Genomic DNA, 106,008 nt, shown 5'->3' on the forward strand with positions numbered 1-106,008 from the left:
TAATATCAAAATTCCACTGAAATGATAATTTCATTTATCAATTCACTGATATATCGATTTGGAACGTGTCTAACAAGGCATGCATTTTAACAAAATTCATAACACTGAAAAAGTTTATTTACTACATATAGTGTTTTTTATGTTACTTAAAAAAACACTTAAACTTCTAAATACTTTATATATAAAAAATTAATTTAAATATACTGATAATGTAAACATTTTTTACACTGTCATTTAATCATGAATTGTCATATTAACAATAATTGTTAATATTTTGTAATAACTGATATAGAATTCTCATACGCATGATGTATTCTAATTAATTAGCAATGTAAAAATATTTGTATTAGTAGTGTACTAAAATTACAGTAGTGTAATTAAATTTATTTTTTTTAACCCTTCTCGATTTTAAATTAACATACGAATCTCTTAATTTTATTTTTTATAAAATCTTTAATTTTAAAAATTGGTCTGTTATTAAAACTTTAAATTTCAATTTATAACTGTTAGCTACATTTACTACAGATAAAATTTGAATCTAAAGCGTATAAAACACACTGAATCTAAAAACTTGCAAAGAAACAATTACTAAAACTAATTAATAAAGAACTTGAATACTACGTTTTAAAGGTTAAACAAAGTCTTATAGATATGAAAAGAATCCTTAAAAAAAATTGAACCAAAGAAAAAAATGATAAGAGAATCCTTTATTTTTATTTCATTTTCTTCCAACTAAATGCTACAGCAATACAACCATTAAAAGGTACATCAATGAAGTTCTGTATCAATTACATTTAATTAATTTGTCAAACTTGTTTTCCCAACTTTGTAACTTTTCCGATCTTATTATCCAAAATTCGATAAAATAAAATAAATAACTTTGAGCATCCATATAAGATTATAACAGTGACATTCGCAACTTGCACCGCGATGCCAACATATTTTGGGTCTGCATGCTTTTACGAAACTTCGCATGCCAAAGCCACAAACGTAAATACCCGCAAATATTTGTATGCTTTCAGTGTGTAATCTTATCGCGAATCTATATATATCTGATTAGCAGATTAAAATAGATACCCCTCATTTTGTTTTCAGCTGAAAAGACACCTATCGAATTTAATCTACCTTCTTTATACAATATCTTTATTTTCTTGATATGGATTGGTTTATTTCATTTCAACTGGTTTTGATTTTTGGAAGTACACACCTTCTGTGGCAGCTTCGGAAGAATCTTTGTTTCAAAAAAACCTATTTCGAGAAGACAGAGTGTAAAAAATCCATTTATTTTTGTATAAAAAATGTTATAGATAGGATTTAGTGTATCTTAAGAAAAATTTTGCAAAATAACGTGAATTTAAAACATAACTTTCAATTAATAATATTGAAATAAATGTAGATCTATGATTATTTAAATGTGAGTCTAAACAAACGTTTATTTTTAAATTTTGCAAAATTTGAAGGATGTCATTCTTTTTTTAGTTTGGTTACATATTATTTTTGCTTAAAAGAACATTTAACCAGAACTTGTTTTAATCACTTGGATCCTGAATACAAAACTTAACAGCTCCTATAGACCTTAATTATAACTCATAAGACTCCATAAGATAATGTTTCACGTTGCTATATTGGGTATCCACGTACAGATGTGGAAGTTAGGATAAGAGCAACCTTGCAGGGAGACATAGCTATTTAATTCGAGCATACAGTTCCCTGTTTGTCTGGACTTGCTCTAGCTTTCACGCATATGGTTTTAGTAGCTATTGCCAATTTGGGAGTCAATGTTAGCTTCCATGCATCCAATTCATTCATTCATTGATCATAGCCTTCCACATATCAAACTAGCTTTTGTCGGTACATGCCAGACGTCCTTAGAGTAAATGAAGATATAATATAATGAGATAAGAGTAAGAGAAATAGACCACTTAAACTAGCTTCTCCTGATATCTATTTATTTATAATTTTTTTAAATAAGTTTTGTAATAAAAGTGTAGCATGTACAATAATTTTTATACAATTTATAGTTTCATTGATAATTATAACAACAAAAGTACGTATATGTTAACACCCAAGTCTTGTCCTGTCATCAATACCTCATAATATATATCATCTAGCTAGCACGTACATCAAACTCACCCTAAAAGTAAGTTGTTTTGGACGGCACATTCATAACACAGTTGAATATAGCCTCTATCATTAATCAATGTCTGGGTTCGTACACATGTATTTATGCGGGTGCCATTAGTTGAAAAAGTACACATAAATTTAATCCTAACTGTATATTTGAATAGTTTTATTATATATAAATTGTGTTGATACAAGTAAGGGAGACTAAATTTATAATATATACAAATTTTCACCCACAAGATTGTGTATAGATATTTTTCAATATTCAATAGGGTTGTGATTTCAGCATCTTACACACACACACATGTATATATTTTCCTCCACACGAGGGAACAGTGACTCCCAAATGAAAGTTGTTAACTCAGTTAAAGATTTGATTTGTCAACAATAGTTAATAACTTAATTAAAAGTTTAAAAAATGATTGAAAGTTATTAAGTTATATTGTTAAATTAGAAGTGTTTAGTAAAATTATTTATTGAATTAATTGATAAATTTAAAATAATGTGTTTATAATAATATTGTTTACAGTTTTTTTAATTTTCTAGAAAAAAATATATTTTTAGGTAATTATAGTGTTTGGATATTTTAGTTAATTTTATTTTTTCATTAAAAATCAAAGAGTATGATAATTAATATAAATAGTATAGGATAACAAAGTTGGTAAATGAGGAACTTTGTTGTAATATTAAAGTAAAAGTAAAGCAGTATTTTTGAATTATAAGATCAAACATTATACCAAGTAGCATCTAAAAAACATATAAATTGATAAAATGTGTTCTCTTACTAAATATTTTTATTTTAATCAAACAAAATTCTAAGCTAATAAATAACTGAAATGGCCAGTCAAATACATTTTAAGGAATTGAAATGGTGAAGATTTAAGTGACAATATTAAATTAAAATAATTTGTGAAAATTGGTAGTACATAGTAAGGTATACGTGGCTTCTACAAATAAAAACACATGAAATCAATGTACGCACATCGATCTAGCCTGTGTGTATGTGAATGCATGGGTTATAAGAAATCCAAACCACTGAGTTGGCACCGACGGTATGTACATAATACATATAGTCTTCTGATGAGAATTAAATGCATGAGAGCAAAATATAATCCAAACAAAGTGATCACGCGTGCTCGATTGGTCTGTGTCGTGACAATTTGCTTGCCCACAGTCTCTCTGGTAGCATGCAGCACCCACCTATTACCAGCTACCATTGCCATGCTCATCACCACCTGATTCAATCTATTCAAAGGCAACTCAAAGTGTTCTCTTGTGACAACTATCTGCATATTTTTATTTTTATTTTTTTGTTATTCAACGGACTTACACAGTCCAACAAAACAAAAACACATTAGCTACTAAGTCTAGACCAAGAAATGCTAAGAGAATCAAGTCTAAGAAAAGGCTCTAAGGAATGAGAGCTCTAAAGACTTTCCTATTTCATCATCTAACCTGACTAACCAGTCAGCACTTTGGTTAGAATATGGCTAAATTTAACAAAACTTATCCTTCTCAAAGTATCTCTAATATCCTTAATAATTGCAAACAAAAGGTGATTGTGAGACTGAATGTTAATAACAAGAGAGATAGTCTTCCTACAATCACATTCAATCAAAATACAATTGATATTTTAAGAGGTGATCAACTTAAGGCCCCAAGCAATGCTCCAAAGCTCAGCTTCAATTGGAGAACAAAAGTGAAGGAACTTCTTGAAACCTACAGTGAAACGTCGCGAATAACACCCCACAACTATCTGCATATTTTTAACACAACAAAAATCAATTCTTCGTATAGTAAAATTTAACACTATTGTTTAACCTGTCTCGCTTAATTTTGTGAAACTCGAGTTATAGCCATTTGATAATGGCTTCTTCTCATTCATTTTTGTCCATATAATTCATAATTTAATTTACGTTGAACGAAATTCATATAACTTATTTATACAATTCTACGTGCTTCAATTATAATTCATCTTACATAGGTGGAGATCAAATCATATCCATGGTAAAAGATAAATCAAGCAGTATATCCACATAATTTTCTAAGTATATGATTTAATCTAGTCGTATTATTTATCACCTGTATTATATAGCAAGTATCCAATGAATAATAGAGTAACATAAAATAACATAATTCTTATATCAACATTAAAAAAAAGCATACAAAAAATGTATTTTAACTGTGAACTAGTAATCGAAGACTGTTTACTTTTGGACAATTTAATAACAACTTTATACAATATCAATAACATTACACAAAGGTTTTTTTTAAAAAAAAAAGAAACTAAGGCAATGCTTCGTAACTTAATAATGTGATAAAAAAAATAATTTGCAATCAGAAAAAGACAGATTAATTAAAATTGAGAGCAAGCAACTACTCAGAGTTTATATAATTCTTAAACACTAACAAAATTTTGACATAGTTTTTTTTAAAAAAAATTGTCAATTACCTATCAGATTTTTCAGTTTATGATCCAACCACAATTAAATTTAAATAATTATTTAAATGTTAATGTAATAATAATTTAAGATTATTTGACAAAAATAGGGTCATTGATACAATAATTCAAAGAATCTATTATTTTATGTGTTCTTGTATATATAGGTAAAACATTAAATAAATACAAAATGTTTTATGTTGTACTTTAAGTATTTTTTTGTACCTATTAATAATACCCAAACTAAAAAAATGTCTTTCTAAAATAATGTTTAATCACTATTCTGATATCGATATAGGTTCATTTATATTAACTTAATTTCACATTTATATACAAAAACCAGTTATATAATTATTGAGAGATTCTTTTATAAAACTATTCAGCAAAATGTTATGGTATGTATTTTTTTCTAAGCTACTGGAATTGACGAAAACTGCAAATTATACAAACTAAGCAGAACAGTAATTAACGTGATTCAAAATATTAAGAATTACTTATATCTTTCTTAACGGTTATATTATTCAACTACTATGAAAGACTTTAATTTAAAAAAAAAAAAACCATTGTCTGTATATTTTTAGTATAAGACACATAGAACTGCTAAAATATATATATTTTTTAGTAAAATATATAATAACTACTAAAAAAAATGCGTTAAAAAACGTTGAATCTGTCGGAATAATTATTTATTAATTTATTTTGAATTATATATTATTTCAATGGTATGTATACGACATTTCTTTTTATATTACTGCTTAACTGAAGAGTAGGAAGACGTACATCAATCCCTGTCCAACCGTTTTAAATATGAACACCACTAACCCTAACTTACTGGTTTTCATATTTTTTATGTGACACATTTCAAATGTGATTAGCAGATTTCACCTCTGGACTTTGCTTCCACTGAAATTACCTAACACATTTTTTAATATATATTTTTTAACATATTTTGTTTACTATTATCTAAAATATATTAAAAACTATAAACATTACATAAATCGTGTTTTATTTTTAATTTAATATTTTTATTTTATACTTACTTAATTTTTAAAAAAAATAGTGTTGAAAATGTATCTGCTTGATTTCAAAAGGGCGTGACAACACATTTTGATGATAATTGGAAGGTTGAACTTTGGAGACCTCTTATGCACATGAAGACGAGTGACCATTCGGCATTTATCAATCACATATCACGTCACATGTATAAACAGACAATTCTTACCACGTTAAACAATAATCCTTATTTGACTATGGCAAATTTGAATTCCTGTCCATCCTGCTGTTTCACAATCATTTTTATACACCAACATTGGATTCAAACCCTTTTTTTTTTTTCAAATAATATTCATTTGTATATTTAATCAGTTATTTTCTAAATTAATTTTATGCTTTTGTATTGCATATTATGTGATATAGGATCCATTTCATTTACGTTTTCGGCCTCTGTTATGAAAGCGATACAGAGTGTTTGGCTGATTTAAAGTTGAAGAGAATTAATTTTAACAAAATTAATTATGCATTATTGAATATAATTAAAATATGTATACAAATTGATTTAAATCACATGTTTTTATTAAAATAAAATAATTTTGTCTCTAAAAGATAGTTATTTAGAGTTGTGACACAAAAATTAAGAAATATATTTAAATATTTTTTTATTTAAAGTATTGTGTTTTTTTATTTTACATATTTGAGAATTGTTTTATAAAATAAATGAAGAGAGAGAAAATATATATAAAATAAGTTTTGAGATAATAACATGTTTGTTTACATTTTAAAGAGTTTTTACTTTTAAAAATAAAAAAAAATATTTTTATTTTAAAAAGAGAAAACTCTTTTTAAAAATACAAACAAACATGCTTCATGGTAAAATTAAAAAAAAATCTATTTTAAAATGACTGTTATTTTATGAAAAAATAAAATTAACTAAATATACTAATTTTCACACCATAAAAAAATTAATTTTGTAACTTTAATGCACATTATGATATGAAAAAACTAAAATTATTTTAATACTATTAGTTTTTATAATTGTATACGAAAAAAAGTAGTATTATATATTAATTAATGCGCATCCTTAATGAAAAAAAAAACTTACAAGGTAGTTAATAGGAGAAGATTAGTGAATTTTTGTGCTCTCTTATAAAAAAGAGGATTATTTAATTTATAGTACATGCGAAATACATGGCGTGATTTCTATCCTGTTTCATTTTAAATTTATTATTTTTATTCAATAAATCACAGGCATGTCTCCAACAGTACTGTTGTACTTAACAGCAGTATTTATTATTAAAATCTAATTAATCATTTAATTTTAATGTCACTATAATTATTTATTTTGTTTTTTTATCTAATACTTTAAAATATTGACACAAAATTAATAAGTAAATTCAATGTTTTTATTTTTTCATTAAAATTTGTATACAATTCTTTGTTATATTGTTTATTTCTCTTATTAATTAATTACTTCTTTATTTTAAGAAGGTTATAATCGGTAAAACCTAATTAATGTTTTTTGTAATGCCATTAGGCTAATCGCACAATTTACCTTTTGTACGTCTCACAATTTTATAAATGCCTTATAGATTGAGAAAAATAGGTGTTTATAAAATATTATTACCTTTAATTCTTAAAGTGAGACTTTGAAAACTAAAACAATGTTATGTTAAACTTTTAGTTAAAAGTAATACATAAATAAAATATTTTCAAAAATACGAAAGATAAAATGAATTAAAAAGAGTGAAATAATAATTTATATACAGTTGGAGAGAAGTGGGCACACTATTGATAAAGGGTAATGGTTATTAGTTAGATTAGGGTCCATTTCATTTAATATTGGGATAAATTAATTTTGATAAAACTAATTTTAAATATTATATATATATATATATATATATATATATATATAAAGCAAATAATACACCATCCTTTCTTTATCTTTAAAATCTCTCCTCCATAAGTTTTGGTGTTTAATAAATGTGTATCTAATCAAATTAAATCATTATGAACTCCAAAACTTATCTTCCAGAAAAAAAAAAAAAAAAACTAAATCAAGTATTGCTGTAGTTCATCAATCATATAATTTCACGAAAAAAAAAAAACTATATTTCCCATAAACAGCAGTTGTGATTTTCCTTTGACGAATCAGATAGAAGAAAACAGGAAAATTCACGTAAAAATAAAAAAAAATAAAAAAAAAGTGCAGCACAAGAGTGAGTGATCACGATTTCAAAGGTCATGGTCCATGCGATAGCATAGCGAAATTGAATGTTAAATGACATTACTTCTGCTCTGAACAATAATGTGTCCTTTTCATTCTCAACAAAACCATTGAACACGTTCTAGTTCATCGTTCTATACATGAACCTTCCTACGTTTTGGTCTTTTCTGTGTGAAACATGGTCAGCGGGTTGTAGAATAACTGACACAAATTTTTAAAATTAAGAAACTTTTTTTTTTTTTTTACTTTTTTGTTTTCTTCATGACCTTTTTTTATCCCAAAAACAAGTTCTATAGTTTCTTATATCATGTGTGTGTGAAAAAGAGCACTTTCGGTGACTTATTATTTTATTATAATTTTAAACTTCAAAGCACAATAATTTTTCACCTTCTTTTCAATTTTTTTTTAAAAGATACAGTGAATAACTCAATATTGCGAGAAAGTATTTGAAAAAGTTCAATTAGCACCCACTTACACTTAAAAGTAAATAATAAATAAAAATAACAGTAAATATTACTCAGTCATTTAAAATAAGTAGTAGTCTGTATAATGTATGACTATTTCATTTTAAAATAATTATTTTTATACGAATAATTATAAAAAAAATATGTTAATTTATATTTAAAGAGTTAATTTAAATATTATATTTATTAAATTTTTGAAAATTTTACGATCTATCTATCTATAATATATATTATATTAAAAAAGTCTCTGTACATTACATATAAATTATTAAATTAAAATATAAACATATTGCAAGAAATTTTCAACTTAATAAAGTCTATCAATTTTTAAAAAAAATTATTACCATTATAAATAAATTAAAGTAAAAGATGGCATTTTTAAAACTTTAGTGTAAATAAAATTTTAAGACAAATGTGTTTTTGTTTTTATAATTTTGTAAACTTTTAATTAACTTTTTTTTTTTTACTTTTAGTCTCTTAAATTTCTCAATTCAACGTTTACTTCATAATTATGACGTAGTTAACTTATAAAATGTTACGTGTAGTCTCTAAATTTTCAAATACTTAGTTATGACCCTTTTTTTTTTGCACTTTTTTTGGATTTTTTTTTTCTTATGAACCACTTTTAACTACGACCCCACTCTCCTGTTTATTTACACGAGCAGCTTTATTTTTCCCTGACGATCGAAACAAATCTTAACCACACAAACTTCATTAGATGGTCTGAAATTTTGGCTTATCAAATTATTGGATATCACCCTTCAAACAATAAAATCTCATTTAGATATTATTATTTTTATTATTAAAATCTCTAAAGAAAGGAGATAATGACCTTAAGATAGGGAAAGTTACAAGTTGAAAAAAATATTTATAAAAAATTGTACATTTATCTTATTTAAAGCTATCAATTTAGATTACTTAATGCATTTTGATCTAGGTTAGGTAAATTTTTGTCTGTAATTAAAGCATAAAACATTAAAAAATAAATAAATTTTTTGTTTGTTGTTGCAAGAAAGTTTAAATAGTATTTTTATTTTTATATTTAACTCACATAATTTATAAGTTAATTTCTACATATAAAAAATTTATAAATGAGTATATATAAATATTTTTATTCTTAATTTAATATATTATGTTATTTTTAAACTAAACAACGTTAAATAATCTTAATTCAATATATTATATTACTTTTAAACTAAATAACGTTAAATAAACTCAATTTAAATAATATTTTTCTTTTTATATTTAACTTACTTTTGTAATTTAGTTTCTACCTATAAAAAAAATTATAAATCAATCTTTATATATAAAGTCTTTAATATTATCATTACTAAAAGCATGCAGAATAATAATTTTTATTATCAATAATATCTTTGATGTTATAATTTAAATTGAGTTGCAGTGAATTATCTCTTGTAAATGTCAATTTCATTTGTTAAACAACTTTGGTTTTTATTATTTGAGGTTCACTTTCTTAAACTTTATAAAAGGATTTATTGTAATTTTAGTATTTTAAACCTTGCAAGAACGAGCCACAGAGCCATATAATAGACGAGACCGTGCCAATTGTTTGCGATAAATAATGAACAGCAAATCGGTTTTCCTTGCAATTAAGAACAATAGAAAACTGTTTGCAAATGAGGAACAAGAGCCACATAAAGTAGTGCATCTTTGTTTGTGATTAAAGGCTAAAATTCAAATTGTTTTTCTGCCTCGATTCTTTCTTGATTTTGATCGGTCCTTAACAAATTTTCTACTCTACTGAGGTTTTTAGCCTAATTGAACTGGTTACTTCTCAGTTAAATCGATTAGATCAGTAAGCTCAGTCCAATTTTAATAGCAATAAGTATTATTTAACAATTTCACAGTTTTAATTTTTTTTTAAATTCTGCATCACCAAAAAAAAAATTTATTCAAAAAATAAACACAAGTCTTTTCCCAAAAAATAATATTCTAAGCCTGAGATGTGTTGGGATCCGATGAATACTTGGAGTCAAAGTTTAAGTTTAGTTTTATTTCATTTTGTGGAAATTCTCATGTTGACAGATGAAACAATATTTGTATGCATAACAATTATTTTATGAGGCCTTGACAGAGAAGTTAAAGTTTTTTAATATGATCGGACTTTATATATGACCCAAGCCTAACCAAACATATCCAGGGGACCAGAACAAGTACCTGATACAGGTTCAGCTTTATTTCCTACTATTCAACTAGCCTAAACATTGCGTAAATAACTCCCTGGTTTTATGGCCAAGGACACTTACAAATAATAGTACAACACAATCTAGGTTATTATCTTCAACAAGATAATAGTAGTTATAAATTTTCTCAAAAAGGAAAAAGAAGAGTGACCCACTTCTTAAGCTAAGTAAAATTACTAGTGAAAACTCAAGCATTAGTTTTAGGTTGAATTTTACTTTTTCTTTTTTCATACTATTAATATATTTTTTATATTATTAATTAGTTTAAAAGTTTTTTCATAAAAATGAATCGTTTTAATAATGGTAAACTTTAACTCTTCTTTCAATACGTTTCAGATAAATTCTTTACAGTATAACCAGTGTTTCTAACCTGAAATTGGTAAGCCAAACAAAAGTCCTGGATCAACTAACAAAATAATCAATTTAATCGTTTGGCAAATATTAATTAATGCCTTGACGAAAAATAAGTAATTTTTATTAAAGAGAGGATTTTATTATTTTAAAAAATAAATTATCTAATATTTTTAATATTTTTTTAATTATTATCTTAAGAAATTTGTTTAAATATTAAAAGTAAAAATTATTGAAAAAAGTGAAAATTGAATATTATTAGTATACTCTTATAATAATAAAATAATTATTATTTTAATCATTTTTAAGTTAAAAACCATTTTAAATTATTAAAATTAATTAATATATAATGGTAATATTTCTACATCAGCTATTAACTGTAAATTATTATATAATTATAAACATTATAATAACTAATTTAAAAAATTATTTTAAGGTCATTTTTAATTAATTAATAATAATAGTTTTTTTATATTGATAGCTTGTCAAAATTAACATTTAATTAAAAATATTTAATAAAATATGCTTATCATTTCTTAACTGTTCCCTAATTTTATTTATGTCCACTGAGGTTCATTTATTATTGACAGTCACGTTAGAGAAGAAAAAATGCAGTTGATGAGATTAGACTGGTCAAATGTACTGTCCCTGCATGGGAATGAATTACTGCATAAAGATTTTCAGCATTTTATGTGCCAAAAAAGCTTTATATATAGGCCTGCCCTCTAAGTTTTGCACAGAACAACTTTTGCTGAGTCCACACTGATACATCTGTCGCTACCTTTGAGTATTTGAGTATCATCAGAACCACCACTACCTTGCTTAATTTTCTTCCATCACTTTCTTCACAATCTTCAAACCCATAGCTCTCATCAAATGGCAGCTTTTTCATACCAATACTACCATCCCTTTCTTGTTGACTCCACATGTTTCCCTACGAATACTACTATGTCTTCTTTGGAGGAACATGCCCTTATGAATACTCCGCTTCCTCTTCCTTCTCATCACCAATATATTCACTCTATTCATCAAGAAACTTCTTCTAGTGTCACCAATCAGGAAACTAGTTGTGTTGATCAAAGTTCCAAGGTTACTATCAGTGACACTGAACCTTCTGTGGTTAAAAACCCAAGTCCTGAGACCTCAATGGTAGTGGACAAGCTTGAAAAGGGTGAACAGGTCACTCAGAAGGTGAGCCCTACGGAGAAGAAAAAGAGAGCAAGAAATGGATCTTCCTTGGTTAGCCCCTTATCAAAGGTTAACTTTTGGTTACAGTTTTTAATACATATTTTTCAATATTTTGCCTTATACACTATATATGTTAAACACAATGATTGGTTTCATGTTATTAATTTGTAATTACTTTATGCTTATTTTATAAATTATTATAGGACTCAAGGGAAGGGGGAAACAAAAAACAAAAGAAGAGTAATGGAGGGGTAAAGCCAAAAGAAGAGAAGAAGGATCAGAAAAAAGGTGCTGAAGAGCCTCCAACGGGGTATATCCACGTCAGAGCAAGAAGGGGTCAAGCAACGGATAGCCACAGCCTTGCTGAAAGGGTACAATGCACTATTACACTTAACAACAACAACAACTACTATAAATTATCTCTCTCTTGGTCCCCTCGTGTTATTGCCCCAAAAGTTCATGTCTCATTCATTGTGAATGTTGCAAAAAATTAAATGGATTTCAGGTAAGAAGAGAGAAAATAAGTGAAAGGATGAAGATGTTGCAACGACTTGTGCCAGGCTGTGATAAGGTGAAGTTTCATCTCTTGTAACTTTTCTTGTTGAGTTTTATATATTCATATATCTTGATTGAGATATATAGTTACATGTTTCTATCAGTTCTTTTTGACAGCTACGTTTGATTTGGTTCATTATAAATATTATTAGGTAACCGGAAAGGCCCTTGTGTTGGACGAAATAATCAATTATGTTCAGTCCTTACAGAATCAAGTGGAGGTATAAGTGGCACTAAAAATACAAATTACTAAGATTTGTTTTTTTACTTATTAATCCACCTTTTTCATTACCTACAATGCCTAAACAAACTAACTATATAGCTTTATACCTCGCTATATATTCTGCAGTTCTTGTCAATGAAACTTGCCTCCGTGAATCCCATGTTCTTTGACTTGTCAATGGACCTAGACACCCTGTTGGTTAGACCTGATCAGGTGAGAAAAAAATAACCCAAAAGTCTTCTTGTGCTACCTGTATGTATATGTGTATATATACGTAGCTGTTTCAAGTAATTTTGATGTGACACTTTGTCTCTCACAATATTTTCAGAAATTAAATAATATAGCATCAGCATCACCAATAGTTCCATGTGCACCACAATGCCGACCCAACCAGACCACAGCTTTTGCTGACACAGCCACCTTGACTACCACCAACAACAACACCTTCGCCACCGCTAATAATGACTATCTTTTGGATTATTCATCTTCACTTTTTCTTCAAGGGCAGAGGTCGAATGTCTTCTTTGAGGTATGTTAGATATGAACCCACTTGTTTGGTTCAAATATTAGTTGAATTGATATTTAAAAAATTTGATTTGAGTTTAAGATCAATATTTTAAAAGCGAATTCGATTTTATTTTTTTTTTGGATGAAGCAATTTTTTAATAATAATTTTGTTAACTTCAGTCTTAAAATATCTAATTTTTTTATTAAAAGTAGTATTTATTAGACTTTTATGTTTTATTATTATAACTATTTTCTAATAAAATAATAACATTTTTAATTGCTTAAAATTACGTTAAGGGTTGAAGTTGATATTTTTTAAAGTGTAGATGAAGACATGGTTTTTAAAATTTGATTGATCAAAGAATCAATTCTTATTTGACAAAATATCTAAAGTATTACTGTTTATAAAATCAATTGGTTTATATATTTTAGGCATGCATGATTTGGGAATGTAAAAAAGAAATATCCAAAGATACGGTGAAACTTTTATTTTCTTGGCTGCCAACACTGTTGGGGATAACTACACAGTTATTTTATCTTCTAAAATAATTAGATTCATGAAACGGTATTGGAAATCATTTGATCTAGACTTGGATTCTTCTTGTTCCATTCTTTTACGCAAATGTTAAAATTCCACAGATGATAAAGTTTGTCCAACAAATAACCCTTTAGATAGATACAAGGTGTGTATGCATGTGTTTATATATAGACATGGTCAAGAATAAATAATTAAAAAATAGAGAGAGAGAGAAAGAAGGGCTTTTACTATTTTTCTTATTCTGACTAAAACGTAATTTTCAGTATACCGGTGGTCAGTTTTGGGACGTAGAAGACCAGCGACCAAAGTTTCTTAATCCATATGGATTTGACAATAATTCGTGTTCCTTCAACTGATATCAAATTTTACAGCGCTCCCCTACAATGCTTCAAACATGTTGTAAGCTCTCAAAGCATGCCTTGTAATAAAACTATACTGATTAAGATTTTGATTTTCGTAACACTTTCTTTTTCTAATAATATCTATTTTCCCTTTTTTTGGTTTCCCTATTTGTTTCATCCTTCTCGTGATATGATAGAGAGGGTGTGAGACAAGTATTTTAATTTCCTTTTTATGAATATAAGTTAGTTCTTAAGCCCAATCGTGACCCTTTTATTTTAAATATTTTGTAAGGAAGTAACTAGTAGGTTGGGAAATTCCAAACAAGTGACAGTAGCAATGAAAAAGAGATTCTTATGCATGAGCACGAAAAACCAAAGTTACGGTTGGTATCACTACTGTATGCGAATATATGATCATTTAGAAGAATGGGGAATTCGTGGTATAAGGATAATGGTTTGGTTCCTTCCTAGTCCACCAGATTAAAGAGACCTTTGAACATGATGAATAAAGTGCAACAAAATTAATGGATGAAGAACACGAAGGACAGAAAATGCCGACCAAATAAGACCATATCTTTTACTAGATCCTTTGTTCTGTTCCTGTACAATATACATAATGCGCAAATTCCAAGACACTCTGTGTCAATCCTACAGACACCAGACATTGAAATTTATGTCATGAAAATTATTAAAGAAAATTGATTCTTGTGGTGGCAGTTATTCTGTTGATACAGTTAATGTCACCGTTATTCAGCAATGAAATTTTGATGCTACTCATCAGGCCTTGACAAGACGAGACATGTATTTCTTGGTGCAGTTAACTTCAATGCATGTTTGGAGATTCTTCAGAATTTTCTCTTATGAAATTTTAATTAATCTTATTAATTCGTCCTCTAATATATTAGTTAAAAAATATTAATAATTTTTATTTAATATTTATTAATTTATATTTTAAATTAACGGTCTTTGGCCGTTTGATTTAACGACAATAGACAGATCCCAATGTACCTGCTACGGTACAGTCAGAAAGCCTGGCTAGTATGTTGATGTTATATAAGCAGACAAAAAATAATTAACTAATCAAACTCAAATCGTACAATTAGTAAGTTTGTGATCATGTTATTTTTTCCGCCAAGTTCAACTTTTTAGTGTGACTCGTACGTTTTCTCCCTTTGCTGAAGCAGACTCGTCAGCCCATCAGCGCTATATATATAATTATGATGGTATATCTGTGTTTTTTTTTGTTGGCTTAATTTGATGAAAAATATTGAATATATTGATTTTTTTATCAAGGAGAATGTAACTGAGTTTACTGTTTAAATGGTTACCTAATTTACTTTGTTAAAAAAATGACAGGTATTTTGTACTTTAACTATAATAATCTCTATATAAAAAAGAAGAAGCATAATCTGAGATAAATTGTGTATGATTGACTTGTCGGTCAAAGTTATATCATTCAGCTATTACTGGTCGTATAATACTATAAAGCAAAAAAAAATGTCAGGATATGATACTCCCATGAATAATTGACTCCTCTAATTTTTTTTTTCCCTTCTCGTGACGATAATTACATGACTTGTCTTTAGATTTAAAGTTAAAGGATAAAAATTATTTTTTAAATTAAAATTAAAATTAAAATTTCACTTTAGCAATTTACATATATTATATATTAAATTGAATTTTAATTAAAAATAACACTAAAAATACACATAATATTATATTTAAACTGTTCTTTTTAATAATAGGCAACACGTAATATTACTTTTTAGTTCAAAATAATGATTGATTTTATGGTAAGTTATTTACAAGAATTAATCGGAAAAAGGAATGGGAATTTATAAACTTTTTTAAATTAATGTTACTCTACTTTGGGACATGACAGGAGAAGGCAAGTCGCTCCATAGGTCTTTGTCAATGGATAGGTCAATGTTTTTTACGGGGCGAAAAAAAAGTTGTTGTTGTGATGTCCTTGTAACCAGCAAACACACCCTTAATTGGATTTTACTACTTAATTAAGCATTTCACGAGACTTAAAACTACTTTGTGAATCTCTCTAAATATTTTCACAATTACATAACTAAAAATTTGAAACTACAAATCAAGTTAAAATATTTTTTTTATCAGTTAAGCACGAACTCTAAACTAAATGTTAAATTTAAATGATTTTTAATAATTAATTCATATGCTTAATAATAAATATTTATCATAATTATTTAATATATTTAATACTTAGTTACTTGATAATGTTAGTGGCTTTTATGTTTTTCAACTCAAATTAAAGTATATTTCTCTCTCTCTCTCTCTCTCTCTCTCTCTCTCTCTCTCTCTCTCTCTATATATATATATATATATATATATATATATATATATATACACATGAGATCTGTAAAATAATTTTCATATGTATAATTAGTATTAAATGTTAGCTTTTGTTCTTAAATATAACATCGCGAGATTTGTTTTATTAAATCAATATTTACTTTTTTAATTAGGTTTTTACAAATTATTATTAAGTAATATATATTTAAAATTATTCAAAATTTAAAATTTCAAATACTTATATTTTTATATTTAAATTTATTTTTTATTGTCAAACAACACAGTATTTTGTTAATTAAATCAAAATTTTCTTAAATATTTGTCATCATACTTAAATTTGTAAATACTTATATAATACACTAACTACTTACTAGTAAATAATATGATTCAATACATTTCAAACTACGGATACTTAATGTGTATTTTTTTGTTAGCAACCATGAATAGTTGTTTTTTCCAATACCAAAAAGTATTCTTGTCCGTGTAGGTGCATTAAATATTGTTTGTTTTCTAAAATGATAAGCATGGGGTATATAAGGTTTTATTTAGAAATTTGAAAGAGAGAAAAAATATTTTAAAGAATAAAAAATAAGAAAACAAATAAGAAAGAAGAGAGTTACAAAAATCTTCATTTAAATATTAATGATTAAAGTAAAACCACAAATAAAGAAAGCGCAAATTTGCTTGAGAAAGAAATTTTAAAAGACAGGCTTGTTTTGTTTTTAATTTTTAAAAATTACATTTTAAAATAATTTTAAAAATTAGATTTTAAGAAGAAAATAAAAAAATCAAAACACCTTAAAGCTATTATTGTTTTATAGTATTAAAAATTGAAAATAAAAAAAATAATTTTAAATTTTTTTAAGAACTCATCTTGACAAATAAGAATTATTTTTTAATTTTTTTGAAATATTTTTAAAACCACAAAACAAATAAATCCTTATGATATTTATCTTTCTCTCTTTATTTTTAATAACTTACATTTTTTTTTAAAAAGTGTCTTCTCTTTTTATTTTTCCTTAAATTAAACTTTATTTTAAAAAAATTAATTCAACCATTGTTGGCCTTTCACTGTATCTTCTTTCCAAAAAAGGATTCTGGATTATTTTTACTGTTTTTCTCTTACCAGTTTTCCAACCAAAAGCACGGTGAAAATCAGAATCGATTGTACTTATTTGTTTCTCACCAACACATCCATCTGAAATTGAAGGATCCCACATGTTCTAAACGTTATACTATCATGTCGACTAGGGTCCTAGCCCGTGAGCTGACAAGTAATGCAGTTGAAGCATTGTCTTTGGTTGATAAAGCTTCCTACTTCTTAATGCTTTTCCCCCTCTAACTAAGCACCCCATTTTACGTGTGTATCATTTAATTTACATAATGCTCTTTTTCTTTATACTTCTAAAATCTCAGTTATCAATTATGTGAAAATGGAATCCACCTTTCCAAGTGCATTGGCATATAAGGAAACGTATAAGAAGATGGCACGAAGTAGTAGTCTAACATTGATGATGATAGTGGTCGATTGTGATAATGTCAAGTTTTAAAATATTAAAAAAATATCTAAATAATTTAGTACCCACTTCATTTTTATTATCTGTCACCTTAAGAATTTGCATGAAAAAAAGAAATAAATGTAATATTTTTTGTTAAAATTATCATCTGATTTTCTGTTATACCCTCTTTTATTAATTAATTACTTTCATTTTAAATTATGTGTATAATTAATAAAAAATTAATGTTGCTTTAAATTAAAAAATAAAAATATTATAAAACTTAACAAATAAAGAGAAAAGGAGAAATAAGTTAAATTAAGATAAGTAACTGCCTGCTTATTTTACACAAAATTAATATAATCATACATTTTAATTATATTTAATAATTTAAAATTAAGTTGACCAAATTAAATTATATTTTACTTTAATCATTATTAGCCTAATAATCTATGTTTATTCACAACTATTTAAAAAATCAGATATTAATTTTAAAATTTAAAATAAATATATATTTCTCTAAAACAACTCAGACACTACATGCACTTACAATACAACATATGTAGACCATTTAACATTTAACCCAACTTACAGCACGGTAGCTTGTTGCAACAGTACCAGTACGGTGCTGTTAACTGTAGAAAATAGAGCGAAAAGTGAAGAAATCTGCTCCAAAAGGAATCTTTTTATCAATATGTGATGTGACAGAAACAAATATAGTTTTGCTGTCAAAGAAAGCCTGAAAATGTCTTCCAATCAAACCATTGAAACCAAGGTCACAGATGGATGGCGTTAATTAACATTTGCAGATGTATTGATTGTGTGAGCGTACAAGCTATGACAAGTCAGCATCCAAACCCTACCTGACTTTTATGCAACTACACATAAAGCAACATGCATTGACTTGACACGTGTCACAGTATCTTTCTCCTGTGGTGTAATAAAATAAAGTTAGTGAAATAGTGCTATTTAGGATTTGTTTTGGCAAAGGTTATGTAGCTTTAAAGGTTCTCAATTTATCGGATATATATGACCATAACAATATGTGACTTCCCTCTAATTTGAAGTTGGCCACGTACATATTCCTGGACGCTTCTCTTCCCATTTCATATGGTACCCTTATATGACACGTCAAAATGTTAGAGCTGAATCATCATCACTACTTTATAACATATGTGATTTAATCATGAATATATGGTATGCATCGGGGGCTCATGAGTTAGGGCCTCAGGGCCATACCCTCTTTACATTGTTTGGTAGGTTCTAGCTCCTTCTTTGGGGTTCATGGAAGCGTGGGAGAAAGGTTTAATCAGATATATTTCCTTTGAAGTTTAATAAAATTATATTAAAATTCGTGCTTTTGAATTTAAAAAACCACAATTGATTTTAATGAGAAAAATAAGTGGGTGGATTTCGCATAACAATGCACTTCCTTACTTCTCTGATTGGGAAATATATATCTACACGTTCGTCTCAAAAGATAATAGCATGCATGAAAACAGGTTGGAGAATGGGGATTATAGTTAATATAACATAATCCAAATATATTGAAATTATATACGTTTTTATATTATTATTTTATTAGAAATTCTAATTAATAATAATAAAAAGGGTGAAGTGTTTGGGGAGCAATAACTTTTACCAACGACAGCATATATGTAGCTATCACAATGGAACATTGCATTTGCATGTGGTTTAGTAAAACACTGAATGGCATGAGACTTATCAAGAGCTTAATCAGCTTGTTTGTCTTGGTACCTAGCCGACATCCATGTATGATACGCCAATATCTTTGCCTAAGATCTAGTCTTTGTAAATAGAATGATTAAGAAGTTTCAAAATTGAATAGTCTGAAAATGAGGTCTTTTCATGGGTCCTTTAAAAGCTAGAATAAGATTTGACGTAATTAGTGTGAATGGAGATCCAATAAAAAAAAACTCGTCACCAATAGAGGCCAATCTTATTAGATGCTAATAATGATATTGCTTTTATGTTTGTAACATCATAAATAACATATATATTGCTTTAATTTGTAGTCCAAATGATAGTGCTGATTGGGAAGATTGATCCGGCATTAAGGATCTAATTGCCGGGATAGACAGTTTGTCGGGGACGCTTTGTATCCAATTAATTACGTCTATTAATTTGTTCAAGTTGAAAGTAGGTGTGATATTGACGCTATTACTTTCCCCATTATAAAGTAGCTGTGATTATTATTAGTTTGTTAAAATTTCATTATAGTGCATGCATGTGTCTTTTTAAATTTTATATTTTCTATTGAAAGGGACTAACAAATTTCTCTAAGATATCACAGTTAAGAAATTGAAATAAAAAATTATATTCGTACATTTTTATCATTTTTAAATATACTCTTAACGTGATTTTTTATATATAAAAAAAGTTCTACTTCTTTTAATTTTCAATAACACTTTTAAAAAAGGACTGTTGGAGGAAAGTGTTATTTTTATGATTGTTCTATATATTGGTGCTTGTTTGTATGCATATGCTAACAGAGTTAGTGAAATTTTCAAGACACCTCGCGTGAGAGGAAAAAAATTATTCCATTTTCTCAAAAATTCTGTAGACAAGTTATCCAATAAGGTCTATTTTGGTTATGCTAGAAAACAACATGGTCTACTCAGATACAATTTATTCTGACAAACTTTACAAATATATCTGTATTAATTCCAGAAGGTAAAAACAAACAAGAAGAGTAGATATCACGTTAATTAATAGTCATGCAGATGATATCATTTTTAGAGTTTCAACACATTATATGTGAAATTATGACAATATTTAATTCTTATTTAGCTGCATGAGATGCAGTAGTTGTTATGAGAACAACGATGACAGGACAGTTTTGTTAATAACAAAAGAAAATTGAATAGAGAAATCATCGATCAAGACAACTTCAATATATAAGTGTTATCTTGTTTGATGCATAGGCATTTTCTTTTGTTATTAACAAATGAGCATTTTCATTTTGAAGCTTTTATAGCTCGTTGTTTTTGGTTCCATTATATGGAAATGAGTGAAGCAAACAAAACCCCGAAGTCCTAGCACAGCAAGTATTACTTAGCTGGGTTTTGATTGGGCCATACTTCATTTTTATTTGGGGCATTAGGCCTTTCGATCATTTTCGGCTGTGGAAACTTGATTCTACATGTGTCCTCCCAGTTGTGCTATGCTTGTGGGCCAAATCCTTTTTTTATTTATGGTCTCGCTGAACATAGTTAAGTGGATTATTTAACCTGTGATTCTCTTTTTGGAATATTTAGTTTGTAATGTAAAGTTAATAAAAAAAAAAAGTTTATAAGGTTTAAAGTTTGACTTTTGTTAATAATAGTTTAGGTTTTTTTTTAGAGTTTTGAAAAGAGAAGAAAAAAATTGTTTGAAAGGTAGAGGAGAAAAGAAGAGTAAGAAGAATTAATTACTTCCAAAACATAAGAATATTGACATCCCTTACATCCAAAATGCTGAGTATCTAAAATCCCCAGGTTCAAATGTCAATATACTAAACGCCTAAAGGACGCACAAGATGGTACCCTGTGCTAAGAAACATGATCATACCTTTAGTTTCATGAATACTAATGGATAACTCAACCAACTGTGAAACTTTTGCAACTTCAAGCCGTTTGATCATATTTCAATTTCCACCTGTATGAGCTTCATGAAGAGGTGTATTTCCCCATCTGCCATCAGGAAGTATTGAAGCATGTTATTTTGCAATTCAATAAACAAGACGAAAATGCTATTCTAAGACACCCCCAAGTTAGCAATAACATGATTTCGCATTAAAACCATAGAGCTGCTAATGGATTACGAAAGTATTTTCTGATAAATATGCTCACATAAAATTTGGATCTTACCTCTCCTTAGATAAAACACTTGCTCCAGCATCTAAAAGTAACTCAGCCATTGTAAACAAGCCTTCAGAGGCAGCTATGTGGAGGTGTACATTGATCGTAATTTTTGGCATTTAGATTAATTCCATGACCCATAACCGTTTTGAAAAGACCCAACTCCTTCTTTGAATACTCAATTTTATCCTGTCTTTTTTAAAAATAAATTTTAAAATTAAAATTAAATATAATGATTCAATTTTGTAAGAAATTAAGAAAATAGATAAAAAAATAATTTAAATTTTAAATTTAAAAATTTAAAAATAATCAAAGTAGTTTATAAATTTTTAGGAGAGACGATAAAAAAGAAAAAAATTGATTACTGATCATTAAAAAATAAAGAATTATAGGAATTTGAAGCCTTTATTAAAATAAAAAATATAAATAATTATATATTAAATGGGATCTAGTGTTTCAAAAAATGCCTATAAATAAAAAGTTTAAATCTTCAAAAAAGGATACTGTTTAAAGATGATGAATCAAAAGAAGATAGAACTAACACCTTTTAGAGAGCATGAGAAAATTGAGAGTTTAGGAAACAAAGAGAGAAACAAAAAAGAGAGAATTTGAGGAAAAAAAAAGGAACGAGAATTTAAGAGAGAGAGCACAGTGAAACAAAGAGAAGAGAGTCACATAAAAACAAATAACCCCTTAGAGGTTAAAAGAGAGGGTTCCAATCAAAGAATTGTAAGCCAATCAGAGAACTCTAGGAGGTTCTTAATACCATTCTATCTTAGCAGTCTAATACGGTAACTGTAGTAGTCGTAGTTGTGGTAGAGGTGGTAGCCATAACGTAGTGGAGGTTGTGGTAATGTACAATGTTACAATTGTGGCGCATTTGACCATTATCAAAGTCAGTGCACTCATTTTCTATAAAATCAGTTATTTTCTCACTCATAAGGTAATTTCTGCTTTGCTAACTTAGTGTCTCACCCATATACCTACTCAAGAGAAAGAAGGACGTATTGTATAAGTGATGAATAATTTATTCAGTATATTTAGTTTCTGATTTTTCAACAACCGTCTACATTCTCTACAGCTACTTTTGTCCACAAAGGTAATCCTATTGTATGTCTTTTCTCTTCTTTCAAGTATTGAGTTATTGATTCTAGTGCTATTGATCATATGACTGGGGATTCAAGTATCTTTTCTTCTTTTTGTCTAACCAATTCTCATTCTTTTGTAACACTCGTTGGTGGTTATAGTGTCCATATTAAGGACAACGAGTGTACCACCCCATTTTTAACCTTACCTTTATCCTCTATTTTATATTTACTTTAATTTCCTTTAAATTTGTTATCTATTAGCCAAATCACTTTATCAATAAATTATTCAGTAACATTCTTTTCTGATTTTTATGTTTTTCATTATCTGTTGACATAGATGATTATTAGTAGAGGTAAGGTATCTAATGGGCTGTACCTACTCGAAGAAGAAGGACTTCCACAAGCTTCTATTATTTCTAGGAATGAAAAAATATATCCTTTCTAACTTCATTGTTGTCTGGGTCATCCCTCTTTAGGATTTATTAGAAAATTATATCCTAATATAAAGTCTAATTTTTATAATGAGTCATGTGAGTTTGTTAAACATTATCACAATGTCTAATTACCTCCTTTAAATAAAAAGGCTCAGGCCCATTTGAAATTGTTTATTCTGATATTTGAGACCTTTATTCAGTTATTTCTAAATCTAGTTTCAAATATTTTATTATTTTTGTGGATGATTATTCTTGTGTAACATGACTGTTTTTTATGAAATTCAAATCTAAAATCTTTTCCATATTTTATAATTCTGTACAAAAATTAAAATTCAATTTAATACTTGTGTATGCATTATTAGAAGTGATAATACTAAAAAATATTTTTCTGCTTCTTTCACTAGTTTTATGAATAAACATGACATACTTTATCAGTCTTCTTGTATTATTATTCCACAACAAAATGGAGTAGTTGAACTTAAAAATTATTATCTTATGAAAGTAGTATGTGATCTAATATTTAAAATAAAAGTTCCTAAACCTTTTTGGACTAACTTTATTCTAACTGTTACATATTTAATTAATAGATATTTCTTAATACAAGTATTATTATTTTTAATATTAATAAAAACTAATTTATAATTTTACTATAATTCTAATAATCTCATGGAAAGTTAAAGAATTTATTCATTTGTAAACTATCTAACATTATTAACGGACCTCTTTGAATTTTATACATAATATATTTTTTTATATATTTTATTTTTACAATTTCTCCCAGTTATACAAAAAGTTATAAAATTTATTTTTAAAATTTTATTTGCATTAAAATTTCATCTCATTAATAAAAGATCAATAAAATTAATATTTTTATTATAATTAAATTTTAGTATCTAAAAATAATAAATATTTTAAAAAGTATATTTATCATATTAAAATCATAAAATATAATAAGCATTATATATATATATATATATATATATATATATATATATATACTCTTTTGAATGTTTAATCTTAGCATTTAAGTCTATAATAATAATTTTTATTAAAAATATAATATTGTTTATACTTTTATAGTTAATAAATGCTTTATATTTTCAACAAAAAATTATCATTTTCAAATTACTTATCTTCAATTCTGAAATAAGAATTTAATATTTGTTATAATAGCATTTACTATATTTTTTATAATAGCATTTATTATATTCTTAATATAATAATATAATTTTTATTAAAAATATTATTTGTAATTATTTATCTTTGACCCAGAAAATTGACCTTAAAATTTTCCTAAAATTAATGGGGTGGTTTCCTGGTTAGAAATAGGTCGCACCACAAACCTTCATCTATCGCGCGCGCAAAACACACAGAACACAAACAGAGACACACATTCACACTCTCCGACTCCTTCAATTCCGTTCATCTTCTTTTCTTCACTCTGTTTTAATTTAACCCACTAAATTGCACACCTATACTACGTTCCTAACCCTAATTTTTGAATTAATTTTACTATACGAAAACCCTATCCCTAATTCTGCATTATCGACAATTCTAATGGCAGAGATTCAGCCGCCGGAGGGACAATTAAACGGCGGCGGAACCCTAATTCTGAATTCTTCCGAACCAATCGCATCGAAGCGGCAGCGAAGGCCCAGTGTCCGGTTGGAAGACATCGGCGGCGACCAACCCTACGATTCCCACGCGCGTCGCAACACAAAGTCTTGGAAACTCGGGTTCGACCGTAGGGACAAGGAAGCCTCAGGTAAACCCTCAAAGACTCGACCTTTAACCAATTTAAGCGAGTTTAACGAAACCCTAGAAGCAAACGAGAGAGAAGGGAACATTGATAGCGTCGCAATCGGTAGCTGGAAGGTCAAGGAATCCAAGAAGAGGGCTTCCAAGAGGGTCAGATCGAATTGGGTATCGAGAATCGACGACGATGGTGGTGGCGGCGGCGGCGGCGGAGAGGGGGAGGAAAAGTATAGCGCCGGTGAAGATGGGGATGATGGGTATAGGGGGTTTGACGTGGAGAATTCGGAAAGCCCTCTGAAAGAACAAAGCCCTATTAATTCAATGGAGAATTTTGGGGTTGAGGGGCATAGAAGGTCGTTTAAGGGTAGGGAGCACCATGAAGGGGTTGATGTGTCAGTGCCCTCCGATACTGATGTTAGGGATTGGAAATGTGGGGATAGAAGGTCTGGTGAAGATGGGGTTAGGATTTGGCTTAATGGGTTGGGGTTAGGTCGTTATGCTCCTGTGTTTGAAGTGCATGAGGTGGATGATGAGGTTTTGCCTATGCTGACTCTAGAGGATCTCAAGGATATGGGGATTAGTGCTGTTGGGTCCAGAAGGAAAATGTACACTGCAATTCAGAAGCTTGGAAAGGGATTCTCCTGAGCTTAGCTTGTTTTATATTATTGCTCAAGGTAGACGGTGAGTGGAGGATTCTCAGCCGTAGATAATTCAGATGCATGTGTCTGAACTGAGTTTTAGTATGTTCTCCCATGACTCTTTTTGTTGTTAGGCTTGGAATCGTTAGGTGCTCTTATTTGAGATGCATACTTTTTGAAATCCAGTGCAAGTACATATAACTCTGCAATTTTGTTGGAGCAATTCATTGTTTCTGTTACTGAAGCTATTCTAGCTGTGTTATCATTGGTAAATTGGAAGAGTGAGAGGGAGAAAAAACCACCATATAACGTATTTGGAAAGCTTTTTTCTTGAAGTAAAGGGAAATTCTGTTAATTACTTGATTCTATCCATCGGAATGCCTATGACACATCTTTATGGTTACTATTTATTAGGATGTGGTGGTGTTTCTTGAAGAGTTACCATACCTAGAAAATAATTCCCCGTCCCTCTCTCCCAATACAAATGTAGCCTGTCATTTCAGGTGCATTAATTATTACAACTTAGCACATCTATTTTGTAGATATGATCGCAAGTTTGGTATGCTTTATATGATTATCATGATATTAAATTTTCTGAATTTCCTTGTTGCTTGCAATTAATGCCATTTGCCACATCTGTCTCTAACTGTCTTCAATGCCTAGCAACAGGATGATTTCAAGTTTGCAATGATGTAAATTCAGTTAGTGTTGGAATCTAGTGTTTCACTGTTCAACAATGTCTTTGTATTTTAACTGGGATTGTTGGAAGTAGCTGAGCTGGGGTATGGTTGCTGATTTTTGTTGTTGCCTGCAAAGTTCTTTTTTCTTGAGTGGATATAGGGGGAGTTTATCTTTGTCGATGGTCAGTGATGTTGTTTGGCAGAAATGATATAAAGCATGTAATGCTGCAAGTGAAATCTTTTTGACTTTGATATCTAGTGATGGAAGCACCATCTAAAAGTGGCAAATTTGGTTGTGCTTAGTGGATCAGGAGTATTTGACTATCTGAGGATGCTCCTTGAAATTTGAGTGTTTCTGTGATGTTTTGTGTTATTTTTATCCTTGGATTAACACATTGAAATTATCTTAACATGGAGGATAAATTTGACATATGATGATTGAGGTAGGAGAAGGAAGCTCTATTGTCAGGAACTCAGGATGGATGCTTGCTAAAAGATTATCATCTTCTGCCACTTGTTCACTGTTTTTTCTTTTTGCCGGGAGATTAACTGATTAATAAGAGGTAGGGAATAATTGGGCAGATTAAGAATGTAGTTGATGATTACATTAACGGAGAGCAAATAGCTTAGAGAGCTGCTAATAATAGTGAGGATCCTAGTAGTTGTGGAGTTACACGCCGAATTACCGCACTCAATTTTCACTTCGACTAATTGCTATTCTATGTTTATATCGCATTTAGCAATCAGAGCGCATGTTTGGCTGTGCGAATACGATTGTCACTCAAAATCTACCTGCCATGATATGTTCTTTTTCTTATTCGGATCAGTGGCTCAAGACATCAAATGTTACAAGTTTTACAAATCATTAAAATACAACTATGGTAATTAACTTGGAGCCAAGGATCAAAAGTGCATTTCAAGTTGGGAAATGCAATTTGATTCACCCGGCCGTGCTATTCCAATTTCGAAACTGCTACATTATAAAGGATTATGGTCCAGTTAACTACCTCGGGTGCTGTATATAGCTTGATTATAACAATGGGTAGCTACTAAATCAGCACATGCATATCAAATTGTCGTCATATGACCTTATCATTAAGCAATTAACCACAAAGAAAGGCATATTTGAAGAATTAAAAGTTGTTTCCCACAAGAAAATCCATTAGTTTGATTGCTCTCGAAATAGAACCGTCACTACTCTGATGATGATCGTTTTTGTTTTTTCATTTTTCTTCTGTTGGTTTTGTATTTTTCTTCTCTATCAACTTGAGCAGCAGATTTTATGTTCCGGCCGAAACTTAAACAGGCTTAAAATCCCTCCGACTACTGAAGTTTCAATTCATTATAAAGACGCCTTTCTCGTTGCTACATCTTTGGTTCTGCTGTGAAGTGCTTAATATGGTCACCAACCTGGGGAAAAAAGGTTGTATATTTGATGTTCCTAGTTGGACTAAATTGATCTAAGCTGAGAAGAATTAAACCTGAAAAATGAACAAAATCCCCCTCCGAATAAAAAAAGTTGATTTGGATTAATGGTGCAATCAGACGGTGCAAAGTACATAGAGAATTATAAAATAAAATAGGACACAGACGCAGCCCTCATTCAGGTGTATCTCCTAGGCTCTAAGAACAGGATCTTTCCTCGGTTTGTGGCAATTCCTTGTAACAGGCACGTTTCTTTGCAAGAATCAAGAATGTAAAGCGTTACTGATGCTAGGACACATGGAAAATATAAAACAGTATTTGTTTATTTCTTAAAAGTTTGTTTTTGGGGACATGTCTTAAAAGTTTGTAAGATGCATAAATTTGAAATTCTTATGTTTAAGATTTAAAGAGAATTAGAAGTTGAATTTTAATTCTAATTTGACGCCTCTAATTAAAGGGAAGTTACAAGTAAAAAAATTAATCACAAACAACAGTGACAAGGATAATAATAATAATAATAATAATAATGTTACAAGAGAATGTGAGTGATGACAATATATTAATAGTATAAGGAGAGTGAAAAATTGGTAACAAAAGTAGTATTGATGCAAAGGAGTGTGACAGCTATAATGACAACAGTAGTCAATGGTAGTGACAATGTTGATACAATAATAGAATAATACTAATAAATTTAATAATTAATAGTGACAAGGGCAATGGCTGAAATAACAATACTAGTGTGGTTGATTAGTAATAATTGTGGGATAATAGTGGTAGCAATGACAACAACAACGGTGGTAATGATAAAAATAAGGGAAGTAGCTGACATAATATTGACTTATAATTAAAAGTTTAAATTTATTTGCATTATCCTCTATAACATATGTTGTTAGAACTCTATAAAATCAACAACTTTGCTTTGTTTCTAAGTTTTTTGTTCTAAGATTGTCATCACTTGTAACCCTTTTTTAGTTACAAACCATGTTTCAACACTAGTTTCTAGTTCTTGCGATTGTGCTATCCTTATAATGGCCAGAAGCACCTCTTGCTTATGTTAATCAATTTATGGTTCATTGTCCATTGTCGTCCAACATGTTTTCGACTAGTACCCCCATGGTAGCCACCTTGAGGAGAGTTTCTCCATTTTGCTCTGATGAATTCAGGATCTCCTTCTTAGAATAGTAATTTGCTTATCTCTCTTTACTTTTGCTTTGGGATGCATTGCCAATCAGTTTTTAATTAATTTCACCTAAAACATTACCTTCAATAATTTCTGCCTGATTTCTTATTACCTCTAATCATTTTTGTCTGATCCTTCGTTGCCTTTCATTAATTTCGTCCAATCCTTAGTTTTACCTTATATCAATTCCATATGATTAAGCCTAAGAGATTAGCTTCGTGGTTCTAGCCTATTTGCAAATGGAATGTAATCCATCTTTCATTGAGTTATCCTCAATGCCATATGGTTTAATCTCAAATGCAATTCGACACTTCCGTTTCCATATGCAGCGTGGGTCCATCCTAGATGCAGTTTGGTTCTTTATCTATCGTGTAACCTTGCATCAAAACTTTTAGTATGTTTAGTCGTAACATCTTTAGCTTGAAGGAACGTGTTAGTATACATAAAAATATCAAATCATATTTTGATTATATGCAAAAGTGTTTTGAAGTACTTCAGCTTTATTTCTTATGATTAGTTTTTCTAGTTCATTTATTTTCTTATTACGTTATCAATATTTACTTTTCTAATTATTTAATATTATGATTAGTATAAATAAGAGTTAATATTCTAAAAACATGTCAAATACACCATCACATGGCTACACACCACAATATCAAAAAAATTCAAAATCTCACTCTTTTTCTTCTCTCTATACTCCCATAGTTTCAACTGGAATTACAAAAAAAATCGTAATCTATAATAACATCAAAAGAATATAATTATGCACTCCCTGATATAAAAATGTTACTACTGAGTTTTTAACGTATGGTGGCAAGCTTTTGGACCCTACATGAATAAATGGTTGCACTCCATGTCATCCAATGAAGAAACCAGATAGATATAAAAAAAAAGGTGGTCGGTGCACCAGAGTCCCATCATCGTGAGGCTTAAATAAGTTATATACAGTTTTACTCCCGAAGTTACAACAATATTTCTTGAGCAGCTGCAAGTGATATTAAATTTCTGTGACAATAACCAAGACATGTGTTATGTCATTTGAATAAGGTCACCATGTCATACTTATCTTTATTTTTCTCGAGACATAATTTCACTTGTGTATATTTTGATTTCTTTTACATGGAATATATACCCCCTTTTAAATTTGTATATATATTATGTTATTTTGAAAATGATACATACGTTTCCACTCACAAGCCCAAAGAAAATAGTGAAATAGGCTAGAGGAAGAGATGGACTTTCGATTGGTATAAGATTATTTAACTGCAAAAAAAATTTATAATACAGATAAATAAATGGCTTTCTTCTGGATCCTGAAAACAAAATGATAAGAACATTAATTTACTCAAACACTACCAATCAAGGGGAAACCTGGAATATACCACATAGTGCATAAGCCATGACACTCATCAGCTAGGAGTGGCTTTCCTTAAGTGGTGAGCAATTCATCTTGCATATTTTAAGAGTGAAGGTCTAGCAAGTAAGACAAGAGCCAAGCAAATAGCCAAGGAAGCTTGCCAACTAACCAAACAAGGGTCTTCATCTTCATCTTCATGCAAAACAAAGTTCCAAAGAAAGGAATAGCTAGGCAAGTCATCCTTGGCTACCAGACATGACTCTTTGCCCACATACAAGACCCTTCCTCTCAACCTCAGTTCTCATGTCAACACCAAATGACCATACCCCTATTTATAGTTCCCACCGCCCGAGACTCACACTATGCCTCAATAAAAAGAATATGTACATTTGGTGGCATACTACTATATTCCTTGTTAATAAAAGTTACTTGTCTTTGTCACTTCACACCAAATGAACTATGGAAAAAGATAGAGATAGAGATGCCGAAAATTCAAATACAAGGAGCGACCACCAAAATTTATACATAGAGATGAAAGTGAGAGAAGTGAATATCAACTATATAATTAAAATGGATGGTGAAAATTATGGATTAATTAAAATATTTTAACGATCTATGTATGATTATAGTCAAAATTAACTTCTATCACTGTCTTATCGGATATGTTTCTTTGTATATATTGGAAATGAGATAATCAACTCCTGGTACTACTACCAAAGCTAGCATGTTGATACCAACTTGCATTGAATCTGTTCTCGTTGACATTCACTCTCTTTCCTTAATTCTAACCGATGGAACCTCATGATAATCTTAGCTTTCAACTTCATTATTCCGTTTTGTCCGGTAAAACATACCGCTTTTTTGCATTGTTTTCCTGCTGGTGAAAAGGAATCAGTCTGTAATATATTTAATTTGACTCTAAAATGAGCAAATGTACAAAAAAAAAGAAGATTTACTATTAATTTCCATTTAAAGTAGCTCGTATATAATACTGATTAACTTTAAATCATTGATAAATATATTTGGTTGATTTTGGTATCTAAAATTGTAGTTAGATTTTATTAAAAAATAAATTATTTATTATAATTTTATATTTTTAATACAATAAATAGTTTTATTTTAATAATAATATACTATTTTAATATGTTTAAAATTATCGTTAAGAGTTGATGTTAATAAAACTATTTATTTATAAATACACTCTTACTAATCAATATATTAAAAAAGATGATTATTAAAAATCATGGAAGAGGTGTATTAGTAATGTTTTTTAACAAAATATTTTAGTTTTGATTTCTTAATCAGTATTCATAGGGCACTAATTAGTATTTTCTTTATAAATAACCATAATTTATTTTATGAAATGATAATAAAAAAAGTATGTTAAAATAGTAATTTGTATAAACTTGTTTAATTGAAATAGATGTTTTTGGTAAATAAAATTATTTTACTTGATTATGAACATGTCTATAAAACTAGGTGATAAGTTATTCAAAAGTTGATTTTTTTTTTTTAAAAATTGACAGCTGAAATCTATTAATTTAACTTTTTAAATTAAATATTTGATAAAATTATTAAATTCTACTTACTATTACTTTATTTTTATTTATTATAATATTGTAAATTAATATGTAATAAATATTTTATCTTTAAATAAAAAGGTTTAAAATAACTGTTAAATCTAAAACTATAATTAACTGAAAATATTTCTTTTCATTTTCAAGTCAACTAGATTATGCAAGATGTAAATTGTAATCAACTGAATTTATTTTCACACCATGCTTTATACAAATTTTACTCTCTTATATACTTTTTCTTAAGAGTGTTCATAGTTAAGTTAGATGAATTTTGATATAAAAAATAATCTAATCTGATCAAAATGAGTTGAGTTCAGTTAATTTTGACAAATTTTTTCTTCCACGTGATCTGGTTATGAAAGGATTAAAATAAAATTTTGTATATGATTAATGATTTATTACTAATATTTCAAATGATAAATTTATCAAAATTAAATAAAAAATTATTTATTTTAAAATATAATATAATATTAATAGTTTAATATTTACCTAAAATAAGAAATCAAGCACTGCAAAATAAATATTTTTATAGCTTCTTATAAGTTATGAAGTTTAATATTTATCTCATAACTCAAAATAATGCATAACATTTAAAAATTAAAATATTAAATTATTTATCAATTTTTTATTTTTTTACTTCAAACAAATTGAGAAAAAAATCATAATGGTGTAAAGTTAATAAAAAAAATTCATATGTAATAAGTCATTAAATCTATTGAGTTGTGTTGAATTTTAATATTAACAAATTGTAACTCAACATATACTTCATTAAATTTTTATATTTTTATCTAAATTAATATTTCTATTCAAATTACCTCGTTAATTTTTAATTGAGTTAATTGAATTCATCGAGTTAACAAAACTCATAAATACTACTACACTCTCATTTCGCTTTTTAAGATTTAGTGGAGTATTTCCTCAAATTTAAAAACACTTTTTTCTAAAAAAATTATAAAATATCATATAAGCATATTTTTAATATTTATTAACTAGTTTAATAATAAATTTTATAAACAAATTAATTTAAAAATTTTCAACTAGAATTTAACTTTTCAATTTAAGTTACTTTTGCAATGTCGTGTATTTTCATTTTTATTAGGCGTCCGGTTATTTTTAAGAGTTAATAGCATTACATTTAAAATTAAGTTTAAACATATTAAAAATAATATTTTTTAGTAAATAATATAACATTTATTATATTAAAAATGTCAAAGAGTAATAAATACTTACTATTTTTGAGTTCTTAAACTTAACGATGAGAAATTAATAAAATTTAACGATAAATAATGTGATTTAATCTCTTGAACCCCTTTGTCCTTCAACTTTATGAAGTCGTAATATTCTATTTTTTAAAAAACTAAACCACAGTGTTTAGAAAATCCATGTCCACATTAAAGATGAAAGGATTACAAAACAATCTGGACGTTATCTGTAAAAATTAAATTGGGTTTCAGCTTTACAATTTGGAGAGAAAAATGACAAGGTTTTGAGTTTCTCAAGAGTTGACTTCACTCTCTTTTTTTTAATTATGAGGTGTAAAATTGCTTTAAATAAAACAAAAGAAGAAGAGAATCAAATTACTCTAGTTGACTTCAAAATTGTGGTCACACAAATAAATTTTCAACTGTACCATTGCAAGCATATAGCTCTAATCGCCAACTACGTGCATTATTCCAATCTTCCCGGTTAAGAGAGTATATTTATGTCTTCACGTGTATTCAACTTCAAGAAAATTTTGAATGCAGTTTTTGTTTTTCTTGCAAGCAAATTAATCTGGAATGATACTAAAATACTAATAACACCATATGGATGGTTCCTCTTGCTTTTAACCCTCCACTTTTTCCCCACAATTATTGTTCTTTCTAGCTCAAAGGCATATCATATGTATAAATTGATGAGCCCCTTTAAGTTCTGAACCTTGCTAAAGAATATTTTCGACAATAATTCAATATCAATCTAATCATAATTATTTTTATTAATCTTTCAATCATTGATTTAAATTTTTAATCATATAAATGGATCTTTGATAGCCCAGGTTACTTGAAAAGAATAATATATTTTTGTTAATGAATAATGTTCATGGTGGAGTTTTGTCACTGGACTTCAAAATTAAAAAGGGAAATTGTCGACAATTTATGCAACGACAGAAGGGATTGATGTACAAGGTTTTGAAGACTATAAGGATAGCTAACTGAAAATCATTAGAAGATCGTTAAAGAGTTGTTAAAGCAGATTAAAACAAAAGAGAGAAATTCCAAAACGTCCAAGGATTCAAGAAATCTTGTGAGCTAGCTAGGACTGTAGAACCAAAATTAATCTATTATGAGAACAGTTACAGAAATCCTAGAGAAAGGCGTAGAATAATTTGGACTACGAAAAATAAAATATCGTTTTAAAAAAATATATGAATGTGTATTTGCATGTTTGGATTGACGTTTGCTATACTTAGATGTGAATTCAAATTGATAAAATAAAAAGTAATTTTTGTTTTATGAATATGCATGTACAATTAGTCATTGCAAAAACAAATATGCATTATATGTGTCTTTAACATTACATTAAATATTAAATAAACTTACGTTTAATTGATGCTGTAAAACAAAGCTTATGCATCAATATGCAAATTCAACGTAAAATCAATTGTTTTTTTCACTGAATTTCAAAACTTTAGAGTTGATAATTTTTGTTTTGTTTCAAACTAATAATACCCAATGGAAGTCACATAAAGGGCTTAAAGATTAAAATAATACATTTTTAAAAAATAATTATCAAATTAAAACAAAATTAAAACTTATTCCCTGTCTAGGGTATTTTTTGGCTACGTCAACTCTGATTTCGTATATCAATCAGACGAAATTATTTATTTTAAATTTATTCATTTCGTCTAAAAGAGGGACAAAATACGGTAAATATTGACATCTGTCATGCATTTCGTATATGTGAGAGGCGAAAGGATGGACATGTGTCAAGAAACTAGTAATTCGTCTCAATTTAGGACGAAATCATAAGATCTGAACACATGGTTAAATCTAATTATTTCATCTGTAAATGAGACGAAAAGGGTCCCTAATTCATCTATAATTCAGACGAAAAGCATTTCATTTCTTTTTACCTGCTGGTCCCTCCCTTGCGGCTGAACCCTTTTATCCAGCCAAATGTTACTATATAAAGTGTGAAATGGGGCATTGAAAATCACGGTGAAAGTACATATTTAAAATCACATTGAAAGTGCAAGGGAACTATACGTTTGAAGATTGGGAAGGTTTTTGAGGTTAGTAATATTTAGAATTTTTTCTAATGTTTTTGTTATTAAAAAGTTTTAATTATTTAATTAAAAATAGTTAAAATTTATGAATATTTAATAAATATATTTTTATGTAGACTGAAATTAAAAAATAACATTTTAGATAATTAATAAAAAATTTAAAAGTTTATAGATATTTAATATAAACTTGTTTAATTAAAAAAATAATGTTAGAGTTGTTGTGAATATTTTATTTTATATATGTGGAATATGTATTAAAAATATTACATTTTATATAATATAAAGTAATGTGAAAAATAAAAATATGTTTGTATGTTACAAATAATTTATTTATATTATTTATATAAATAAGTATAATTTTAAATAATTATTGATATGTTTTTTTTTATAAATAAGTATAATTGTAAATAATTATTGATATTTTTTTTTTATAAATGCAGGATGAATGAGATTATTATTATTATTGTGTATTGGAATGGAAAAATTGTTGTTGGAAACGAAGGTGTGACATTTGAAGGTAACAAAAAAATGATAAAGATAAGAAGAGGGATAAGTTATATGAATTTAAAGAAAAAGATTCATGACAAGTTGAATCTTAGTAATAATCATGTCATATCTAGAATAATTTCTCGTTTTATGATTGATTCAAGCGTTAAACAATACAATGCATTGGATATATGTGATGATGAAGACATTGATTGTACGATTAGTGCGTATAAACAACAAAGTATTATAACTTTTATTGAATTATACGTGGATATTGCATTTGGTGAGAGTTCAAGAGGTGGGTCGAATATGTTGGACTTAAGCTTATCAATGTCACCGCCTAACCCTATGGAAATTGTCAATATAAATGTTACAGAAGATATAAATTATATTGTTGTAATTTATTTTTAAATTCTTTTTAGTGACAATACATATTGAAAAAGTGTTTGTATTTTGAAGGATATAGAGATTTATGCAGTTATGAAGATGAAGATGATGAAGTCAATAGTGATGATGAGACAGATGATATTGATGAAGGACATATTCTGTTAGACAGCTCGTCAAATATAAACATTGATGGTGATTTTGATTCAAACTTAAATTTACAACAAGAAAATGTTGGACGTAACATTTAAAAAGTATATTTATTAAATTGTTTATTTGTTGTAAATGATGAATATTGTATGTTTAAATGTAGTTGTAGATGAAATATCTTTTTGGAATGTAAGTCCACATTACAAATCTATTAATTGGGACCACCCAGACCAAGAAATTGAAGCTGAAGAAATTAGTGAAGATAATTCATGGGTTATTGAAGATGCGTTACATGTCGGTTTGTTATTTGACTCAAAAGATGAAGTTAAAAATGTCTTAAAACAACATGCAATAAGAATACATCAGAATTATTTTGTTGTTGAGTCAAAACCAACAAAGTTGCATGTGAGGTGTTTAAACCATAACAACGGGTGCCCATGGAGAATAAGAGCATCATTGCCTAAACATTCAATTAAGTGGAAAATAACAAGGTGTGGCGATAAGCATACATGTCTCAACCCTACAATCTCTCAAGACCATACCAAATTAGATTCAGATTTGATTTTGTCATGCATAATTGGTAAGTTTTGAATAATATCTTATTTCGTCATATCTTTTTTCTATAAAGATACTTAGTTTAATTTTTATTGTTGTTTTGTGCAGGTATGGTTAATCTTGAACCATCATTACCTATAAGTCTAATTCAAGAAAGAATGACAACTCAATTTGGATATAAAATTTCATACAAAAAAGCTTGGAAGGCAAAACAAAAGGCAATTGTAAGAATATTTGGTGATTGAGATGAATCATATGCGACATTGCCAAGATGATTAGAGTACATGCAATTTTATGCTCCAGGTTCTATTTATAAGATTGAAACGAAGCCATTTGTTGTTGGACATCAGGAGGACAACAGATTTAGAGTATTTGAGCGATTGTTTTGGTGTTTTCATCAATGCAAGGAAGCATTCAACTTTTGCAAACCTATTATTCAAATAGATGGAACATTTTTGTATGGTAAGTATCGTCATACATTGTTGATTGCAACAACACAAGATGGGAATAATTGTGTCCTACCACTAGCATTTGCTATTGTTAAAGGGGAGACTCTGTCAGCATGGGAATGGTTTTTGGCAATGATTCGTGTCCACGTGACAAACAAGACAGGAATATGTTTAATATATGATAGACATCAAAGTATCAAAAGTGCTGTTTCAAACTCACATCTTGGATGGCAACCTCCTAATGCATACCATGTTTATTGCATTCGTCATATTGCGAGCAATTTCAACCATAAATTCAAGAACGTTGATCTAAAAAAACAAGTGATAAAATTAGGTAACATGATTTAATTCATATCTAACTTCCTCTTACTTTATATTTATTTGAATTGTGAAGGCATGTAGTATTTGTACATTGCAGCATATATACCTTTGAAGCTTGTATTTGAAGAGAAGTTGAGAAGATTCCGCACTGAATCACTAGAAATACAGAGGTGGATCAACAACATATCGAAGAAAAAGTGGGCTTTGAGTTATGACGTCGATGGACGCCGTTATGGACATATGACCACAAATTTGTCAGAGGCTGTTAACAGGATATTGAAGGGAACAAGAAACTTACCTATAACTGCTCTGGTCAAATGCACTTATGGATGAATGGTTGAATATTTTGTGAAGCGTGGAGAGGATGCAATGAATGCCTTGAACCATTGTAAGAGGTTTTGTTCAAAACTAATGCTAAAATTGCAGAAAAATCAAGAGGAAGCATCTTTGCATCAAGTGAGACGATATGATATAGCAAGAACAACATTTGAGGTTGAAGAGGCCTTCAATCCTATTACGCAAAGGGGTGGTAACAAATGGAATGTTGTTCTGTGTAGAAGATACTGTCCCTTGATTGACCGACATCTACAACTGGATCCTCAGTATTGCCACTCTGCATTGGAGGATTAGATGAAGAAATAGGTTCCATAATGCGGTTCAAATCATTCTTCAAAACTAGCATAGATTGACACAAGTCTCGCATCTCATCAAAGGTGAATGAATCATGGCCATCTGTCATCAAGTAGTGGGCTCTCTCAAGCCCATCACCCTATAAAACAATATATATGTATGTTAACAATGTCATTACAAATACACATAAATAAATGTAAAATATGTACTTTACACTTACAAGTAATGATGAGACAGCTGCATCTCTTGTCATCCAACGTCTAGTGTGAACTCTATACCACCGCATATAGTCAGAGTTGAAACTTAGCTGACCAATGTGGGGGTCATTGGTCATGACCCACTCTCTCATTCTCTCCCAAATGTCTAAAACATCCCTCAGCTTCTCTTGCCAATTCTCTGTTGCCTTCCCACGCAGAGTCAAGTCATGTAGTGCATCTGGCTGATAAGGGGCACGAGGTATATGTTGAACCATACTAAATTGTCGCATTACTCGATCTGGTTGGTGCCTCTCACACACCTGAAAACATATCAAAGGCACAACAGCCTTCCACAAATCCATCCCCTCACGACATATAGCTGGTAACGATTAATCAAATCAATAGAATATGGTTGCCAAATTATCTGCACACAATATACATCATATTCAGGTTTGTTTTCACAATGATAACTAAATTAAAATATTACTATAACATATGTCTAAAATGTTAATCCAAGTTTACCTCTTCACCACTAAGCATGTCAAATTTATATCTATAATAAGATATGTCTTTCCTCATTTTCCTATTCCTTTGATTGGCCAACCACCTGCAAAAAGATACAGATATTGTTAATACATAAGGTATGTTAAACATATTAAGGAAATAAATATTTAATATTACCTAGTAGCATATGGAAGATGGAGTCGTGTGTGAAGCGAGTTTCCAAGACCTAGAAATGGAAATCTATCCCATGCCCATATCACAAGTAATGCAGCTAATCCACCTAAACCATGCTAATCAATGTTGGTGGCTATACACAGCTCTCTATACAAATATCCCAATACTGCATACCCCCAACTATATTCACCAGTGACAGCAAAATCCTGAAGTAAAGGTAAGTACCTCACTGAGACTCTACTGCTAGAGTGATCACTCAACATAAAACCCCTAATCAACCGCAACATATAAGCCCTAGCAAATCTGGTGATCTGTAAAGGATTCTGTGCATGCATCGCCACATGGATAAAATGTTGGTCTAGCTAACTCATCTTCAAGAAGCTACCAACAAAATCTTCACGTGATGGTCTAATCCCTAGGCTTTCCTCAACAGTATCAGCATAATTAACTCCAATAGGTGCTATCACAGGTCTTCCATCAATTCGTAAACCTAACAACACAGATACATCCTGCAAAGTGATCGTACACTCGCCTGGAGGCAAGTGAAAAGTGTGTGTCTCTGGCCTCCATCTCTCTACTAATGCAGTGATCAACGGGAGGTCTAATGGAAACTGACATATGTGAGCAATCCCAGTAAATCTTGCAAGCTCTAAATATGGAAGAATCTCCTCTGGAACATCATCCAAACCAGCTGGAATAAATTGACTCTTCCTAACCTTCAAAATAGAATGATCCCGACCATCCCAAATATGTTCAGACACATGAATATTCTGTAAGCGCAATAATAAAGGGTCATCTGGTCTAGGATGAATGACCTTATTCTGTCCTGAAGATGAAGTCATCTACACAAAATATAAAATATAACATGGTCAAAATTTTAAAATTTAATATAAATTATATAAAATAATTTCATATTATGCATCAAGTATAATACCCCAAGCTGTTCTTTCTTCATCACATAATTTAAATACAAAAACTATTTATAACATTTTAATCATTGTAATACAAATAAAATCAAATAAAATTATTCATAACCTTTAAGTTGTCTTTTTAATCATTGTAATACAAATAAAATCAAAAACAATTATTCATAACATTTTATTCATTTTAATCATTGTAAATCAAATACAATAAAACTGTTCATTACTACATTTGAATATTTTATAGATTTTTTTTTCCTAAATTTAACATGTCTTTTTAAATTTAGTACATCAAAAGAAATTAATATATTAATTAAAAACTATAAACATTCAAAATTTTGTAGTAGTTACCATTATAGATCTTATATCATACAATAACAAGATTAATTAACAAGTTGTTTGTTTTAAATTATTTTTTGGTCATCATTTATTAAATTATATAATTATCAGTAATTAACCTAAACTAATTACAATCATTCTAAAAATTTATATTCTACATTCAATTTTTTTTCTTTCTAAATTAAATTATATAATTATAAATAATCTATCTCAACTAATTTATATATCTTTGTTTATTTATATTTGATAACTAATTTTCTTATTAGTGTTGTTAATTTTAGTACTTTCAATTTTTAATATAACTTTTTTTAATTATCTAAATTTGTTCTTTAATTATAAATAAATATACCTATTTACATATTTTAATCATAATTAATTTTAAAAAAAAATAATTTATGTTATAAGTTTTATACACTATTTTTTAATTATCATTTCTTATATAATTAATCAACCAATTTGATACAATTATTTTCTGATTTTCTATTCTAAATTTTATTTAACTATTTAATATTGTTTTTAATTTTTTAAATTATTTTTAAGTTGTCTTTTAATTTACACCTCAATTTAGTATAATAATTCTAAATGCAACTTAATTTTTAATATAAACATCACTATAAAAATTTAATTTTACAAATTTTGTTTATTTTTAAATTTCTATAAAATTACCAAAATTATTTTTCTTATATTTTTAATCTAAATATTACTATCAGATTTTTCTACAAGCTAAAAATGTAATAAATTTAGTTCTCATATTTCTATTTTTAATATCAATTTTAAAATTAAAATTTCTCTCATTAATCAATTTATTTTTATTTTTTCCTAAAATTTTTAATCAAAATTTTACATTTTTCTATTTATAAAAAATATACAAAATATAAAAAATCTTTTCCATACCTCGGTTGCAGTGCAGATTTCAAGTGGCGGAAATGGCGGTTTCTGACGAGTAACAGTTTCTTGGAATAGCGGCAAGTTCCCTACACGGTGGTCTCTTTTTGACGACCTCCTCTTCCCCTTTAACAGTGACTGTGTAGTAGATTTAGGTTCTCCTAACCTCCTCCAAATTTTAATTCAAAAATATCTTCACTGACTGCAAATAAAGGGAATGTGAACACAATTCTACAACGGATGAAGATTCTCACTCAGAAATCAAGCTAAAACGACTAGAAATTTGCTACCCACAGGGCCGTAAATGGAAAAAATTGAAGTTTACAAATGCAGAAGGGGGAGAAGGGAAAGGGGAGAAGGGAAGGCCTCCACCAACACGTGACTCAATCAATATGTTTCATCGCTGACTAAGACGAAATCAGCTATTCATCCTAATCGAAGACGAAATATGTTAATTGGCCCACGTGTCTGGAAGCGAGAATCTTTAATTCAAAATTTTTGCCCTTTTTGTCTTATCCTTATACGAATTCAGGCTACACGTGTGATTTGCAACATTTTGTCCCTTTTCTAGGTAATTTTAATAAATAAATAGTAGGGAATAAGTTTTATTTTTGTTTTAATTTGATAATTATTTTTTAAAAATGTTTTATTTTGATCATTAGGCCCACATAAAGGGTGGTGGATTCTACTTTCCAGGCTGCAATGCAAAACAAGTGAGATTATGTGGCAGGCAAATAATTGCTCTCGTATCTGCTTTCCCTCGAAAGAAACATGTCTGCAAGATAAGTGGATGAAACCTTGGCTTTGGTAAGTTAATAAGATTACTTTGATCCAACATATATAATAAATTTTATATTTTTTTCATTTGATAATTAAGAGAATTTGTAAAATTTAAAAAAATAAAAAGATTTATAATTTTTCTATTCACGATGATAGTAAGGACAATACAAATTATGAGAGAAATAACAAATACAGTTATTTTGTTTGATAATGTGAAAATTTTACTATAAAATTATGATCTTGAGCTGAGAAAAGATACAAGTTTACAGAATAATAAAAATTCAAAATAAGTAAACAAAAAATAACAGGTTTTTGCTGGGTCCATAACAACAACCAAAAAAGGCTTATCAGATTGAGAGTGGGCCCTATTAAACATCATGAGGATGCAATTATTGGTCCAAGCCATTTGCATCGTTTTGCTCTGAGTAGTATTGCCAAACCATACCCATCTGCTGTTACAGTCCACTATGTTTGATTGATTCATTGATGGTGGTGGGTCACCGTTGGTTGTGGTTTCTTGATATGATAACGCGTCCATTAGTAAAGTTTAATCTAAATATATCATTATACGTTGAATCTAAAAAATGCCATTTTCATAGTTTAAAAATTAATTTAACCAATGTAAGCATATATTCTATTTGGACCATTTCCATGACAAATTCCATAGCTGTAGACACTAGTCATATAGGCTCAAAACAATAATGGGCTACTTAGATTCTGGCCTGATTTGGCCCAAAAACAACCATAGCTTGAGGGCCTATGCTGTTGAGAGTCAGACGAGAGAATGGTCAGAGATAATAATTATTGTATTATTACTCTTTTTAATATATTAAAGAAATATTAAAAAAGTATAATTGTAAATAAATTTAAATTAAATATTATGATAACAATACTGTGGCACAAGAACAACCCGAATATGTTGTCAATTTTAAAATTTTGGTATAGCGTATATTTGTATTCTCGAAGGGAAATTATAATCACACTGTGGAATAGTAAGCCAGGGAAATAATTAAAATAATATTTAATTATAAATTTTTTTAATTTAACAGTATTTGTACTTGTACAGTGTACATGTAATGTAAAAAAAAAAACACTTTTAATTTCATTTGTTAAATCTAAACAACCAATTATAAATTATACCAATATTTTGTTTTAAACATCGAGTGCATAATTTTTCTTTCTTTGTATGTTTTTAGGCAGTGATAGATCTAAGAATTTGAAGCTGCGAGATTAACAAACAATAAAAAGATAAAAATAAAATAAAGACCTTGTGGCGGCAGCTGTTTCCACTTGTCAAAATATAGATTAGTCCCTATTTATAGTAATCATTAGTGAATTAAAAAATACGTTTTATATTTTAACATGTGAAAAATATTTAATATTCTTTCAATTAATCCATAACAAACAATTTTTTTTTATTTCATAACTGTATAAATAAGCATGATAACTTTTTTTTTATTTTGATATTTGGAATTAAATTTAAGTATTTAAAAATTATTATTTTTTAAATGTGTTTATAAGAAATTAAAAATAAGTTTTTTGTTTAAAAATATTTATTATCTTAAAATTATAAAAAGAATGTTTAATACTTATTTTTCATGATAATTTAAATGATTTAATATAGTGTATTTACTATTTTTTAATGTTTATCTTAGACAGACATTGAAAATTTATTTAAAACTTTTCATTAAAAAATATAATATTTTTTATACTCTTTCGTTTTTAAAATAATAAATATTTTTTAATAAAAAAAAAGAGAAAAGGAAAAAGTTTAAAACGGCGTTGTTTTTGGCATGGGATTAGTGATGGGAAGGGAAACATGACACGGGGTGGTGAAAGGCGAAGAAAAGAAGAGTGAAACGCTCGCAGAGCAGAGTCGAACGACGGTGTCGTCGTGTCGTGTCGTAGGTATGCTCTTATTCTCCCTCACATTTTACAATCCCTTTTTCGATTCCATTCGAGTAGCTGTAAGTTTTCTCTGTCACTCCACATTTTACTTTCTCTTTCTTCCTAATTACCATTATCAATTTCTAAAGCTTTCTAATTCTAGGTAATCTCCCTAACCTTTTACTTCAACTTTCCACTCCTTTCTTACTTCCAATGCTACCTTTTCCATTTTTCAATACTGCAATTTCCTTAGATACACTTAATTTCCCCCCACCCCTCTTTTTGTTTTTGCTTTGCATGCTTGCTTTTAGCTTGTGTCTTGGAGTTCTTCAATTGGGAAATTGAAAAAAAATGTTCTTTTTTTGTTTTTTTTTGTTTTTAAAATGTGCTTGTGGGCAGTGTGGTGTGGAATAGTACTGCTCTAATGAGAGAAGGTTTTAGAGATTTGCTTGTTAGAGCTTTATGTCCAAGAGTGAGCACAATGATGTGATCACTACTTGAAAGTCTATTTATTTGGCTACCATTCGTATTGTTTGATTAGATTAGGTAGTCGTACCCATAACTTCAAATCGAAAAAAACAGCAAAAAGAAAAAGTTCCTTAGTGCCCTTTTCTTATTTACCTTTGGGGAAAGTGTTGAATGGTGATTGCTATTCATTTGTTTTTTTTTTCTTGTATTTAAATGTCCAACCTGCAGTGTGTCTGTTGTCTTCATTCTTCTTTAACTGGGAGTTTTATATTTTCACTTCGATGGCTATAGTAATATAGTTTTGGAAGTTTCTAATGCATCTATATTTTATAGCAGTCTAATTGTGTTTTTTTTAATAGCATCTCTCTCGCTCTCCCTCTCTCTCTTTTGGGGCACTGCCCCAGAGATCCTGCTCTTGAATTGATGTTCTTATTATTTGACTATAGATGTCTCTTTGTTGCCATACTATGCTCTTAGCCAGTAGTTGAGAATCCTGTTCTATGCACTGTTTGCTCTCTTGCCCCTCATGTCTATCTTTGGTTATGAAAATTAAAATAGGCAATTAGCTAAGGTTTGGCCATGTTGAATTGAAAAGTTTGGGCTTCTCTTGCCACTGTTTGCTTCTGTTCAATATATTGTATGATTCATGTTAAGTTTTGTCAGTGACAATGAAACATCTTTCACTTGGTAAGTTTTAAGGGTCATCTTGCTCTCTATTAAGTATTTACGGCATGACATTTATCCTTAGATGATTGGTGATCATATCTTCTTGGTAAAATACTAAAATAATAGTTATGTTCTTTCTATAATTATAACCCAGGTAACATGGTGTTTCTAAGATGCCTATGTTATCAATTATTAACTTGCATGTTCTGTAAGTAATTAGGGACATATGATGAGAACAATGTGCTTTTGACAATATGGTTACTGAAGTCTGGTGGAGAAGATCATTCATTAGCTTTGTTGTAATTGCATCTATCTGTTTTTGCCTTTATTTTTCCCTCAGCAACTTATAAGTTGTCTCCGCAGGAAAATTAGTCCTTCGCTTTGAGTAGCTATACTAAAGCCGTATTATGTGTTTATAAATCTTTTCTTTGCTTGTGGTGCTACTTGATGTTATGTAAAATTTTGAAGACATTATTTTAATGGATGTCGTAAGACTGCAAATTTTCCTTTTATCAAATGGTGTTTTTTATTACATTGTTTTAAGGTTGCCAGATGAGGTTATTATCATCTCAGTTGATAGTCATTAATAGTATTTGTACTTTAGGCAGACAACTAATGTCTGTCAAAGCTGCATGACTTCATTATTATTGTATTGCTTTTGTTTGTTTAATTTTCTTTAAAAAAAGTGATTATCTTTCTGCACAGAGATGTGAAATTTACTCAAATTTCTATCTTATATTGGAGAAGGGAGGCTGAATTGCATGTACTTTTGCACAATGCACGTGCTTTTTTATGCTATTTTGAATGATTTCCAGCATAGTATCTAACTAGCACTAGACACTAGTGGAGATAGGGATGTCGTACCTGGTATGTTATGGATAAGGGGATATAATTTTTGGGAAAATATAAGAGATGTATATGATAGGCTACTCTATATTCAATCATTTTCCCTTTTTCTTGACCATAAAATGTGTCCATGCTTTCTTTCAAGCACAAGAGATTTATCCATATTGCTATATAGTGAAAACCTTCATTTGTCCAACATGTTCCTGAACTACATTAATAAAGACAGCAGTATGTTGTGTGTGCTGAATCTACAATTAAAACAAAAAATAGACACATGCCTGTATGCATTTTGGGGGCACACCTTCTACATACTTATCACATATATGGTTGAATTTTTATTAAGTACCCAATTACCCATATGTTATGTTTGAAATATTAGCCTTGCCACATTTATTTGTTATCAGTAACTTTCTGGTTGGTAGTTCCTGTTTGTAAGATACACTAACATTTTTAAGTGGGTATAACTCATGTAAACTATATTTGAAGAAGACTTTTTACCATGAACTAAAATTAGCAGCTAATGTTACTGCTTTTCAAGCATTTACATGTGCATATACTACTATCTACTATCTTGTGGAAATCTTAAAGTATGAATGTTTTTGCTGGGTGGTTCATACGCATGGAGGGCATTATTTGAGGGGCAGAGTGCAGGGTGTTTTTTTAGGCCAGAGTAGAGGCTAGTATTCGAGTATGGATTTGACAAAATCAGTTATGTTCAGGCTCAAATGGTCCGTGTTCTAACACTAAATGTTCAAATAATGAGTTTGAAATTTGTTTGTAACATCTGATGCCCACCTTCCCCCCCTCCTGCAAAGAAAAAAATGTTTGGCTGTTATTTTTGTTAATGGCTTTTTTTTATGTCTATTATGTTCTCGACATTTTTTTTATCTCAGGTTTAAGTGTGCATCAGACTGGGTAGTCTATAAAAAATTATCATATCAGAATCTTTACTTGTTTAACTTAATTGAAGTTCACTGACTAGCAACAAAAATAAGTCTTGCACTGCCTATCTTAAATTTCACTATATAAATTCTATGGCTGATACAATGATATTAGGAGAAATTGAGTATAGTTTATTGTTGGAATCTGGTAGAATCTCAATTTAAGACTTTTGTTTTTGTCCAATAAATGGTGGTCTCCTTGTGTCTTCTTCTGTCTTTAGTGCATAAGATAAAATAAAGAATAACCCATACAGCCATATAAAATTTGTTAGGTTCTGTATAATTTGTATTAAAATGATGTTTGGGAGCATTTCATGCTGGTTGGTTCTACTCAAGTTTAATTTGTTAGCTGTAATGGTTCTCTTTAAGGTTCCCTTCCAGTTGCTCCTTCTAAAGAATTTCTCTCAACGTGTTGTTTTATTTTCCTTGTTGATTAATGACTTGATGTCAAGTGTTGCTTTTCTCATATGTTAACAGGATTTGCCTTTAAGCTGGAGATTTTTGACTAATTAAAACTCAAGACGTCTTGACACCAATTACCTCATCTGTTGCAAAATCCTCTGGATGCAAGATGGATGATGGCCGCTCACGTGAAAATGGTAGGCATAAGATGGAATACTACAGAGGAGCACATTCCCTGGTAAATGGAATTGCACAGATTTAGGTTGCTTTCTGTTTTTGTTGCTTGCACTACTAGTCACTTGATTTATTAATTATGTTGCATTTTGAATGTGCAGTGGAATACAGATACCCAGCATCAAGTAAAGGAGCCAAATGCACTGGTTATGAATAAGAAAATTAGGTCCATTATGGCTGAGAGGCAGGCTGCCATTCTAGAACTTGAATTAGAAGCTGCTATATCTGAAAAGAACGAAGCCTTGGCTGCTCGAGATGCAGCCCTTCGGCAGAGGGATGAAGCACTTGCTCAGAGGGATAATGCCCTATTGGAGCGGGATAATGCCCTTGCAGCCCTTCAAAATCGGAGCAATGCTGTCAACTTCCCATTTGGCGCTGGAATTCAACGTGGATCAAAGCGGATGCACCATTCTTCCAACCATCTATCTAACATGACAGAAGCTGCATACAGCACAAAGGATATGATAATAAGGGATGCCTCCCCAGTGACTGTTATACCTTCTGAAGGTGTCAAATCTCATCAAGCAAAGAGAACAAAGGAGAACAAGGTTATTAACTCCAAGGCATCAAAGCCACCTAGCAAAGTAAAGAAAATGGGTGAGGATTTAAATAGGCAGGCATCTTCTGAAGGGACAAAGTTCAGATCTGAATGGGATAGGCAGGATGTTGGCTTGAATTTGGTTGCGTTTGATGAAACCATCATGCCGGTCCCAGTTTGCACATGCACCGGAGTACCACGACAGTGCTACAAATGGGGGAATGGCGGATGGCAGTCATCTTGTTGTACCACCACATTGTCAATGTATCCACTACCACAGCTTCCACACAAGCGCCATGCCCGCATTGGAGGGCGAAAGATGAGTGGAAGTGTCTTTACACGGCTTCTCAGTAGGTTGGCATCAGAAGGGCATGATTTGTCTATACCATTGGATCTTAAGGAATACTGGGCCAGACATGGAACAAATCGCTACATTACTATCAAGTAGCTTGATGACATTCATTTGTATCAACTCTTGTTCCATTTTGAACCCCTTGGACCGGCCTTTAATTGAAATCAAGCCTTGATCAAAGCACGGTATGTTTAAATTTTGTGAACACAGGTGATTTTTCAATACAAGGCTGCTTAATTTCAGTAACTGAATATGGCTAGACCCAACTTTTATCCTTATAAAATGGGATAGCTGTAAAGTTTCGTGTATGTACATGTGGCTTTTTTGGTTGGTTTCCTGCATCTTTTGAGCTTTGTCTGTCCATTATGAATCCGTTGCATAGGAAACTTTTCTCCATTTGTTTTGTCTGTGATCCCTTTACTGATCATTTAAAAAGAATCTTAACTTCGGCTTCCAAGACTATTTTTAAACAACTATAAGTGATAAACTTTTATTGGAAAAGGATGTATTTAGTACATCAAGAATAAACAAGTATTTTAAATGCTATTTTAAATGCTATCTTTTTATTTTATTATCTGTAGATGTTTAAAATTAGTTCTAAGAGTCCAAGTTAAAAAAGGGGGAAAAGTTTTTACTTTCTTTTGGGATCAACAATCTCCGGATAAATTGTGAGGAGGCACGATTTTTAATTGTTCAGTTTGACTTTCAATTGTTTTAAGCTTTTGAAAAGAATTGCACAGTTCCTCAATAGAGATGGGACACAGTACCACTAAACTCAACGTCTTGTTTGTGTTAGGTATGGGCGTTTGACCGTGCAAAAATATAAATTATACCAAATAAAATCTCAAACCAAATTGTCGCCGATAAAAAAGGACTGAAATCAAATTATATTTTAAAAAGTTCAAATAATGTAAATCAATGTTTACACTAATCAGTGTTTTTTTTTTGTCAAATATTTTGATTAACGAGTTTTAAAAGTGGTTTTAAATCAAAATCACTTCTAAATTTATCTTTTCTTATTTACAAAATCCATTTTTAAGACTGGTTTAATAGTCAAAATCGAGTTTTAAAGTCGTTCTGAACTAGTTTTATCTAGTTTTGAATCACCAATGTTGTCATAAATCGGTTTGACATAGGCATAAAATCAGTTAGGCCTAAACCAAACTAACCAAAAAAAGTTATTTTTAAAATTCATGTCATATATTGTGTTTCGAATTTGATAATTAGGTAAAACCAAGTCAAGCACATCCAAAGCTGGCGAAGTCAAATGCATGTTGCCAGCATCTGGAACAAACAAACCTTTAACTCTTTGTTTGGTAGAATCTTAGTCATCTTAGTCCAACCTATAACTGCTATGCCATTTTGGTCTTTCGATTTTTTCTATTGCAATGTTACTAATCTTTGTTAGTAATTAATAATTAGATTTTAGTCCAATAGATGTATTTTATTTTGTTTAATCATAAAAACCGAGAAATTTGATTATTGTAAAAATTATTTAAAAACTAAAATAACACAATTTAAATATGTCATTAAGACAAGAGTATTATTCATACAGTAAAATAACTTATTTTTATAAGATTACGTGGAATGGAATTGATATAGTTTGTATTACACTAATTAAATAAATTAAGTAATGTATTACAAATGTCAAAAAATCACTTTAGTAAGACAAAATTTGGGGAAAATGTGTCTTTTTGTCTTTGAATATATCATAAAACTGTTGGAGAAGATTTAAATTCACTGTAAACATACAGTCATGACAATGTCATCAACTTGGTTTAAACTCATTATTTATCGTCTTTAAGACAAAGTTGGTACCCACTAGTCATTAAGTTAGAGATCCCTCAAACAGTTAAACACACACATCTTGTAAAAATGTTTCTCAATTTAAAGCTTTGCACTTGGTTGATACAAACAATCATTCCAATGTCCTAGAGGAGTTGACGTAATCCAGCAGGAAACAGAAGCTGTTAACGATCATGTTGCAGTTCTTGTAAATCGATTTGCCCATGCTCATGGCTCATCCCATGAGCTAAACTAGCCAAATGCAATCTGTCTTCCCTTCCCTCGTAGATACGAAGGAACTTTATATTATCTAAATGAATGAAATTTAAAGATTTAATTGATTTAGTACAAAAAGATATTTTTTGTAAGGAAAATGATTGAAATGATTTACTCTGCTTTAGTTCATTGTGATATCTAGGAAAAAATAAGAGTTAAACTAGTCGAAGGACATATTTATATCAATTATAAAAATTGAAAAATTAAATTTGAACCAAAAAATTGTTAAGGAATAAAAATATACATTTTAATCATAGCAAAAAAAGTTTAAAAATGCTTTTTTTTTTCTGACTTTTTCAATATGAAAGCAAATTATACCCACCAACTAAAAAACATTCAAATAAATTTGGGATTGGTTATAATTTAAATTTATACTTATATAAAAATGAAAAAAAAATGAATTTTCTTGAGCATTCCCAAGGTCGAGAACATGAAGACAAAGTGCTCCCAGAAAAATGTACAGTACTGGATTCGATGCTCTATATATATACAAATCTAATGATGACGATCCCCTTAGTACATTATACAGCAAAGACTTTTATGTCAAATGAAATATAAAAAAAATATAAATAAAAAAAATGGGATCAATGTCGAGAAAACAAAAATTAAAATCCACATTGCATGGCAAAAATGAAACTGACTATTTGCTTCTAAATAATAAATCAAATGAATGACCAATTGTTTTTGTTGATAGCTTGAATGCACGCATAAATTTCCATGACGAGGTCATCTTGGAATCTTCTTTATTAGTTTTCCTCCCTTTGTCTCTGGCAGCATGACTCACAACAGAACCAGAAGGTTTTGAATCAAATATGGTTGAGCCAGAGGAAGTTTCAGTGGCTCCAAAAGAAACAGCTCCGTTATTTGATGCATCCGTTGGATATCCAACAGCTCCATCCTGATGAGGAGGTGGGAATTTCTCACTCTTGCTTTTTGCATTTGCATGATTTACAACTCTCCACCTCTGAAAACCAGTGAAAAAAACACATGTAATATTGCTCAAGGAAGACAATAAGACAATGCTGAAGTGGAAAGCTTGAGTGATCATGAGAGGGACCATCAGATCAAACAAAATTTATCCCAAAGTTCTATAAATTGAGAGAACAGAAGAGAAATATCACCAAAAATATATTTGAAATGCCCAAGCTAGCATAAGGTAAGAGAATCCTAAGCAACAGATGCTAAAGAATATAGGTCTCAAGTTCGTAACAGCCTTATAATTAATAGAATTTATCATGAAAATATGCAATTGTCGAGGTATCATGCATCTTAATTTAAGAATATAGAGTAAAAAGGAAGGTCTGACTCAAATATTTACATAAAAATGTGTGCAAGAACTTGGTTGTTTAGAAGGAACAGAGGAACAGACCATTAAAGTATTAAACTCAACAATAGCATAACAAAGCGTGGTTAAGTAGGTATGGGGGAGAAGACAAACATAACAGAAACATCGGGCATACATCTAAGTTCGTTTGGATCTCTGCATTGGCTTCTGGGGCCGGAATGGCCAAACTACGCTCACGTACTCTAACTCTTCTGGCACCATCTACTGCATTACCTTTTCCACTTAGAGCTTTCTGCCTGCGAATGGTATAAAAAAATAGAAACTTTAATGGGCACCAACACAAAATCAGCCTAGAAGTTATCCAAGACAAAACAGAACCTTCTTGCTTCTTCGTCTCTCAATTTTACATCCAATTCTTTGGTGGGAGGATACTTTGGTAAACTCAATGGTTCACAAGCATAGGGCTCGGTGGTAAAGAACTGCAGATAGAAAACAGATGTGAACACATTACATCTCAAATATAATGCTAATCCACAATGATTACTCACTTCACTATTTATAGCATCTGAGGTAGTGCCACGATCATCAGGATCTATTGCAAGAAGAGTTTCAATTAGAGGTAATGAAGAAGATGGGAAGTCCTTGAACATTTCTAAGATGCATCTTTTATACGGTTGCTGTGGCTTAAAGAGTGTAGCATTTGGCAATCTATATTTTTTCCAATATGCCTCAGATGGAGAGCCGCATAACTTAAATATTTTGTGCAGCTGCTCAACCTAGTGTCCAAGGATCCAAAAATCAGACATAAATTCAAGAAATATACATTGCAAGGTAACAAACCGAAACATCAAAATGTAAATTTGATACGACATCAATTTCCTAAAGCTTGCTAGAGGGTACAGTATTCTGTATTGAAATACTTAAAACTAGTTTAAAGTGAGTTTAGTGATGATGAACTAAAACATTCTCATTTTCAGTTACTTCTCTTTGTTCTCTGACTTTAATCTGGTTTCCGCCTTTAGGCTGATCAATCACATCTGCTCAGTGATCCAACAGTATCATTGGTTAGTGCTATTAACTGATCAACAGACAAAGTAATCAGGCTGATGAAACAGTCCAGCATAAGCCCCCTGTTTTCCCAAATTAGCTGGTGATTCAAGAACTTCACAATAAAATGGACAAAAACAAAGAAAGGTGATTTTGAGGTATGGAAAAACTACGAACCAAAAGCATGCTGTTGCATCAAGAAAGGTGCGTAATATAATAGAGAACAGATAAGAAGTCATCGCAGTTAGTAAATATTGGTACAAAGGCCAAAGCTACTCGTGAAACAACACAAAGAGCAGTACCTCTGTTCGTCCAGGCATGATTGGCTTTCCAGCAAGCAGTTCTGCCAAGATGCAGCCAGCACTCCAAAGGTCGATGCCAACACCATAGGATGTAGCCCCAAGAAGAAGCTCAGGGGGGCGATACCATAGGGTCACAACTCTACTAGTCATGGGATGCTTTTGCTTAGAATCATAGAAAGTTGCCAATCCAAAATCTGCAATTTTAAGTATTCCTTCATTGTCAATAAGCAGATTGGAACCCTTAATATCACGGTGCAAAACACCTCGGCTGTGGCAATGTTCAAGGCCAGACAGCAATTGCTTCATATAGCATTTGGCCTGTAATATAGAACATACTGAGAAACAATCAGCCTTTCAGTACATTTTCTTTCATTTTAAATATGAAGGATTTTCCCACCCTTCTATTCTAATTGACACTTGAAAAGGCACCACTGCTTCACATAACTTCACCTTGTACTAGATGTAAATATCTCCATGAAGCAAGGAATTGAACTCCTATCATTTAACATTCTCATTGCAACAACACTATACAACGTAAAGTCACCACCCTCCCCATGTGATGTGTAACCTCAATTTTCCATTAAAATTATATATATATATAGCAACGAAATAATCCCTAGGAATTAGATGGAATTTGAAAAATAAAAGTATACGTATTTCCGAAAGAAAGTTCTTTCCTTTTGTGTATTTGCATCGTACTATAAAAAGCGAAAATTCCGAATAAAGTACTAGCTGATTTTATGGAGTGATGTGATACAGGAAGTTTCAGAGCAAGTGCATCAGGTGAAAAGGAATATTGAAATATCAACAAAATCAAAAGTAAACATGCTTAGAACAGTGCATGGATGGGACGCAACACGGGCTTGGAAGCTCTACTAGGAAGTAGGAATTTCTCCACTGAGAAAATTAACTTGAAAGTTGAAACTATTGAACATAACTTTTGAGTAATAAATTGAAACAGCTCCAAATGAAGACATTGGAGGATGCAAGATTGAAAAATGAGCATAAAATAGTGGTACCTGAGGCTCAGAGAACTTGACAGCTAGGCCAGCTGAAAGGCCAGCAAGATCATGCTCCATGTAATCAAATACCAAGTAAAGACTTGATGATATTCTAGAAGTAACCAAACCCTCAAGCTTAACAACATTGGGGTGATCAAGCTTCCTCAAAACAAGAATCTCTCTGGCCATGAACTTCACACTCTCTCCCTCCAAATTATCAAATCTAACTTTCTTCAAAGCCACTATCTTCCCAGTAACAAGGTCCCTAGCTTTATACACATTGCTATAAGTCCCTTGCCCAATCTAAAGTAACACAAAAAGGAAACACCCTTTACAAAACAAACTCACATTCAATGAATAAAAAAAGGAAATATTAGGATTAAAAATCATTATCTTAAAAATATTTAAATGTAATAAATATTTTTTAAAATAAAAATTTGTGATTTTGTTATTGTAATTAACAAAATCTTTATAAAAAAAAAAAAACACAAAATTCGAAAAGTGGAGATAAGTTCCAAAGTTCAAAGCACCTTACCTTAGCAAGCTTCTCGAACGTGTTGGCGCGGCGAGGAGTCCAATCTCGGATTGCGTCGCCGGCGACGGCCAACAACCACGGCGGCCAGCCCTGGGGGGTTGCCGTAAATCGTTCAAGGCGAGGTATTCGGCGCTCCGGCGCCGGAATCACGCCAGAAGGTTCGCCGGCGTGCGGAGTCTTCTGCTTCTGCCGAACCCTAGCAGCATTATTGCCTTCGTCAGCAGTCGCAGTGTTGTCCCGGCGACGGTCGTCGGAAACCACCGGCGTTCCAAGCGCGCAACCCATCCTCAGCGGTGGTAGTGTCTGAGGCTGTGGATAGCGACGATGGCAGAGTATCGAAAACGCATGGAGCTGCCGTAAGCGGTGGCGGAGGTGGTGGCCGGCGAATGAGTGAGGATAAAGGTTTGTTGGGGGTTGAAGATTTTCAGCTGAGGAGTTTGAGGTTGTCACAATGCCACTACTCCAACTCAAGTACTAGCAGTAGTACTTGATACTAAATAAAACATTATACTAGTTGATAAAGTTATTAACATACTTTAATTTTAATTTTTCTTAAAATTCGCTAAATTTTTATTCAATGTTTTATATATCTTGGATGAAAGCAGACATGGGTGTGGGCAGAATAACAGAATTGCCACTGTGAGTCGGAAACTGGGAGATTGTGAGTGTTGTCAGTGAATGGTGGCTATGGAAGCAGAAGGTTCAAAACGACGCAGCATGATGATGGGGACATAGATTTTGGTAAGTAAAAAGTCAAGGGTGCTATAAAGGCTAAGTGCTTTTATTTGGAGGAAAGGGCTGTGAGTGTTTCAGGTTGGGACCCAATCAATTATTGCTATTTTTTGAATTTTGATATGAATTGAATTGGTTAATGTTTCAATGAAGTGAGGGAATAAGCTTAATTAATTCAACGCAATTCTAAAATAAAATGCTTGACACATGAAGCTGAGATGAAGTGACTTGGCTCCACCTACCTCCCTAAGCATAAGAACTTCCATTTATTACTTGCATTTAATATAATCTTTTTTAAATATTATAACTTGCATTTAAGACATGAGTCTTGCTGGCTACTCTTTCCGTCCTTTTTTTCACAATTTACTCATTCAATTTTTAATGCTAATTTCGATTCTTAAAAATAAAAAATAATACTAAATTTTATAAAAATAAAAAAATTATTGTACTTTCATAATTTTAATATAGTAAATATATAATTTTTATAAATAATTTTTTATTTATAAATACTTATTAATAAAATCTTATCTTAATGTTTTTAAATATTATAATTTGTAATTAACATTATTATTTTAAATTTTTTTATCATGTATATATTTAATTATTAAAAGGGTTCATTTGAAAAAATAATTAAAAAGTTTTAAAATTATTAAATATACATTAATTATAATTTTTCATATTTTTTATTTTTTGATCCGTGTGTTAAACTAGTTTCTAAGATTTGTTTGAAAGTTGAATTTTAAAAAATAAATATTTTATTTTAAAATTTATACTTTAAAAATAAGAAAATAAAAATAATGTATTAAATTTATATTAATAAATATTTTTAAATTTTATTTTAAAATTATAAAATATTGATTTTTTAACTAAAATAAAAAAGAAAAAAAATTTGCTATTTACCAATCGTTAAAATTGAGTATATTCAAGCAAAATAATTTTAAGTAATGCTTTTTTTAATTGAATATATTAATAGGTGCTTGTTAATATATTTTCATAAATTTAAAAATACATACTATATTTTCTCTAATATTTTAAAAATTAGAAAGTATTTATATTTTTTTAAATAAATAACTAAATTTATTATCTATTAATATAAAATTAATGATGATAATTATTCTACTTCTCAAATAATATATGATACCTTTTTAATTTAAAAACTACAATAAAGATTATTATATTAATATTTTTTTGTTTAAATAAATAAAAAAATACAACGTTTATCCTTTTTATAATTTTTTTATTTGTATCTCGGTTAAAAAGTAATAAAATATTTTAAAATAAATTTCTAAAATATTGTCTTACAATAATTATTTTTAACTATTAAAATTTTTGTATTTAATTATTTGAACTTAATAAATACAAAATTAAATAAATAAAGATTTAAATATAAAATTGATTAAAAGAAAATTAAAATAATATAGCATCGGACAATAAACTAATAAAAAAGAATATAAAATGTATAGTTTCATCTTACAATTCTTTATATTCTCTTTTTAAATTAGTTCTAATTTCAATTTTTTTATGATTGTCAAACACTCATATTAATTTTATTAACACCTAATGATTATGTAATAACAATTTTTTTTCTTGAGCTATTACACCAAATGATCATGCAAGTTAAAAGAGAAAAAAAAAACATAAATAGTCTATAAGTTGTTAATTCAATGAAAGATAAGAACTAAACTTAGTCTACCTAATTCTTTGTATTGTTTTACCTATAGATTCATTAATTATATTTAGTACAATTACCTATAATATAATTAATTATGATATATTTAAGAGTTATCAATTCTAAACATACAAATATAGCACGATAAGATAAACACCAATTAAGAAAGAAAACATGAAATTATTATTATTCGGAAAGATCTTATAAAGTTATATAAATAATCTACCATAATCTTATATATAAATTTAACTAGTTATAATATATAAAAGAAAGTTAAAACAATACTAAACAAATCCATAAATAATCAAAAAGTAAATACAAAATATAAAAGTTAACAATGGAAATGAGATGAAAATAATTCTTGATCTAAAGATACGGGCTCAGAGTTGTAGTACGTAGATGTACTGGTCAATACTAAGATTTAAGATTTGAAAAAAATGTATAAAAAAGTGAAAATGATGATATCAAACTTTTATAAAATTTAAAAATTCTAAAATTTCTTCGAAGTTAGACTTTTCACCGCTGCAAGATAATAAATATGATTGTGCATGTGTCTCGAAACATGTTTGTGCTGCCTGCTAAGATATGGACATACTAGTTACTAAGAAACTCAAGTTTTTATCTAATTTTAGCCTAAAATATACTCAAAACCTAAATATGATCTCTTTTATTAATCTACATGATAATTATAAAAATTAATATAAAAATTTAATAAAATAATAGTTACAAATAAGTATATAAACTATAAAAATATATTAAAATATATATTTATAAATTTTAAAATAAGAAATAAAATAACATTTTATATCTACAAACGATAGCAAATAAACAGAAAATTAGAAGCAAGGAAACGCAACAATAATGGTACGTAATGACATTCATATTTCACAGAAGGAGAAATATTAAAGGATAATAATAATAAATAAAAAAAAAGCATTGCACTGATCCCACCTCAAAGTTCAAGTGTTCAACGTGTCAAAATGATGCGTGGAGATAACATGGATGAGGTTTTGTCCTTTTTTTTTTCTTTTTTCTTTTTTTCAGATGTTTGCTTTGAATTCAAGGCTTAATAATTGAATGAAAATGGGGGAATATATAGTACAACGCACAATAGACTTTGAAAGCAAATCTAGCCAGTAAAATCAGCTCGTAAATAATATGTCAATTTTGTTTACCTACAAATATTTAGACATAAATCATCAGCAGGTTACTTTACACAAGGTTATGTTGATTCTTTTATTTCTTTTCATTTGTTCACTTAAATAAGTAAGATATAGATTAAGAAATATAATTCATATATTTGTTTTCCTTACATTTTTTTAAAATCTTTTTTTTTTTTTACTTTCATAGATCTATCCTCAATAATAGAGCAATAATGCAATTAATAATTCATTTTTATTTGAGATTTATTACAAAACATAAAACGTACTTGAGAAAATAATAATTAATATAATCTTAAACTTCTAAATTAATTAATAAATAAAAACATTATTTTCATTACTGATTAAAAGAAAATTAGATAATACCATTTAATCTCGTGTTTAGAGAGTTGAAATTACCTGTTTTCTTTGTATTTCATTACTTATATATATTTCGAATGTTCCGTAAGACTATTATGGTTTTAATACTATTTCGAATTAACGAGTCACTGATAGTCCAATACTGTATCCATTTTACTAAACACCTCCCGATAAAGATGATTTACTCTCCTAATTAGTTTAGGACCAAAATTATTTTTTCATGTAATGACATGTGTTTTAATGTAAAATTTACACTTTATAAATTGATTTAGATTCTTTAATTGCATTTAACAAAATTATTTTTCTAAAATTTAAAAAATGGGTACTTGATTTTTTTTTTTATACGGGACTCAGTCCTCTTAGCAATTATGAAAGTCAAAGTTATATTTATAATTGATATATTTATTTATAAATTAATTCTTAAATATATATATATAGTTATTATATTTAAGAAAATGCTAGAGAATATATAAATATTTTGTTTTTTAATTATAATTATTATAATACTGTTAAAAAGTATAATTTAATAAACAATAAATTTTATTAATAGTGATATAATCTCAAATATTGAAAGTAAACGAGATGTTGGTGTAAAAATTAAAATATTTTTATGTAATAATTAATTTGTAATAAATGTTAATTATAAAAATTAAATACATTTTAAAATTTTTAAAAAAATGATGAACTATTTGCACATGGAAAGAATTAGAGTCATTTGAAGATTATGCACAAGAATTGAATAACGAATGGAGAAAATGACTAGTCAAACATGCGTATGGCCCGTCGCAAGATAATTATTAGTTAAAACAAAGAAAATTTAATGGCGTGATTTGAAAGGAATTGGCATCCATGCGAACAACTACTGAAGAAAAAGCAGAAAAACAACAAAGTAGTAGGGATCTGTATATCCCTCTTTATATATATATATATGTATAAGACTTAAAGAACCCCCAAAGAGAGAAATGAGAAAACAAAGAAAAACAGGCCAATGCGACAAGAAACATGAAAGAAAGCCAATGATCTGTATATCTCTATATATTATTACGTTTTGGACTTTCCAAACAATAACAGTTTGGGAGTCATTTTCAATGAACCTCTGGTTTTGAAAATAATTTTTAATTATAATTTTAAATGAAAGTGATTTGCATTTTTTAATTTTTTAAAAATAATATAAACTTTTAACTTTATACAAAAATTATAATTAATTTAATTTTAGTTCACGACAATCAAATATTTTTTTCCTGAAAAATCACGTTAAAATGATTAGACGTGAAACCATGCATGGGCATAGTTGTTGGATTGAACGTGGCAATTTCATAGCCTTTTAAATCATCATCCTTTTTATTATACAGTTTTCTTCAAGGTTTGTACGATTTTGTCCTCCTCTTTTTAGTCTTATGTATTTAATCATAAGGTGCTTGATATCTTCGAAGTTTCACAGACAATAAACATTGTTAAAATATTTTATATCTAGTACAATTAAAAATTTAGGTACTCTTTATACAGTAATTTTTTAAATTAAAATTTAGTATAAATTAATAATGTTAAGTGTCATGATTTTTAATTAAAAATATTATTTAATAAATTTTTATTGTATATTTTCGAATACACATTAAAAATTTATAAATATAACTATGATTAATTAAAGCATGAGAAATAGTCAACACATTTACTAAGCGTGTAAGAATCAACCGGATATAGATGAAATGAAAGGAATATATGATAAAAAAAAAAGGGATGAAGCTACAAATATGTTGAAGAAGCGTTCAATGTTAAAGCGTTTACTCAACGAAAGATAAGATGTGTCTAGGGTTTCTTCATATCACGCTTTGAAATCTACATGCACAAATCAATCATTTGCAAAAATAGTTTAAGAGCATCTGCTTTTTACGTATTACAAGCGACATGAAATAAAAAAAAAAGTTTGACTTAATTACACTTTTAATTTATGTATAATTTTAATTTTTCATATTTATTTATTATAATTTTTAATTATTTAAATTAAGGTTTTTATTTTTAAAATTTTATTCAATATTTAACAAGATATGATAAAAACATAATATATTATTAATTGAAACATATTTATAAATAAAAATATATAAAATAATAAATAAGTATAAAAATAAATTTATTATTTTTATATATTTTATTTAAATAATTTATGTACTTTTTATTAATTTATATAAAATATTAATATGTCATATGTCTGTTCTATTTTGTTAGTTATTAGATAAATTTTTTAGAAAATAAAAAGAATTTTAACCATTTAGAAATTAATAAAATTAAATGTATATAATTAAAATTAAAAAAACTAAATAAATACATAAAATAAAATATAAAAAATTGAAGGGCAATTAAATCATTTTTTAATGTTTACTCTTGAAATGAAAATTAAAAAAAAAATTAATCATTTTTTATATTTATTCTTAAAATGAAAGTTTTCTAATTTAATATGTGATTTTGAGTTTGAGTTCCAGAATAAATATAGTTGTATTAAATGTTTCAAGGAAGAACTTTGCTGTCTATAATAATTTTACCTAACCCGAACAAGATTATTTATACGGTAGAAGATGCTTGTAATGTAAATAAAAAGATAAAAGTTAAATAAAAAAATATTTAACAATAAAAATACTAAAAAAATTAGTTTCCATACTTCCATGGTCTAGGTTCAAGGACAATAAAGATTGAGGCTTGGTTTTTCAAATTTACAGACAAATTAAATGATTATAGACATTCACACTTCAAATATTTTAAAACCACTGTCAAGAATACGATGTTGATAGAGATGAAAATATGATAGATTTTACTAAGATTTGAATTTTGCCTAATTAATTTGTAAATTTAAAGTATGAATCGAAATTGTTTAATTATTTAATATGAGTTAAATTTTATTTAGAATTATAGTATTTTCTAAACAAATATGGTTTTTAAAGTAAGATCATTTGCAATAGGATGAGAAACGCTCTCTTAGCATTTTTTTCATATATAAAATGATTCAAACCTAAGACTTTGTTTTTAAAAATTTATGCATATACCACCTAAATATTTGCAATACGATGAGATAAGCTGTCTTAGCATTTCTAGATGTATTCAATGATTTCCCAGTGATTGATCATGAATTCTATGGAGATAAGATCTTCATTTACAAAAATGAGTTGAAGAAATCCAAGCATTTGGTCGTGTTTGCTCCAAAAGCAATGGATGAACCATAAATCGATGAGACTTTTTATGGACCTAAAATTGCCTTGTACAGTAAATAACTCATGTAAACAGGGTTATTAGTGATGATAAGGAAGGGTGCTCGTTAATTTCAGTCTGAGTTTTCCACCATAGTAAAAATATACAGGTGCTTGAATGAAAATGATTGGAAACCATAGAATGGAGATTCCAAAAGGATTTTGATTCCTAAAAGTGTTGACAAGGGAAACTTAGTCAATCCTGAAGAATGTGTCAATCATGAAAAGAATGATCTTTTTTGGTTCAAGGTTACTTGTTCTGAAAAACTACTAAAAAGAGTTGCTACCCTTTTTCACTGTAGCTATAGGTGTTCAGAATCATGCCCTTACTTGATGATTATATTCAACTATAGAAGGAATGGGAGATCTCATGGAACAACAATCACATGATTAATGCTGTAATAGGATAAGGGATTGCCATGTATGACTTGGAAGAGGTCCTTGAAGTTTCATTTGATAGTCCATGCATTGTTACAAGTTTGCTACCTAACTTGTGGATCCAAGCAATGGTATTATATTGTTATTCAATAAAGTAACTATAACAAAGAGTCTAATTTCTTTACATTCTCTCAATGGTTTATATGAACTTCAACAATGTGATTTGATTTTCATGCAGATGAATTAATTTATTTTTCATCATAGTTAAAAAGAATAATTGTTTTTGTTTGACTCCAGGTGGATAGTTAAATGGCTTATATGAAAATATATAATAAAAACAAAGGAAAATAATTTACATCAACTCTGGAAACCAACAATTAACAAGGCGTTTTACATAATGAACAAATTATATCTGATTGTTGGAATCGGATGATAGGCATTAGAAGGAATTAAAAAAATTAACTAGGCCAAAAAAATCTTTGACCAATTAAAAAAAGAGAAAGAAAAAGGAAAAATGGTACAAATTGTGTTCATTCTTTCTAACACCTAAGTCTCAATCATTTTTCACTGATTTTGCAGCAACCAGTTGGCCGCTTTCATCACCAGCACAGGTACACATTGGGTGGTAGCACGACTTAACCTTGAGTAGAGTTCTCATAGCCCCAAATTTCTTCTTATTTCCTTTTGTTTTCGAAGTTGATTCTATTTCAGCAATCTGAAGTAAAAACAGAGAACAGAATCACCAAAAGTGTTATGGTATTGTCTTCATTTATCTCTTTTGGGGAGGGAAGTTTAGAATAATATTCAATATTTTTCGGTTCTTATAGCTTTGGATAAATTGATCCTTGTTCTCTATGAGTGGATAAAGCAAATAAATTTACGCACAAAAAAGAGGGAGGAATAGAAATGCAATAATAACCTCCTTTAAGCTTCCTGATGCAACGCTTACAACAGTTTCTGCACTGCGTGACTTTTGGTGCACCACAATGCTTGGCTTCATACCTGCATTCATCAAACAATTTAAATATTTAGATAAAAAGTAAGCGCTTTTACAAAATATGCTATTAATTCTTTGACTACTAACAATCTTCCTCATTTCCTTTCTCAGCCTCAATGCAATAAATTCTAAAACTGGGCGATCCGGGGCATATAACTCGGTTCAATTCATGGCTATCATCGTCATCATCGTCCCTGTCATCATTTTCTTGTTTGGCCTCTTCCACCGGTTCAGTAGTCCTTTTTCCTTCTTCTGTTTTTACCTCTGCCTCAACAATCTGAATAACATGAATCACTTTATCTTGGTTTTGATCTATGTCTTTCTCAACCTTTTCACCGTTACCCTCTTCAATTTCACGTTCGGGGTTGGGCATTGGAACCACTCTAGACAATTTTTCTGCGGTTGTTGATCGAACGAACGTTTCATCTTTGGGTGGTTGAGTCTCTTTTAGAGAAGAAACCTTATCCTCAATTTCAGATTCACGAGAAGATTGCGAATTTCCATCCTCTTGATCAGCATTCTTCAACAACTCCTTCTTTGAGAGGGTGGTTTCTGCATTCCTACTTTTCCTAAACTCCTCAAATTTGCCAACAAGCATAGGGCGAATTTTGGCCTCTCCATCTCCCCCATTTAACCTTGAATTGCCCACCCCCATTGCAAATAACAATATGATGATTTGTTTGCAATGCAAATGCAGGGTGGGATGAAAAATGAAATGGGTCAGATGAAGAGGATAGAAAATGGTGGACAATTGACGAACTTTAGGGGTTTGGTTTGGCAGTTCATATAACCTCATGGATCCTGTACACTCTGTTTACAGTTATTTCCTGTCAATATTAGAAAAAACATATTTCACGTTCTATTTTATTTCACAAAATAAAAATATAGAAAAATTAAAGAATAGAAAGTCAAAATATTTTGTTACAAAGTATAAAAACAATTAATTTTTATCCAATAATAAAACTAAAAAATATAAATGATTTTTTAATGTATATTTAGATGTCCTACCCGACTTGATTAAAAAATAGCATGTAATTTAGAATAAATATATTTTCATTAAATATTATAATATTTTTGTAATATCTTATGATTTTTATTGATAAAAATTATAAAAAAAAAGAGTGTTGGATTCTAGCTTTTTTTTTATGTATGATTTTTTCAAAATAAAAAAAAATAGAATTTTTGACAAGATTACATAAATATAATTTTTTTAAAATTACTCAACGGACCAAAAATCATCAACGACAATTTTTATTATTTTTTTAAATATTTTTAAATATTTAATTTTTTTTTTTAAAAAAATTCATTGGCATTTTGTTATAAATAATAAAAGGATATGTTTTGTAATGAAAAAGTTAATAGTTGTTAGTTGAGAATTATAAAGAGTAGATTGTTAAACTAACCGGTAGAAGTCCCTAAGTACTTCTATAAATATCCTTTGTAATCACAATTTCATATATGAGAAAATAATATTGAATTTTCAAGAATTGAATCCCTGTGAGTGAGTATTGTGTTTGTTTTTTGATTTTACATGTGGGTCCAGCATCCGTGAGTACAGTGAGGATGTGTATAAGTGGAATCCTTCCCACTTATAACAATTGGTATCATATTTAGCTGGCAGCGATAATTGGAGATTCAACAATAAACAAGGATATTGAAGAACGCATTCAAGTCTTGGATAAAAGATTGGAAGAACGTCTTGTTGAATCACGTCACGATACAAAGATGGCGATGGAGTCAATGTCAGCAATGCTGGAACAAGTTCTTGCAAAAATGTCATCAATTGGTTCCACTTCCGATGACAAACCTGAGATCGAAGTTGAAGATGAGAATAATATCAAAGGATGCAAAGTGCTCAAATGTGCTCACATCTCATTTCCTTCATTTGATGGATCAAACTACTGAGAATAGCGTGAAAAGGCAGAACAATTTTTTAAATTAGAAGATACGCCATAGGAACAACGAGGGAAACTTCTTCTATCCATGGATGGAAAGACTTTCACATGGCAACAACATTACATGGCGCTTAATGCATCCAAGAACAAATCTTAGCAAACAATCTTGACTGATGCCGCAGCATGTTTTGACATGGGTAATTACAATGATCCACTTTCTGAATTATCCAAGTTGAGATAAGATTCAACTGTGATAAAGTATCCTGAAAGATTTGATGAATTATTAGCTAGAGTAACAGTTTTTAAGGAGTGACAATTAGTTTTTTCTTAGGAGGCTTACATTCTTCTTTGGAGAAATCTGTTCATGTTCACAATCCTAAATCTGTCCAAGATACCATGCGAATTGCACGACTACAGGATGATATTATGCAAGAATTGGAGAAAAGATTAACAACAACAAAGAGTCCCTATTCAGAAACCTCAAAAGGGGGAATTCGTGCTTGGAACTATTCTAATATGAACCAACGAAACATTCTTGTCACTAATCTCCAACAATCTCAATCAGCAACATCTGCTACTTCTAATACACAGAAAGAGATCAAGACAGCGGGTGCTACTCCAAATAGAAAAGAGATGAATGAGAGAATTTCCAAAGGTCTGTGTAGATTTTGTGGTGAACCATGGAAAAAGTTTCATACACAAAAATGCAAGGTCTGGAGGAAGTTAAGTGCCATCTTTGTTGCACAAGGAGATGACAGTGATGATCAACCAAAACTTGAAGATACAACAATAGTAGAAGAAGCCTTGCACATTGGAAACCAACTTTTGTACGAGGATGATGTCCACATTTCTCTGCAGGCACTTAAGGGCATTGCTGGTGGCTAAACATTACAGCTAAGAAAAGGCCTGATCAAGAAACAAGAGGTCCCTTTTTTTAATGGATACTGGATCTACTCATAACTTTATTAGTGATAAATAGGTTAAGTCTCTAGGACTCAAAACTCAATTCATAAAAGAATTTTCAGTTATGGTAGCCAATGAAAAACAATTACTCCTCAATAAGAAGTGTGACCAATTACGTTGGAAATTTAAAGGGCATGAGTTTATAGGTGAGTTCTTAGTTCTCCCTGGATCACACTATGGAGCAATTTTTGGCATGCAATGACTTATGACACTTGGTGAAATTAGATGGAATTGCTCAAAACTTACAAAGCAATTTGAGCACAATGACAACACTGTATTGTTAGAAGGAGAACAATAGGACAGACTACAGCCAGCACTGAAAAGCATGATTGGTTCCAACATTTGTCGAGCAATGCTTCTGACCATCTCAGACATGTTTCACCTCAACAATTCCCCAATTGCTACAGGAGCTATGGAGAACCTCACAACTTCACAAAAAGCAGACTTGGAAGAACTGTTATTGCATTGTGCAGCATTATATCAGGAGCCATACTAGTTACCTCCTCAAAGAAAATATGATCATAAAATCACACTATTAAAAGATGATCTAGTACACTTCAAGCCATACCGATATCCACATTCACAAAAAATAGTTATTGAAGACATATTATAGAATATGCTTGCAAGTGGTTTTATTAGAGAAAGCCACAGTGCCTTTGCATTTCCAGTGGTGTTAATAAAAAAAAAAAGGATGGAGGATGGAGGCTATGCACTAATTATAGGAAATTGAATGCTCTAACAGTGAAAAATAAATTTTTTTTTCCGATCATTGAGGATTTACTGGATGAACTAGCAAGAACAACCTACTTCACTAAGATAGACTTGAGGAGTGGCTATAATCAAATCAGAATGGAGAAGTTTGATATCCACAAGACAACTTTTAGAACTCAGTGGCTACTATGAATAGGTGGTCCTTCCATTTGGGCTCATTAATGCCCTAACCACATTCCAGAATTTGATGAATGACATATTCAGACCACATTTGAGAAAATTTATTTTGGTATTTTTCGATGATATCTTGGTTTATTCCAAGACTTGGGATGATCAACTCCAACACTTACAAATAACATTTCAGATTCTAATGGATAATCAGCTGGTCCTTAACAAAAAAAAAATGTTCATTTGCATAGCAACAGGTTGAATACCTAGGACATATAATTTCAACACACGGTGTAACACTCGATCCTGCTAAAGTAGATGCTGTCATAGCATGGATTTCTCCTACCAATGTCAAACAGTTCAGAGGATTTTTAGGGCTTTCAGGCTACTACATAATATTTATTCAGAATTATGGCAAAATTGCATAAGCATTAACCAACTTACTGAAGAAAAATACAACATTTCAGTGGACTAAGGAAGCAGAAGAAGCATTTCAAAAGCTGAAATGGCACTCACTAAGGCTCTTGTACTAGCACTACTGAATTTTGATGGATTCACAATTGAAACAGATGCTTCTGGCCAAGGAATAGGAGCAGTTCTTCTTCAGAAGGGACATCCAGTGGCCTTCATCAATAGAGTAATGGGAGTGGGGTATCGTTGATTATCAGCATATGAGAAATGATTTTATGCTATCTTAGTTGCTGTAAAAAAATGGCAGCATTACCTATTAGGAAATTATTTCAAGATTAAAACAGATCAAAAAGTACTCAAATATATCCTGGAGCAGCCTCCTACAACATTGATGCAGAACTGGAGTTTGGAGAAGCTAATGGGATTGGATTTCTCTATTGAATATAAGAAGGGCAGAGAAAACATAGTAGCGGATGCATTATCAAGGAATGAAACTGACAACAGCTTATGCTTTATATTCCAAATTGGATCAGAAATCTTACAAAAAGTCAAAGCCACATGGTAGAATAATACGAAATTACAGAAAATCTGGGATAAAATCAAGGTGACTCAACAGTCTTATAAAAAATTTAGCGTGGCAGCAGAAATTCTTAAAAGAAACGGCAAAATAGTGGTTGGGGGAGATATCATGATCAGACGGAAACTCTTAGCTTATTACCATAATTTTGCTCTTGGAGGGCATTCAGGAAGCTCACAAACATATAGAAGATTGAGAGAAGTTTTCTGATGGAAAGGAATGCAACAGTCAGTGAAGCATTGGGTCCAGAACTGTGATTTATGCCAATGGTACAAGCCCCAGCTCAACCATCCTGCAGGTCTCCTTCAATATCAATGGACTTTATTGTAGGACTCCCATCATCAAAAGGCAAGACAATTATTCTGGTGGTCATAGACAGATTAACTAAATATGCCTATTTTATATCTTTTAATCATCCCTTGTCTGCACCTAAAGTTGCACACTCATTCATGGACAAGGTAGTCAAACTACATGGTTGGCCAGCAGAGATAATATCAGATAGAGATCCCATTTTCATGAGTACATTCTGGAAGGACCTATTTAGCATCCATGGAGTGCAGCTGCTCAAATCAACAGCCTTCCACCCTCAAACGGATGGCCAATCTAAAGCGCTAAATAAGGCACTTGAAGGTTACCTACGATGTGTTATAGGAAGCATTCCATCTAAATGGACAGAGTTTCTTGCGTTGGCTGAATATTGGTATAATACCAAGTTCCACTCTTCAACTCAAATTACTCCATTTGAAGCCTTGTATGTCTACCCACCTATATTAAATACACCGTTATTGGTAGGTGACTCACTAATACAAGCAGTTGATTACACTGTTAAGACTAGGGGCGAGATTGCCGCATTATTAAAGAAGAATTTACAACAGGCTCAAGACAGAATGAAGGTGAAGGCAGATACGAAAAGAATTGAGAAAGAATACAACATTAGTGATCTAGTTTATTTGAAGTTACAGCCCTATAAGCAGACCTCCCTGCCTAACACATCATTCCATAAACTTACTGCACGATATTTTGACCCTTTCAAAGTATTGGAAAGAATCAGACAAGTAGCATATAAGTTAGAGCTGCCACAAGGCTCTAAAATACATGATGTTTTTCACATTTTCCTGTTGAAGAAATGTCATGGACACAACATTCAATTCCAGTCTTTACCAAACTACAATGAAGATGGCGACCTTGAAGTCCAACCTGTTGCAATACTAGAAAAACGAATGAAGAAGAAAGCTAACTGGGCAGTCACAGAAGGCCCAGAAGATGCTTGCTGGGTAGAACTATATGATTTGAAAGCTAGATTTTTAGAAGCGAAGTGGAAAGCCTTGTTGTAGCAACCTTCTAGTCGCATGCCTTGAGGACAAGGCATTTTCCGAAGGAGGGAAACTGTTATAAATAATAAAAAGATATGTGTTGTAATAAAAGAGTTAATAGTTGTTAGTTGAGAATTATAGAGGGAAGATTGTCAAACTAATTGCTAGAAGTCCCTAAGTACTTCTATAAATATCCTTTGTAATCACAATTTTATATATGAAAAAATAATATTGAATTTTCATGAATTGAATCCCTGTGAGTGAGTACTGTGTGTGTTCTTTGATTTTATGTGTGGGTCCTGCATTTGTGAGTACAGTGAAGACGTGTATAAGTGGAGTCCTTCTCACTTATAACACGTTTTTAGGTTTTTTTTTAATCACAGTTAATGACTTATAAGATTTTATCACTTTTTAAATTTTTTATTTTAAAATTTTTGTACTTACATAAAAAATTATTATTTTTTAAATTCTATATTTTTATAATTTTTCAAAAAACATCGTATTTTTATATATATAATTTATAAAAATCATATATAAAAAAAATAATCCGTTAGATTTTTCTATTTTAAAAACTAATTTAACTAATGTGCTCTCAGATGCTGTAACTAAAACTTTCTTTGATCGTTGGAACTAGGAAACCGTGAACATAGGACGAGGAATAACAAGACAGGTTGGAATATTGTGGGACGAGAATGCAGAGCCTCAAAGTGCATTGTGCCAGCTAACACATCTAACTCTATATGGTGATTTAGCGGACAAATGCTGTTAATTTGTTAGTTTTCGTCTATTGAATGAGATTCTAGATAGAACACATTCTAAAGATACTGTTTTTCCATTTTTTATTTTCTTTTTTGTTTCCACATGCATAATAAGTAATGAATGATACGGCACCCTATTATGGGAATGACAATTGACACACCCATCACATAATAGAAAAATTCACATGAAATTCGGCAATGAAAGAGAGGCATATCTTCATTGCCCATTAAGATCCTAAAATTTAGGGCCAACTTTGGATTTTATGCCATCCATCTTCTCAGTTGAATTATCATAGATAATATAATTCTTACTTTTTTTAAAAAAAAATATTTTTGTTCCTTTATCTTAAATAAATGAAATTTTATTTTTTATAAGAATATGTAAAATAAAAAAATATACAACAACTATTAAATTTTATCTCATGAAGTGAAATTAGCCACATGAATTGTATAACATTATTAATCTCAATAAAAATAAATAATTATTTTAATATAGTATTTATAATATATTTTTTAAAATTTTTTCTTTCAAAATTCTTTTAAGTCTTTTTTGTCTCTTTTTCACTAAAGTAAAAATCATATTATTCACCCTTTTTTTTTATTGATTTTTAGTTATCTTTTCATCAATAGGTACTACTTCAATGTTTTTTATATATAATATATTTTATTCCATCTTTTCTTATATTATGAATTATAGAAAATTTAATTCAAAATTTAGATAATTGTTGAGAAAGGTTAATTCTTTGTTCTATACCTTTAAAGTGATTAGTCTTTTATTCTCAATTGAGAGAAAATATAAAAAGTTAAATACTTGAAAATTTAGAATGGAATGGAAATTGAAATGATACAAACATATGATATTAAAATGTTTGTAGAAGAAGTCCAAATCGATCGTTATGTGAAAAAAAAAAAAGGTATCAATTTTGTCAAATTTCCAAATTCATCAAGTTGAAAATATTATCTTCTAAAGGGCATCTGACATTTGGAAGAAAGTTCCTTTCAAAGGAAAATTTGGTTGTTCGTCTCTTGTTATAGTCCTCCTTGACCTAGGCATCTTCGCATGCTGGCCTTTACGATTTTGCTTCCTCTCCCCATAATCATATATTTTGAGGGAAAACGGAAAATACCACTTGATCAATGATTAATTTTACTTTAGTATCAGGTTTAACAAAAGATAGATGAATTAGACTTAGTTCTAGTCTTATAATCACTCCCACATGGAGTTCATTGAAACAATTACTAATTAAAAACATGGGTTATGATAGGAAATAATTAGCATAATACAAGATTATGATAGGAAACAAGCATCTAATACATCCATTATACATAATGATCGTTCTATCGGAAGGAACAAATTAATGTGGGTGTATCCTCAGGCATGTGATCCATTTTCCTAGTTTCCCACAGACACGGGCAAATTTGTAAATAAATGATTTCCTAAAAATCAGCATAGCCACTTGTTTCTTCATGGTCAGCATTTGAAGAGACCTCCATGATGTTACTGGAACTTGAACATGATGAGGATGTAGAAGAATGGGTCTTGCCAACCATCATAAAATCAAACAATCTTGGACTAGCTTGAACTATATTATGCCTATGCTTGTGATGAGTGGTGCTGACATCACTTTCTATACTTCTTTTCTTCATCAATAAGCGACACAAAACCCAATCTCCAATCTCGTTTATGTAGTTCTGCCAACCCAACAACATTAATGATATATTTGCCAATCCAACACTCTATTTTACTTTAATATATAACTTTTTAGATTTAACTTTTTTAAGGTGTGAGATGCTTTAATTTCAAATGTTGAGAAATAAGAATTCATTAAAAACATTAATAGTTGATAAATTATAAATTATGAAATTATTAAAATTTTAAATAAGAAATTTTCAATCAATAATTATCATTTTATATTTTATTATTTTAAAGTAGTTAAATCTTGATATTTATATTAAAATAATCGACTGAGCTTACCTGTGATGAATTGCAAGCACTAGTTTCTACACCGACGAGGCGATATTCGTGTAAGACCCAACCAGTTCTGGATCCTCTTGGAGATTTCCCTTCATAAAAAATAAGGGTTTTTCTTATACCCACAATACCATTACACATTGAAGATGTTATTTTTTTGTCTGATCCTGTTGCCTTCCAATATCCACACTTGGTTGATCGGTTCATACGATTGCCATTTCGATACTTAGCTTCCTTGGAGCTAAAAAAGTACCTCTCTTGCTCATCACAATTCCCTAAACACACATATTTAGCACATTAAGCTGCAGAACAATGTTAACGACTTACTTTGCTGAATTGTATAATAATTATTATTGCAATGTTAGGTAATTGTCTACATAAGATTTAAGCTAGAAATCTTTTATATACATAATCAATGTGTGCACTTTTTTTTTCATAAAAGAAGGATAACATTAACTCTTAATATTAATTTTAATAAACTAAAATTAATATTTTTTATTTAAAAATATTTATTATATTAAAAATATAAAAGAATAATATTATTATTTATAGAAAAATTCTACTCTTATATATTTAAAATCAACCTTAAAAATTAAGGTTAATAAAACCGATTCTCTTTCTATCTATCTCTTTTATGCATGAATATTACTTTATTCAAATTCAAAAAATGATGATGGATTCAGTTTGAGAATAGTGGTAGTGATTAATTACCTGGTATATCCCATGGGTCATACTTGGAGACATTGATCTCAGGAATGATAGAAGCAGGCAAGGGGTATGAGAAGACTTTACATTTCAAGTATTGAAAGACAACCTCTTCATCTGTTGGCTGGAAACGAAACCCAGGAGGCAATTTGCTTACTCCATTTTTAACAAAATTCAACTTTTCCATTTGTTTCAATTCAACCACCAAAGAAAAAAAGAAAGAAAGAAAAATGCGAGCTGGCTTTGGACACTAGACCAATTCAATGTGAGCTTAGGGTACGGGCACATGAATGAATTAAATTGGTATTTATATTTATATGAACTGAGAAAGTGAGAGAAAAAGCTAACATTGTCTTTGTGAAAAGGGGACAATACTTAACAGACTAAGTTTGATGTTTGACAATTAATTAAACGAATTTTCTTTTCTTTACCAGGGTCTTGATAGATATTTTAATTTGCCTTTTGCTATACCTCACCTTTTGTATGAAAAAGTGACCTAGTTTTTATAAACTTATATGTAGCTAGAAAATTTCTTTTGAATAGATAAGTAATTCTTAATTATCTTTTTAGTTTATCATATATATTTGAAATGATCGAATTCTATCATTTTTTTTCCTATCTGTATACCTTGATTTTTGTTAAAAAAGAAAAAGTTCATTGCGTGTTTGTAGCACTTAAATTGTGTCACCTCACAGGCTCAGATTCTATGGCCTCACCAATTATGTCTTAACAAGGATTAAAAGATCATTAATTGAAATAGCGTTTAAGAACTAAACACTAGTTTGAAGTGTGTTCATCTAATATTGCACAGGTTATTGACTATTTTCAAGTCGGGTTGTTGGAGCTTGTGAGACGTCATGTTGAGTCACGCTTTCCCAATCCAGAAGTAATAACAGCAGGTTTCATAAAATAAAAGTAAAAATACCAGAAATGCATGTACAAGTATGCTTTATGATTTTTATGGCTGTCTTAGAGAGGATGCTATCCTTAATAAGGCTGAGTTTGATACTGGTAATTAAGATTTTACTGTTAGTTTAGATTAAAATTTAGCCGTGGATTAAAAATTAAAATTAAAAGAGTATATTTTTATTTTTATAACTAGTTAGCAAACTTGCTGCTATTAATATGTGTTATCAGACATGCTTTAAAATAATTCCGACGTTGATTAGAAAATAATAATAATAATTTCGATGTAAAGGTTGAGTTATTCTCTATATTTTACTTAATATATTTACTTATTCTTCTTACTATCTCCATTTAGGGAATTCATAATTCAATTTTAATATTTTTAATACAAAAGTTCATTCAATAATTTTTTGTTAATTTTCACTATGTTCCATTTTTTATTTAGCTTTTACAGTTTGCATTAAGTTGGTTTGACATGAACACAACTACCCTTGTTAAAATGGGTGGTGTAGTTTTTTCTTCTTCTTTGGGGTGGCCCTTTGGTTCACAAAATATCACATTCATTCACTATGTATCCAGAATATATCGTCAAAATTTCTGAATGAAACAACTTAAATTACTTTCTTTCTTATTCATTAAGGTTTTTGTATTTTTATTCAAGGTTTGAAAGAGGGAAAGACACGTAGCCACAGTGACTTGTAATAATATACATATGCAAATAATTCACAATCGATCACAAAAACATCAATATGAACCCGTTCAATCCTTCTTAAAACAATTAAATAAATTTTCAATTTTACAATTTTTTTATAATTTTAAATTTTAGTACCAAATTTTAAGTTCAAACTACACAAATTACAAGTTCATTCAAAGATATATGACCCTGATCCTCAGTAATAATAATAAATATTAATGACTATGATAATTATATAATAAATTCAATCCATATTTAAAGTAATCGTCACAACAGTGATAATTAATAATGATAGAAGTAATAATGATAAAAACAGTTGATTAATTATTGTAATAATTAATAATACAAAAACCTTACAATAATAATAATTATTATAAGTTACCGTGATAATAATTTAATGCAATTTTTTAAGATTAAAATTGTATTAAAAATTCAGTTTACAAATTTAAAATTAAATTATTTGTTATTTTATTTTATTTTAATTGAAGATTTATATTAAAATTAAAAAGTTATAATTACTCCTGAATCTATACAAACTCGTATTTAAATAAAGAATAATGATCTTTGATACGAAAGTATATCTATATGTATTGTTTATTGTATACTTTGATTGAATAACTTTCGATTTCATAGGTGCCAACAACTGGTAATAAATATATATAAATTAAAAGCAAAGAAAAAGGTCGTTAACTAAATCAAAACTCGTATACAGGTTAGTACATTGAGCTACGAGTTTTTCTTAGGTGTAGAAAGTAAGATTAACTGATTCAAACGTTAAATTATCTTATATTATTTTCATTATTATTATTATTATTATTATTTATATCAAATTTTATATAATTTAAAAATTTAATATTTATTTATATTTTAAATATGTTAAAATAAAATAATTTGATAAAATATTTATTTATTTTGTTTTTATAAAAATTATATAAAATTAATTAACATGATACAAAATTTCAATTTAATAATTAAAATAATTAATATTATATTTTATATAAAATTATTAAATAATGTAAATGTTAAATTAATTTAATATTTTATAAAAAATTATCAAAGTGTAAATGCCATCTTTGACACTCATGTTAATGGTTCCACTCTAGCACAGTGAGTAAATGAAGTTCAAGATTATCGACTTTGAACCAATGGATAGGCATCGTAGAGATTATTTATTCAGCAAACTTCTTATTCCCAACGAAAAACAAGGGAGCTATATTAGTAGACTTTCAAGTGAAGCATTTGCATGAAGGGTGCTCTAGAACGGATTCAAATTGCTAATTAAATTGATAAACAAAATTGAACAAATCATTCATTAAAACATTCTAAAATTGAAAAATTGTAGTTTAACTTGATTTTCGATTTTTATGTTTAAAATTGAATCCATTTTTGTATTCTAATTCCGGATATACCCTAAACTAAATGTACTATTGTATGTTGTGTGATTGAGCACTTCAAATAATCTCAAATCGCATTTTAAAATAACATTTATGATATCATTATCATCTAAATCACAGTAAAAAATGTGCTTTTATTTTATAGTACTCCAAATAATCTCTAATAGGATCTTGTATATCAATAGAGTATATATATTCTAATTAATAAAATTTTATTTATTTATTAACAAAAAATTAGTATTATTCCTTAAAAAAGCACATATTATAAATCCTGCAACCTTTTTCTTCCTCTATTTAAAGGAGGACGAAACACTGACTCAGCGCCCGTCATGCACGTAAGAAACAGACAACCTTATTACACAGATAGTTATTATGTATTATCATAATTAAAGTGTAAGAATAATTCGATCCTAATTTTATTAGTCAGCCCATTTTATATTTTTATTTTATTATTGTTGATTTATTTTTCTAACTGAAGAATCTATGCAAGGGAGGTTACGTTAACGATATTCTTATAATATATTTTTATATAAAAATCATAATTTAAAAGAAAAATATTGAAAATTTTATTGTTTCTGTATTATTATTCTTAAGTTTATAGGAAAGTCTTGCATGTGATGATTCTGAGCATCACTAGCTAGCTAGCTGCCCGATAGAAATGACTGAACTTTGAGGTTTTTTTTTTCACTAGGGCTTGCAATTTTTAAATAGTCATGAACAATTAATTTGACGTTAAATACTGATAGATTGTTTATAAATTTTTGAATGCATTTTCAAACACCCGTTAACTTGTATATCTTGACTTGCTTTTCCTTTTAATTTCATTATAAACTTACAATATTTAAAGTCTCCTTAGTGGATTTGCCATATATATAAATTTAGTATGATGATATGATATAGTTCTTTTGTCTTCCTCCTTTTTATTTGTGAATTTGAGTTATTGATGGATAGATGACTCAGACTTGTTACTTTATGTCAGCAAGTCTTTCAAAAGGTGAAGCTTTTTTTGTTTTTTTAATGGTTTTTTTTTATTTAATAGTTTTCTTTAGAAAGATTAGTTCGGCTTGTTAATTTTTAGTTTGTTATCTAAAAAGTTTCCAGATAATTAGATCCAATAAACAAAAGAAAGGAAAACCACCAGTTGTGTTTCTCACTGAAAAACAAAATCACGATAGATCAAACATGCACGTAGTCAACTATGATAGTATACTGGAACTTTCCTGTACCCCCTTAAAAAAAAGGATTGGTCCTTTCCTTCACCAAGAAGATGTTGATTTAAAGAGTTTACCTTTTCAACACTGTAAATCAGATTTTGGAAGATTCACTCCCTTGTTAGAAAATTAAAAAGAAAGTAAAAGTTCAACTTGCCCATTTACATATTTGAATCTCTTTGCTTAAGACAGCAGCAATAGAAGTAGCCCTTTTGTGGGTGTAATGTCCTTTAAACGAGTGTCTTATATTAGCATCACCTCTTTTTTATAGTTTATATAACAATGCATCTAAACATTAATTGCTTTCGTGTGTGATTTTTTTATATTATATTTTATACTCAATTTAAGTCTTTTATTTAATTTATATCTAACATACTTAAATGTTAAATCAAGTGTAAAATTATTTCCTGAAAACTCAAAATATATAAAATAATAATATAAAGACAACGTAGGCCTAGCATTATTTAGAGTTATCTTAATTTTTTTAATAATTTTGTTAATAAACACTGTACTGATCACTCACGTATGAATTATTTTCCTTTTCGTTTGAAGTCTCTCTTTATGTGTGTGGACCTCTCCAACAAATCATGTCTTTTTCTTTCACATTTTCAAGGTTAATAAATTGAATGCCAAAGGGAGCTGCGCTTTGTGTTTACGTACCAATAGAAAAGCGTGCTATGCTTAACCCATAAGAAACTTGGTCAGTGTTCAATGATTTTCGTCAAGATTCCAGTTTAGTTAATTAGAATCGATAGCTGGTGTTCAGAGTTTAAGAATTAATACTGAATTAATATTCCAAGAATGAGAACTCCGACTATGTTTAATTTCTGTTTTATACTATATTTTAAAAAAAATAAAAAATTCTTAAAAAAAAAATCAAACATATTCTAAAAATAATATAACTAGCTAATTGTGCAATGATATAAGAGGGTGTAATAAATAATAATTTTTTTAATTAAAATTATAATATTTAATGCTATTGATGCATTAAACTTCATGATATCATGTGATTTTCATCAAACATTTATTATATATAAATTATCATTGAATGATTTTGGATATATGTTAAAAATTTATAATTTTTTTATGTGGTAAATATATAAATTTACAAAAAGCCAAAAATGTGCTGTTTCAGCCCACTCCGTTAATTAAAAAATGTCGCAAACATAATTTTAACTGAAAATCCTTAAAAAAAAAAAAAAACTGAATATATGCTAATGTCTATGAAAGGGTGCAAAGTCCAAAATTCTATACTTCTAAGAATATGAGATTTATAATAGTTTGATAATTTTGTAATTTTCAACTTATAATAGTTTTTTTAAATAAAAAATGAAAAAGAGAAACTTAAAAAATTAACCTATCTAATTTTTTATTACTAAATAATAAAATTCATTTAATGTGAGATTCATATTAACAAGATACTCACTCATTATTCAAATAATTAAATAAATTTATTCATTTAATGTATGAAATATTGATTTAATCACTTATTACTATTTACTATAAATATATTTGAAAACTCTATGAATTTATGATATATGTGTGCTTTTTAATATGTATACGAAGGAAAGAAGCTAAAGTCCTCGTAATCGATATATAAATTAAATTGATGGAATTAAGAAAATTATACATGAGATCGACTAAAACTAAAAAATAATAATAATTTGTCAATAAATACTAAATAATACTGGTATTACATTTGTTTTCTCATAACTCCACAAACTATGTTAGATTTATCCGTTTTTTCTAACAAAAATATGTTTTGGGTCAAGTGATATTCTAGTTTCTCATTTTGGGCAATCTTGACAAAATAGGCTTTCCGTTATACAGTTAGCCTCATGTCTTCATTTCAAAAAAGCTTTTGGTGTGGGCTTGGGAGTGCTTTCTATTATATTTTCTTTAGTTTTAACTTGTTTATCTTTGTAATTTTTTTACACTCATCCTACTTCTTTATAACGTAGCAAGTCCTCTTTATTTGTGTGTGTGTGAATTCTAGAGGAATAGACAAACTTATGGTTGATCATACTTTATGTTGTGCATTTTGAGTGATACATTTTACCTTATACACTTGAATAATTGAGAATATGCCATGTGATGATTCTATCTTTTATGATTTATTTACTTTATTTGATAAGTTCATTTATCAATTTTAAGTGTGAGGATTGATTTTCATTTTAGCTATGATATTTGAATTTGGTTAGCTTTGTACATAGCTTAGTTGTTATTGGTCCCTTACAGTTTGATTTTATGATTTATTCGAAAGACAAAGTCTTAAGTATGGAGAAATTTGATATGACATATTTTACGTTTACATTTATAGTTTTATTTTGATTTATAAACACTTTTCATATACTTTATTTTTACAAATTTTTGTCATTTTTTAATTATTTGAATAAATTAAGTTTGTTACAAATAAATACTTTAATTTCAATTTTCAGTTATTCTGACCTATGACTACTCTTTTAGTCATAACTTTTCTACAGATATCATTTTGGGCTGATTCCAACTGCATTGGATTCTACACATTCAGAGTTTCAAAATTCATATATGGATAACTGGATTTGGAGTTATTTTCAATCTTTTATAATTTTTTGAAGTTGAGATAGATGCTGAATATTGTTGCAAGATTGCATTTGGACCATTTGTTATTAGATAATTGTATTTGGGCTTATAGTTATAATTAAGGTCCAAATTTTGGCCATTTAACTTATCATAATTAGAACCTATAAATAGACTAATAAAGTTCTGAATTAAATGCGTGTGATTAGACACTTTGAGTTTTTGAGAGTTAGCCGTTAATAAGAATCTCTATTTTTACCTTTTCTCGAATTCTCTCATTTTCCTCTCATTCTCACTTAGGATAAGTGATTCAATGAAAGGCTAAACCTCTCGTTCAATTTGCGAAATCTAAATATTGTAAATTTGATTTGATTTTTGGGTCAAATTATTTCGATTTTATTATTTTTTTCTCTAGTCTTTGATTTGTATATTGCTATCGTGATTAACTTTTCTGTGGAGTTATCATGTTTATGTTAAGAGATTGCCTGCAGATAAACTTGAGGCAAGGTCAATAAAGTGTAGATTCATTGGTTATCCTAAGGAAACAATGAGATATTAATTTTATCAATTCTTTGACCATAAAAGTATTTGTAGTAAGAGGAGCAACCTTTTTGGAAAGAGAATTCCTTGTAGGAGGAATTCATGGCAAAGAAATTAAGCTTAATGAAACTCAATTAGCCATTGAATCAACTTAGGAACATGTGATGGAAATTGAGAGACCTTTCTTTGATGTTCTGAAGTTAACAAAGGTGCAACAATTGTGGTTCAAGAATAAGTTGTGGGTCAAGAGCGTGTTAATGAACCAATCTTAGAACAAATTCAACAACTTGAGAACCAAGTTGCAACAATCTATTTATAGATTGAAAAATCTTCTAGAAACTAGAACATTCACTTTTCCAAAACAATTGCAAAGTTTAACTTTGTTAGATGTGAGGAAGAGTCTAGTGTCTACAAAAGGCTTAGTTAGAGTGTAATGAACTGTATTATATATTGATGACATATTACTCATTGGAAATGATATACTAACTATGCAAAACAAAAATTTGATTATCATAACAATTCTACATAAAAGATTTAGGTGCGACGACTTATATTCTTAGAAATTAAGATTTGGGAACAATTCTCTACATATAATATAGGAAGAGCTTCTATCGATGATTCTAGGGTTCCATTACTATCGTTGAGCATAATAATCACATTACCATCAGAATCATGTTGGATCCTTAATCCAACATTGGTCTTATATGTGAATAATTATATATTAAGGACACCTTCGGTTATGCCAAATTAAAAGTGATCAAATAAATTAAATTGGTCAATTATGTATCTGAAAGGATATGGGACCTTTAATGTGTGGTAACTAAAGGGTAATTCTATTTTGTGATGGGTAAAAATAGAAATACCAAAAGGCAGCCTTATTTGTCTATAAATAGGTTAGGTCTCCAAGACACATTGGTTCTTTTCTTCTGACATTCCATTATCAGAAAGAAACAGAGAAATTGCTAAAGAGTTCTCTCAAGAGAGTACGTGTTGATCTGGAAGGCCAAACCGGAGCCCTCTCTTATCATTATGAATTCTGGTATGCTTCCATTTATTTATTTTTTTTGTTTCCAATGATTAACATGATAGATTCAGGGATATATAGATGATAATTTTCATCAGGCTTAAGTTTGGTTCTAACAATTGGTATTAGAGCACATATATCATGTTTGATCATTAGGAGGTTTTCGTTTTCTTTGGACATGTTTCTTCAGTATGATTTTTTTTTAGTAAGGAGATACAAAGGATTTTGATAGTTGGATGATATTGTTTAGTTTTCAGATATTTTTTGAGCATGAACGTGAAACATGATTGATTTATTTGTTAATTGTGAATTCAATCATAAATCCAGATAAATATGAGAATGGTATTTAAATTTCTACGCCTGTTAACTTTTGTGTTTCTATTGGTATATGAATTCAAAACAATACTCTTTTGATATTTTGAAATCAATTATTAGATGATTGTCATGTGTTCATAATAAATTGACATTTTTTTTATGATAATTGATTTCGTGATTAATATGGATATATTATTATGAAAATTCAGTTTCAATTTTGAAAAGTAATTAACATATATCAATTCATTTCAGTTACGAATTCATTGTTTAATTGATTCGTTAATTATATACGTTTGATTATTTAATTGATTGAATTGATACGAAATGTTGAATTCATATATAAACGGTATATTTTATGAATCTATGCACCGTTCAACTTAGGAATCAATGCTCGATATATATTATTCAAGTTAGACATATATAAATGTTTTATATATATATATATTATTAATTGAATGCACCATTGATTTGATTTATATATATAAATATATACGATTGATATTTTTTTTTAATTGCGAGTAGAATATATTTATATATATTTTATGCATATGTCGTTCAGTTATGCAAAAAAAATTTTAATTAATTTTAAATTCAAATACTAAGGGGTTTTATATATATTTTAAGATTAATTAATTGAAACAACATGTCACCAAAGTGACCTCTATTGTGTAAATTAATTTATTTTAAAATATAAAAATGTAGTAAGCTTGTAATTTATGTGCGTACTAGTCGGCCCAAAGGAAGATTAGTATTTTTATGTAATTACACGCTTGTGGTGATAAATTGCGTAATAATTATTCAGTTTTGTGTGTAAATATTAAATCAGCCCAAAGGAAGTTTTTTTTATTTGACACGTTCTTATTATTAGCATTTTATTACCGTGTCAAGGTATCATTGAATAATTAAAATTTTGTCCAAAGATAAAATATTAATGTATTACCGGTATCTTGAAATGAGATTTATTTGTATTTGAATTTAATTTTATTTTTGAGACTTATGTGAGTGTATTTTTTGTTTGTTGTTCTCAATTCAGTTATGAATGATCCTGCTAATATTATTGCCAGTATCAACTCTATTCCTGTGTTAAATGGCTCAAACTTCAAGTCCTGGAAAGACAATGTCTTGATAGTTCTTGGAGTAATGGATCTTGACCTTACATTAAGGATAGACTCACCTCCACCTCTTACAGATAAGAGTACCTCTGAAAATAAGAGGGAGATGGAAATGTGGGAGAAGTCAAATTGCATGAGTCTAATGATCATGAAGAAGGCCATTCCGGAAGCATTTCGGGGCACAATTTCTGAAAGCATAAATACAACTAAGAAGTTTCTTGCAGAAATTGAAAAAAGGTTTGTTAAGAATGAAAAGTCTGAGATAGGTACACTCTTGGCAAACCTAATTTCAAAGAAATATATGGGTAAGGGCAACATTAGGGAGTACATCATGGAGATGTCTCATATTGCTTCAAAACTAAAAGCACTTAAGCTTGAACTCTCTGAGGACTTGTTGGTGCATTTAGTTCTGATTTCTCTTCCGACACAATTTGGTCAGTTTAAGGTGAGCTATAATTGTCAGAAAGGAGACCATCTCACATTGTGTTCAGGAAGAGGAAAGATTGAAGCAAGATAAGACAGAAAGTGCTCATCTTGCCTCTACCTCAAAATATAAGGGCAAGGGACTAAAAAGGAAAAAAGATAAGGAAGTTGCAGTTATAGCACCTCAAAGGAAACAACAAAAGAAATCAAATGATTCTGAAGGCAATGGTTGTTTCTTTTGTGGAGTTGTTGGGCATGTGAAGAAGCATTGCACTAATTATCACGCATGGCGTGCTAAGAAAGGTATGCTTCTCAATTTGGTTTGTTCTGAGGTTAATTTAACTTCTGTACCTAGACACACATGGTGGATAGATTCTGGTGCAACAACTCACATCAGTGTGTCTATGCAGGGTTGCTTGAGTTGCCGAAAACCAAATGATGGTGAAAGATACATATATGTGGATGACGGCAAAACGGTTCAAGTTGAAGCAATTAAAAAATTTAGATTATTATTAAAGACTGGTTTTTATTTAGATCTTGATGAAACTTTTATTGTACCGTCTTTTAGATGAAACTTGATTTCTATTTCTGTTTTGGACAAATTTGGTTATTCTTGTTCATTTGGGAATGGAAAATTTAGTTTGCTTCATGATTCAAAATTGGTTGGTTCTGGTTCTTTATCAAGTTATGATAATCTTTATTTAATCGATATGATTGCTTCATTTAATGAATCTTTACAACTAAGTACTCAAGGCATAAAAAGAAAATTAACAAATGAGAATTCAGCTGCGTTATGGCACAGACGATTAGGTCATATCTCCAAATGGAGAATAGAAAGACTTGTGTCAGACGAAATTCTAAACCCTTTATATTTTACAGATTTTGATATTTGTATCAATTGTATAAAGGGTAAACAAATCAACAAAAGGAGATTTGAGGCCAATAGGACTTTAGATGTCTTAGAACTTATACATACAGATATTTGTGGACCATTTTCTACAGTTGCTTGGAATGGTCAACAATATTTTATAATGTTCATAGATGACTTTTCAAAATATGGCTATATTTATCTCATTCATGAAAAGGCAAAGTCATTAGATATGTTCAAAAATTATAAGGTTGAAGTTGAGAACCAACTCAACAAAAGAATTAAAAGCGTCAGGTCTGACCGTGGTGGTGAATACTATGGTAGATATGATGGTTCAGGTGAACAACGTCTAGGACCATTTGCTAAATTCCTAGAGGAATGCGGTATCATCCCACAGTACACTATGCCGGGTTCGCCCACTATGAATGGTGTTGCTGAAAGGCGAAACAAGACGCTTAAAGACATGGTAAGGAGTATGATTAGTCATTCTACTTTGCCAAAATCACTCTGGGGAGAAGCCCTTAAGACTGCAGCATATATCCTTAATAGGGTTCCAACAAAAGCAACAGGAAAAACCCCTTGGATTAAATTAATTAGAACATAAAGAAATGTAGTAGGTGAACCCATAAGTCTTAGATTCGTCTCATCTGATCTCTCTCATATATTGTATTACTGTTTTTTTAATTTATTATTAACATTAAGCTCTATTTTTGGTCTATTACAATCCCGTTACATTTAAACAATCAGATCAAGCTATTTTTGGTACTTGAAAATAATCTCTGTAGATCAATAACTTATGAACTCTTTTTAAAAACTCTTTATTACTTTTTTATGGATACACTTGTGCATGAACAAAATTGAATTGAGTGGTCAATTTTTAAGAAAGAAGAAACATTTCTAAGACCAGAAGCGTGACTTGTAATTTATGCTTTCCCATAGTTTCCACTTGGCCTACTAATTTAGGTCATAAAATGCTCGATATATTTTGTTTTTCTGAGAAGAATTTTCATTTTATTTGAGTGTTTACTTTTAAGATTAAAATTATTAGATTATACATAATATATAATATTTTATTTTTTCATCCGAATATAAATTTGTTATAAACCAAGCTGAAATTTTCAAATAAGATTTTTTTTTTCTTTTTCATTTGGGACGGGGATGACGCGGAGTTATTAGGATTGCAAGGATCTCACCTATGCTCATGAGGTTTATGTGCCGCTATCATCTCCGCTTGGCTTTTTTTTATTTTCTCTCTCTCTCCATTTACCATTTATCTTCTCTCCACCCTTTGCTTACGACACGTGCTTTCTCTCTTTCCTGCATTCAAATTATTGAAACCACTTTAAGACTTGTGTTAATCCAGAAAAAGAAAAAAGAAGAAAAAAAACTCATTAAAGCTACCTTCAGGTTCGGTTAATCCGAAATGAAGAAAAGAAAAAAGAAAAAAGAAAAATATTTGTTATGCTGGAAAGTGAGTGGTTAATTTTTAATGTAATTATTTTTGTAGTTGGAAGATTGCTAAGTTGTGTTTAGTATTGAGCATGTATGCTTGATCTTTTACTGTATTACTGTATATTCATTGTGTATTATTGGAATATATTCGATATTTAGCATCCTTTGGTTCTAAGAATTAAGGATGAATAAATTTTGAAGTTTTAGTTAATTGAGCCTTAATGAGTAAGTTGGCCTTTATTAACTGCACTACGCCCAGTTACGATAGGTGAGCCCATTAAGTTGGCCCTCAGAGTAAGTTTTTCGATGACATAAAAAGTTTATGAAACCAGCGATGGATAATAAAGGAAATGTTTTTTCAAACAGGTTGGTTTAAATTAATTTGTCCGTCCTTAATATTTTGAAAAATCAAATAACTTAAAAGTTCATAATTGAATCTCTGAATTTATAAATTATTTTTAGTTAGATATTTCTTTAAGATTATTTGAAAGATTCATACGATTTAAGGATCAGTTAGGGATTTAATTAAATTTAATGATTAGGTTATGAATATAATCATAATTTGTTTTTGAAACTTTCAAATAATTTTGGGATGAATAGATTAATTTAACCTTCCAACAAAATTAAGAATGTTTTCACTAGATCAGAGCTATTTTACAAATACAAAGTACCAAATTCCTAAAAAACTGTATTCAGTTATAATAATGAGGACTCCAAAGATAGTTTTAAAAGAATTAAAATTAAAAAAAAAAAGTTAAAGATCCCAAGAATTATATAATCAGATGCGTCAATGGTTCCCTTCTATGAAAGATAAAAAGTATATAAAAAAGGAAAAGAGAAAGATAGAATGTACTCCTATGATGTACAGATTCGAACATGATTTACCAAAAATTCTATTTTTCACTCCACCTCTGCTGTACACACGTTCCTCGTCACCAGAGTCCTCGGAAGTATCAGTAAAGCATCGTTTCCCTATCAACCCTAACCTCAACAAAAACAGCCTTTTGCTCATTACCCTTTTAAACTTTTAATTTACTTCTCTCGAATTGTGATCGCACTATGCAATATGCAGCCCCTTTGAGTTAGATCCACTACTACTCTCACTCGCACTCTCACTTGATTCCCCAACTTCTGGAGGTATATAGCACTTTCCGCCGGGTCTTCCTCCCATAGGACGCTTACCAGGTGAAATTTCATTTCCCTCCCCTCCTTCCGTTTGTAGATTCAATCCACTATATTTGCTATCTCCCCCATCGTGAAACCCATCTCTATAATCTTTTTCCTCCTCGTCTGACCCACTGTGAACTGGCCTCCCTGCTAATTCCATAATCCTGGTGCTGCTTCTCCTCATTGGGCTCCGGGACCGAATACCCATTTCTTGATATGAATCTACTACTGGCTCCCTCGGAACCTTAGACCTGAAATTGTGCCTGGATGGAGGAATGCTAGTGCAGAATACTTCTTTGAAGTTCCCAACTATACCTCTGTCATATGGGTAGCCGTCTTCGTCAAACTGGTATCTAAAATTTTCGTAAGTAGACTGCACATAAAACAAAATGAACTTTCATATAACGTGTCAGAAAAGTAAAACCACACTAGACATGCACCCTAGTGTTTCAACTTTTACTCGTTCCATATCATCCATATAGCAGATCACGTCATGGTTTCAAATGTAAGGTTCAAAAGGATTAGGAGCAGAATGGCTTATAAACCTGGTTTGTGCTGATGAGATATGTGTGAAAAACAGTGAGGCCGCCAACAAACCATACGCAAATGAAGGTGTAGGCTATTAGTGCAGTGGATGCAGGAGTTCCGATCATTGCTTTCAAAATTGATTTTTCCTCCGAGTCCATGATCTTCTTAATGTAGACCCAGCAAAATCCATGTACATTTAAGCAAAGCAGAGTTGTGGAAAAAATAAAAAGGTAGTAGAACCGGTAATTTCGCTGCAGCCGTGTACATTCATGCAAAGGGGGAAAAATGACCTGACTCAGCAACTTCGAAGTCTAATTCATATATCTAACACAAACACGATTATTTATTAATTGTTGTTTGTCTTCATGTATATCGCGTTGTAACTGATATTTGGGCATGCAAGCAGAAAAATACAAATACACATGCAGAAAAATCATGGATCACGAATTTTTTCGGCAGAGGATATGGTCAACATACTAGCATACTATGCCTTTCAACAAATTAAGAACTTATTCAAATATCCCCATTGGAAGTAAATTAGCTATGATTCCAACGGTCAATACCATCAATAATGAAGTTATGAAAGAATGGCCCATACCACCCCAATACACTGACCCACCCATGGGCAGTGATGATCAAATCGCTCCACGCAGTTATCACAGATTGAACAATGAGAACAGCGGAGGGGTCTATAGAGCATGCACGTATCACAGTATTTGACTTTCACTGTTATTCCATTGACAATTACATCCCTCGTCCGTGGCAAGCGTGGCTGCGGACTTTGCCCATCATTGATATTGGCAGTCACATGATCATCATCTGGCTCCGGAGGATGGGCATTACGAGGAACTATGCCTGGATCTCTTCCTGAGGTCAGTACAAGGGTGATCAGAACCTGGGAATACAGCGGTGAATGAGAAAGATTGTGCTGTAATAGATCTCGACAACTATAATCAAAAGTTTTTCGACAAAACTTTCCAAAATAAAAAGGGGGATGATATCCTCCAAAATAATTAAGACAAATATTAATCAGCGTCGCTAACTAAAAATATAAAAATTTGTTTTTTATTTTTACTTCCCCGTGATTTTAAAACAACTAATTCGATTTTTAATTAAATTTGTTATTTATGAAATTTTTAATCAGCATTCTTAAGACACTAAACATTGATCAGTAAGCCCCAATAATTGAAAAAATGGCTTAGTTGGGTATGCAATTAGGACATTTTTAGATCAGCATTATAACACAAACAACAAATGATGAAACTAAGATGAAAAAACATAAATGTGCCATAAAAAAAAGTGAAATGCTACTTCGGTGCATCTCTAACAAAATGTATACTGAAGCAACTTAATGATAATCACTCTGATATAAGAGGAGAACATTATGCATCAATTAAATATAAAAGATAAGGTAGGCAAAACTGAAAGTCCAGAAGAAGACAAGAGCAATAATTAAGTATATTAAAACAAATAATAGTTTCAAACCAATAAATGAGGGTATATTTAAGAACAAAAAAAACTTACGAACAGAGTGAGAACAATAACTGCTATCATTATTGACCATCCCAAGTGATTAGGAAAACCATCTACGAGTTTCCTCAATACAAAAGCACAGAAAACGGAAGTCGGAGCAACAATAAGAAAAGTCGATAAAAACATAGATTTCACATCAGGACCAAATATAAGCCTCCCTCGAAGACAGAATACCTGAAAATTTTAAACCACGATTAAGAACGGTTACAAAGCCAGTATAGCAAACAATATATTAAATAACTAAAAATGATACTTGTAAAAATTAAATAAAAACGATCAACATCAATAAATGGCAACATGAGATAACAAATACACTTATTACAGTAAATATAGCGCAAATGTAGAATTTTATACCGCTGTTTTGACGAGTCATAGAATTTTATAGCGCAAATGTAGAATGCTGAACACGGTTCCTAGAATCTAGCTTCCGGCTGTATTTTACTACTTATTAACATTAATATATATTTATTTATTCACATCTATTACTTTGCTATTGCATAAGAGGAGATAAAATCTATCTGCATAAACCTAAAAAATACTCATATTTCTATGTTTAATGTTATCAAGCTTAATTCGCATCTTACATGTTAAATTCTATAGCATTTTCGGAAGGAACATTACGAAATACAAATCTAACCGAAATATAGCGATCAATTCAATCACAACCTCAACGACCAAATACAAATCCACGTTGCTGCATCATTCAGTTAACTAAAGTGCGAGTCACTATCCAGAGAAGCACAACTGGTAACAGAAACTTGAGGATTTTTTTCCGTGAACAAAAAAACGCAAGCTCTCTGCATATGCATGATTCCGAATAAACTCGGTATTTATAGACAGAACTCGGAAATGGACTCAGGACCAAGAAAACCCTAAATGAGCGATCACAGAAGAAAAAATTGCGTATGTAACTTACGTTATTGCCTTTCCAGACGCGGTAAGTTCTGTCGAGCAAGGCAGCAGGGGCAGCGGCGGAGCCAGGATTCTCCGACAACGGCGGCGATGGCTGCATTGTGTGCACTGTATGCGAATGAAAATCACAATGAAAATGCTAATAAACAAAATAATGAATAAAAGAAAGAATGAAAATTAAAAACTGAACAGACACAAAATACAGCGACGGCACCGCGGGTCAAAGCCTCAAAGGGTGAAAGGGCGGCTTTTCTCGCTCCTATTTTAATATTTCTTTTAGTTATTTATACATTAAGTTTTAAATAAAATATTTAATATTTTTATTTACTACAATAAAATTTAAGGAAATAAAAGATAAAAGATAAGAAAAATTAAAATTATTTATTTTTTACTGCTATAATTTTTTTTTTCAAAATTAACAATTTGTGTGACTTTCCATGTTTTCCAATTGAAGTACTGTTTTAGCGAATACTTTTAATTCTTTTATGAATTGAGGATGAGAAATAAGATTCATACCCTTTATATGACAATTCCTGGTAATGTAACTTGTAAGTTCACTGTTCACATGATCCACTGAATCCTGTAAAATCAACACATAAATATAAATAACAGTAAATTGAAATTAAAAAAGGGAATTACCACATGATTAAATCGGTTTATTTTTTTTTAAAAAATCATTTATTTTTTATTTTGTTAAAAAATGAAAAAATTTACCAAACACATGTTTATAAATATATGTGACAGGCAAGATATCACAGCTAAAGAAGCAGACTTTTTAATTATTAATTAAAAAAATATACTCACATCATTTGTTAGTTTTTAAAAAAAATTTAGGGCATTAATAAAATATGTTATTAATATTTTCAATCACAAAATTCAAAATTCAAAATAAAAATAAAAATAAAATAAAATCATATCATCGGATTTGCACTGTACGATCCTCAGATCCTGTATATATTTTTACGGCGATCGCCTTGTAACTTGTAAGATGTTTAAAAATAGATTGCAAAGTATCTTGGAATACTGTTGAAGAGACATAAAATATTTACTGGAAATAAAATTCTATTTACCATATTAAACACGTGAGTATTTTGTAGCATTGAAGTTTAAGCTAATTAATAATGTTTAGCACACTAACTAACCATTTTACGATACTCATTGACAAAACTAATAAAATAAATTGTATTTTAACAAAATAGTAAATATTCTTTAAAAATAAAAAATTTCTTATAATAATAATAATTTTTTTTTATATTTTTTATTAACTTCAACTTTTATGAATGAATTTAAATAGTTAATAATAGTAAAATTTTATTTAAAAAATTATTTATTATATTTTTATAATTTTTATACAATAACTATATATTTTTTATAAAAAATTATTTATAAATATTTAAACTCAACTTTAAACTAAAATTAACAAAAAAAAAAATTAAACTTGTATCCTAATAATACAAACTAAAAATTACTAAATAACAATAAATTATTATAAATTATAATATTTAATGTTAAATAATTTTAATGTGTAACATTCTATGAGTTTTATAAAGGCTTATCTCATAAAAATCTTTATTGTGATCTTTAGATACATGTTAAATAAATCATAATATATATAATATATTATAAAAATTTTATCGCAATTTAAGCGGATCATATCTTATAAAAAAAATATTATTAAAAAATACATTTTCCACAATAAAACTAGATCAAATCCACATGCGTTGCAAGGATTTTGTACAAGTATGAAAAATAACATGCATTCAAAATGTAATTAACTTAAAAATTTTATAAACGATAATAATATATAATAACATTTTTAATATATAAAAGAAACTGAAAATAATATGCATTGAAATATCTTTAATTTTTTGTCAACATTATAAAAGTTTCCTTAACTTACCCACGCTTTCGGCCGTCTGCAAGAGACCTGGGCCGGTGATGACGTGGCAAGCAACCATAGTAGATGAGGAATTTGCTGTCTGCCAATAAAATAAATATTAAAAAATCACATTCAAATAAAGTATTTTTTTTGGGTATAGTCGTACTCTTACATATCAAATTAATAAAGTTACTTTTATCAGCCTTTACATTACGATTAAAAGAATATTATTCAGAAAATAAAATATTAACATAGTTATTATTTCTTAGAATTTATCATGTGTATATTTTATAATTAAAATTAAGTAAAAATAATATGTAAATTATATTATTTATTAATTTTGTTTTAGAATTTAAAATTGTTATTTGATTTTAAAAAAAAATTTAAAGTTATTTTTAAGAATTTTATCTCTTAAATTTATAATTATTAATAAATATTAATTATTTTAAAACAAAATCTATATCTTTCGGATACATAATATTTGCAATTAAAAAGTTAAATTAAAAAATATTTTTTAAAAGTATTATTTATAATAATTTAATTATATATAACTTTTTTAAATATAAAATTTTATTCTTTAATTATTTAAATTAAAAATATTAGGAATCTTAACTAAATTTAACATAAACAAATTTGAAATTAGGGGTCTAGATTTTATTACAAGTTTATTTTTTTTTTATTTTTGTCAATTTATATCTAACACGATTATAAAGTTTGTCCGATCTAACTTATTTAAATAATATATTTAATTTAATTTTTAAAAAAAAATTAATAAATTAGACTTGAGTTTAAAAAATATTAAAATTAATAAATTAATTTATTTAAGACTGGTAAATTGTATAATAATATATAAAATTATATATATATATATATATATATCAATCATAATATTTTTATAATATTAATAAGTTAAATTTTAAAATAAATAAAGCTCTTAACTTTATAATATTAGATATTAGACAATAAATAAGTTTAATAATTTAGTAAAAGTATTGATACAAAATAAGTTATTAAAAAGTTAGTAAAGTCAAATTCATAAAAAATTTAAACTGAATTTAATAAAAAATTTATATAACAAATTATAAGTAAAATTTAAAGTTTATAATTATTATTAGAAAGACTTAAGGTTAGTTAAGTAAAGTCTAGTTTGACGTAGCTTACGTCTATTCTATCTGTTAGTGTTATGTTAGTTATGACCATGAAAAATAATCTTCACCTACTATAAATATATGGAGCATGAATGACACGGCCATATTAAATGTTTTCTTATCGAATTTGAACATCCGTCAAATATTATATATAAAAACAGTGTTACTTTACGCGATGAATTGATGAAGAATTTAGCTTTAATACATTAAATAACATAGATTAATAATTAATTAGAGTGATCAGAAATATATTTTTTAAAAATTTAGGTTATTATTTAATTATAAAATATTACATAATTAAAAAAATATTATGACTTATAAGAATTAATTTTAAAATAATGTTAAAAAATTTCACTAATTAATTATATAAAAAATTTCCAACATTAATATACTAAAATTAAACTCTTTATATTGTTAATGTATTTTAATTAAATTGGTTGACTAATATGGCATCTCAACAATAAGAACTTATGATATAACAAATAGATTAAAAAAATGATTGTATCATAGCGTCACATGTTTTCTCCATTATTAATCTGATCTCGTCACAAAAATTTATCTCATTAGTGATTACCTTCCATTTTGGGTATATTTTGTTATTTGATAGTAATAAAGCTCAATCAGGTACTGAGTACTGACAAGGACATTATATCATGGTTTAGACAACAAACCCACCCCAAAATTTTTTCTTTTTCTTTTTCTTTTTCTTTTTTTATCCTAGTTTAAACTTTAGACGTCCATTTATCAACTATGTTCTTTTGCTTTGGTCAATGAGCAAGAAATCCTTGGACCTCATAAATTGCCAGCATTTCTCCTCAACTACTTGCCACTTACGTCGAGGCCACGATGAAAAAAAGAAGAAGGGAATATACTCGTAGTTGTAGAGCCAATCAAAATTATATATATATATATATATATATATATATATATATATATATATATATGATGATGATGATACATCCCTTCATCAATTTACTAAACTATGCACTATTCACACACTCAATAAATGGAAATATATATGGTTTAAATAAAAATCTTTGAGTACACAATAAATACTAATAACATATTATTTGATAATTCATTAAATATTTTTATTATTAAATAAAGCTTTATGTTAACCCTACTAAATAACCTGAACTCATTAGCGGATATATTTTAACCCGTGTAAAGTTCTACTAACAATAAAAATAATGTTAAAAATAAAGTGTGATAAAAAAAGTATTTTGTTATTTACCCCCATTGTATTTATATTAATAATTTATGATAGGTACTTAAAAGCGATTGATGAAAAGAACAGTTTGAAAAACAAAACAAAAGATAACAAAAAAAAATGATAGTTTTTTGTGATGTTGATTAGTTATGAGCAGCTTTAGAATGAGATTGTCTAAATTCATAGCTCATTTTTACTAAATATTTAACTTTCAAGAATTCAAAATTGAACACACGTGCCAACACTTTCGTTAATTTTCAAAGAAGACAATGAAAGCAGTTAACATGGTATTTGTAGAAAGAGTTATGGTAGCTAGTAACTTAATACGATTTTCAACAGCAAATATGAAATAGAACAAAGAAAGAAGGATGAAAATAACTGTGATTTTGTATTAATTGCAATAAAAAAACATATAGAAAAGAGAAAAACTTGTTGTTGCCTTGAGTAGTGTTCCTAATAGAGAAATAAATATGTTTTTTCTACTCAAATGCAATAAAAATAGAATGATCTTCTTTGATCATTTATGATTTATATATAACAGAAATATCTCTTATTTTTTCTGATCATGCTTCCTTGCTTCTTTAGATCACAGGGAAAGTAATTCTGTAGGAAGATTGTCTTAAAAGCCTCCCACTAGATATAGCCATCTTTTTGTGGTAAAGTCTGACTGACAAACTTCCACCAGTCTTCTGCCTCCCCACACAGCAAGTAGGTGGCGTAGCTCACCTTGTGCTCCTCACGGCATTTAATAGCATTGAAGACCTTCTCTACATCCGCTAACCATCTTTGAGCTCCTTTAGGGTTGAAACCTTCCTCAAATTTTGGAGGATCATGCCTAGTAAAAGGCAGATAATCATTGGTACTCAGTCGGTTCTCCACCTTGGTTGTGCACCAAGGTCTCTAGAATTTGAGTCATGTGCTCCATTAGGTTATTAGTGTCTCATGCTCCTCTACCTCTACCAACCATGCTAAGCTAAGCTAACTACAATGCAACAAACCACATTCTAATATATCAGATCAATAACAACATTTATAATTTAGGTAAGCAAAATATATCAGCACACACAACCTTTGAGCTCCTTCAGGGTTGAAACCTCTCTCAAATTTTGGAGGATCATGGCTAGTGAAAGGCAGACAATCCTCGATACTCAGTCGACTCTCCGCCTTGGTTGTGCACTAAGGTCCCTAGAATTTGAGTCCTGTGCTCCATTAGGTCATTGTTGTCTCTTGCTCCTCTACCTCTATCAGCCATTCTAAGCTAACCACAATGAAACAAACCACATTCTAACATATCAGATCAATAACAACATTTATAATTCAGGTAAGCAAAACATATCAACACACACAACTTGGATACTTCAGTCTGATACCCTAGTCCAGTTTGGATGAATTGCTCTGATACCAAAATTATAATAGTGTCAACTTATTTGGGACTGACGACTATCCTCACAAACCAACACAAGACTTTTCAGCGTGTTTTGTCCTCACTTACACACTTCCTGAGGACTTTCCAGAAGGTCACTCATCCCATAATTGCCCCAAGTTAAGCACGCTTAACTTTAGAGTTCTTAAGTGATAGGCCACCGAAAAGTAAATGTATTTTGTTAGTATAGGTAGTTCTAATCAATTCTTTTAAGCTATCATCAATTGTATACACAGTCTTTAGATTCCTCTCATTCCGGTGTAAGTTCGATTCATTCATGTGCCCCTTACTGCCAGAAGTCTGCCAAGAGTCGCTCCTTATCTGTGCCACACATTACATCGGCGATCACTCCCCGTCCTCGCTTGGAAGCCTGCTAAAAGCCCCTCATTATTCGTGCTACAATGCACTGGCGACCATTCTCAGCCCTCGCCTAGCGCCTGGGTGTCACATTTGATATGCTTAAAGTTCTTGAAATAATAATGAAATGTAGTTTTTTGATAATAATAACTATCACATAATTGAAAGAAGTTCAATATAGATAAAAAATCATACCATCAAATATTTTCATTTTATATAATTGAATAAACACAATAGGTAAAGCATTAGAATCTTAGCAAACTTCTCCCATAAAGTACAAATAACTTTTTGATTCCTACGAAACAAATTCAATATAATATAACCTTTAATTAATATAAAGTAATGAAAGGAGAGATAAATAAAAAATATTTTAGTCATTAAAATATGTTGTAAAATAATACTCACTCCAAGTCTTTGAGAACAAAATTAATATGTTTACTTTTCTTTCTATTTTTTCTGTCTTTTTGAGATTATCTTTCTCAACCACATAATTAATGACATCTAATTGAATATGCGTCAAAATATTATTTTAAAATAATAAAGTAGCATACATGATTAAATACGAAAGTGATTAAAATTAGAAAAAATAAAACTCACCAATTAGATATAGTTCATTCAGCCTACTTAAAATTTGAGAATGGAATAAAATCAAAATAATTAAAAGAAATATTGTTATATTTGATTTCTGAAACTCTAGTGGTTACCATCAAATTTAATTTTTATTTGTGTTTAGTGGTTCACAACTTCTTTTCAAAAGTAATTACTATAAAAAAATTTATGATATATACGTTACTTTCATAGAATAATTTTTTATAACGTAATATAATATCCTTTCTAACAATATAATGAATCTTTGAATGTTATTAAATGATTTTAATGCATAACCTTCTATGAGTTTTATAAAAGTTTATCAAATAAAAAAAATCTTTATTGTAATCTTTAGATACATTTTAAATAAATCATAATATATATATATATATATATATATTTATATATAATAGATTATAAAATTTTTTATCACAATTTAAGCGGGTCATATCTTATAAAAATATATTATTAAAAAATGTATTTTTTACGATAAAACTAGATCAAATCCACATGCATTGCAAGGATTTTGTACAAGTATGAAAAATAACATGCATTCCAAATGTAATTAACTTAAAATTTTTATAAACGATAATAATATTTTTAATATATAAAAGAAACTGAAAATGATATGTATTGAAATATCTTTAATTTTTTGTCAACATATATAAAAGTATCCTTAATTTACCGACGTTTTCGGCCGTCTGCAAGAGACTTGGGCCGGTGATGACGTGGCAAGCAACCATAGTAGCTGAGGAATGTGCTGTCTGCCAATAAAATAAATATTAAAAAATCACATTCAACAGTTAACGCTGACAAAATCAAATACAGTATTTTTATTTTTTATTTTTTTTGGGTATAGTCGTAATCTTACATATCAAATTCATAAAGTTAAATCATAATAGTCGATCAAATGTTAAAGAAGAATTGAAACAAAATAACTTATTATAAATGAGCCTTAGTCGACTAATAGAGCATCTCAACAATAAGAACTTATCATATAACAAAGAGATAAAAAAAATAAAATGATTGTGTCATATCGTCACGTGTTTTCTCCATTATTAATCTGATCTCGTCACTATTACCTTCCATTTTGGGTATATTTTGTTATTTGATAGTAATAAAGCTTTTCGAAGGACGTTATATCATAGTTTAGACAACAAACCCACCCCTAAATTTTTTATTTTTCTTTTTCTTTTTTTTATCCTAGTTTAAACTTTAGACGTCCATATATCAACTCCGTTCTTTTGTTTGGTCAATGCTCTTAATTATTTGGTTGTTTTTTTGTTCCTTGGATCCATAGGTGTAGTCACCAGCAGGAAACCCTTGGGCCTCATAATTGCGATCATTTATCTTTTAGCCATAACATGGCCCAACTACTTGCCACTTACTCACATTGAGGCCACGATGAAGAAAAGAACAGTACACTACCAGAATGACATATATATATATAATACAACCCTTCATCAATTTACGAAAGTATGCACTATTCACACACTCAATAAATAAATGGAAATATATATGGTTTAAATAACATCTTTGTCTACACAATAAATACTAATAACATATTATTTGATAATTTATTAAATATTTTTATTATTAAATAAAACTTTATGTTAACCCTACTAAATAACCTAAACTTATTGCCGGATATATTTTGACCAGTATGAAGTTCTACTAACAATAAAAATAATGTTAAAAACAAAGTGTGATAGAATTTTATTTTATTTTTTGTTATTTATGCCATTATATTTATATTAATGATTCATGATAGGTACTTAAAAGCGATTGATGAAAAGAACAGTTTGAAAAGCAATATGAAAGATAACAAAAAGGAAAAAAAATGATAGTTTTTTTTGTGGTGTTGATTAGTTATCAATGAGATTGTCTAAATTCATAGCTCATTTCTACTAAATGTTTAACTTCCGGGAATTCAAGACCGGACACACGTGCCAACACTGTCTGTGGTGTGGAGTTAATTGTATTTGAACTATTTTTTCTTTTTTGTCTTCAATAATGTTATTGGCTGTTGCTCGATACTTCGTAAGAAAATAATGTCATGAGTTTCAAGGACAATAATTTATTAAAAGTCTTTTTACTCAATATTTTTTAAGTATTATTAGTTAATGAATTAATATAAAAATAACTTTTATTAGATATTATTTTAGATTATATTAAAAATAAAAATAAAATAAATTGATGATACTTTTCTTTGCAAAATTATTATTATTATTTTCTTTAAGTAATGTTTTTAAGAATCAAAATATACCAGCACCAAATCTGATTAAGTAGATGTGTGGGTGGCATTGCCATGAATTTCAATTATCTCCTTAAGCAGAATTATTAAATTAAGTTGATAATTAGTTGTCTTAAACTTCTGCCAAAGTAATCCAATTTAAATATGGTCTCAGATCTTATTAATTAATCCAATCAACAAACTCTAGCAACCTCAAGTACTGAACGAAAAAAGAAGCTAGCTAACTCTAATTAACTACATGAACATTAGCATATTCGTATACGTGGTACTATACAACAAATCTCATTATTATTCTCCCTATGGTACTATCCCCTCTTGTCACTGTTTGAAATAATGAATATTAGTGTACTGTGTAGTTCTCGTACCTCATTGATGGGCAATTCGGGATTGGGAGGCAAACTCGTTAGGAATAAAACGTAAGTGATCGAAGTTTGTTACTTTTTTGGGTTAAAATTAAACTTTGTCATCGTAATTCATATTATAAAAATGGATCGATATATATTATTAAAATAAAATTTTAATCTTAATTTAAAAAGTATAAAAAAAACTTATTACAGTATACTTAAATTTTATCCACTGTTAATTATTTCACTTCTTAAACTATACACCAGTTTAGTGCTTGCCAATTGCCATTGAAATGCAATATAATATGATTTAATTAGCAATAATAAGGTGCTGGTTTATAGTACCGAACTATGTATCCTTAGCTTAACTAGCAAACATTCTATTATGGCAGCGATAACAGATAAGAGTGCACTTTGTTGAATGCAGACAGAAGAAACATAACAAGTGGCAAAATTTGTGTGGTCCAAGTGGCTTGCAATTATTCAAAGGGACAACGATTTAAAGGGCTACGTTGGGTCATGTTGGGCGATTCATGAATGAATGAAATGGAGGAGCTTGCTCTAAAATGTGGCATTTAATTCCATGAAAGGCATTTCCACGGTAGAGGTTACGATGAGCTTATGTGAACTGTGAAGCGTGTCTGGTGCAGGGGTCCATCCCCCATCATTGCGGAAACAAAAAATAGACTTGAAGCCATGATAATAGGGCTTACCTTCGTCGACTTCCAATGAATTTTGCAAATACACGTAAATATGTGGCTTTGAATTTTTTTGAAATAAACACCAATACGGATTAATATTGTGTGAACTTTAAAATTTTAAGATATCATATCATACGGGATATGGATATTTTTTTTTTATCGTAAGATAGAATTTTCTATCGCAGTAAATATATTCGAAAAAACAAAGTTGATTTTGTGTGTATGTAAATCTTTGTGCTTTGTTTTGTGGGCTATGATAGTCCCATGAAATCTTTATTTTCGCGTGGAGTATTTTATATTTCAGAGGGAAGAATTTTCTCCTCGTAAGATCACTTCATTTTACAATTGTGAATGTAACTATGTACGTACCAAACATATCCATCAGTGTTGTGCTCTCAGAGGGAAAAGAGAAATACAATAATTAATTTCTTGTTTAACACCACTGGTCTAACACCGATTATCTCAATTAAAAAAAAATCTAAAAACTAAAAAGTTAGGCTCAATTCAAGGATATATTTACAATATTTTAAAATTATAAGAATTTTAAAATACATATATAATTAGCTCTAAAATGGGCCTACTATTGATCTGAGTAATAAGAAACTCAATTTCTCTCAAACTGAGTAAACTCAAGTACTTTAAATGAATTCGCATAATCAGATGCAAAGTGTTTTAGGATATAAAAGACTTAGGACAGAGTGTATTTTAGCAATGATATTTCAGTTAAAAACTTTTAAACTATAGGATCTAGTTATATATATTTTTTAAAATATAAAAATATATTTGATCGTATTAAAAAATATTGGAATTTACAAATTAATTAATTTAATTTTAAAAGAGAAAACCTTATTAATTATTATAGATGGTCTTATTTGCTCATACGTGGACAGATATCCAAAATAATTTCAGCACTGAGATTCACGAGAGGGTGTAGGGTCGCATTCTCTCAAAGCATAGCATAGAATACGAGAGATCGAGTATTAGCTAGCACTCTAGTATTGCATTGGTCAATTTTCATTTAAATCCACTCGCCCTATTCTTATTCTTTTAGTAAAATTCCAGCTAATTCCAGATGACTGATAGGTTTTAACTCTTTGTTTCAGCCACACAAAAGGAAACCTAGCCTCCATACATGTATAAAGTTAACCAATGTCTTAAATATAATGAAACAAATATAAAATATATAAATCATTTAATACTTTTTAAAATAATTAAAAACATATAATAAAATATATTAAATGCTCCTTAACTAGGGATTTGAAAAAATAAAAAGACTGCTTAACGAATATTACTGAGTTATGTCAGTACAGGACCTTTGTCAATCAAATGAGGCGAAAGTGATGGAATTTGATGGCTAGGAAACCTAGTAACCAACTATGCAAATTGATTAACATGAGTGCATACAGGAATGAACTTAAATTTAAATAAATAAATTGGTAAGGTAAAGTGCCACCTAGAAAATTTAGGACCGTAGACTCCATTCTTTTTCGGTGTTGGGTTTCTTTAGACTTTACTGTCATATCACTCATATTTTCAAGTACATGGTAGCGTCAAGAATCAAAATTTGTGTGTGAATTGTAAAACAAATGCAAGCACAAGCACTAAATGATAAAAGCAATCACCCCCAAATCGCAACTACCAAAATATATATTTTTACGTCTCGATTTTGTTTTTTGTATGTGCCTCAATTCTCCAAAGGAAGCCAAAATCTAACCCCACAAAACATATTTACTAACATTTACATACAAATTATTGAATAGACGGTGACTTCCCTTGTGCTTGTAACTATCATTTTAAGCACACTTTCTTTAAAGCAGGTAAACATTTTGATCATTGAAAAGTTGTAAAGATGTCTAGAAAGGCATTAATCGAAAGTTTACAACTGTTTTTATTTTTATACGTACCTTTTTAATTTTTTACTTTTTAAAACTCATCACATCTTTTTTACTGATACGTGATCTAACAAATCAATTGACATAACAATAATATATTAATTATATCATTAGCAAAAATTAAAAAATTTAAGAAAAGACTAAAAATAAAAAAAAAATCTTAAAAATTTAAAAGAAATTTAAGCTTTAATCGAATAAGTACATTGTTTAGATTAATTATGCATTAATGATTGCACGTGCACGGACACCAGCTGTAATCACCTGAACCTTGTCTTTCTAAAATACTACAATCTGCCAAATTTTGATCTGTCATTAAATTATTGAAAGATGGTAATATGGAGAGAGACAATTAAAGCTAATCATGAGAGATACGCTAAGCTGATGTATGTTTAAACTTCATATCTATATACTCGGCCAACCCTTGATCTTGTCCTTCTCATCATGCCCTGGAGCACACACACAAAAGAATCATTTTAGGTCTCTAACTAATTTTAGTTAATACAATCATAGACGACGACATTAGACTTAAAACATATTTTTTAAATTTGCACTAAAAGGCATATGATTAGAATTTATAAATAATTATTTTTACTAAAAATTACAAGATTTTGATAATATTAACTTTTGTGGTTCTTTAAACATATAAAATATTTATTGTATTTTTATATAATTAATACTTACTTTTTAAATAAAACTTTATTGTTTTAGGATGTTTAAAATAATGTTAACATTTTTCTTTGTAGTTTTTTTAATGTGTAGGGCACACAACAAACTATGTATAATAATTTTTTATTAAAAAATTAATATTAAAATTTTTTAATACAATAATAATATTAAATATTATTATCTTTTAAAACTAATATCTATTGATTTTTATCGTGTGGTTTTAGCATATATTAAAAAACTGATAAAACTTAAAAGTATAATACTATACGTACTTTTAATATTTTTTCTAACTAATTTTATTTTTTTATTATTATAATTCACGCAATAAAAATGAATACATATTAATGAGATTAATCTCTAATTTTAATTTAAAAATAATACTAAAAATATCTATAATACTACATATAAATTTTATCATTAAAAAAAACCGTTTCAACCCCTGTAGAAAACGTTTGACATCTGTTTGGGACCTGTTATGAAGTAGTATTAATTTAAAATTAATTATAAATTCATTTATTTTATTTTTATATACTTTTTAATTATTAAAGAAAGAAATATTTAATATATTGAATATTTTAAGATTATATATATATATATATATATATTATTTACTATTTATTTCATAAAATATATTGGTGGATTATTAAAAGAATAAGCAGAAAATATACTAAACTCTTTTGAATGATTTTCAGATCTGTATATCTTGTGCTGTAGGAGAAGTCTACTTGATTCCTAATTTAGTGAGTCTCTGATCGTAAGTGGATTATCCAAACAGAAACCTTCTGTACTGTCTAAGCTAGTTGCTTCAAAATTATGTAAAGAAAGTATTTCACCTATATCATTATGAAACTATTTAGACACTTATAGTTGTCAGATCACAGGGTGACATTTGCATCATCACGAGGAGAGCTTTGAATTCCACCGTCACGTGTAACAGTCAAAAGCTATATGATCGAGAATGAGCTAGCGCAATAACACACTAGTACTCTAGTGTTCGATTTCCATGCAAATTATCTCACACGGCAAGAAATAAATGTTGCTAAGCATCCAGATCATCTCTGCTTGAATATCAAGTTATAATCTTTCAAGAGATAAATGTCACAAATTTTATCATAATTAATTTTATAATCTGTTGATTATATTAAAAAGTTTGTGTCTTGCTCATTTAAACAGAACGAAGTCCAATTATTTAAAAGTTCAATAACAGGAAATCGTTCAAATTCTATTAGCATTCCCTAACTTGTAATAATATAATAATGCAAGAGATTTTCTCTTGCTATTTCAGTTTATACAATTTTTTATTCACATAAAACTTACATTTGTCTTTAAAAGAAAATTATTTTTTTCAGAAGCAAGTCATTTTTATGTGAATAAAATTTTTTAAATTAAAATAGTAAAAAAAATTAACTTTTTCATAATGAAATAGTCCATGGGTGATGACCTCATTTTGACGCGTGTCTCCTTTTCATCTTCACCTCATGAAAATTTGGTGACCTAATTTGGTGAAGCTGTGGCAATAATGGGAGGGTGATTCAGCAAGGGATATTTGACGGCGGATTGCACATAAAAAATATTGAGGTACCAACACAAGCAATAAAGGAGTGAGACTTGGAAGGGTACCTTGAAAGGGGAAAGAGAGAGCAAATAATAGAGAGGGTCACGTGAGGTTTGGAATTGGGAAAGGAAAATGAGAAAGCATTTTCATCACGTAACACGTAAATAAGTGAAGGGACGGCCTAATATTAATTATAGAACTACATCACACCAACTAGATACAATAATGCGTTGAGTTGGCACTCAAATTAGATGCATGGCTTTGGTGTAGTTCAGAATGCAACGTCTTGGATATTAATCATCATAGTTTCATAAAGTCCACTATGCAATAGCATAGCTTGACCATTTACCATGCATGAAAATAATAATAATAAATAAAACCCTGCCCTATATATAAGGGGTCTTCACATTCCCTTTTCTTCCGTGGCAGGCTGTGAACACACTTAGAGCTAGCTTCCCTCCAAACCTTCCCTCTCTTCTCTCCTTTTTCAAGCTAGGGAATATTTCTAAGAGATATTCCGAAACCATGGCTGACGACACTCCTATGGTTTTTATTGTTGGTGTTCTAGGTATCTACACATAAATTAAGCTCATGCATCCAGATTTTCTTATTTTCCATTTTTCACATTATTGATTTTCTGTATATTTAAGCCTTTTCAAAAGAATTAGTTAAAGGTTCAAGATATGGACTAACATGATTTTGTTCCTTAATTTTTTTTAATGTTGTAGGGAACATTGCATCGTTCATATGTTTCCTAGCACCACTGTAAGTAGTACCACGTATTCATTTATATGAATTTGTGATTGCTATAACGATGATTAGTATTCAGAAAGGAGTGCTACTTCAAATCAAACTCTGAACATATACATGCATGTTTTGCAGACCAACGTTTTATCGCGTTTGTAAGAAGAAAACAACTGAAGGTTTCCAATCACTTCCATATGTGGCCGCACTTTTCAGTGCAATGCTTTGGATTTTTTATGCTTATATAAAGACGGGTGAAATACTTCTTATCACCATCAACGCCTTCGGTTGTTTTATAGAGACAATTTACCTTGTCATCTATATCACTTATTGCCCGAAGAAAGCCAGGGTGCGTATATATAATTATAACTAGATGTTGGATTGCATAGCAATTGATGACACACACTATGTTTCAGCCATTATTTATTTATTTTTATATATGATTAGCTTAATTTGAGACTTTGTTGGACTTGCAGATCTTCACATTGAAGATGATTTTCTTGTTCAACTTTGGGGTGATTTTCTTGGTTATTCTTCTAACCCACGTTCTAGCAAAGGAACGAACAGCCCGTATCGAGCTTCTTGGATGGATTTGTGTAGTCCTTTCTACCAGTGTTTTTGCAGCACCTTTAAGTATTATTGTAAGTATACATAAGGAGTATTTGAATAAATAGCTTAATTGTCGATAAGAAAAAGAGAATAAACAGTTTAATTATGAAACCTTATCATCTGTTATGGTTGATCTATACTTATGCATGCATGTTTGATTTTGTTAAATTTCAGAAAGTGGTTATTCGCACCAAAAGTGTGGAGTTCATGCCCTTTACTTTGTCACTTCTTCTCACAATAAGTGCAATTATGTGGCTGTCATACGGTATTCTCCTCAAAGACATCTATGTCACAGTAAGTACTCTAATCCATCCCAAAACTCTTGGGTTTATTTTTCACACTGTCTTTTTTATTACGTCATCAATTATATTTTTACTCTTTATTTTTCATATCTCTCTTCCTTCACCTAAAAAGTGAGTGTAAACGTATAATTTTCCTTAAACCAAGACAAATGAGTGACAAGCCATTTTGATTTCAGGGATATGCTATATATTTCGATTTATTTTTATGTCTCTATCGATAAATAATATACAATTTTAAATTATTTTTTTTCTCTGGACAGCTTCCGAACATAGTGGGTATCACGTTTGGAACAATTCAGATGGTGCTTTATGCAATATACAGAAAGAACACGCCCGTCAAGGATCAAAAGCAGCCAGAAAATATCACTGATGAAAACGTGAATACAACTGTGAGTGGTGGGAATCAGGGAGCAAACACTGGATTCGTTGATATAGAGATTGGAGAGAAGAAGCAAACAGAGAAGAAGCAGGAACAAGGTGTTAATGCTCGTGACCAAATAGAGAACAACACCAAAACGAGGGAAGGCATTTAACTACAACAAAAGAAAGAGGGTTAATTAAGAAGTTTGATGAAGGGGTAGCTAGCTACTACTTGTGCACGTGTTATGCCTCATTCTCTATATCACTGTCTCTCTCTGCCACCCTGTGTTGTTCAAATTCGAGCAAAATCTTAATGGGGGCAGAGATGATATATATAATATATCATATAGAATCATAGATCCATATCTATGGCTATATCTTTTCATGTAGTTATTAGTTTGTGCTTTTGTGTGATTTATGTTTTATTTTCTTTGTGTTGTTAAGCACCGGAATATCAAATAATTCATAGAAGTTGTCAACAAATCTTAATCCAAGGAGCTATCACGCATCGATTGATTCTGCGTGAATAGATAGATTGTGTTTAGTTTTCTTTTTGTTTGTGAATAAATTTTGTGAAAAGGACTTTATGTCAAATAATGAAAATGATGAATAGATTTATTATCTGCTTAGTAAGTAAATAAATGAATACATTTACTCAACGAAGAAGTGTTCGAATTTGAACCAGTTAGCCTTATCATTTTAGATATTAAGAAATTTTGAATTATAATTTTAAAGTTTAATTTTAATTATTCTACAAATTTATTA

The 106,008-nt window shown here is 29.3% G+C and overlaps 9 protein-coding genes across 20 annotated transcripts; 4 read left to right on the forward strand and 5 right to left on the reverse strand.

Annotated features, from left to right (window-relative positions):
• The first annotated feature begins 11,479 nt into the window (after positions 1–11,479).
• Positions 11,480–14,946, forward strand: LOC113855032 (transcription factor bHLH137-like). 3 transcript variants are annotated; one of them, XR_003502816.1, is made up of 9 exons: positions 11,480–12,060; positions 12,195–12,362; positions 12,497–12,562; positions 12,699–12,767; positions 12,896–12,982; positions 13,098–13,298; positions 14,078–14,213; positions 14,452–14,538; positions 14,627–14,946. XR_003502816.1 is itself a non-coding variant. In XM_027486469.1 (8 exons), exons 1-7 carry the CDS (start codon positions 11,680–11,682, stop codon positions 14,168–14,170), a joined length of 1,065 nt encoding a protein of 354 aa, XP_027342270.1. In that variant the 5' UTR covers positions 11,480–11,679; the 3' UTR covers positions 14,171–14,213; positions 14,448–14,946. The 3 variants fall into 3 exon arrangements, 2 of the variants coding, with proteins under 2 accessions (XP_027342270.1, XP_027342269.1); XM_027486469.1 differs by having other exon boundaries at positions 14,448–14,946; XM_027486468.1 differs by having other exon boundaries at positions 14,452–14,946.
• A 9,747-nt stretch (positions 14,947–24,693) lies between these two features.
• LOC113856178 lies at positions 24,694–28,242 on the forward strand. The gene has a single exon (XM_027487896.1). It carries the CDS (start codon positions 24,910–24,912, stop codon positions 25,750–25,752), a length of 843 nt encoding a protein of 280 aa, XP_027343697.1. The 5' UTR covers positions 24,694–24,909; the 3' UTR covers positions 25,753–28,242.
• An 11,199-nt stretch (positions 28,243–39,441) lies between these two features.
• Positions 39,442–39,921, reverse strand: LOC113855727 (serine/threonine-protein phosphatase 7 long form homolog). Its single transcript, XM_027487356.1, has one exon. It carries the CDS (start codon positions 39,919–39,921, stop codon positions 39,442–39,444), a length of 480 nt encoding a protein of 159 aa, XP_027343157.1.
• Positions 39,922–43,804: 3,883 nt separating this feature from the next.
• On the forward strand, positions 43,805–53,491 carry LOC113854459 (protein BASIC PENTACYSTEINE4-like). 9 transcript variants are annotated; one of them, XR_003502764.1, is made up of 5 exons: positions 43,814–43,911; positions 47,289–47,451; positions 47,549–48,522; positions 51,093–52,514; positions 52,706–53,491. XR_003502764.1 is itself a non-coding variant. In XM_027485442.1 (3 exons), exons 2-3 carry the CDS (start codon positions 47,383–47,385, stop codon positions 48,431–48,433), a joined length of 954 nt encoding a protein of 317 aa, XP_027341243.1. In that variant the 5' UTR covers positions 43,805–43,911; positions 47,289–47,382; the 3' UTR covers positions 48,434–48,739. The 9 variants fall into 9 exon arrangements, 8 of the variants coding, with proteins under 8 accessions (XP_027341243.1, XP_027341248.1, XP_027341247.1 ...); XM_027485442.1 differs by lacking the exons at positions 51,093–52,514; positions 52,706–53,491 and having other exon boundaries at positions 43,805–43,911; positions 47,549–48,739; XM_027485447.1 differs by lacking the exons at positions 51,093–52,514; positions 52,706–53,491 and having other exon boundaries at positions 47,289–47,410; positions 47,549–48,724.
• Positions 50,846–55,030, reverse strand: LOC113854458 (probable serine/threonine-protein kinase At1g54610). 2 transcript variants are annotated; one of them, XM_027485441.1, is made up of 7 exons: positions 54,569–55,030; positions 54,052–54,336; positions 53,033–53,350; positions 52,232–52,459; positions 52,062–52,162; positions 51,859–51,979; positions 50,846–51,362 (listed from the first exon to the last, which is right to left on the reverse strand). In XM_027485441.1, exons 1-7 carry the CDS (start codon positions 54,851–54,853, stop codon positions 51,039–51,041), a joined length of 1,662 nt encoding a protein of 553 aa, XP_027341242.1. In that variant the 5' UTR covers positions 54,854–55,030; the 3' UTR covers positions 50,846–51,038. The 2 variants fall into 2 exon arrangements, with proteins under 2 accessions (XP_027341242.1, XP_027341241.1); XM_027485440.1 differs by having other exon boundaries at positions 51,025–51,362; positions 52,062–52,459; positions 54,569–55,012.
• Positions 55,031–62,656: 7,626 nt separating this feature from the next.
• On the reverse strand, positions 62,657–63,755 carry LOC113855728. The gene is made up of 3 exons (XM_027487357.1): positions 63,188–63,755; positions 63,023–63,105; positions 62,657–62,818 (listed from the first exon to the last, which is right to left on the reverse strand). Exons 1-3 carry the CDS (start codon positions 63,753–63,755, stop codon positions 62,657–62,659), a joined length of 813 nt encoding a protein of 270 aa, XP_027343158.1.
• A 7,578-nt stretch (positions 63,756–71,333) lies between these two features.
• On the reverse strand, positions 71,334–72,760 carry LOC113855729 (NAC domain-containing protein 83-like). The gene is made up of 3 exons (XM_027487358.1): positions 72,580–72,760; positions 71,872–72,143; positions 71,334–71,588 (listed from the first exon to the last, which is right to left on the reverse strand). The coding sequence occupies exons 1-3, from the start codon at positions 72,758–72,760 to the stop codon at positions 71,334–71,336; spliced, it is 708 nt and encodes a 235-aa protein (XP_027343159.1).
• A 13,368-nt stretch (positions 72,761–86,128) lies between these two features.
• LOC113855730 (probable protein S-acyltransferase 6) lies at positions 86,129–94,700 on the reverse strand. Its single transcript, XM_027487359.1, has 9 exons — positions 94,585–94,700; positions 94,125–94,283; positions 91,112–91,190; positions 89,728–89,791; positions 89,216–89,319; positions 88,291–88,473; positions 87,365–87,661; positions 86,784–87,017; positions 86,129–86,611 (listed from the first exon to the last, which is right to left on the reverse strand). Exons 1-9 carry the CDS (start codon positions 94,698–94,700, stop codon positions 86,129–86,131), a joined length of 1,719 nt encoding a protein of 572 aa, XP_027343160.1.
• An 8,962-nt stretch (positions 94,701–103,662) lies between these two features.
• Positions 103,663–105,767, forward strand: LOC113854881 (bidirectional sugar transporter SWEET14-like). The gene is made up of 6 exons (XM_027486175.1): positions 103,663–103,796; positions 103,957–103,993; positions 104,111–104,321; positions 104,449–104,613; positions 104,756–104,875; positions 105,144–105,767. Exons 1-6 carry the CDS (start codon positions 103,754–103,756, stop codon positions 105,414–105,416), a joined length of 849 nt encoding a protein of 282 aa, XP_027341976.1. The 5' UTR covers positions 103,663–103,753; the 3' UTR covers positions 105,417–105,767.
• Positions 105,768–106,008: the final 241 nt, after the last annotated feature.

This window comes from Abrus precatorius, unplaced genomic scaffold, assembly GCF_003935025.1.
Source record: "Abrus precatorius isolate BTA unplaced genomic scaffold, Abrus_2018 Scaffold11, whole genome shotgun sequence".
NCBI lineage: Eukaryota > Viridiplantae > Streptophyta > Magnoliopsida > Fabales > Fabaceae > Abrus > Abrus precatorius.

Excerpts from the sequence above, each read along its gene's own strand:
- LOC113855032 (XM_027486469.1), top strand. The coding sequence starts at position 11,680 with ATGGCAGCTTTTTCATACCAATACTACCATCCCTTTCTTGTTGACTCC. Across the intron at positions 12,363-12,496 it reads GCCACAGCCTTGCTGAAAGG|GTAAGAAGAGAGAAAATAAG; the intron begins GTACAATGCACT and ends AATGGATTTCAG. Across the intron at positions 12,768-12,895 it reads CCTTACAGAATCAAGTGGAG|TTCTTGTCAATGAAACTTGC; the intron begins GTATAAGTGGCA and ends TATATTCTGCAG.
- LOC113856178 (XM_027487896.1), top strand. The coding sequence starts at position 24,910 with ATGGCAGAGATTCAGCCGCCGGAGGGACAATTAAACGGCGGCGGAACC.
- LOC113855727 (XM_027487356.1), bottom strand. The coding sequence starts at position 39,921 with ATGACTTCATCTTCAGGACAGAATAAGGTCATTCATCCTAGACCAGAT.
- LOC113854459 (XM_027485442.1), top strand. The coding sequence starts at position 47,383 with ATGGATGATGGCCGCTCACGTGAAAATGGTAGGCATAAGATGGAATAC. Across the intron at positions 47,452-47,548 it reads ACAGAGGAGCACATTCCCTG|TGGAATACAGATACCCAGCA; the intron begins GTAAATGGAATT and ends TTGAATGTGCAG.
- LOC113854458 (XM_027485440.1), bottom strand. The coding sequence starts at position 54,853 with ATGGGTTGCGCGCTTGGAACGCCGGTGGTTTCCGACGACCGTCGCCGG. Across the intron at positions 53,351-54,051 it reads TCAAGTTCTCTGAGCCTCAG|GCCAAATGCTATATGAAGCA; the intron begins GTACCACTATTT and ends TCTATATTACAG. Across the intron at positions 51,363-51,858 it reads AGATCCAAACGAACTTAGAT|AGGTGGAGAGTTGTAAATCA; the intron begins GTATGCCCGATG and ends ACTGGTTTTCAG.
- LOC113855728 (XM_027487357.1), bottom strand. The coding sequence starts at position 63,755 with ATGGGGGTGGGCAATTCAAGGTTAAATGGGGGAGATGGAGAGGCCAAA. Across the intron at positions 63,106-63,187 it reads GAAAGGAAATGAGGAAGATT|GTATGAAGCCAAGCATTGTG; the intron begins GTTAGTAGTCAA and ends TGATGAATGCAG. Across the intron at positions 62,819-63,022 it reads CATCAGGAAGCTTAAAGGAG|ATTGCTGAAATAGAATCAAC; the intron begins GTTATTATTGCA and ends TTTTTACTTCAG.
- LOC113855729 (XM_027487358.1), bottom strand. The coding sequence starts at position 72,760 with ATGGAAAAGTTGAATTTTGTTAAAAATGGAGTAAGCAAATTGCCTCCT. Across the intron at positions 72,144-72,579 it reads TGACCCATGGGATATACCAG|GGAATTGTGATGAGCAAGAG; the intron begins GTAATTAATCAC and ends ATGTGTGTTTAG. Across the intron at positions 71,589-71,871 it reads GTGCTTGCAATTCATCACAG|AACTACATAAACGAGATTGG; the intron begins GTAAGCTCAGTC and ends TTGGGTTGGCAG.
- LOC113855730 (XM_027487359.1), bottom strand. The coding sequence starts at position 94,700 with ATGGCTGATAGAGGTAGAGGAGCAAGAGACAACAATGACCTAATGGAG. Across the intron at positions 94,284-94,584 it reads TCGACTGAGTATCGAGGATT|GCATGATCCTCCAAAATTTG; the intron begins GTCTGCCTTTCA and ends GCCTTTTACTAG. Across the intron at positions 87,662-88,290 it reads TTATTGTTCTCACTCTGTTC|GTTCTGATCACCCTTGTACT; the intron begins GTAAGTTTTTTT and ends CTGTATTCCCAG.
- LOC113854881 (XM_027486175.1), top strand. The coding sequence starts at position 103,754 with ATGGCTGACGACACTCCTATGGTTTTTATTGTTGGTGTTCTAG. Across the intron at positions 103,994-104,110 it reads ATATGTTTCCTAGCACCACT|ACCAACGTTTTATCGCGTTT; the intron begins GTAAGTAGTACC and ends CATGTTTTGCAG. Across the intron at positions 104,614-104,755 it reads CAGCACCTTTAAGTATTATT|AAAGTGGTTATTCGCACCAA; the intron begins GTAAGTATACAT and ends GTTAAATTTCAG.